Raw genomic sequence first — 133,187 nt, 5'->3', positions numbered from 1 at the left:
TAGAGCCAGCCGATAATACTCTCTAGTATCCACGTCCCAAAATAGTCCCTAGAGACAGAAGGTCTCCATTATAGTGAGTTTATTGATCAGAAAAACGCACCGTGAGCTTTACAAACAAATGAAATCCCCACGCCACAGCTCGGTCCAGCTTCTGTTTCTATAGACAATTCAACTTTCTCTTCCCAGGAAACTTTTCCTTTCCTGTGCGCATGCGCCATAAAGCCATTATATCATCTTATTGCTGTGCGCATGCGCCATAAGGCCATTATGGCAGTGCTAGCTAATTAGCCTCCTCGTTTATTCCCATCACCTATGAGGAGATGGAGGGCCTTGCTGTGTCTGCCAGTTTTACTCCCAAGTACATCACTCTGCGCTTAAACTTTGACGTCTTAGCACACGACCCGTTCAGCCTGTTCTTTTGAAGTTCCGTCCTGGGTCGAGCTGCCCTTTCTCGGAGGCTGGTAGAGCTAACTAAAACTAACTTTGAGGTGAGATGCAGAGCAGTGGTCAATATCAATCTGCATTATTGTTAAGCTGTTAAGCAATTGGGTTGTTGTGGCCATGTTCCAGAAGCATTCTCTCCTGACGTTTAGCCTGTATCTATGGCAGGCATCCTCTGAGGTCATTCCACAGATATATAAACCCTTTTTCCTATTTCCAACAGACCTCACTACCTCTGAGGATGCTTGCTATAGATGCAGGCGAAATGTCAGGAGAGAATGCCTCTAGAACATAGCCATAGAGCCCGAAAAAACCCACAACAATCCTCTAAGGTTGTGAGGCAATTATCAATACACAGTGTTGTTTGCAAATCAAAGCAGCCATTGATAGACATTATGCAAATATAGTTAAGCACACTTGTTACGCAGTTATCCTTAGCAAATATCATAGAAGTTGTTATTAGTGAATATCACAGATTCCAGTTGATGTCTCTTCACAACGGTATTGCACAGGTTACAGTCAATGCATTCCTACCTACCAGTGCATTGCCTACCTAACACCCCCTTCTTCACTGTTTGCCATTCCTTAACCTTTCAGTGGATGTGTGACCACATGTCCATTAGAACTGTATTTTCCAACAGTATTGTCAATTGGGTGACAGTCAATGCATTCTTATCTAACAGTGCGTTATCGATGTAATGCTCCCTTCGTCACTGTCTGACATTGCTCCTTTGCTGCCTCCGTCCCACATGAGGCCACAGCAGTTTGACCAAGGGTATGGGCGGGGGGGGGCATTATTAGCCCTCCCAGGTGATGGTTGGGGTCCTCCAGCGCCCCTTCCCCTCCAAGGCCTCGGCCGTAACGCCTGGTTCTCTTCTCCCTTCAGAGTCGGCCAGATCTTGTCCGGACACCGGCCCTCCTCCTCCTCCTCCTCCCCCCTGGGAGACCCCCAGGCCCAGCTCCGGCCCCGGCCCCCCCTCGGCCTGCGCCATCTTGCTGCCACTCCTTCTGCTCTTCCTCCTCTGGAGGCTCCTGTCCTGAGTGACAAGCAGATCGGGACCGGAGGAGGAAGGGGCTGCTGGTCCTTGCAGTGGGCACACCACTGGCTGGAAAGGGAGGGAAGGAGGGGGCCGCGTAGTGGCCAGAGACTGAGCAGCTGGGAATAGCGGTCAGCCAGTGTGAGCAGTGAGGGGCCCTGGACACTAGGAGGCGGGGCAGCGAATGAGAGGGGAGGCCGGCGGCTGCTCCCCACACGTGGCCCTCATACACACAGGCCAAAGCAGTAAGGCCATTGCAGGGTTTGGGGAAACGGAGCCTTGACCGCTCTGCCCTGTCTGTCCATCCAGGAAGCAGGCAGTCGCCTTAAGAGGCCGGATCCACGCTCTGTCCCTCCGCTCCCGCCAACACGTGGACACCCACCGGACACAAACTGAAGCGCAGCCGAGGGGCAGGAGCAGATAGAGGACCCTCGGGACCCCTCCCCCTTGGTTGGGGTCCAAGCAGAGGGGGGAGGGGGCTCTAATGTGAAGGGGTGGGGGGAGTCATTGTACCTTCCCATAGGACCCCCCCCCCCAAATTGCTCTTAGAGCCAACCAGGATGGTGCACCATGGGCCTGATGGAGGGGGCCCTCTGTAGACCCCCCCCCCCATTGCTCAGAGCCAATCAGGATGGTGCACCATGGACCTGTTGGGGGAGACGCCCCAAAGGAGAGCACGTCAGCAATCCGAACTCTGCTCCCCTTCCATGAAAGGTTCCTTTTGCCCCAAAATCTCCGTTATTGCTTCATCTTGGAACTTCTAGAGCATTTAGGAACGAGGCGAGTGACCCAAAGAAGAGGGCAAAGGGCCACATGGCACATGGAAGGTGCTATGCAGCGCAATGCTGGTCACCTGGGACTGAAGGGAAATGTCGTGGGGCCAGGGATTGTTATTGGGGGTCCAGGCCTCCCACATTTTGGGGAAGACATCACTGTGTCGCAGAAAGGGGGGGAGGGGTTAGCCGGATGGACAGAAAGGAGCGCATAATTGATGATGATGATGATGATGGTTCCTTCAGAGATGCCCCTGGGGGTCCCTTTGGAGGAAGGCCCCTTGGGAGGGGGAAGGGGGGGCCCATCTTCAAGAAAGGAAATGTGCCTGCATGAGGTTCCCGCCCCCTTCGCTTGTTCTTTGAGGAACACTCTCTTTGCACATTGGAGGGGCGTGGGTGGGGGGTGGGTGGGTGGGTGAGGGGTGGACAGGGGGCACTGGGAGGCCTGTGGAAGCCATGAAAGTGGCGAGGTCACAAAATGGGGGGAGTGGTCCCCACTGTGCTGCCTGATGGACAGAGAAGGAGAACCCCTTCCCCCTCCCCCCCTCCCTGGGCTTTGCATTCCAAATTGGGGGCGCGGGGGGGGGGCAACCCTGGACAAGCGCGTCCCACACCAGCCTCCCTCCGTCTCTTCCTCTTCTTAACTCTTCAACTTTAATATTCTTTTCTTTCTCCATTCTCTCCCTTGGGTTTTTCTTCCTTCCTTCTTTCCTTCCTTCCTTCCTCCCTTCCTTCCTTCCTCCATTTTTCTTCCCACTTCCTCCCTTCTCTTTATCTTTTCCCTTCCTTCATACCTTCCTTCCTTCTTCTTCCTTCCTTCCGTCCGTCCGTCCGTCCTTCTTTCCATCCCACTTCCTTCCTTCCTTTTCCTTCCTTCCTGCTTCCTCCACTTTCCTTTGTCCTTTCCCTTCCTTCCTTCTCCTTCCTTCCTTCCTTCCTTCCTTCCTTCCTTCGTACCTTCCATCTTTCCTTACTTTCTTCCTTCCCTTTCCACCCCCCCTTCCTTCCTTCCTTCCTTCCCTTCCTTCCTTCCTTCCTTCCTTCCTGCTTTCTCCCTTTCCTTTGTCCTTTCCCTTCCTTCCTTCCTTCCTTCCTTCCTTCGTACCTTCCATCTTTCCTTACTTTCTTCCTTCCCTTTCCACCCCCCTTCCTTCCTTCCTTCCTTCCTTCCTTCCTTCCTTCCTTCCTTCCTTCCTTTTCCTTCCTTCCTGCTTCCTCCCTTTCCTTTATCCTTTCCCTTCCTTCCTTCTCCTTCCTTCCTTCCTTCCTTCCTTCCTTCCTTCCTTCCTTCCTTCCTTCCTTCGTACCTTCCATCTTTCCTTACTTTCTTCCTTCCCTTTCCACCCCCCTTCCTCCCTTCCTTCCTTCCTGCTTCCTCCCTTTCCTTTGTCCTTTCCCTTCCTTCCTTCTCCTTCCTTCCTTCCTTCCTTCCTTCCTTCCTTCCTTCCTTCCTTCCTTCGTACCTTCCATCTTTCCTTACTTTCTTCCTTCCCTTTCCACCCCCCTTCCTTCCTTCCTTTTCCTTCCTTCCTGCTTCCTCCCTTTCCTTTGTCCTTTCCCTTCCTTCCTTCTCCTTCCTTCCTTCCTTCCTTCCTACCTTCCATCTTTCCTTACTTTCTTCCCTTTCCACCCCCTTCCTTCCTTCCTTCCTTCCTTCCTTCCTTCCTTTTCCTTCCTTCCTGCTTCCTCCCTTTCCTTTATCCTTTCCCTTCCTTCCTTCTCCTTCCTTCCTTCCTTCCTTCCTTCCTTCCTTCCTTCCTTCGTACCTTCCATCTTTCCTTACTTTCTTCCTTCCCTTTCCACCCCCCTTCCTCCCTTCCTTCCTTCCTGCTTCCTCCCTTTCCTTTGTCCTTTCCCTTCCTTCCTTCTCCTTCCTTCCTTCCTTCCTTCCTTCCTTCCTTCCTTCCTTCCTTCGTACCTTCCATCTTTCCTTACTTTCTTCCTTCCCTTTCCACCCCCCTTCCTTCCTTCCTTTTCCTTCCTTCCTGCTTCCTCCCTTTCCTTTGTCCTTTCCCTTCCTTCCTTCTCCTTCCTTCCTTCCTTCCTTCCTTCCTTCCTACCTTCCATCTTTCCTTACTTTCTTCCCTTTCCACCCCCTTCCTTCCTTCCTTCCTTCCTTCCTTCCTTCCTTCCTTTTCCTTCCTTCCTGCTTCCTCCCTTTCCTTTGTCCTTTCCCTTGCTTCCTCCTCCTTCCTTCTTTCCTCCCCACTCCTTCCCCTTTCCTGTGCCCTGTCCTCCCTCCCCACTTCCTCCCTCCCTGGCTTTGCCCTTCCCCTTCCTTTCCCCTTCCTCCCCCTCGCCCCCTGCCCCCCCCCCCGCTGCCCCCCCAGACAACATTGAGGAGGCGGAGAGGCAGTGGAAGCTGGAGTTCCACCTCTGGAGCGCCTACATGATGCACTGGAAGAACCAGTTTGACCATTACAACAAACAGGACCGCTGTTCGGAGCTGTGACCCGGAGCGAGAGACCAGCCGTCGCCCCTCATGTGCCATTTATCCCCCCCCCAAATAACCCCCCCTTGGCCCAAATGTAGCCACCCAGGCACCCCTCCCCCCCAAACCAAAAGCAGCCCCCCCCCTTCCTGAGCTGAGCCCAAAGCCATGGTCAAGGTGTCTTTTTCCTGCCCAGTGTCCACAGCCAGGGCCTGGACCCCCCTCCAGAGGACCCCATTGGGACCCCCCCTTCTGCCCCCCCCAATGAGACTCACTGTGACCTTTGCCCCCATTTAGATCTAGACCAGGAGGGGGCACTGACCCCCGACCCCAATTGACCCCTCCCCAACCCCCCCTCGTGGCTACTCCCCCCCCTTCTCTTTGCTGTGATATGTATATACTGTTTATTTAAAGAGGGAAATGTGATCAGAGGAATACATATCTATATATATACATAATATCTCTATATATACATATATATCTCTATAAATATATCTCTATATTTGAACTGTATAGTCAGTCGCCAGAGGCACCGCCGCTGCTGCAGGTGACCCTTCCCCTTTGACCCCGCCCCCAGCCTTGACCCCTCCCCTCACAATAGCATTAAGCCCCACCGACGTTGTGGGGGAACTCCGAAGGCATCTAAACCACCCCAGACCCCAGACAGACCCCCAAAGGACATCTAGTGCACCCCAGAGATAGGAGAGGCCCTAAAGGCATCTAGACCACTCTAAAGGGCATCTAGACCTCCCCAGGCATAGGAGTAACCCCAAGAGTATCCCAAAGGACATCTAGTCCACCCCAGATGCAAAAGGGACCCCTAAAGGGCATCTAGACCTCCCCAAACCCTGGAGGAACCCTGAGGGCATCTAGACCACCCTGGTGAGACCCCAAAGGGCATCTAGACCACTCCAGACATAGGAGGGACCCCAAAGGACATCTAAACCACTTGAGATCCAGGAGGGACTCTAAAGGGCATCTAGACCTCCCCAGGCATAGGAGAGAGCATCCCAAAGGATATCTAGTCTACCCCAGATATACGAGGGTCCAAAAATGCCTCTAGTCTACCCCAGATGCAAAAGGGACCCTAAAGAGCATCTAGACCTCCCCAAACCCTGGAGGAACCCTGAGGGCATCTAGACCACCCAAGACCCTGGTGAGACCCCAAAGAACATCTAGACCACTCCAGACATAGGAGGGACCCCAAAGGGCATCTAGGCCACCCCAGTAACGCCCCCCCCCCAGGGCATACAGACCTCCCCAGACCCAAGGGAGCTCTAAAGGGCCTCTCGATCGTGGATTTGGGGTGGTCTAGATGCCCTTGGGGGTCCCTCTTGGGCCTGGAGTGGTCCAGATGCCCTTTAGGTCCCTCCCAGGACTCAGGAGGAACCCCGAGGACATCTGGTCGACCCCAGACCCACCAGGAAAGGCCTGACCCCCAAATCTGGGCCTCCCTGGTTCGTACACAGCCCCTCCCTTTGCAGACAGGCCCCCAAAGGACCCCCCTCTCTCCCACCCCCCTCCCTTGGCCTGCCTGTAGCCCACTGTGTGTGCCTCGGCGCCCTGCGTGAAAAGCCAAAATAAAGGATGGAAAGGACAAAAGGAACCTCCCGGGACTTGGTTTGTTTACTTGGGTTTGGGGGGGATCTCTGGGGGGGGGGGTGACTTGGAAATGGGGGAGGGGGAGGAGGCCCAGCTGTCAAAGGACCCCGGAAGGGAAGAGAAAGATCGGGGTGCCAGAATCCACAGCTGGAAACTCCGCCCCTGAAGTATAAGCCGGGAGCGGTGCCGCAGAGCATGTGCAGAGCGCTGCGCATGCCCAGAAAGAAGGGCTGCATGTTGGGTCAGTGGGCCAAGTTTGGACCGGATCCATCACTGGCTGGGTCCAACTACAACTCCCATATGCCAGGGCAATCACCCCAAACTCATTGGAGGGGAAAGGGTCATTGACCTTGGTCGAAGGTGAGCTTCTTGGCTGGAGGGTCCCTCGATGTCCACCAGGTCGCTGTGGGCATCCGAGTCATTCAGAGCGCTGGGGGGAGAAAAAGGGGGTCATGTCTCGGGTGAAGGAGGGGGTCCTACTGATATATTACATTATTGTACTAGGCATGTATCAACTTGGGTCCTCCCTCCAGGTGTTTTGGACTCCAACTCCCATCATTCCCAACAGCCTCAGGCCCCTTCCTTTCCCCCCACAGCCGCTTAAGCGGCTGTGGGGAGAAAGGAAAGGGCCTGAGGCTATTGGGAATGATGGGAGTTGGAGTCCAAAACACCTGGAGGGAGGACCCAAGTTGGCCTGCTTCCCCGCTGGAATGCTTTGCTGGACTCTTCTTTATGGCCTCATAAATCAGTTAATTTAGCCTCCCCACACTTTTTAGGTGGCACCTAATTTTTCCTACTTGACAGATGCAACTTTCGGGTTGCAAAGGTTGACAACAGGCTACACACAATTGGTTGGAAACCCACTCCAACCCAGGCTGGGTTCGAACTCATGACCTTTTGGTCAGAGTGATCTTAATGCAGCTGACACTCAGCCAGCTGCACCACACCCCCCCCCCCCCCCCCGGCCACACACAGACACACTTGTGTACTTACTTAGGCGATCCCTCGTTTTCCGAGGATTGTCTTCCAACATTCTTGTGGGTCCGTATGTGGCTGTGGAGCCCTCTTCTTGACCTGCATCTTCTCCCGCAGTGAGGGCATCGGTTTCCAGGTGGAAGGCGGTCTCAGTCGGGGTTGGCTTGACTCTCCTTCCTCTTGGCACGTTTCTGCAGCACTGCTGGTCACAGCTGACCTCCAGCTGGAGCGCTCAAGGGCCAGGGCTTCCCAGTTCTCAGTGTCTATGCCAGAGTTTTTAAGGTTGGCTTTGAGCCCATCTTTCAATCTCTCTTCCCTTCCCACCAGCATTCCATTTTTCGTTCTTGAGTTCGGAGTAGAGCAGCTGCTTTGGGAGATGGTGGTCGGGCATCTGGACAACGTGGCCAGTCCAGTGGAGTTGATGTTGGAGGACCATCGCTTCAATGCTGGTGGTCTTTGCTTCTTCCAGCACGCTGACGTTTGTCCGCTTGTCTTCCCAAGAGATTTGCAGGATTTTCCGGAGGCAGCGCTGATGGAATCGTTCCAGGAGTTGCATGTGACGTCTGTAGACAGTCCACGTCTCGCAGGCATAGAGCAGGGTTGGGATACACTCACATTTAGGAAGAACACACACACACGTGGAGTCTTGTCTTGAGGATCCCAAGACATCAAACTCTTCCTGAAGGCCAAGAGAAGCCTCCTCCTCTTCCTTTGGGGAGGGGGGCTGTTGTGTACAACTGGTCAAGTGCTGCGGTCATGATCCCTGCACATGCCATGCAACTATGACCTCCGGTCCCAACACAATGGCTGAAAGGGAGGACAGGAGGCTGCAAGGACACTTGGACCGGCCATAAAAGTCCGTGGTGGGGGGTGGGTGGGTGGGAGGTGGACTCTGACCTGTGGGAAAGGGTGGTGGTGGGGGGACCAGAGGGTTGGAGGGATGGAGGTCATTGTAGAACGAAGAATTAAGTGTCACGCGAATAAGCAGATACGTTGTAACCCACAAGCATTTAGACCAAGGGTCCTCAAACGAAGGCCTGGGGGCCGGATACGGCCCTCCAAGGTCATTTACCTGGCCTTTCATAGAATCATAGAATCAAAGAGTTGGAAGAGACCTCCTGGGCCATCATCCAGTCCAACCCCATTCTGCCAAGAAGCAGGAATATTGCATTCAAAGCACCCCTGGCAGATGGCCAGCCAGCCTCTGCTTAAAAGCTTCCAAAGAAGGAGCCTCCACCATACTCCCTCCGGGCAGAGAGTTCCACTGCTGAACGGCTCTCACAGTCAGGAAGTTCTTCCTCATGTTCACATGGAATCTCCTCTCTTTGCTCAGGTGCAGTTCATAATTCTCTGATTGTAGGTGAACTATAAATCCCAGCAACTACAACTCCCAAATGGCAAAGTCGATTTTCACCAAACTCCACCAGTGTTCATATTTGGGCATATTGAGTATTCATGCCAAGTTTGGTCCAGATCTATCATTGTTTGAGTCCACAGTGATCTCTGGGTGTAGGTGAACTACAACTCCAAAACTCAAGGTCAATGTCCACCAAACCCTTCCAGTATTTTCTGTTGGCTATGGGAGAACTGTGTGCCAATTTTGGTCTAATTCCATCGTTGGTGGAGTAAAGCATGCTCTTTGATTGTAGGTGAACTATAAATCCCAGCAACTACAACTCCCAAATAACAAAATTAATCCCCCCAACCCCACCACTATTCAAATTTGGTCCAGTGATGAAAATACATCCTGCATATCAGATATTTACATAATGACAGTAGCAAATTTGCAGGTATGAAGTAGCAATAACAATAATTTTATGCTTAGGGGTCACCACAACATGAGGAACTGTATTAAGGGGTCGTGACATTAAGAAGGTTGAGAACCACTGTTGTCGAACAATGAATTAAGTGTCACGCGAATAAGCAGATACGTTGTAACCACGAAGCATTTGTACTCTTGCAACCAGCCCGTTTTGTCACAAGAAAGATACAAATAAAGTAACAGTTTCTGTTTCCATTTAAGTGAGTCTCTCTCAATCTCTCACCTCCAACTCGGAGCCCCCCCAAGGAGAGCACGGATGAGCTCCCTCTGTCGGCTCCAGCTCCACATGCGGGGACATGAGAGAAGCCTCCCACAAGGATGGTCAACACATCAAAACACCCGGGCAAAACATCTGGGCAACGTCCTTGCAGACGGTCAATTCTCTCACACCAGAGCGTCTTGCAGTTTCTCAAGTCACTCCTGACACAACAAAACAAACAAACAAAAAACCTCCAACTTAAAGAAAAAAGAAACAAAAGGTGAAAGAAAAATTAAACATTTGCAGAGGCCGCAGCCTGACCCTTCCTGACCTTTGTAAGTTTTTGGTGGGGTAAATCAATAAAAGGTCTCTCCTGCCACGCAACACGTTGGAGGGCCTCACATATTGAGTGACCCCCCCCCCCACCGCCCAGCAACGAGCCAAGCAGCCACTCCCCTTGCCCCCCTCCCCACCCCCCAAATTAGTTTCCTCCAGGCCTGGTGGTTTGGGTCAAGCCAAAGCAAAGTGCGGCTGAGAGCTCCCGGGAATTGTAGTTTTGACATGGCCTTTGCCCCCTGCAGCAGCCAGGCACACCAAACTACAACTCCCAGGAGTCCCTACCCTTGAGCCGTGGCTGTGAAAAGGGGGGGGGGGGGCGCAACTGCTTTCATGCAACAGTGTGGATTAGACAGATGCACCCCGAGAGGGCCAGCTCTGCCTGCCCTTTGACCTTTGCGCGCACACACACAGACTCCCTGCCTCCCTTCCTTCCTTCCTTTCTTCCTTCCTTCCGTCCATCCATCCTTCCGCAGAGCAGTGGCCACTCCCTTGCCTTCCAGCCAAGCCTTGGGCAAAGGGTCAAGCCAAGGCCTGGCGGTTGGGGTGCAGCCCGGGCAAGGCCTCACCAAACTAAGAAGGACGAAATCACACTCGAGAACGAACCCACTTTACACCCGGGTTCTCCCTCCTGCAGAATTCTGGGCTTTGTAGTTTAGGGAGGAGCCTTTAAGAGCCTCGCTCAACTACAAACCCCAGAATTCTGCAGGAGGGAGAACCCGGATTTAAAGTGGATTCGTTCTCTAGTGCGACGCTGTGGAAAGACGGGCCTAGCCACATGCATTCCGCCCTACAGCTGGACCTTGCCTAAGAGGGTGACGTTTGCCCTTTGGCCACACCAGACAGAGCAGGGGCCACTTCCTGGCCGGCCTCCCTCCCTCCCTCATCAAGGAGCCAAGCAAAGTGTTCCTGGGAGTGGGTAGCTTCACAACAACAACAACATCAACAGCAAGGGTTTTATTATGGCCAGAGCATTTCCCTCCAGCCGTGGAGGCAAGGGTCAAGCCAAGGCTGCTGTGCGTTGACCTCTGTGTGCTGGGCACCCTTGCCATGCCTTGGGGCCTCCTCTCTTTGTGCCCGTGGCTCTTTCCGAGGGAGGGAAGGCGGGGGCCGAGGAGGAGCGCATGGCTGGAGGAAGGCACAACAGAGCTGCCTGCGCATTGGCTTCGGCAGATTCGCGGCTGAGCCGTGGCAGCATGCGCCGCTTGCAGGAAAGGAGCGCAATCTGCAGCCCCCCTCCCTCCCTCCCCCTCCCTCCTTCCTTTGCAGAGAATGTGTGCAAGCCCCAAGCGGCCTTCTGTGTCCAAAGCACAAAGCCCCCCCCCCCATGCTTCAATGTATGTGCCCCACTGACCGTTGCACAGAAGGGAAGACAGGGAAATGGAGAGGTCGTGGAGGGCGCCCGGGGGTCTTTGGACCCGCTTGCAAGTCCCCGGCCTTGTGCACACGCACATACTTGTACATGCACACGCACACGGCTTGCACACGCTTGCACACGCAGCACAAAGTGGCCGTTGGGAGCCCTGGACGGCTGCCAATATCCCCCCCCCCAACTCTCCCCCCGAAGTTGGCAGGGTGACAAAGTCAGCCGGGGACGTTGCGAGGCCGCCCGCCCGCCCGCCTTCCTCCTTCTTCTCCCTTTCTGCCTTTTCCTGGCTGCCGTGCCGCCCCAAAGTATTTTTTTTCTGGGGAGGGGCTGCTCCGATCGGCCCCAAACTCGGCATGCGCCCTGGGGGCCCCTGGGGCTCCTTGCTGAATTTTTCCCAGATTTTTGTGGCCCCCCCAAAGGGGTCTATTCAAGTGTAGAAAGTAGTGCCGGGGGAAACGGGACCAGGCTTTTCTCAGCCCAAGTCTGCCTCCGGTCTCTCCCTCCCTCCCTCCCTCCCTCCCGCCCGGCCGCCCTCTCCCTCCGCTCCGAAAGAGGGGCTGCCGGCCCTCGAGGGGGGCCCAGGGGGGCCCCTGGGGTGGGATGGGGTCTCCAGGGGGGCCACCCCTCACTGTTCCCCTGTAAGAGGGGAAGGGGCCATTCCTGGGGGGCCAAGGGGGAGGCAGGGCCAGTTGGGGGCCACAGTGGGGTTTTGGGGAGCGCCGGGCCCCCCCTTTTGCTCCATCGGCCCCCACCTCCAACCTGGGCCTGGGAGGGGCTTCTTTGGGGCCACAAGTGTGTGACAGCAGGGAAATACACCCAGTGGGTGGACAAAGCTGTTTTTGAGGCCTTCTGGAAAATTCGGGGTGCCCACAGGCATTCGGATGGGGTCAGCCAAGCAGGTAAGATGGGGGGCCACGTGGCGGGGTGGGGGCCAAGGGCGCCCAGGGGGTCTTGAAGCATTGTGGAGGGCGTTGTGCCCTATTGTGTCCTTTGGAAGGCCCTTCTAGGCCAGGGGTCCCTGAAAAGAGGCAATTGGGGGGCCACGCCTTGTCCAGCGGGCCCCCCAAAATTGTCCCGAACCCCAGAAGCCCTGCTTTTGGTGGAGAAGGGAGTGGCGCAAGTGGGGGGGCGCATAGGGAAACATGGCAGAATCACACCCAGTGTGGAATTCATAGGCCTGAAGAAAGAGGAAGGCAATGCTGGGGAAGGGGCAAAGGGGAGCCCCCGAGGCAGACCCCCAACCCACTGAGGGGCCCCCAGAGCGACTGGTGGCCCCCTCCCTCCGAGGAAGGCCCCCTTTCCTTCCGAAATGAGATGCGTCATGCTCAGAGCACACCACGTCCTCCTCCTCCTCCTCCTTCAAGGGAGCCTCGATCAGGGCTTCCTGCTTGCAAAAGGGAGCGGGGCTGGATCGGGGCCAAAGGAGGGGGCTGCCCCCCAAAAGAGGGGCCCGAAGGGGAGCTGGCGCCCGCCCAAAGGGAGGGAGCCCCAAAAGCAAGGCTGGTGGAGAAGGAGGCCCAGGCCGCCGCCCAAACAAGTGCCACGTCTGCCTCCCCTCCCCTCTGAAAATGGACTGTCCCCATTCGGACACAGCAAGGGGACCCCAAAAACATTTCAGGGGCCCCCAGAAAAAGAAGGGGGAAACAACCCAAAAGGGATCGGGCCCACAGGCAATACTTTGGAAGGACTGGCTTTATATTTCTTGGGGTGCCCTTCCCAGGCCTGGCCTGAGCACATGAGGGCCCCCAGGGACCCCCCCCCCCCAAAAGCCCCCATACCCTTCTGTCACAGGACTTCCTGCAAAAGGCAGGCCACGCCCAGGAGGCTCGGAAGATGGCGCCTCGGCCACTTTGGCTCCTCTTTGGCCCAAAATGGCGATTTTGGGGGGAGAAGAAAAGGGGGGGGGTGAGGACCCCCCCCCAATTGGAACCACAGGGCCAGGAAAAGGGGTCCCAGGTCACTCTCAACAGGAAGTGCAAGTGGCCATTGCCTCCCCCCCCCCCGGGTCCCATTTCTGGCCCTTTACAGATTATAGCCATGGGGGGCGGGGGTCAGGGTGTAAATGGAGGGGGGCATGCATGTTGCTGTAATACCGCCCCAATTAGCCAGGGAGAAAATGGGGGGGGGGGTCCTTGCATTGACTGCCCAGGGTGTGTCTCATTATTATTATTATATTTATTAATACCCTGCTTTATGTCAGCCCCCCCTCCCCACAAAAATGTCCTTGCCTTGACTCTCCCTGCCCTGCCGCCCCTCCCTTCCTGCATAATGGTTGTGTGTGTGTGTGGGGGGGGGGGTTGTTTCCCTATAGAGTTCAATGTTGGGGGGGCTCACATGTTGTTGGGGGGGGGGGGGTCAAGAGCCTTGTCCTGTATTCATATTCATAAGTGTGTATGGATGCCACTTTGAACATTGTGTGTGTGTGGGGGGGGCAGCCCCCCCCCCCTCAGCCCTCTTTCTCCATTCGGGGTCACCGATGTATCTCTCAATGGACGAGAGGAAGAGATGGAGGAGCATTCCTTGGCCGGACCCTCTCTGGCCACTCCCCCCCTCCAGTCTTTTGATGCAAGCCCCTCCCCTTTTCCCTGCCCTCAACCCCCCCCCCATCTGAGTTGACCTTTGACACACAGAGACCTGCATCCCCCTCCCCAAGGCCAAAGGTCGCCAGGATAGAATCATCAGCTCTTTGGAGGGAGGGAGGGAGGGAGGGGGGGCTTCGGAGTGCAGTTTTGGGGGAAAGGGGAGGGGGCAGTTGAAGGTCAGTTCAGGGTCAAGAGCCCCCCCCCCCCCCCATGGGCCTGGATGGAGCTGTGCTGCCGTGTCGTCGTCGACCGGGGTTCGCGCCAGCAGCACAACAATGGTTTGTCGGGGTCAGGAATCCGCAAGCCGTTTTGTGGTGCCCACGCGAGCGGCCGGAGCTCTCGCCCGCCTGGGAGTGACCGGCAGCCCCCACCTTGAAGACCAGGCCCCACCCAAGCACACAGCGCCCCCCTCTCTTGGTTTGTCCGTCCATCCACCCATCTGCATGGGGGGGGGGGGCACCTGGGGAGGACTGCCCGCTCCCCGAGAAGGCCGTCCCCGCTCCAGCAGCACTTCAATATTGGCAGCGTCCACCCCTCTGGCCGCCAGTATTGCCGGTGCTGCTCCAGGGGGGCTTGGCAGGCGCGGCCAATTGGCGGAGGGGGGGGGCATTTGGCGAAGGAGCAGCGTGTCAGTGTGTGTGCGTGTGTGACGGAGTGTGTGAAGATGGGTGAGCCTCAATGGGTGGGTGGGAGAGCGCATGAGCATGTACAGAGTGCAGAAGACCCTCAGAGGAGAAGGAGGACAATGTTTATTGCGGCCAAAGGCCATTAAAATACAAAAACCATTAAAATACAAGCAAGGGGGGGGGGGCGTCAAGGGGGAAGGGAGGCATGGCGCCCCTCCCACTACAAAGGGGGACCCCAGGCCCAAATCCCAGCCATGGGGAGGGGGGAAGACCCCTCCCCACTTGACATATATATGGCACCCCTCCTACTACAAAGGGGGACCCCAGACCCAAATCCTAGCCATAGGAAGAGGGGGAAAGACCCCTCCCCACTTGAAATGTATATGGCGCCCCTCCCACTTCAAAGGGGGACCCCAGGCCCAAATCCCGGCTATGGGAAGGGGGGGAAAGACCCCTCCCCACTTGACATATATATGGCGCTCCTCCCACTTCAAAGGGGGACCCCAGGGCTAAATCCCGGCCATGGGGAGGGGGGAGAGACCCCTCCCCAATTGACATGTATATGGCGCCCCTCCCACTTCAAAGGGGGACCCCAGACCCAAATTCTGGCCATGGGGAGGGGGGAAAGACCCCTCCCCACTTGACCTGTATACCCCTCCCAGAAGAGTGTGGGGGAGGGGGTCCTCCTTCAGCGGGGGAGGGGGTCCGCCTTCACCCTGCCGCCCCCTCCTCCACTGGGGGCCAAGAGGAAGGCGGAGTCCAGGGTCAGGCTGTCTGGAAGAAAGAGAGAGAGGGGGGGTCGTGGGGCGTCCCAGGGGTCCAAAGGGGGTCACGCCCCCTCCCCTCCCATGTGCCCCCCCTTGACCCCCCACACTGACCCTGGTCGAAGGTGAGCTTCTTGGCTGGAGGGGGGTCTCCCAGGCCCTCGATGTCCACCAGGTCGCTGTGGGCGTCCGAGTCGTTCAGGGCGCTCAGGGTCACGTCTGGGGGGAGAAAAAGGGGGTCATGTCTAGGGTGAAAAGGGGGGGGGGAGTCCTACTTATATATTATATTATTGTACTAGGCATGGGCCAACTTTGGCCCTCCCTCCGTCCCTCCGAGTGTTTTGGACTCCAACTCCCAGCATTCCCAACAGCCTCAGGCCCCTTCCTTTTCCCCCTCAGCCGCTTAAGCGGCTGAGGGGGAAAAGGAAGGGGCCTGAGGCTGTTGGGAATGCTGGGAGTTGGAGTCCAAAACACTCGGAGGGAGGGCCGAAGTTGGCCCAGGCCTGCATTGTTTTCCCTCTCTTCTCACCGCAGGCCTTGTGCTTCTTGGCGGGGGGCTCGGGGGTCGGCCCCGAGGAGGAGGAGGAGGTGGAGGGGGCCCCCTGGTGCTGCGGCTGTGGAGGGCCCTGCCCGGCCCCCGACTGCTTGCGGGGCCCCTTCTTGGGCGACTCCGCTGGGAGGCCGCTCTCCTCGTAGGCCTTGCGCTTGGCCGCCCCCTTCAGCTGCGCCCTGCAAACGGAATTGATTGACAGCAGGAGGGAGGGGGGAGGAAGGGGGGAAAGAAAAGGGGGAGACATTGGGGAGGGGTCAGCTCATGGGGGGGGGGGGTGAGTGTCAACATCCCAGCCTGGAAGGGATGTTGGGAAAGGGTTAGGGGACCTGGAAGCCCCGCCCCCAAGGCAGGCCCCGCCCACCGGGAAGAGCTCCGCCCTCCCAGGCAAATGAAGCCCCGCCCCTCATCATAGGCCCCGCCCCTTGGGAGCAACTCAACCACGGAAGCCCCGCCCCACTTGAGAGAAAGACCCGCCCCTCCGAGGCCGACAAAGCCCCGCCCCCTCACCATAAGCCCTGCCCACTGGGAAGAACTCAACCACGGAAGCCCCGCCCCAAAGAGGCGACATATACAAGATAGACCCCGCCCACTGAAGCCATGCCCCAAAGAGGCGAAGCTGGACCTGGCAGTCCCGCCCACTGGGAAGAGCTCTAACAAGGAAGCCCCGCCCCACTTCGAGAAAGCCCCGCCCCCAAGGCAAGCCCCGCCCCTCCGAGGCAGATGAAGCCCCGCCTAAGAGGAAGAACTCAACCACGAAAGCCACGCCCACAGAGGCAAGGAGGCCCCGCCCAGAAGAGAAGCCACTCCCCGCAGAGGCCTCGGAAACCCCGCCCACCGAGGGAAGAACTCAACCAAGTAAGCCCCGCCCCTAAGATTGACTGCCCACGGAAGCCCCGCCCCCAGAGGCACTCGAGAGAAGCCCCGCCCAGAAGAGAAGCCACTCTCCGCAGTGGCCTCGGAAGCCCCGCCCACCAAGGGAAGAACTCAGGAGAAGCCCCGCCCCATAGAAGAGCTCAGCCAGGGAAGCCCCGCCCCCAGGATTGACTCTGCCCACGGAAGCCACGCCCCCACAGAGGTACTCAGGAGAAGCCCCGCCCCATAGAAGAGCTGAGCCAAGGAGGCTCCGCCCTCCAGGGAAGAACTCAACTAAGGAAGCCCCGCCCCCAAGATAGACCCCGCCCACGGAAGCCACGCCCCACAGAGGCCAAGCTGGACCTGGCAGTCCCGCCCACCGGGAAGGGCTCTACCAAGGAAGCCCCGCCCCACTTCGAGAAAGGCCCGCCCCCAAGAGAAGCTCCGCCCCTCCGTGGCAGAACTCAAGCACGCAAGCCCCGCCCCCAAAGTTGATCCTGCCCACGGAAGCCCCGCCCCCAGAGGCACTCAGGAGAAGAGCTGATCCAGGGAAGCCCCGCCCCCCGAGGAGGTGTGTCCCCGCCCTCGCCGAGGCCCCGCCCTCCCTTACACGGTGCGTTCCTTGATGAGGGCGCTGATGCGGTGGAGGTCGTCGCCGAAGCGCTGGACGGAGGCCCGCAGGAGGGAGACCTCCGCCTCCGTCCACTTGGCCCTATTTGGGGGGGAGGGGTCAGGGGATGAGAAGGGGCGTGGCCAGGGGAAGCCCCGCCCCCACTCCCCGCCAGGCCCCGCCCCCTGCCCTGCTCACCCGGCGGGGGAGGAGTCTGCGACCGGGTGGAGCTGCATGGCCAGCTCGCCCAGCTTGGAGAAGGCGGCCCCCGCCGCGGAGAAGATCTCCCCCACCTGAGAGGGAGAGAGAGAGAGAGAGAATGAGGGAGAGGGACAAGCCACGCCCCCAGGAGGACTACGTCTCCCAGCAGCCCCCCTCCGCTGTACCTTGGTGGAGGCCGAGGTCATGGCGGCCCTTCGCCCGCGGGTGCCTCCACCGCTCTATGGCCGCGCTCCCGCTCCCGCCGCCATGGCAACAAGGCCCTCCTCCTCCCTCTCTTCCTTCCGGCGCGCGCCCGCCAACTTCCGCCTCGCTCGCTGGCTGGATGGCGCCCAGCTCGGCCCGCGGTGGGAGGGAGGGAGGAGTCACGTGACAGGCCGCCCGGCCAATGGGAGCAGGGCACAGCCGCCCCGCCGAGGAGCCCTTCCTGCCTCGACGCCGCAGCGCCTCCAGAGGGCGCGCTCCCTTCCTTCCTTGCTTCCTGCCTTCCTTCTCCCTGCTCTGGCCCCGCCTTCCCGACAGGCGCCTTGGACTACAACTCCCACAATCCCCCGCAGCCGAGCATTATAAATATCATACGTAGAATAATAATAAAAAAATATTATATTATGATGAGTTTGCAAGCATGAGCAAACTTCGGCCTCCAGGTGTTTATATATATAACTAAATATAAATAATACTGAAGTCCTAACCTAATTTATAATTATTTCCAATATAATGAAATTGTTAACAATGCCAATCATATTATTGTGATTAATTATATTTGATTGTATATGAAGTAATAATAATAATAATAATGCAACCATAGTATCCTAGAGTTGGAAGGGACCCCCAAAGGCCACCCAGTCCGAGCCCACGCCATGCAGGGAAAGCACCATCAAAGCATCCCTGAAAGATGGCCATCCAGACTGTTTAAAAGCCTCCAAGGAAAGAGCTTCCACTGCTCTCCTTATGGTCAGGGAGTCCTTCCTCGTGTTCATTGGAATCTCCTTTCCTGCCATTTCGGCTCATGGCTCCGCTGAGTCCTACTTTCAAGGGCGGCAGAAAACAACCCGGCTCCTTCTTCCTTCAGGCAGCCCCTCACATATTCATACATGGCCACCATGTCTCCTCTCCGCCTTCACTGCTGTGGCTAAACAGGCCCCGCTCTTTAAGACGCTCCTCAGAGGGATGAGTCATGGTCTCCAGACCTTTGAGTCCCCCTCTTCCTCTGGACACCTTCCGTCTTAGAGTCAATATCCCCCTGGACACAGGGGAAGAGGCCTGACCAAAGCGGAATAGAGAGGCACCGGGACCTCTTCCCACAGTCTGGACACTGAATCCCAGAATCCCACTGGCTTTTTGAGCGGCTGCATGACACTCCTGGCTCATACTCAGCTGGTTCCCCATGAAGACTCCCAGATCTTTCTCGCATGTGTCTCTGTGGTGGAGCCAGGCATCATATACATATACATGCAAACATATTTTTCAGATGTTTGGTTCCAGCTGATGAGCGTAGAAACCAGTGTTCTCACGGTGGAAGAACAGGCGGGTCAAGAACAGGACTCCATAGAGTGTATGTGCATGTTTGCATATACAGTAGAGTCTCAATTATCTGACATAAACGGGCCAGCAGAACATTGGATGAACAGAAATGTTGGATGATAAGGAGTCTCCTCCCGGACTGTGACCCGTGCAACTTGGCACCAGACACGGAGAATACTACCAAGAGGGCCTGGCAGTGGGATCAGAGTGTCGGATAAGATGGAAGGTCGGAGAAGCAAAGGTTGGATAAGCAAGACTCTATTCTATATGTAAAGGTGTATTTATACCTTTGTATGTACATATTGGGAGCCCCCGGTGGTGCAGTAGCTTAAAGAACTGAGCTGCTGAGCTTGTTGATCAAAAGGTCGCAGGTTCAATTCAGGGGAGCGGCGTGAGCTTCCGCTGTCAGCCCTAGCTTCTGCCAACCTAGCAGTTCGAAAACATGCAAATGTGAGTAGATCAATAGGTACCGCTCCGGCGGGAAGGTAACGGCGCTCCATGCAGTCATGCCTGTGGCCACATGACCTTGGAGGTGTCTATGGACAACGCTGGCTCTTCGGCTTAGAAATGGAGATGAGCACCAAGTCCCAGAGTCGGACACGACTGGACTTCATGTCAGGGGACTACCTTTACCTTACCTATGTACGTATATGTGCATGTGTATATATGTATATGTCTGGTCTTTCCCCCTTTTGGAAGAGGGTGATGATGGTGGCATCCTTGAAATCTGCTGGGATTTTCTCGGTCACCCACACTTTTTCTCTGAGCTGGTGGAGTTGTTGTGTCAGCTCAGGTCGTCCCTCTTTAAAGATTTCAGCTGGGATGCCATCAGGTCCGCTGGAGGTCAGCTGTGACCAGCAGTGCTGCAGAATTTGAAGAGGCACGAGTGGAGGGTGAAAGAGAAAAGTGCCAAGAGGAAGGTGCGTGAAGCCAACCCTGACCGAGACCGCCTTCCGTCTGGAAACCAATGCCCTCACTGTGGGAAAATATGCGGGTCAAGAAGAGGGCTCCACAGTAAATTACAGATCCACCAGAAAACTGATCCTGGAAGACTATCCTACTCGGCCAATGAGGGAATCGCCTAAGTAAGTAAGTAAGTGACCTAAGTAAGTAAATATGTATATGTCAAGCAGTGACAAACTTCGGCCCTTCGGGTGTTTTGGATTTCAACTCCCACAATTCCCAACAGCCTTCCATGCCTGGCCTGTGTCCTGCCTTGTCCCATCAGAGGCCTAAAGCCCCGTCTCCTGTGGCCCCTCCCGTTTGGTGCAACAGAAATACATTCCCCGAGAACGTGACGGTTGCCTGTCAGGCCCAGATCTCGGGGTGGCAGTTTGAGGAGGGAGGGGCTTGGTTGTCCAGGAAGTGGGGGTGTCCCATGGACTTGGGGGCCGTTTCCTGGGTCTCCCCTCCTCCCAACTAGGAAAAGCAGAGGCAGACAAGTGAGTCACGGCCTTGAGGAGGGTGAGCGGTCAGCAAATGGAGAAGTCCCCCCCCTCCCTTTCCAGGAAGCAGAAGGGAAAGCACGCACGAGGCCTGAAGGTCAAACCCCCTTTATTATTATTCTTATTATTATTATTGCACACGGAGGGAGCGGGGGGCGTCCATCGCCTTGGGGAGCGCCAAGCCCCCTCTTACTGGACAACTGACCAGACCAAGAGCCGGGGCAACAATCCGGCCCGCTCCCCAAATATAGGGCGCGTTGCCCTTCCTTCCCAGCCAGCCAGAACGGCAGAGTTTACACAGGAAACGTTGACAGTAAACATGGAGAAGGACCCAAAACACACAGCGTGCCGACGGGAGGGAGAGGCCGCGCATGGAAGAAGTGGCCGCGTGTGTCCGCCATTCTTGGCAACAGTATTTACACAACATCACAGTCCGGGTTCCGTCGGTTTCAGCCAGAAGAAGGAAACATGCCGCTCCCTGCGCCGTTTGGCCAAGGTGTCCTTCGGCCGGCAAAACTGACCAGAGGAAGGGGGAGGGGATGGGGTGGGTGGGTGGGGGTCTCAGAGAGGCGGCAGAAGGGCAAGGAATGTTTCTGGGGGTCCCGAATCTGCACCCAGCCGTCACTCAAACATTCGTTCAGTACAAACAGAAATAAATTACGTGTCCCCGGCCAGATCCTAGTTGTAGAGTCTGGGGGTGTCGTGGTCAGGGAGAAACACTAAGGAGAGCCCCTCCCCCAAAAATAAATGAATACATGGCCCGGGGGGGAGGGGCACAATAGAGGGGAGGGGGGACGGCGCACAGCTAGCGGACCATGTACTCCTTGCGCTTGTTGAGCCGGACCTGGCAGAAGGAGAAGCCCCCCAGGATGACGTAGAGGCCGGCCGCGATGAAGCAGTTGTAGCTGACCTGCTCGTACAGGGCGTAGATCTTGTTCGGACCGTCCCTGCCGAAAAAGGGGGGGAGGGGGGGAGAGAGGGGGGTCAGGACCCCATGCCACGCACCGGCCCCTCCTAACACAGTGAATAGGCTATGTTATATTAACAATAATATACTAATAATATATTTAATCTGTCATATTTATATTATATTTATAATGTTATATATTAATTCTATTATTATATTTATAATATTATTTATTTATTTACTTTATTTACTCTTCTCAACCCTAAGGCGACTATTGTGTATACAATAATTCAGTATACACAATAGGAAATCATTGGACATTTGAAAACAGTAGCATAGCAATTAATTAGACACCAATACATCAATATAACAAATCCATCACATCTCATCAATAAAATCGGAATCCAATTTCATTATCCATTATTCCGTGTTCCAATAGTCAATTATACTCAATTATACTGCTTGATTGAATGCCTGTTCGAACATCCAGGTCTTCACTTTCCTCCGAAATGCCAACAGGGAGGGGGCCGATCTGATGTCTGTAGGAAGAGCGTTCCACAGCCGAGGGGCCAACACTGAGAAGGCCCTGTCTCTCGTCCCCGCCAGGCGTGCTTGTGAAGCCGGTGGGACCGAGAGCAGGGCCTCCCCAGACGATCTTAATGTCCTAACTAATACACTATGTAACACAATTTTTTCTTCCTGGGTGATCAATGTCATTTCCTAATTGGTTCTCTCCTAAATACATGGGCCTGGGTGAGTGGGTGGGAGGGAGGGAGACCCTCCTGCTCCAGTCTTTGAGTGCACGCCTCCCCACCGAGTCTCAACCCATTCGTCGGCATAGTTTGCAGCACAATAAGCTGTGTTTCTGGAGTAGAACTACGACTTTCAAAGTCAAGACTGCATAACAAAAAAGGAAGTGACACTGCCACTCCGCAAACAGAACCTTTTTCATTTTTCTGTTGCAGTCCAGCCCCCCCCCCCCCCCCCCCCGCCATGGCCTCCCCCACGGCTTCCTCACCTCCCGTGCCCCCCCCCAGCCCCACGGATGTCAGCCACTCACTTGAAGTCCTCCTCCGTGGCTGGAACATCCTCAATGAGGACAGCCGAGTGGACGTTGAAGAAGATTCCCAGCAGGACCTGGAAAGAAGGAAGGGAGGGAGGGCAAGGCATTACAGCAGGCAGGGGACAACTTTGGCTGGGGCCGTAATTGGGGGTGCGGGGTGGGGGGCTTAAGAGTTCATCCCTGCCCTGAAACGTGTCACATTAAAAAAGAAACCTCGTTTACCCATAATTGATTAACCAGTTCAAATTATTGAGTACAGCAGGTTTCAGGGGGGAAGGTAAAGGTAAAGGTAGTCCCCTGACATTAAGTCCAGTCGTGTCTGACTCTGGTGCTCATCTCCATTTCTAAGCCGAAGAGCCAGCGTTGTCTGTAGACACCTCCAAGGTCATGTGGCCACTGGCATGACTGCATCGAGTGCCCTTACCTTCCCGCCGGAGCGATACCTATTGATCTACTCACATTTGCATGTTTTCGAACTGCTAGGTTGGCAGAAGCTGGGGCTGACAGCGGAAGCTCACGCCGCTCCCCGGAATTGAATCTGCGACCTTTTGATCAACAAGCTCAGCAGTTTAACCCACTGCCCCACTGGGGGCTCCTTCAGGGGGAGGGTTATAGCTCTTAAACCGCCCCCCCCCTCCGGTCTGGCTGTGGCCCTGAGTCTTTGACCCTTCCTCCAGGTGTTTTGGACTTCAACTCCCACAATTCCTGACAGCCTTCTGGGGCTCCATTCCACTCTAGGAGTCTATGATCCCCCCCTCTCTCTACCCACACACATATATATAATGATTTCTCTCTCTCTCTCTCTCCCAATCATATCTCTGGCTGGGTGGCCCTCTCTCAGGAGGACTTAGATTGTGTCTTCCTGCCTGCCCAAAGGGGGGGGGGGTGGCCTGGATGGCCTTGTGGGGGGGGGGGGGCTTCCACCTCTCGGGTTCTACGACCCCTCCACCAGGATATCTATGTGTCAGCCTCTCACCAACCCTCTCGATGCCTGGCTGGCCTTCCTTCCTGCAGGGGGGGCAGACAAGGGGGGCTTTGGGGTCCCCCTCCCCCCCTGGGCGCCCCAGGATGCCTTTCTCCCCACCCCCATCCGTGGCAGGGTGGCCATCTGCCGGGAGGGCTCGGGTGGCGCCTCCCCCCCCCCTTACCAGCATGATGACCCCCCAGACGCTGAGGACGATCCCGCAGGCGGCCATCTTCGGCCCGCAGCACAAGAGGGACACCATGGCCAGAAGAGAGGGAGATAGAGACAGAGAGAAGGATAGAGAGAGTGGCCCTTCCGCCCGGAAGTCAAGGGATTCGGAGCCACCGAGAGTCACGTGAGGCGTCAGGACAAGCAGGCGGGGCTTCCTCGGAGGGAAGACACGGGATAGGACAAAGGGCGGGGCTTACGGGGAAGCGGGGGCGCCGATTGGACAGGAACGGATGTGGACCGTACCATTCCAACAGGGGGAAAAGCGCACAAGAAACAAAGCCGGGAAAAGCCTGGAAACGCGCACAAGCGGGGGGGGGAGATCCCCTCCCCGTCAGGAAAGGAACCCTTTGGAGGGACAATAGCGCTGAAGGGAGACGCACGGGAGGAAGTGATGAAGAGCCCCCCTCCTCTTGAGGAAGTGGTTCGGTCCTAATAGAGCCAGGGCGCCTCCCACCTGCAGCCTCTGCCGCAAGGAGACCTGGGAAGTGTAGTCCGGGGAACAAGAGAGAGAGCTCTGCCCTCTCCCCAACACACGCCTTATATAGAGAATGTTTCATAATACATTATAATATATATATATAATATTATAACACATACCTCTTATATAGAATACTAGCTGTCCCCGCCACGCGTTGCTGTGGCCACCCTTCCCTCCCTCTTTCTCTCCTTTTTTCCTCTTCCTTCCCTCTTTCTCCTTCCCTTCTTCTTTCTTCCTTCTCTACCTGTTTCTTTTCTCACTCCCTTTGCTCTTTGGTTCCATCCCTCCTTTTCTCCTTCCTTCCTTCCCTCTTTCACTTTTTTAATTTCATTCTCTCCCTCCTTCTCTTTCCTTCTTTCTCTCCTTCACTCCTTCTTTCCCTCTTTCTCTCCCTCCTCTCCTTCCTTCTCTACCTTTCTTTCTTTCCCTCCTTCTCTACCCTTTTCTTTCCTTCCTTCTTTCTCTCTCCTTTCCTCCTTCTTTTTTCCTTCTCTTTCCTTCCTTCCCTTTCGTTTTTATTTCATTCTCTCCCTCCTTCTCTCCCCTTCTTTCTTTCTTTCCCTCCTTCTCTACCCTTTTCTTTCCTTCCTTCTCTTTCTCTCCTTCCCTCCCCTTCTTTTTTTCCTTCTCTCCTTCCTTCTTTCCCTTCTTCTCTCCATCCTTCCTTCTCTACCTCTTTCCTTTTTTCTCTCCTTCCCTCCTTCTTCTCTCACTCCTTCCTTCTCTACCCTTATTTCTTTCCTTCCTTCCTCCTTTCTGTGTGTATATGCATGTGTGTGTATATATGGCTTTGTGTGTGTGTGTATATATATATATATAATACACACACACATACATATGTGGGTTTACGCATGCGTTGTAATGTATTTTTTGGTTTTTAAGTCCCTTCTGCTGTGTTTTTCGGTATTTTTATGAGTGATGGTCACTCACTGGCCTGAGAGGTGTCTGGTGTCCAAATTTGGGGTCAATTCGTCCAGTGGTTTTGGAGTTATGCTCATTCCATAAACGGACATTACATTTGTATTGATATAGACTTATTATAAACCCTTATTACAATACATTCTTCTAATACATGTGATGAGCCTGCATCCTATCACACTACCTGACACCTGGGGGGGGGGGGGAGAGTCCTCAGGGCCAAGGCAGCCCCGCCCCTCCCCACTGCCTTGAATGACACCAGGCCACTTATCCTAGAGCAGTGGTTCTCAACCTGGGATCCCCAGATGTTTTTGGCTTACAACTCCCAGAAATCCCAGCCAGTTTAGCAGCTGTTAGGATTTCTGGGAGTTGAAGGCCAAAAACATCTGGGGACCTACAAGTTGAGAACCACTGTCCTAGAGGCTCCCAATTATATTCCATAGATAGAACACTGTGTAGCTCTAGGATCTTTGTTCCCTGGTTATCAATGTCATTATTTCCTAATTGGTTCCATTGTAACATCATGGGGAAGGCCTATGAAACTGCCCAAACATTGTTTTTGTGGGGAGGGGGTGCCTGCCTGCAGCGCCTTCTGAGCGCCCCTCCCTCTCTCCTCCTGGAGTCTCAACCCATTCACCCGAGTTTGCGCCACGAGAGCAAAGTTTCTGGAGCAGAGCATCTCCTTTCAAAGCCAGGGCTGCACCACGACACAGGAAGTGGCGCTCCCAAACCAGGAACAGGACTTCCTTCTCCTTCAAGTGTTGTAACCCTCAGTTCCCCCTTCTGCAAACTACAAATCCCAGCAGTCTAGTGGGACTGGAGCCTGGAGAATGGAAAGAGGCCTCCTTCTTGGCCACCTCAGATCCAAAGCACGACTTAGCCAATCTGTTCCTGAGCATTTGCACAGGTCTCCACATATTCTCAATTCACCTCCATTGGGATCTATTTGGAGCACAAGCGGATCAGTCCACCATTGTATCATCTGCTGCAAGCTGCAAACTCTAATCCATTCCTCCCATTGCTGCTGTTCGGCCTGTGACACCCCCCCCCCCCAATCCATTTCAGCCAGGGATCTGAGCCCGGGGCAGAGGCCCCTCCCTCAACACTCTTCTCACAAAAGTAAAACAAAAAAGACTTTATTATTGAAGACTCAAGGTAAAAAATAAAATGCAACAACCCCCCTGCCCCACCACAGCCCCCCCCCTCCCTTAAAAAAACAAGACACCAAATAAACAGAGCACGCTTCGGGGAGGCCACATGGCAATAGCCCCCCCCTTTTTTTCCTGTCTCGAGGTCAAGGGTCAGCGGGGCTCTTCTCCTCGTCCGGAGGGCAGTCCACAAAGTCCGCCAGCATGGACTCCGTCTCGTCCAGCGCTGCCGCCTGTCCGTCAGATGAGAGAAAGAGAAAGGCGAGGGGGGGGGATAGGTCAGTGGGGGATGCATTGAGGGGTGAGAAAAGACCCCCCCCCCCTCCTCAATATCTGCATTGCTGCCTTTGTCTTCTCCCACCTCCCCGGGGATTCCAAATGGCTCCCAAACCCAATGCCAGTTGCGTTACTCTTGCAAGTTGTGTTACTCTATGTTTTTCAGGCTGCACGGAGAGTATGTTTCAGCAGCATTCTTTCCTGACGTTTCATAGCATCCTCAGAGATTCTGTTGGAAGTGTGGCAGGCAGGAGAAAGAACCCTTGTCTGTGTGAAGCAAGTGTGGCTGTTGCAATTAGCCAGCTTGATTAGCATTCAGTAGCCATGAATCTGCAAAGAGTATTTGCATACAGGTGGCCTGGCCGTTGCTGCCTGGAGGCACCCTCTGCTTGGGAGGCGTTTGCTGCCAATTGATTGCTTGCTGCCTGCCTGAGGTTACCTTGTTTGTGGGTGGTGTTCCTTATTTACTGTCTTGATCCTGGTGTGTTTTGTTAATATTGGTCACCAGATTTTGTTCTGAAGATGCCATTAATTAGCCCCAGGCGCAGGAGAGAAACGTCAGGAGAGAACGCTGGTGGAACTTACTGGCCAGACAGACCGGAAAACTCCCAGCAACCCAGGGAGTCCGGCCACGAAAGCGGTCAGTAGGCTGTTAGGAATTGTGGGAGTTGAAGTCAGAAACACCTGGAGGGAGGGAGGGCGGAGGGGGGCCCAGGCCTGCGTGAGAGCATCCCCGCGGAGAGGGAGGGGTCGGGTCACCGGAGAAACGTCAACACGGCTGGCTTGCATTGCGAGGCCCTTCCCGGCAGGAAGGGACGGGACTGGGTGGCCTTAAGGGCTCCTTATCACTCTCATCATCATCATCACCATCACCACCATTATTACTTTCATCATTATTATTATATTCCTTACTATTATTGTAGATGTATTTGTACATGTGCAACCATGGTTCTAAATGGTTCTAAAGTACTTTCAAAACTAACGTTCTGGTGGTGGAAACCAGGGAGTGCTGGTGCTTTGCTCCTACAGTGTTGCTGAAGTTCTGGTGGTGAAACTTTCAAAACTCCAACACAACTTTCAAAATTTCATTATAAATGGCAGTTCCTAATAAGTTCTGTCATAAAAATCACCAATAATGAAATAATTATGAAATTCTGAAAGTTTTGTAAGAGTTCTGACATTTTCACCACTAGAACTTGAGTTTTTTAAGTACATGGTTGCACATGCCTAAGCACACAGCACACACGCCCATGAGGTCCCGGCGCCTAATTTAGGGCCGGGAGATCAGCGGAAGGGGTGCACTCCCGAGAAGGGCTGCCTTCCTTCCTTCCTTCCTTCCTTCCTTCCTTCCTTCTTTCCTTCCTTCCTCCCTTCCCAGGCGGGTGCAGGCGCGTTTCTCGGAGCTTGTTGAGGTTTCTTGGAACGAATGCCTCCAAGCGCACCAACCGCTCTGGGTCCCACGGCGGTTCTCTTTTGCCACAGTCGTCCCATTTCAATGTTTACGTCCTTGTATTTTGTGATCTGTTCCAACTCTTTGTCCTCCCTGCTACTGTCCTCTACTCTACTGCCTGGTACCACCCTGGGTGGCCCAGGAGGTCTCTTCCCACTCTAGGATTCTATGAACTCTCTGCCCCGGGGGGAGTGTGGTGGAGGCCCCTTCTTTGGAGGCTTGTAAACAGAGGCTGGATGGGGGCTCTGAATGCAATTTCCCTGCTTCTTGGCAGAATGGGGTTGGACTGGATTATTGCCCACCAGGTCTCTCCCAATCCTGTAATTCTAGGATTATTATTACCATAATCACCACCATTTTTATATTAATATTTTCAATATTATTATTATTATTATTATTATTGGCCATCTGTCAGGGGTGTTCTGAATGCAATTTCCCTGCTTCTTTGCAGAATGGGGTTGGACTGGATGATGGCCCAGGAGGTCTCTACCAACTCTTGGATTCTATTATTATTATTATTATCATCACCACCATGTTTATATTAATATTATCATTATTATTATTATTATTGGCCATCTGTCATGGGTGCTTTGAATGCAATATTCCTGCCCTTTGGCTGAATGGGGTTGGAATGGATGGCCCAGGAGGTCTCTCCCAACTCTAGGATTCTATTATTATTATTATTATTATTATTATTATTATTATTATTAGGCTGGATGGCCATCTGTCAGGGGTGATTTGAAAGCAATATTCCTGCTTCTTGGCAGAATGGGGGTGGACTGGATGATGGCCCAGGAGGTCTCTTCCAACTCAAGGATTCTATGATTATTATTATCATCGTCACTACCACCATTATTATTATTATTATTATTATTATTATTATTATTTTCATTATAGATCATAGAATCATAGAATCAAAGAGTTGGAAGAGACCTCCTGGGCCACCATCCAGCCCAACCCCATTCTGCCAGGAAGCAGGAATATTGCATTCAAATCACCCCTGACAAATGGCCATCCAGCCTCTGCTTAAAAGCTTCCAAAGAAGGAGCCTCCACCACACTCCCTCCGGGGCAGAGAGTTCCACTGCTGAACGGCTCTCACAGTGGAACTATTGTTATTATTGTTATTATTATTTTACCATAATAATAATTATTATTATTTTCATGATGATGTGTGTCCGTACCCCGCTCTTCCTCTCCAGGAGGAGACCCTCCCAGCCCTGGGACCCAATGGTCAAGCGCTTACCTCTTCCTCCTCCTCCTTCTCCCGCTCCTTGACCTCCCGGACGTCCTCCTTGGGAGCGGTCAGGGGCTTCTCGGCCTCTCTCTTGGCCCTCCTTGTGTCCTGACCGCCTTCTCCTCCTCCTCCTCCTCCTCCTCCTCCGGGGCCCTTGCTGCTTCCGGCCACTGCCTCTTCTTCCTCTTCCTCTTCCTTTTCCTCTTCCTCCCTCTCAGGAGTGGTCGCCACTTCCTGCTTTTGGGGGCCTTCCTCGTCCTTCTCTTTTGACGGCAAAGGGACGACAGAGACCTCAGGGACCGCGGCCGGAGAGGACTCTTCTGCCTTTGCAAGCTGGACATCCTCCTCCTCTTCCTCTTCCTCCTTCCTGACGGCCGGCTTTTCTGCCCCTGCGGCCACGACGGCTTCCTCTTCCTCTTCCTCTCGTCCTTCCTCCCCAGAGCCTTGGTTTGGGCGGAAGGCCTCCTCCTCCACCTCCATCAGCAGCCCTGCACCACCGCCCTCTTCCTCTTCCTCCTCTTCCTCTTCCTCGCCCCTCAATACTAATTTGGGGGGCTCCTCTTTCCCGGGAAGCAGTTCGGGGGGCTCCTCCCGCTCCCCCTCCCCCTCCTCCTCCTCCTCCTCGCTGCGCTGGCGCAAGGCGGGCATCATCCCTCCTTCCTCCTCCTCCTCCTCCTCCTCGTCCCCCGTCAGGCCTTCCTCTTCCTCCTCCGTCAGGCCTTCCTCCTCCTCGTCAAAGTCCTCCTCGTCCTCCTCGTCCAGCTCCTCCAGCTCCTCGTCGTCCATCTCGTCGTCCATCCCTTCGAACTCGCCCTCCTCCTCGTCAAACTCTTCTTCCTGGGGGGAAACAAAGGGTGAGCGGAGAAGGCGCCGTCTTTGGCCTTCCCTCCAGGTGTTTTGGACTTCAACTCCCACAATTCCTGGCCTCAGGCCCCTTCCTTTTCCCCCTCAGCCGCTTAAGCGGCTGAGGGGGAAAAGGAAAGGGCCTGAGGCCAGGAATTGTGGGAGTTGAAGTCCAAAACATGTGATTGCATTGAGCATGTTCAGACACAAGACGCATATGGTTTTGTGCAATGACATGCCTTTTTCCCTGGCAGTTCAAAGGCATGGTTTATCAGTCTAACAGCTGAGCTACCTGTGTGCCATTACAGGAATGCTTGTGAACATGACTTGTTGACTTTCCTTGACTGGTGGTTTTCCAAAGGTGTTCCCCAGACGTTCACGGAGAGTCACCTTTCCCCAAAGGAGAGGTCATCGTTTCCCCTTTCCTCAAAGGTCTCCCAAGGGAACGGCCGCTCCGGACGCTGCCCACTGACCTCCTCCTCGTCCTCCTCTTCCTCCTCGAAGTAGTCCTCCTCCGCAAAGTCCTCCTCGTCCTCCTCGTCTTCCTCGCTGCTGTTGATGTTGATGACGGTGGGGTCCTCTTCGACCAGGGCGGGGAGCGGGGGCTCGCTGGACGCGGCCGCAGCGGCCGGAGACGGGGGCAGCATCATGGCCACCGAGGGGGGCAGCGCCGACAAGGAGGGGGCCGGCGGCACGGCACTCAGAGCGGCGGCGGTGGCAGCGGCAGGGAGAGGGGCAGGGACCACCACGGGGGGGAGGGGCACCAGGGGGGGCTCGGGGGGCCCCTCCTCCTGGGCGAGGGAGGGGGGCGAGGAGGAGGAGGAGGGGCCGGTGGGCAGCGGGAGGGGGGGCAAGGGCAGCGGGAGGGGGGCCGCGGGGGGGAGGAGCGGGGGCGGTCCCGAGGAGGCGGCCAGGGTCCCGTTGGGCGCCCTCCCCGGCTGCCCCTTGGGCACGATGACCACGCTGTCGTCCGAGTCGCTGTCCAGGGAGATCTCCACGTCCTCCTCCTCCTCCTTGTCGTAGTGGACGAAGACCGAGCGGCGCAGCTTGGCCCCCGCCGCCAGGGCCGCCACCTCCGCGGCCGTCGAGGGGGAGGGGGGCAGCAGGGGGGGCTCCTCGGGGGTCAGGCGGGGAGGGGCCAGCGGGGCCACCGAGGGGGGCAGGCCGGCCAAGGGCAGCAGGCCCAGCGAAGGGGGAGGGGCCGCGCTGGCCGAGGGGGAGGAGGCCGCCGCCGCCGCCACCGCCATGGGGGGCAGCGTGGGGGGGAAGCGGGGGGCCGCGAAGGACAGGGGGGGCGCCGGGCGGAAGGGGGAGGGGGAGGCCGCGGAGGGGGAGGCCTCCGAGGAGCCGTTGAGGAGGGGGCCCGGGGGGCCGGGCAAAGGCAGCTGCAAGGAGGGCACTCGCGGGTGAAGCAGCGCGTTGCAGACCGTCAGGGCCTCTGCGCAGAAGGACGACACCTGAGAGGGAGGGAAAGGGGTCGCGGGGTCATGGCCTTCAAGGGACAACAAGCGTCCATCATCGGCATGTCACCATGTTCTTGACCAACCCACGCTGCCTCCTATTCACAGAGTCAGAAGGGACCTCTGAAGGTCATCCAGCCAACAGCTAACACTCTTGAGCATGAGTCAAGAGCAGGCCTGGGCCAACCTGGGCCCTCTCGCCAGGCGTTTTGGACTCCAACTCCCACCATTCCTAACATCCAGTAGGCTCTTCGTAATGGTGGGAGTTGGGTCCAAAACGCCTGGCATGGTCAAGAGTGTGATGCAGCATCTCACAAAGCCGTTGTGATTCTGGACGGCAACAAGGGGAATTCCAGAGTCCACATCCAGAGAAGACAACGCCCGAACCCACAAATAACTTTCCCACTTCCCAAAAATGCTTCTCCCCAATTCGTGCAATTTCAATGCAACGATAATAACGGTGCAATTAATTCATTTGAAGGAATCAAAACAACGCACGCAAGCGTAAACGCTTCCCCCCCCCCCCCCAAGGACGTCACACCTTCCCTGGGTGGGAGGCAATGATATCAATGCAAACAACCGAAAGGAGTGAACACATTGTGTCGTCAAAGGCTGGGGTGTTGTTGTGTGGTTTCCGGGCTGTGTGGCCAATGTGCTCTAGCAGCACTTCCAACTGATGTTCCACCTGCACCTGTGGCCAAGGGCATCATCTCCAGAGGATCGGAGGGCGGTCAAGCAAGTGGAGTGTATAATCCACCCGTGGAATAATCTCCAGGGTGGGAGGAAGGACTGCTGTGTGTTAATCAAGTCTGGAGGGTGGAATCAGCAAGCCCGGTTTGGGTGGGATCCCCCCCCCCCCCCCCGTGAGCGCATGAGAGAAAGAGAAGATTGCAGAGGAGCCCCCAGGCTGCGGCCGTCAAGGGCCAAGGGCCCCACCCTGGCCAAGGACGATGCCTCCGGGCAATACACAAAGCAAAGGGGACAAAGGCCTGGCCACTTCCAGGCAGAGAGAGGCCCTCACTGGAGTCTTCTCCCTTAGACACATGAGGATGGGTGGATCCCACTCCCGCGCTTGCAAACCCGCCTTGCTGACTGCCCCCTTCATTCACACTTGGTCACCAGGCAAGGGCTCCTCCTCCCACCCAGGACATGCACCCCACGGGGATATGCACTCCTCTGACTTCGCCCCCATCAGATCCTCTGAAGGTGCCACAGATGCAGGTGAAACGTCAGGAGGAAATGCTGCTAGACCACATGCATATAGGTACACACACATAGATTCGTTTCACTGTTTTTTTACTGAAAGTAAATTGGAAATAAATCATATTAATGGACAAAACCCGTTTTATTCAGGCAGGCCTTTAAAGAACAAGGTTTTTAAGGTCAAGCCGGGGTGACGTGGATTTTAGTCTGAATATATGTTTTGCATGTTTTGTCTTGATTGTTTAAATGCCAGTGATATTTAATTATGCTTTAATGTTTGTATACTGAAATACAGATTTTAAATGGTATTGAAATGCTGGCAATGAAACTGCTTTGAGTCTCCTGGGGAGGGAAGAACCCTTGTCGGTTTGAAGTGAGTGTGAAAGGCAATCTCAATGCCGTGAATTGCAACGTTTACACTTGCTTCAAACAGGCAAGGGTTTTTTCCCCCTCTCTGGACATTATTCCACAAATGTATACACACACACCACTGGTTTCACTGCCAACAGAAGATGCCATTGGCCACAGATGCAGGTGGAACATCAGGAGAGAACGTTGCTGGAATATATTGACTACACAGCCCAGAAAACTCACAGCAACTCTGTGATTCCGGCCATGAAAGCTTTCAGCTACACAATAATAATAATAATAATAATAATAATAATAATAATAATAATGAGGAGGAGGAGGAGGCCACCATCACCACCACATGCCCAGTGTGGAACACATCTCACCACACTAAAGCAGTGGATGTGGCTCTTAATGAGACATGCCGCATCATCACGGGGTGTCTGCGCCCTACACCACTGGAGAAAGTACACTGTCTGGCCGGTATCGCACCACCTGACATCTGCCGGGAAGTAGCAGCCAATAGTGAAAGGACCAAGGCAGAGACATCTCCAGCTCATCCCGTTTGGGTATCAGCCAGCACGTCAACGACTTAAATCTAGAAATAGTTTTCTAAGATCTACAGAGACACTTGCTGGAACACCTCAGCAAGCGAGAGTCCAAAAGTGGCAGGCTCAAACCCAGAACCTCAACCAATGGCTGATACCAGATGAGGGACTCCCCCCTGGGCACACAGAAGACTGGGCAACCTGGAAGGCACTGAACAGACTGAGCTTTGGCACCACGAGATGCAGAGCCAACCTTCAGAAATGGGGCTTCAAAGTGGAATCCTCGACATGTGAGTGCGGAGAAGAGCAAACCACTGACCACCTGCTGCAATGCACCCTGAGCCCTGCCACATAATGCACAAGGGAGGACCTTCTTGCAGCAACACCAGAAGCACTCCAAGTGGCCAGAGACTGGTCAAAGGACATTTAATCAACTCTCATACTCACAAATTTTGTAATCTGCTTGTTTGCTTTGTTCTGTTAGAAATGTAATATAATTTGACTGGTTGTTCTGACACGACAAACCACCACATTGGCCATACAGCCCAGAAAACTCACAGAACCTCAGTGATTCTGGCCATAAAAGCATTTGATAACACAACAACAACAACAACAACAACAACAACAACAACACACTGACCTCACAGCCCGGAAACCACACAAGAAATCAGTGAAAACATTTCATGGGATCCTGATGATGTTAAAATTCCTGGGAACAAGTTCCGGGCCCACGAAAAGCGGGGGGCACACACAGCGCTGGGCGAGAGGGGCCCCTCCCTGGAGGCGTCCAGGGGCCCCGACCGACCCGTGTCCCGGACGCTTCCGGAGTTCCGGGGGGGGGGGGTGTGCTTCTGCTCACCTGGAGGTTGGGGTCGGCGCGGCCCTGGCCGAGGAGGCGGAGGGCGCAGTGGAGCGGGGCGGGGGCGGAGGGGGCGGGGGTCAGGGCCAGGGCCAGCAGCAGGCGGTACAGCTCCCGGCGGCAGGCGGCGCTGGAGAAGGGGGACCCCGGGGGGCTCTCGGCCTGCTGACCCAGGCGCACCAGCAGCACCACCACCAGCTCCTGCAGGCGCTGCAGAGGGGAGGGGGGGAGAGGACACACATGGTCAAGAGAAGGAAGCCCTTGGTGGGCGATGTTAGCCAGGCCTGGGCTGACTTTGGCCCTCCCTCCCTCCCTCCCTCCCCCCTTTCATCCAGGTGTTTGGACTTCAGTTCTCACATTTCCTAACAGCCAACCGGGTTCGGTCCTGGGCCCATTCAGTTCAATGTCTTCATTAATGACTTGGAAGAAGATTTAGAGCAGGGGTCCCCCCCCCCCACTTATGGGTCCCTCCCCACGTGTTTACCAGCTGATAGGATTTCTGGGAGTTGAGGGCCAAAACATCTGGGGAGGGACCCACATCTAGGTTGAGCACCACTGGTTTAGAGGGAAGGTAGGTGGATCACTTTTGCAGGTGGGGCCAAATGAGGAGGGAGGGGGTCAGGATGCTAAAGGACCCCCACAGACGAGAGAGCGGACCGCCCAAAACTCCCACAATGAATGTCAACAAGGACACTTGGGCAGAAAAAAGGAAATGCAAAGAGACAGGAGGGGGAAGGTGGCGGGCTCTGCAAGAGAGTTCCATGTGGAAAAGATCTGGGAGTCTTCGTGGAGCACAAGCTGAACACAAGCCAAGAACGTGGCGATGTGGCAGCAAGAAAAGCCAAGGGGATCCTGGGCTGCCCCCCAAGGAGTTGAGTGCGCCCATCGAGGAAGAAGTCCCGGCGCCTCTAGATTCCGCTCTGGTCAGACCTCTTCCCCGGGAATCCCAGTGTGTCCAGTTCTGGGCAATGCAACTCCAGAGAGGGATGGACTCTGGGCTGGGAGGAGGGTCCAGAGGAAGAGGTCTGGAGACCTCGCAGAACCAATCCCTCTGAGGAGAACCTCAAAGAGGAGGAGGCTGGGAGGAGCCCCTGCTTACACAGGCCCAGAATTGGACTCAGTCTTCCAGGGAAAGGCTTGGGGTCAACTTGTTCTCCACGGAGAGGCCAAGATCTTTCTCACAGGGACGGTTCTCAAGCCAGTAGGCTGTGAGGAATTGTGGGAGTTGGAGTGCAGAACCCCTGGAGGGAGGGCTGAAGCTGGGCCACGCTTGAGGAGCTTTAACTTATGTCACAATCCATATTATTACCAGGTTGTTGTAGGTTTTTTCAGCCTATATGGCCATGTTCTAGAGGCATTCTCTCCTGACGTTTCGCCTGCATCTATGGCAAGCATCCTCAGAGGTAGAGACCTCACTACCTCTGAGGATGCTTGCCATAGATGCAGGCGAAATGTCAGGAGAGCATGCCTCTAGACCAGTGGTGGGCAATCTTTTGAGCTTGGTGTGTCCAAATTTGCCAAAAACCTGAGCATAACTTGGGTAGAGTGTCACTTTGAGAAAAAACCCATAATTTTGCAATATTTATAGTTTCAATAAGAAAAATGTATATTCCATGCTGAGTTATGGAGTGAACAATGCTCAAATGTGCAAATGTTAAATTTGCAGAGCTTTTTGCAAATTTAAGGATGGAATTAGATTGGGTCTTATAAGGTGTATTTCTCTGTATGTGGCTGCATGTGTCTGTGTGTCATCAAAAATAGCCATGCGTGTCAGTGCTGACACGCGTGTCATAGGTTCACCATCACGGCTCTAGACCACGGCCATATAGCCCGAAGAAACCTACAACAACCCAGTGATTCCGGCCATGGAAGCCTTCGACATCTAATTCCCCATTCCCAGAGATCCCATAACCCTCATCTATGAAGCCACGGAGATACGACTCCGTATTATGGCCTTTCTGCTTTTAAAGTGAACTTTTAAAGTCTTAAAGTTAATGCTTAAGAAGGTGTGTGTGTGTGTGTGTGTGTGTGTGGCTGTCATAACAAAACTCCTTCATCCATTCCCATGTGGAGCAGGTGAGCTCACCTTGTGGGTCTGCTCCTTGATGAGGCTCCCGGAGAGGAGGACGGCGCGGCTCAGAACTGGGGGGAAACGAGAGAAAGAGAGAGGAAGGGGGGAGGGGGAAAAAGTGGGTTGAAGACGCGGGTGGAAGGCCTGCCAGGTCCCTCTCCCCATGTTTCCACTTACAAAACCCCCTCCCAGCTCAGTTTCCTCCGGGACAAAAGGCGGAAGGGGGGGGGGGGGTCCGCAGCAAGGGCTTCTTGGTCTTGAAGACCCCCCCCCCTTTTTGGTACACATTTGTCTGGTGACATATGAGCAAAAGCAACAATCTCTGAGATCCAACAGTGAGAACACAAGCCTTCCTTCCCGATTCCCACCTGTGAACCTGTGACACCACACCAAATGCAAAAATCTCTCCTGATCCTTGCACGAATAACCTCCCCCCCCCCCCCCCCCAGCCCGGGTTCAGCTATTCCAAAGTCTATTTCTGGCTCCTTTTGGAAATGCCCAAAGGCCGGGCTCCCTTTCCCAACAAGCCCTTCTCTGTTTCCTCCTCCTCCCTCCCTCTCCTGATGCCGCTGGGGATCTCGGCCACTTGGACGGACTCCGCTGCTTCCTTTCCTTCTCCAATCCTGAGGGAGCGGTTCGTGTTCCCCTTCCTTCTGAGGTTTGACTATCATAATTCTCGTTGCCACAAAGCTACCCTGGCCAACTCCTGCATCGCCCATTCTCTCCCGAAACAGACCCAATAAGCACTTTCCTGAGTTTTTCTTAATCTCCTGAGTCACCACTTTGTTGGTTTCTTTCGTCACCTTTCCCCAAAAGCTTTTCACCTCCAAACGTGGAATCATACGGTGCCGCTCGGCCTTTTGCGCCTCCGGCATTCTCCGGCTGGCTTTTGCCAGTTTTAGCCCGAGAATGTATTTGTATAACCTGGAACCCAGTCCTTGGCTTTCTTTCCCCAAAACGTTTTCTATCTCCCATTTCCTTTCAGGGAAACCAATTTCATCGTCTCTCCTTCTTGTGGCTCAGCAAGCGGCAGAGGATTTTTCTGACCTGCCTCAGGATGAGGGTTGGACGGGTTTCAAAGTGACAAGTGTGTCAATCCCAGGAGAGAACTGAAGGCAGTGGAGGCCAATGTTTTGCATCCCTGGGATCGTTCAAGTGAAACCAGTTCTCTTGGAAAACGATGGGAGTTTTCCCGAGAAGCCAGATTAGGTTTGAGAACGGAGGGAGTGAAAAACAGACCTATTAGATGTTCTGAGAATCTGCAAGAAGATCTTGAAGCGTGGCTGCGAAGTGGTGTTGGCTTTACGCCTCTCAGAGGAGACAACATTGCCACAAGGATGGCTTTCCTGTCTCTAGTCCATGATCCCAGTTCCCTGTTCTGGTCCATGCCTTTGTTCCCTGAAGGGTGCTTGCCTCAAGAAAAGATCCTCTTCTCCTGCTTATGGATTTATGTTGGAAGGACTGCTGTGGATTTTGGCTCCCTGGGCTTCATGTACTTTGCCATTTTTGGACGGCTGCTATTTTGCATTCTCTGCTCTACGGCCTTTTGGGAAATGCTCTTTTTCCCTGTTGTACACTTCCTTTAATGATTATTATTATTATTATTAAACCCTATAATAAACCTTTGTAGACAGGACTACTGGGCTCTGGTGCGGTGCCGGGTGACAAGGGGTTTCAGTGCTAGAGAGCGACATTCCCAATTATATCCTGTTCCGAGGCACCTCCCCCAGGCTCTGGCGTCACGTCCATGAGGGGCCTACAAAAGACCCTCCTAACAACCCAGGCCTCACCTTGCAAGGCGGCCAAGCAGACGCTGCTGTTGGCCCCCGGGTCGTGCTTCTGGTGGATGGGGCCCCCCAGGCCCCCCACTTCGGAGGAGGAGGAGGAGAGCTTGGGCTTCTTGGGGGCGCTGGGCTTCCCGTCGGAGGGGGGCCGCCCTTCACGCATCTGGAGGGCAAAAGAAGGCAGAGGAGGTCAAAGGGCACAGAGGGGGAAAGGGGTGGGAGTGGGGAGGTTTTGGAAAGTGGAATTCACAATCTTGGGAAAGGCACGACTTTTGAGAGATTGCAACCTTTTGGGAATCCAGAAATCTCCAGAGCCTTTTGGAGATTAATTGGCATCCACACTATTGGGAATAATCACATAATCATTGTAAAATGTGATCTTCCTGAGGAGAGTTAAACACTCATGTGAGTGAATCTTCTCCTTAGTGGTAAATAGCCATGAGCATCCAATCAGAGGCAATTTAGGTTTCTCGGTTGTTAGACTGATATCCCTGGTTCTCTCTCTGAGCTGTCAGGAACACAAATCATGCCAATGCACAAAATATCGAGCAGATCTTCAGAAGTGTCAAAAAAAAATGACTCTCCCATGAAATATATCGCTTTGAAGTCATGCTCTCAAGAGACCAAAAATTGGCAGTCTTTGTTCAAAGTAACATAGTTGATTTACTCACAAACTTCAAGTATTCTGCACACAGGTACTTTGCTTATTGGCTGAGGGTTTCAACAGGAAGTCCTCTAAAGCATTCTGTTCCTATCGACTTCTAAAAAGGGAGTCTAAGAGCTGAATAGGCCAGATCAGGTCACACTGTCGGCAGAGTTAAGGGGAAACGGCCCACCAACACACACACACACAATACCGTCGGCAATCTGAACTGTGTACATAACAAATAGCGAGAATGGGAGGGGGGTCGCACCTTGAGCGTCTCCGTGGGGGGGCTGATGTCGCTGAGGAGGTGTCCCAGCAAGGCCTCGTCGCTGGGGGTCCGCTGCCCTGAAGGACCCCCGAGGACGCCCCGGCCACCTGCACCCAAAGGTCCAGCACTTGGTAGAGCCGCGTCCGGACGGCACTGCGGAAGGAGGAAAGGAGGCCCAAGGCGGGTCAGGCGGAGGGAAGGGCCACCCACACCTGTGTCCATAGGGCAGGCTGCCAGGAACTGAGGGAGTTGGGGACCAAAACACCTGGACGGAGGGCCGAAGCCGGCCCAGGTCGGATGGAACTCAACAGGCATCTTGCCTCCTGCCATTTCCCCCCAAAACACTGTCAGTGTGCCTCTTCATACCCTTGACTTTAGAAGAGAGCGCCATAAAACCCACGAGGGCCACTTCCTCCCACTTATCTCCTCTTCCGTATTTCCCTCCCCAACACATTCCACCTCTTTCCAAACTTTGCGAGAGCATCTTTCCTATTCCCTCCCATATACAGCACTGGCCGCACAGCACACTGCCTCCGAAGAGAAGGCCTGGCCGCCAGATGCATAAATATGTGCGCAGAGATGTCCAAGGAAGAGGGAGGGGCTGAAACCAGGACTCAGTGGAGCCAAGGGTGCAAATGGCAGGAAAAGAGAGTCTGCTTGAACTTTAGGAAGAACTTTCAGACTGCAAGAAGAGTTGTTCAGCAGTGGAACTCTCTGCCTTTTAACCAGAGGCTGGATGGCCAGCTGTCTGGGGTCTTTGATTGTGCTTTCCTTTTTGGCAGAAGCGGTTGAGTGGACGGCCCACGCAGTCTCTTCCAACTCTATTATGATTATGATGATTATTGAGGGTGGATGGCCTTCTGTCGGGGCTGCTCTGATTGTGCTTTTCCTGCCTGCCAGGTTGGGGTTGCACTAGATGGCCCACGTGCTCTCTTCCAACCCTCTGATTCTATGATCCTGTGAAGTCTAACTGCTCCTTAACACACGGATCAATAACCCAGAACAGGGTATCACTCCACACCCTCATCCATTATCATTCTACGATTCTGCATGCTGTGTATTCCCGCTGAAGGGTCTCCCTGGGGGCCATGCCGTGGGGCCACTTCACCCCATTCCCAAGTCAGAGGGAGGGTCCCAGTCGGCGCTGACCGGGGGCCACGGCCGAGGCGGCCACTCACTCACTCACTCACTCACCTGTAGGGCCGCTCTTGCCCAGCAGGGAAGAGGTCCCGCCCGGCGCTCCACGTGCCCAGGACTTGTGGGAACAGCCGGCGGAGGGGCCCCCCAAAGCGCACCAGGCGAGGGCCACACCTGCAAAGGGAGGGAGGGAGGGAAGGGTGGGGGGGCATTATTAGTGGCAAGGGAGGGTGCAACTGCCCCTTGGGGAGACCCCACCCCCCAGTTCTGGCCACAGAGCCCCCTCACCCCCCCCACGAGACTCACGCCAGGATGAGGGCCGAGAGGAGGTCCAGGGCCTCCAGGTGGATGGAGGGGCAGGGAAGAGCATCCTCAGGGGGCCGTCCCCAAACCAGCTCTGGAAGAAGGGTGGCAATTGGTGTTGTTATTATTGTTATTATTATTGAAGGGGTCAGAAAGGTCACACAGACAATTCCGCCTGCGTGGAGTCCGAGGCAGAAGGAGGGGCCACCTGATCAGAAAATGCACTGCACATTCTTCCCTTTTGCCGCTCAAGCAATGTTAGTCAACACAGAAAAGTTACTCCCTGTCTGCGTCACCTCACAAGACCTTTCTATACCAATAAGCTATGTAGTGCCTTAAAATGGGTTTTTGGGAACTCAGGCTGGAGTGATCTGTGCGGAGGCCCAGCCGGGCGAAATAAATCTGCGCCTTTTCTTTTCCCAGTTCAAGAAAGGCTTGGCGTGTTTTCTAAGAACCTACCCTAACATTATTATCATTATTATTAGTATTATCATTATTCTCCCATTGTCTCTCCACCAGGAAGACTCAAAGCGGCTGACGTTAAAAGCATTTCCATACAAATACAGAAACATTAAAACAGAATTAAACATAATTGGCATTTCTGAAAAATTCATATAAATGCATAAAAACAATATTCAAAACACTAAGGGGGGAGGGAGGGGGGGTCAGCCACAGAGCCACTCCCCCAAAGGCGAAAAGGCCCGCCCTTGAGGCCACACCCACTAACCCCCCCCCCCCCCATTCACTCACAATGTTCTTGGTGGAGATGTCCAGGGCGCGGCAGATGAGGTCCAGGATGTCTTGGACGGGGACCGTGACGGGGGCCACAAACCTCCTTGCTGAAATGACAGGGGAGGGGAAGCTGAGGGTGCCTGAGTGCCGGGGGGGGGGGGAGTGTGGGGCCCGGGGGGGGGGGGGGGGGGCGCTGCTTACCTGAGCATGTGGCAGAGGCACCGGAGCAGCCCCGAGAAGCGCTGTCGCAGCTGCAGGAGGAAGCCGGTCTCCCCGTCCTCGGAGGGGGGCAGACCCATCTCCACTCCGGGGCCCTCGTAAGGGAGGGGGTCTGGGGGCACAGAGGGGGGCAGAGGGGGAGGGGCTTGTGAGGAGGACCAAGCGGGGGGGGGGGGGGAAGGGATCTCCCCCCGCCTCAGAGGCCTCAGGGAAGGAGGGGCGCGGGGTCAGGGCAGGCGCTCAGGAAGCCGGTCCGGAGGGAAGCGTTCCAGCTCCTGAGCTGCAATTAAGTGACTAATGTCATTCCCAACGGAAGAGATCTAACTGGGTGCTCCGGGGGGGGGGGGGGGGCAACTGGGGGGGAGCCCTTGGAAAGTGGCGTCAATAGCGGGAGATGGAAGTCTGCTGGGCGCAACCTTGTGGAAGAGCCACAGCCCAAAATCTTTGCTTGGACCTTGACTTTGGAGACTGGACTACGGCTTGAGTTGGGGAGACCGCCTGCTTTGCCCCTGGGACAGAACTCTGGCCCCTTTGGATGCCTTGCCCTTCTTCGGCCGCTTGTGGCTTGTATCTCTGACTGCCTTTGACCGCGTGCAGCAGAAGAGGGTCAGCAGGCACGTTTCCCTGCAGCACGAAGCAGGGCTTGGGTCCTGGCCACACAAAACAAGGGGGACTCACTCCCTTGTGCCCCTGTCCCACTTGCCCTGGAGAGACCCACCTGTCTCGGCCCCCTCGTAGAGGGTCCCCAGCAGGCTGTGGAGGGTGGCCAGGAGGCAGTGGGCCTGCTGCTCCCAGCACTCCGTGTACTTGAGGCCCTGCGTGAAGCCGGCGCCCAGCGAGGGGAGGAGGGCGTAGCACTCGCAGGCCAGCTGTGGGGAGGGAGAGGAAACGGGGGGGGGGGGTCAGACCTGGCTGAAGCCCCCTCCCCAATGCCCCCCTGACAGGGAACGCGCAAGCCCCGCCCCCAGAGGGGCCAAACTACATCTCCCAGCATCCCTGGTCAAGGGGCTGAAGGGAGCAGCGCACCCAAGAACGGCTGCACACCCTAACCCCAACACCCCCCCCCCCACTGGCCTGGTGTGAACATTCATGTACAAATAAGAAAAACATGCCTCAATTGACCCTCCCAAAACCTGGGGAGACTTATGCGCGAGTCAAGGCAGCGCCTGTCCACTCCGGCCCTGCTTCTGGCCCTTTGGAGCGCTTGGGCCAGGCATGCCCAGAGTCCGGCCCTTGTTCAAATTCCCACTGGCCCCCAGCCTCTGCCATACAAATTGGTAACATGCGGCCCGCCAGCACTCTTGGCCACAGAATCAAGTACACGTGTACAAGGAAGAGACAAAATACACGCACAACAAGCCAGTTCTGGCCACAGAAGCCACCGTCTCCCAGGGAACTCACTCTCTCTCTCTCTCTCTCTCTCTCGGTGTGCAGACTGGTGAGGTATTTTCAAGCTCCGAGATTACTAAAAGCTCAACAGATCTACGTCTCATGGAAATGTTTGATGTCTTTAGCACAACCACAGTTTGTGCCTTTCTGCACGCTGTGGTTATGCTCCGATCCCGGGTGGGGCTCCAGGATTGACTCCACCGAGACCCCTAAGGAGTGGAATGACCTCCATGAAGGCTGGCACGAATGAGGCTCAAGGGGGGCACCCCACGCCTAGCCCTCCTGGGATTCTCTGTGTGTGCATGAACATATACTTACACAGATAAATTAAAGGTATTTAAATCCCACTTTTCCCTCTCTGAAGAGAGACTTACAATGTTTGGATGTGTGAAGAACTGAAAAGCAGGCCATTTGCAATAAATAATCATAAAATACTTGATTTCCGTTTAGCGTTAGTGGTGGGGGGCCGGTCCCCCCTTGAGTTCCCCTCACCCACTCTGGCCCATTTTGCAAAATGTTCGGGTGTCCCTGGCTTAGGCAGAACAGGAGCAGAACGGCTACTTATGGCCGGCGCTCCTTCGGCATCACGGTTTCCACAGACTGACCCTTGGCCTCCTTCCTGGCCCTCAGCCAACTCGACCGTGGCCCCGAGGAGCCCAGAGTCCCCCCCCCCTTTGCCTGCAGGTGACCTCCAAATCCGTAACTCGAGACCCGGCGCTCGTGGTTCATAACGAGAAGGGCAAATGTGACAAGTGTTGCTCATGTAAACAGAGGAGGGTGCTGAGACCGAGAGGAGCCTTTTCCAGTGCAAACCAGAACACTTGGGTTGAGAAGGCCCAAGAGATATTGGGGGGGGGGGGGGGAGGCTTACCTGTTGCAAGCGGGGCACTTCTGCGTCCACGCAGGAGAGGAAGTAGGCCGCCAGTTTGCCCTGCAAAAGGGCAGGAGGAGGAGGAGGAGGGGGAGAGGGAAGGTCAGCCAAGGCCTCAGGAGCGCGGCCACCGAGCGCAGGGGGGGGGGACCGGACACTTACTCGCAAGGAGCCACAGGCCCGCGGGTAGAAGGTCATGCAGGCCTTGCTTCCTTCCAGGGCGGAGAGCTGGCACTGAGCAAGAGAAGGAGGGGAGAACAACGGGTCAGCTTCTATGCAGTGGGAATGCAAACACGGACACACAGGCTATATTGGAGAATTAAACATGAGATGGAGGAAAGAACGGGGAAAACGTGGGACTGGAAAACCGCTCTTGGCCCAGAAAACAGGAAGTGGAAACAAAGACTGGGGTGAAGCCGTAAGATAGATGGTGGCGGCAACACAAGCAATGGCAGCTTTTGGGTGGAAAGAGCCAAGGAAATGGGAAATGACAATGCTGGGAGCAGCAAGCCCACTGCCTCCTGGCTGCCCCCCTCCACAGCCTGCTGGGGACCCTCAACGAGGGGGCGGAGACAGGAGGGTCTTTCCAGGGCGAATGGGGGGGGGGGCACAAGGGAGTGGGCCCCACTCTGAGCAGCCAAGAAAATGTAGTTTTAATATAAGTAAAACAGTACAAAGTGCAGAGGGAGAGCTGTTCCCAGAGGGAGGGGGGGAGGGAGGAATGTTTAATGTTTTGAGCTATCACAATTATTGGTGTTTTGTATTTTATTTTAGACTGTTGCCATTGGAAGCCGCCCTTAGTCGTCGTCCCCCCTCCTGGGGGGTTGAGAAGGGCGGAGTCAAAGTGTTGGAAATAAATAAAATAAATAAACAAGGAAGGAAGGGAGTAAGGAAGGAGGAAATGGCTCTGTGCAAGGGGTCAGCAAGGAGAGAAATGCAGAGGACAGGAAAGCAGGAATCGTCAGAAATGCCAAGGACGGACTATATCTCTGTGTGTGGACACCTCCCTCCCTGCACGAAATATGCCCTGCAGTGACGAAGGGCGTGGGGCTCACCTGAGGCTTGAGGGCCAGGAGGGAGGTGAGCAGGCCCGGGATGTGGTTGGTGCCGATCTCACGCGCCAGGTCCGGCATCTGGCAGGAGAACTGCAGCAGGTCCCCCAGGATCAGCACCACCAGTTCCATGGTGGGGGGAGGGTCCTGGGACTGGGAAGCGGAGAAGCACGCCATCACGGAGCTGGAAGGCACCCCAGGGCCCATCTCGGGCAGCCCTCTTCTGCCTTCGCGCAGGAAAAGCACCATCAAAGCCCCACCGACAGATGGCCACCCTGCCTCTGCTTCAAAGCCTCCAAGGAAGGAGCTTCCACCGGACTCTGAGGCAGAGAGTTCCACTGCTGAACAGCCTTCTTACAGTCAGGAAGGCCTTCCTCACATTCAGGTGGAATCTCCTCTCCTGTCCTTGGAACCCACGGCTCCTTTGAGGCCTAGTTTCCTCTGCCGTGCTCACATGCCCCCTTGGACCCTTTCCGCCCTTTCCTTTGGCGCCCCTCAACCAGGATGCCTGGACACCCCTGATGTAGACGGAAGGGAAGCACCATGCCTTTGGGGTCCCCTCAGGACCCTGGTGTGTTGCTTCTCCCCCTGCCATAGCTGCCCCCCCCCCCCCAGCAACACAGGAGAGGCCCCCCCCTTCCCTCTGCCCGCCCCCCCCCCCCCCGCTCACCTGGATGAGGTGCTGGAGGCTCCGGAGCCACGGCAGGCAGTTCTGGCTGAAGGTCTCGGTGCTGCTCTCCGTCACCAGGAGCGAGAGGAGGCACAGGCCCTCGAACCTTCGTTCCGGGGCAACGAGAAAAAGGAAGTCAGGGCCAGCCAGCCTTGGGTCAGCCAGCCTTGGGTCAGCCAGCCCTCACCACACACAAAGGCACAAAGGCATCCGGCACCAGGCATGGGCCAACTGGGTGTTTTGGACTTCAACTCCTACCGGCTGTTCAGAATTGTGGGAGTTCAAGTCCAAAACACCCGGAGGGAGGGCCGAAGTTGGCCCAGGCCTGCTTTAAACTCTAGGGTCATATACTTTTCTATAAGCACAGGCCAGATGGCCATCTGTGGGGAAGGCTTGGCGGGTATCTCTCTGCAGATGGGGGCTGGGCTGGATGCTCTTCCGAGGTCCCTTAAGTTTACCCTCTAGGCTCATCTGATTCTATAAAGAGAGGCCGAGTGGCCCTTTGAGGGGAGAAGGGCTTTGATGGCCTCTTCCTGGGACTGGACTGGAGGGTCTTTGGGGTCCCGCCATGATTCTAAGGATGTATGCAAATGCAAATATAATAAGTAATTGATTAATAATTAACAGTAAGGAGGCGCTGCTCCTTCCCTCTTTCCTTCCCTCTCTCTCTCTCTCTCTCTCTCTCACCGGGTCTTGATGCTTCCCAGCCGGGCGTTGCTGGCGCTGAGGAGGCCGCTCAAGGAAGGCGATGCCTGGAGGGAGAGAGAAGCACTGTTGGTACCATTCCTATTATTATTATTATTATTATTATTATTATTATTATTATTATTGGGTTGCTGTGCATTTTCCGTGCTGTATGGCCATGTTCCTGTGGCATTCTTTCCTGACGTTTCTCCCGCATCGATGGCAGGCATCCTTAGAGGTTTGTTCAGAGGTCTGTTGGAAATGAGGCCAGTGGGGTGCAGATGTACACTCACACTTGCTTCACAGGCAAGGGCTCTTTCTCCCGCCCTGGACATTGTTTCAGAGATGTATACACACACACACACACAGCACTTGCCTCATTTCCAACAGACCTCTGAACAAACCTCTGAGGATGCCCTCAAGCAACAACAGCAGGCTACCTCTGTGCAGATGCCCTCACTGATCTGACTTTGCAGCTGCAAGGCTACTCAAAGACTTTTCCCGCTTGCTAATTGCAACATTCACGCTTGCTTTAAAGACGCACGGGTTCTTTCTCCCTCCCTGGGAGAGAGATATGCACACATAATATACATACATGCACACACACTCCAAAGGCTTGACCACCATCATATCCTCTGAAGGTGCCCTTGGCCATAGATGCAGGTGGAAGGTCAGGAGAGAATGCTGCTGGAACACATTGTTCATGCAGCGGAAAGCTCACAGCAACCCAGTGACATAAGCGCATTCAAATGTTAATTGGGGTACTATTAAGCAAACAATAAGGTGGGAAGCAGGAACACACACACACACACAATGTGTTGTTGAAGGCCTTGAACTGTTTACTGATTGCTGGTTTCAATGCCTTTTTATACATTGCTTAAGATGGTTGTTTTATTTTGTTGTATTGCTGTTTTGTATTTTAATGCGTTTCAGGTAAGCCGCCCCGAGTCCCTTCAGGGAGATGGAAACATGGAAGCAGCGTATATAAAATAAAGGCATTATGGCTGGAATCACTGGGTTGCTGTGAGTTTTCAGACCTCATGGCCACGTTCCAGCAGCATTCTCTCCTGATGTTTCACCTGCATCTGTGGCTAATGGCATCTTCAGAGGTTCTGTTGGCAGTCCAAATATATTGTTATGTTGTGTATTGAGGCCTTGGCCTTTGTAAGCTGCATCGAGTCCTTCGGGAGATGCTAGCGGGGTACAAATAAAGTTAATAATAATAATATATACATACACACACACACACCCCTTCCGTAATGGACTTTGAGAATGCAAGGCTACTCAAGGCTATTCAAGCTTTCTAACTGCAACATTCACACTTGCTGCACACAGACAAGGGTTCTCTCTCCCATCTGGACACAGGTATATACACACACTCCACTCTCTTCACTGCCAACAGAACCTCTGAGGATGCCATGAGCCACAGATGGAGGTGAAAAATCCTTATATTTCACTTGGCGTACTCAGCACCTTTTAATCTGTACCCATTACACTTGGCCCGGCCTAGTTTTGTTGTGCTATGGTGTACTGTTTTTACTGTTTACTGTTATTGCTTTAATGTTTTGATTTGCTTTATGGTTTATGTGTATTTGTTATATTGTTGTTTTATCAAGGCGCCTTTGTAAGCCACATCGAGTCCTTCGGGAGATGCTAGCGGGGTACAAATAAAGATAATCATAATAATAATAATAATAATAATAATAATAAATGTCAGGAAAGAATGCTGTTGGGACATATTGGCCAGGCAGCCCGGAAACCTCACAGCAACCCAGCCAGGTGAGCCCCTGCCAATGTTAATCCGGCACCATTAAGGAAAACCATAAGTGGCGAGACAGGAACACACCCAGCGCACGTGTTGCGGAAGGCTTTCATGGCCAGAATCACTGGGTTGCTGTGAGTGTTCTGGGCTCTGGGGCCATGTTCCAGTGGCATTCTCTCCTGACGTTAGGCCTGCATCTGTGGCTAATGGCATCTGCAGAAGTTCTGTTTGCATTGAGGCAAGTGGAGTGTGCATTATTTAATTTTTTTGGTCGTGTCAGGAGCTCAAGTCGCTTCTGTTGTGAGAGAATTGGCCGTCTGCAAGGACATTGCCCAGGGGACACCCAGATGATTTGATGTTTTGATCATCCTTGTGGGAGGCTTCTCTCGTGTCCCCGCATGAGGAGCTGGAGCTGACAGAGGGAACTCATCCGCCTCTCCACGGATTCCAACCTGTGACCTGTTGGTCTTCAGTCCTGCCAGCACAGGGGTTTAAACCATTGTGCCACCGGGGGCTCCGGTGGAGTGTGCATGTGTGTGCATTATTAAACTTTATTTGTACCCCGCTAACATCTCCCGAAGGACTCAATGTGGCTTGCAAAGGCCAAGGCCTCAACACACAACATAACAATACAAAACCCAAGGCAAATTGAAAATAATTAAAGCAATATAACAATAAGCAATAAACAATACACTAAGACACGATGAAACTGGGCCTAGCCAGAGTAATGGGTACAGGATTAAAAGTGCTGATGTGACAGTGGGATATAAGGCTTGTATCTGTGGAAAGATGTCCAGGGTGGGGGAAAGCGCCCTTGTTCCCCTTGGACATCCCTGGCCGCGCTTGCCTCACTTCCCAGAGGCCCCTGAACAACCCCCGGAGGGTGTCCCCTCCCAACAACAGCCAGGCGACCTCTCTGCAGGCTGGTTTCACTTTGCAAACTGCAGGGCTCCTCGATGCTCCCAGATCTTGCAACTTGCAGCATCCACACATGCTTGGGACAGGCAAGAGTTCTTTCTCCCACGTGGACATAGATGTATTACATGCATACACACACACACTGCACTCTGTCCACTGCCAAGGGCCCCTCCGAGGAGGCCCTGAGCCACGGGTGGAGGCGAAAGGCCAGGAGAGCATGCTACCGGAGCCCACGGCCTGAGAAAGGGCGAGGAGGGGTCTCGGTGCGCATGCGCCGAGAGCGAGGCCCACCTGTGCGCGCGCGGTGCCTCCGTCCCTGGCGCAGCGGAGCAGCCCGGCCAGGCCCCGCGGGGGGAGCCCCGAGAGCAGCGCCTCCAGCGCCAGCCGGGCCCCCATCGCCGGGGGAGGAGCAGGAGGAGGAGGAGGCGAGGGCGAGGGCGGAGGGAAGCCCGGCGACGAGGACGAGGACACCGCCAACGCCAACGCCGCCATGATGCTCGCCCCGGGCGCACCGCGCATGCGCCAACAGGCGGAAGGGGCGGGGAGGAAGGCCCGCCAGGCACGCCGGGAAGGCCACCGCCGGGGAGCCTGGAAACCGCAGCCCGGTTGGTGGGTGGCGGGGGACCTTGAAACGACCGCTCCCTTATTTGCATGAATAGGGGCGGGGCCTGCTCCAGGGAAGGAGAAGGGAAAGGGCTTCTGCGCATGTCCGGAGGCTGGGGTTGGAATAGAGGATATTATGTGAAATATATTATGAAAGCCTTCAACACCACATTGTTATTATTTACTTATTATTAATTACTATTACGATAGTTGCATGTTATATATATATATATATATAATTATTTATTACAGATTTACATTTGTATATATCATTATTATTTATTACTTATTCCATTTGCATAGATGTATCCTTATTACACCCTACACCACTGGAGAAATTACACTGCTTAGCCGGTATTGCACCACCTGACATCTGCCGGGAAGGAGCAGCCAATAGTGAAGGGACCAAGGCACAGACATCTCCAGCTCATCCCTTGTTTGGGTATCAGCCAGCACGTCAACAACTTAAATCAAGAAATAGTTTTCTAAGATCTACAGAGACACTCGCTGGAACACCTCAGCAAGTGAGAGTCCAAAAGTGGCAGGCTCAAACTCAGAACCTGATACCAGATGAGAGACTTCCCCCTGGGCACACAGAAGACATGGCAACTTGGAAGGTGCTGAACAGACTGCGCTCTGGCACCACAAGATGCAGAGCCAACCTCAAGAAATGGGGCCACAAAGTGGAGTCCACGACATGCGAGTGTGGAGAACAGCAAACCACTGACCACCTGCTGCAATGCAACCTGAGCCCTGCCACATGATGTGCAAGGGAGGACCTTCTTGCAGCAACACCAGAGGCACTCAAAGGGGACAGATACTGGGCAAAGGACATCTAATCAACTACCAAACTCACAATTTTTTTATTCTGTATTTTGTATTTTGTCTGTTTGTTTGTTTGCTTTGTTCTGTTAGAAATATAATTGACTAGTTGCTGATGACTCGATAAATAAATAAATCCTTATTACATATTTATTGTTATATTTACATGTATACATATCCTTATTGTGTATTTCTATCTTTCTTTTTATCCTTATATATACATATATATATATATATATATATACACTTATTTATTATTATATTTACATTGATATAAATATAACCTTTCTTTTCCAACAAGCTTTCAATGGGTGAATAACTTGGGACTATGTCTGTTCTTGCTTTATTGTATTTTAAAGTTGGTTGTATTGTTTTAATCTACTGCTGTAAACCGCTCCGAGCCAAACTGGGAGTGGCGGTATACAAGTCTAAATAAATAATAAATAAATAAATAAAATATTTTCCTATTACCATTATTCATTTAGGTTTATTTTTTTTATAAAAGTAATCAATTTTAAGACACATACAATTTATAATTCCTACCACCATGAGGATTTCTTATTATTCTTATTTATTATGTATTATATTTACATAATATAGTACATGGAGTGAGAGTTGACAGGCGTGCAAGCTGGCTTTAGAAAAGGCAGAGGAACCAGACCAACTTGCCAGGATTCGGATGCTGGATCACGGAGAAAGGCAGGCAGGGAGCTTCAGAGGAACATCTAGTTCCGTTTTATTGACTATTCTAAAGCCTTTGGGTGGATCATAATAAACTGTCCATGGTGGCATGTATGTGGAGACCAAGTGTCACCTTGTCTGTCTCCTGACGAATCTGCATCACGACCAAGGAGCAACAGTCAGAACTGACCACAGAACAACAGCCTGGTTCAAGATTGGGAAAGGCGTATGGCAGGGTTGTCTACTCTCACCTAACCTATTCAACTTGTATCCTCATGTGAGGATACAAGTTGCCCAGCTTGACGAATCTAAGGCTGGGGTGAAAATTGCTGGAAGAAACATTAACAACCTTAGATATGCAGATGACACCACTTTGATGGCCGAAAGTGAGGAGGAGCTGAGGAGCCTTCCAATCAAGGTGAAAGAAGAAAGCGCAAAAGCCGGGTTGCAGCTAAACATCAAGAAACCCAAGATTATGGCAACAAGAATGATTGACAACTGGGAAATAGAGGGAGAAAATGTGGAGCCGTGACAGACTTTGTATTTCTAGGTGCAAAGATGAGTGCAGATGCAGACTGAGGCCAGGAAATCAGGAGACGCTTCCTTCTTGGGAGGAGAGCAATGTCCAGTCTCGATAAAATAGTAAAGAGCAGAGACCTCAGACTGGCAACCAAGATCCACTGCCTAGTCCAAGCCATGGTATTCCCTGTAGTAGTCACATCTACGGAGGTGAGAGCTGGACCTTCGGGAAGGCTGAGCCAAGGAAGAGAGATGCTTTTGAGCTGTGGTGTTGGAGGAAAGTGCTGAGAGTGCCTTGGACTGCGAGGAGATCCAACCAGTCCATCCTCCAGGAAAGAAAGCCCGACTAAAGCTCACTGGAGGGAAGGAGACTAGAGGGAAAGCTGAAGTCCTTTGAATGCCACATCATGAGGAGACAGCAAAGCCTAGAGAAGACTATTATTGTTATTAAACTTTATGTTTACGAGGAAGAGGGCCTTCTCTGTGGTTGCCTCCCGGCTCTGGAACTTGCTCCCCAAGGAGATGAGGCAGGCACCCACCCTGGCTGCCTTCAGAAAAAGCTTACATGGCTCTTCCGGTGTGCTTCCAGGGACTGAACAATCCGTGTCCATGCCGCGTCCTGACCCAGGGCCAAATCTGCCCCTTGGATGCTGTTCACCTTCTCCCTCCATCTTGTCCCACCCGGAGACTCAAAGTGGCTCACAATCAAAAACATTACAACTTAAAATATACACATATTCAATAACAAAACAGTATTACCATTCTATATTATTGTATATTATTAGTAGTAATTAAACTTTCTATAGTATTATTTTATCACACTATTCTCATTATATTATTCATATGATATTGTATTCAATTATAATATTATCAATATTATATGTACATGAAATATATTCTATTATTAGCCTAGCACAATATTAGTATTATAGATTACTATTTTGTACTATAACCCTAGGCTGCAATATTATTAGTAATGTAACATGTATATGTAGTTATTATAGTGTTATGTGTACTATGTTATTATGCCACAATACATCAATAATACACTATGTATCTATCTATGTATCTATCTATCTATCTATGTATGTATGTATCTATCTGTCTATCTATGCATGTATCTATCTATGTATCTATGTGTCTATCTATGCATGTATCTATGTATCTATGTATCTATCTATGTGTCTATCTATGTATGTATCTATGTATCTATGTGTCTATCTATGTATGTACCTATGTATCTATCTATGTATCTACCTATGTATCTATCTATGTATCTATCTATCTATGTGTCTATCTATGTATCTACCTATGTATCTATCTATGTATCTATCTATCTATGTGTCTATCTATGTATATATCTATGTATCTATCTGTCTATCTATCTTTCCCTCTATCTATCTTTCCCTCTATCTATCTATCTATCTATCTATCTATCTATCTTTCCCTCTGTCTATCTATCTATCTATCTTTCCCTCTGTCTGTCTATCTATCTATCTATCTATCTCCCTATCTATCTATCCCTCTATCTATCTATCTATCTATCTATCCCTCTATTATTTATCTATCTATCTATCTCCCTATCTATCTATCCCTCTATCTATCTATCTATCTATCTATCCCTCTATTATTTATCTATCTATCTATCTATCTTTCCCTCTGTCTATCTATCTATCTATCTTTCCCTCTGTCTGTCTATCTATCTATCTATCTATCTATCTATCTCCCTATCTATCTATCCCTCTATCTATCTATCTATCTATCCCTCTATTATTTATCTATCTATCTATCTCCCTATCTATCTATCTCCCTATCTATCTATCTATCTATCCCTCTATTATTTATCTATCTATCTATCTATCTATCTATCTATCTATCTATCTATCTATCTATCTATCTATCTATCTATCTATCTATCTATCTGTGTATCTCTGGCTGAGCAGGGTTGGCTCTTCTTCCTTCTGGGCGGCCTTCTCCTTGTGGCGCTTCTGCGCAGGCGCGGCTTCTGGGGTGAGGGCGGGGTCACGCCTCCTGCCCCCTCCCTCCCCCTCCCTCCCTCCCCCCTGCCGCGATGACGTCCGCCCCCTCCTCTCGGGCGCGCCCTGGGATTGGCTGCGGGGTCCTGCCCACGTGACCGGGGCCCCTGGAAGGAAGGAGGGCAAGCTAGAGGGGGCCATGGCTGCTGCTGCTGCTGCTGCTTCTTCCTTGCGGCGCTGAGGGAAGAGGAAGAGGAAGAGGAAGGGAAGCAGGAGGGAAGCCAGGATGGGGGAGAAGGCGGGCACCAGGTACCAGCAGGAGGGCGCCCGCCCTGGCCCCTTGGAGGGAGGGAGGGAGGGAGGGGACCCTGGCACCCACCCCGCGGCTCTGGCAACACAGGCCGGCCGGCTGGCCATCTGCGGGGAGGGCTCTGGTGGTGTCTTCCTGGGGCGGGGCCGGGTGGCCTCCTCCGGGGGGGGGGGCTCGGGCGGCGCCTTCTAGGCTCATATAAGTGGGGGGGGGGCGGGTTGGGTGGCCTCGGGGGGGGGGGTCTTTGGGGGTCCCTTGCAAGGAGGCCCTCGGGATGCTGCTGCCCAGGGAGGGGGCGAGAGTGGCCATCTGTGGGGAGGGCTCTGGGGGTGTCTCCCTGGGGCGGGGCTGGGGGGGCCCTGGGGTTCATCCATCCAGCATTCCTTCTGGGAAGGCTTTGAGGGGGAGGCCGGGCGGCCTTTGAGCCAGGCAGGGGCTCAAGTCCAAAACACACGGGGGGAGGGAGGGGGGAGCGAGGGGGGCAAAGCCAGCGCCTTGGGGGGGGGGGGTGGGCAGTGTTGACATCCTGCTCCTGCCAGGCAAGACCAGCACCAACAACAGGCCAAGGGGGTGGACAGGGTGAAAGCCCCCCCCCCTCACTCCACTGGGTGGCCTTGAGGCCTACGCCAAAGCCCACCCCACCCCGCCCCCCGCACTACAAAGTGGGTCCATGTTTGGGGAGGGGGCTCCTTGGCTGGGAAAAAGAGGTCACGGCTCCATTTGGGGGGAACATCAGAGCAGCCAACGCTCCCCCCGTTGTGTTCTCCTTCAATCTAAAGGGGGACCAACTGTTGCCCCCCCAGTAACCTTTGACCTCCCAGGTAACTCCACCTGTAATCACCACCCCTTCCCCAAACTCCATGGCGCGCTCTTCTTCCCATGGGATCATCGTCACTATTATGACAACCCCGCTTTATGTCCCCAGAAGGAGACTCAAAGCAGCTCAAAGACCTAAAAGCATCACCATACCATTTAAATTATTATTATTATTATTATTATTATTTATTACACAGACATATATATATATATATATATATACACATACACACACACACACACACACAAAACCACACACGTGCATACACATTATAGGGTTGTTGTAGTTTTTTTCAGGCTATATGGCCATGGTCTAGAGGCATTCTCTCCTTTAGGAGACCATGCCAAGTCTAGACCATGGCCATATATATGGCCATGGTCTAGACTTGGCATGGTCTCCTAAAGGAGAGAATGCCTCTAGACCATGGCCATATAGCCTGAAAAAAACTACAACAACCCAGTGATTCCGGCCATGGAAGCCTTCGACAAGACACACACATGATATTTATTTATACCCGGTGGCTTGGCCTCTCCGGCAGGAGACTCAAAGACTCAAATTGCCATACAATGTAAATTACTATTATTTATTACACACACAAACATACACACACACACGTGCATTTACATAATATTTATGTATACCCGGCGGCTTGGCCCCTCCTGCAGGAGACTCAAAGCGCCTTAACCTAAAATCACCGGCATACCATCTAAAACATACAAACATGAAGCACGCAATTGTATTTTTGCTGTTGGTGTCGAGTGTGTCCTCAAAACCTGACATTTTGGGGAAGGGACCCTTGCATTTGGGGAGGGGGAAGTGGGGAAGTATTTCCCCCTGAATGTTCCTTCCTCTTTCCAAGGCTCCCTCTCTTCCTCCTCGTCCTCACTCTTCCTCTTTCTCTCCCTGCAGGGTCTTCAAGAAGTCCAGCCCCAACTGCAAAGTGAGTTCCTGCCATCACCCTCCCCCCCTTTTAAATGCCCCCCCTCCCTCCCCCCTGCAGCTACAATGCAGCTGGCTTTGGCCTTTGCGTGTGCTTGCAGCCGCTGCACCATTGCCTTCCCCGCCCTCCTGGTGTGAAGAATACGAGTGCGAGGGCCTCCCTTTGCTGTTGCAGTTGCTGCGGGTTTCCTGTCCCTCTTCCTCTCCACCCGCTTCCTTCCTCCTGCCCAGCCTTTTGGAGAAGGAGAAGGCACGCGGGGGGGGGGGGGGGGGGGTTGCACCTCGATCCTCGCACACTCAGCAGCAGTGCTTCCTGCTCTCATGTACGCCCACACACGCATGCACCAGGACTCCGCCGCCGTTGCACAAGACACCCACGGAACTTCCTCTTGCAAAGCAGGATCCAGAAGGAGATAATAAGAGAGAGAGAGATTGCCTCGGGGATTCCCCCCCCCCCCCCCACACACACACAGAGTCTAGTGAAAAGAGACCTGGTGCACATTGCACTTTGGGATGTTTCACCGCTCTCTGGGTCACGCAACACGTGGCACAAACCAAAGTTGCATTTCTGTACCTCCGTTTGTGACATTGGGCCATTTGTGTTTCTACTCTTTGGTGCAAAGGGAGATGCCCTACTTGTGCAAAGGCCAGAGCAATTGCACAGCACTCCTGGAGTGTGTGTGTGTGTGCAACTCGTGGCACAACTGAGGTTGCATATGGGTGTCTCCATGCTTTTGTTTTCCATCAAAGTGCTGTTGTTTGGTGTGAGGGAAGCCGCTCTTCTTGTGCAAAGGCCAGAGCAAATTCACCGTATTCGTGGCAGGGACCAAGTGCTTGTGCGCAGGATGCAGCAGCCAAATGCAGAGGAAGCAGGCGTTCAACACGTGGCACAAATGAAATTGCATATGTGTGTCTCCATGCTCGTGTTTTCCACCGGAGCACTGCTATTTGTGCAAAGGAAGCTGCCCTGCTTGTGCAAAGGCCAGAGCAAATGCACGGCAGTCGTGACAGGGATCAAGTGCTTTCTCCTGTTTTGAGTGAGGGGAGCCACCCTGATTGTGCAAAGGCCAGAGCAGTTACACAGCAGTTGTTGAGGGGGTGTGTGTGCAACACATGGCATGACTGAGGCTGCATTTGGGTGTCTCTATGCTTGTGTTTTGCACTGGAGCACTGCTATTTGTGCAAAGGAAGCCGCCCTGCTTGTGCAAAGGCCAGAGCAAATGCACGGCAGTCGTGACAGGGATCAAGCGCTTTCTCCTGTTTTGTGCGAGGGAAGTCACTCTGATTGTGCAAAGGCCAGAGCAATTGCACAGCAGTTGTTGAGGGTGTGTGTGTGCAACACATGGCATGACTGAGGTTGCATTTGGGCATCTCTATGCTTGTGTTTTGCACTGGAGCGCTGCTGTTTGTGCCAGGGAAGCACGAGATGCAACTCCCTTGGTATTGATGCAAGCGCAGGTGTCCCCAGGTGCGCCTTCCCGGGAGCCAGGAGAGCCCTTGTTGACTCTCACCCACTCCGGAGTCTCCCTGGTGACGCCCCCTCCCTCAACCCCTCCCTCCTCAGCATCAGCTGGTGTTATTTCCTACTAAACACCATTGTGTGGGTCAGGGCAGAGGATGTGAGGCACCCCTCCCCCAATTGAAGATATTTGGGCCGGGAAAAGGGTTGGGGTCCTATGGAAAAGGGGCAGGATGAGAGGTTTCTTGAGTTTGGGGAAGGGGTTCCCTGTCCACGTTCTCACCTGCTGCCTCTCTCTCCCTTCTCCCCCATTACAGCTCACAGTCTACCTGGGCAAACGGGACTTTGTGGATCACCTGGACCGAGTGGACCCTGTGGGTGAGTTGTGTGCATATATATATGTGTGTGTGTGTGTGTCCATCCGGCCTGGGCCAACTTTGGCCCTCCTCCAGGTGTTTTGGACTTCAACTCCCACAATTCCTAACAGCCTATTGATCTAATCACATTTGCATGTTTTTGAACTGCTAAGTTGGCACAAGCTGGGGCTAACAGCAGGAGCTCACCCTGCTCCCTGGATTCGTACCACCAACCTTTCAGTCGGGAAGTTCAGCAGCTCAAGTGGTTTAACCCACCGGGGGCTCCCCATAAACATAATAATAATAATAATAATAATAATAATAATAATAAGTGACATTTAGAGGAGCATATCAGTTTGTGCAAAGAGGACTCCCCTTCCCATAAACATAAGCATAACAACAACAATAATATCTGACACTTGGGGGAGTATGTTGGTTTGTGCAAAGAGGACTCCCCTTCCCTTAAACATAAGCATAACAACAACAACAGCAACAATATCTGACACTTGGGGGAGTGTGTCGGTTTGTGCAAAGAGGACTCCCCTTCCCATAAACATAAGCATAACAACAACAACAATATCTGACACTTGGGGGAGTGTGTCGGTTTGTGCAAAGAGGACTCCCCTTCCCATAAACATAAGCATAACAACAACAACAATATCTGACACTTGGGGGAGTGTGTCGGTTTGTGCAAAGAGGACTCCCCTTCCCATAAACATAAGCATATCAACAACAACAACAATATCTGACACTTGGGGGAGTGTGTCGGTTTGTGCAAAGACGATTCCCCTTCCCATAAACATAAGCATAACAACAACAACAATATCTGACACTTGGGGGAGTATGTCGGTTTGTGCAAAGAGGACTCCCCTTCCCATAAACATAAGCATATCAACAACAACAACAATATCTGACACTTGGGGGAGTGTGTCGGTTTGTGCAAAGACGATTCCCCTTCCCATAAACATAAGCATAACAACAACAACAATATCTGACACTTGGGGGAGTGTGTCGGTTTGTGCAAAGAGGACTCCCCTTCCCATAAACATAAGCATATCAACAACAACAACAATATCTGACACTTGGGGGAGTGTGTCGGTTTGTGCAAAGAGGACTCTCCTTCCCTTAAACATAAATAATAATAGCGTGTGACATTTAGAGGAGAGTGCCATTTTCCCTGTATAAGGACAAGGGAGAGAGGGTCCTATGGCTCTGCCTATAGCTTGGGGGGTGCGGGGGTGGGGGGTCCTTGCTTCCTCCCTCCCTAGCACCTATTTGGCAGAAAAAATGAAATGCAAAGATACAGAATGGGGGACAATGCCTGGCTCGAGAGCAGTACGTGTGAAAAAGATCTTGGAGTCCTCGTGGACAACAAGTTAAACATGAGCCAGGAATGTGATGCGGCGGCAAAAAAAGCCAATGGGATTTTGGCCTGCATCAATAGGAGCATAGTGTCTAGATCTAGGGAAGTCCTGCTCCCCATGCTCTATTCTGCTTTGGTTAGACCACATCTGGAATATTGTGTCCAATTCTGGGCACCACAATTCAAGAGAGAGATTGAAAAGCTGGAATGTGTCCAGAGGAGGGCGACTCAAAGGATCAAGGGTCTGGAGAACAAGCCCTATGAGGAGCGGCTTAGGGAACTGGGCATGTTTAGCCTGAAGAAGAGAAGGCTGAGAGGAGATATGATAGCCATGTATAAATATGTGAGAGGAAGCCACAGGGAGGAGGAGGAGGGAGCAAGCTTCCTTTCTGCTTCCCTGGAGACTAGGACGCAAGGGAACAATGGCTTCAAACTAGAAGAGAGGAGATTCCATCTGAACATTAGGAAGAACTTCCTGACTGTGAGAGCCGTTCAGCAGTGGAACTCTCTGCCCCGGAGTGTGGTGGAGGCTCCTTCTTTGGAAGCTTTTAAGCAGAGACTGGATGGCCATTTGTCAGGGGTGATTTGAATGCAATATTCCTGCTTCTTGGCAGAATGGGGTTGGACTGGATGGCCCTTGAGGTCTCTTCCAACTCTTTGATTCTATGATTCATGTAATAATAGAAGTTGGCCTCATTTCCCTATTTCTTTCCCCGTTAGATGGCGTTGTCCTTGTGGATCCGGAGTACCTTAAGGACCGGAAGGGTAAGTCAAGGCAGTGAGTGTGGGGGCCCCTTTCCTGTAGACCCCCCAGCCCCCCTCATTTCTGCCCAGCAGGAGGAAGGCCCTTTCAGCCCCTTCCTCTCCCTTCAGGCCTCTGCCATTCAGATGGCGCTCTCTTTGAGTTTGCAAATGGATGAGGGGAGAGCCCCCCCCCCCGCCTCCCTCCCTCTTCCCTCGCAAGTTCCTTGAAATGTGGGGCAGGCAGGGAGCGCTTCAAAGGAGACAAAGAGCGGGAGCATGAAATGCGCAGCAGCAGCAGCAGGGAAAAGAAGGAGGAGAAGAAGAAGAAAGCCGGCGCATTGTTTGTTGTTGTTGTTGCTTCAGAGAGAGCGGAGGGGTGAGTCGCCCCTGGAAGCAGAGCGTGGCTAATTGGGGAAGAGAGAGAGAGAAAGGGAGAGAGAGGAGGAGGAGGAGGAGGAGGAGGAGGGAAGAGGCAGGCCGGGGACTTGGGTGGACGAGGAACCCCGGAGCCTCAATGAGGAAGTCCGGACAGGACACTGCGCTCTGCTTAAATGGGCTTCCTTTGGAGTAAAGCCCCTCAGGGTCAAAGGGGGGGGGTTGCTTCAGTGCAGTTCAGGGTCTCAGGTGACCTCTGAACTGCCTTTCAAAGAGAGAGAGAGGGTGGAAAACACTGGCCTCTCCCTGGCTTGACCCTCTTCCTTCAGCCCTCAGGCAAGCTCTTTTGTACAGACACCCCTGAAAGGGACGCGTGTCTTTGAATCAGTGCATATAGATTGCATTGTATTTCCATACCATACCCCATATGCATATATACATACATACATACATACATACATACATACATATATATATGGTTTTGTTTTCCTTTTGGTGGTATTGAAGCCAGTGGGCAGATTACAGTCGTGGGTGCCTTAGAAACAAAGAAATACAGTAAAGGCTAGTTATGAACAAGAGAGGTTCTGTAGGTTTGTTCTTAAGTTGAATTTGTATGTAAGTCTGAACAGGGACGTTTCTGAGGTGTACGCATATTGGTGCCGTGTTTGTTTTGCTCTCTTGCTCGGAGTGTGGGGCAAGCTCCTTCTTTGGAGGCTTCTAAACAGAGGCTGGAGTGCTTGGATGGTGGTTTTCCTTCCTGAAGGCAGAAGGGGGTGGACTAGATGGCCTTTGGGGATCCCTCCCAACTCCAACTGCCTTAGCCTCACCAGGTCCAAGGCTAAGGCAGCCATTCTGTCAGTCCCCCCCCCCCCTCTCATTCTGCTTTGGCCAAAAGAAAACCAGAAGTTGATGCGAGTTAATTTTTTACTCTTTTCAAGCATCCAATTAATGCAATTTCTGGGCAGAAGTTGGCAGAGAATGCAGGAAGTGGGTTGACAAGGACCCGCCTCCCGGCCAATCAGAGAGCGAGAAGGGGGGCTCCCCTGTTGAGGAGGAGGAGGAGGAAGGCTTCCCTGCCGTGCTCTTTGCATATTTAAAATTGTACGCTGATGCATTTATGTCAACGCGCTTTGAGTCTCCTTCGGGAGAGAGAAAGCGGGGTGTAAACAAATGTGATAATGAGAATAGTGCACTTTTCATATTTGAAATAAGTACTTACTTGAGCCCTTCCAGTTACGTTGATCTTGCAGAATCATAGAAGAGTTCGTCATAAACTACATGGAGGATGTGAGTATTTTGTGCTGTCTGGCCATGTTCCAGCAGCATTCTCTCCTGATGTTCCCCCTGCATCTGTGGCTAATGGCGTCTTCAGAGGTGGTGTTGGCAGTGAGGCAAGTGGAGTGTGTTTAGACCTGAGGAACGCGGTCCAGGGTGGGAGGAAGGACTCTCGCCTGTGCGAAGCAAGGGTCAGTGTTGCCGTTAGCAGGCTGGAGGAGCTGAGAGGAGCCTTGCGGTTGCAAAGAGGGATCCCCGCCTCCTCTGCAGGAGTCTCTTGCATCTCATCCTGCAGCTGTGGACACGAAGTCTCCGGGGGGGGGGGGGGGGGGGCTCCACGCAGCAGCATTGCCAGGCACGCATCAAAGAGCACGAGAAGAAGCCCTGCAGGATGATCCAGCCCAAGAAGCCAGCCATCGCAGAGCCCCCGAGGAACCCGCCTGGGCGCAGCATATTATTATTATTGCTGGGGAACACAGAAGTGCCGGACTGCTTGGACGACCACCAAGCCAGGCGGCACCAGTGGTTCCCAGCCTTTGGGCCTCCGGGTGTTTTGGGCTTCGGCTCCCACAAGCTGGATGGAATTTCTGGGAGTTGAAGCCCAAAAGTCCTGGAGGCCCAAAGGGTGGGAACCCCTGGATGACACAGAGAAGCCACTGAAATCCACAAGGAGCACGTGGATCATTTCAGCAGGAAGGAGGAAGCCATGAAAACGAACCCCACTTGGCTGCCACCTCTGTTTGCAACACCAGAGTCAAGGCTGCAATAGGGAACTTCCCTCAGGAACAGGAGAGCTCCAGGCAGCAAGCGGTCAAGGGCTGGTGGACGCCTCCCAAACAGGACACCGCCTCTAGGCAAACAACAGCCAGGCTTTGCAGCTGCAAGGCTACTCCATGCCGTTCAAGCTTGCCAATTGCAACATTTATTTATTTTATTTTATTTACAGTATTTATATCCCGCCTTTCTCACCCCTGGGGGGACTCAAATTGGTTTACACATAAACAATGGCAAAATTCAATGCCTTACGTTGGGCACTGATACGATGCCAATACAAACAATGACAACAGTAAAACCAAATTAAACAAATCGTAATTAAAGCAATACATCAACAAGGATTAAAACAAGCCTCGTCAGTCGAATCACCATTCCAGCCAGTGTCCCTCTGAAATGCTGCATACCTCTACAATGTGATGTGGCGGCAAAAAAAGCCAATGGGATTTCGTCCTGCATCAATAGGAGCCTAGTGTCTAAGGAAGTAATGCTCCCCATGCTCTATTCTGCTTTGGTTAGATCACGTTACCTGGAATATTGTGTCCAATTCTGGGCATCACAATTCAAGAGAGATATTGACTCTAAGCTGGAATGTGTCCAGAGGAGGGCGACTAAAATGATCAAGGGTCTGGAGAACAAGCCCTATGAGGAGCGGCTTAAGGAGCTGGGCATGTTTAGCCTGAAGAAGAGAAGGCTGAGAGGGGATATGATAGCCATGTATAAATATGTGAGAGGAAGTCACAGGGAGGAGGAGTGAGCAAGCTTCCTTTCTGCTTCCTTGGAGACTAGGACGCAATGGAGCCATGGCTTCAAACTACAAGAGAGGACATTCCGCCTGAACATGAGGAAGAACTTCCTGACTGTGAGAGCCGTTCAGCAGTGGAACTCTCTGCCCCGGAGGGAGTGTGGTGGAGGCTCCTTCTTTGGAAGCTTTTAAGCAGAGGCTGGATGGCCATCTGTCAGGGGCGATTTGAATGCAATATTCCTGCTTCTTGGCAGAATGGGGTTGGACTGGATGATGGCCCAGGAGGTCTCTTCCAACTCTTTGATTCTAGGATTCTATGTCCGAAGGCCTGGTCCCAGAACCATGATTTAAATATTTTTCTAAAAGCCAGGAGGGAGGGGGCGGATCTTACCTCATTTGGGAGTGTGTTCCATAGGCGGGGGGTCACAGCCAAGAAGGCCCTGTCTCTTCTCCCTGCCAGACGCATCTTTGCTGTTGACAGGAACGAGAGCGGGGCCTCCCTGGGTGATCCTAGATTACAAGGTGGGACATTCGGACAAGTCAGCTGGGCCAGAACCCTTGCTTTGAACTGACAAGCGTTCTTTCACTCACCCTGGACATTATTCCGCAGATAGGTTTGCGCTCCACTTGCCTCATTTCCATCAGGCACCTGAAGAAGCCTCTGAGGAAGCCATTAGTCATGGATGCAGGCGACACATCAGGAGAAGGTGCTGCTGGAGCCCTTGGCCAGGCAGCCCCCCCCCCCCTTGTGCCGGCCTGGCTTCTGACGGGGGGCCCTGCCTTTGCTCTCCCCACAGTGTTTGTGACGCTGACGTGCGCCTTCCGGTACGGGCGCGAGGACCTGGACGTGCTGGGCCTGTCCTTCCGGAAGGACCTCTTCCTGGCGTCCTGGCAGGCCTTCCCTCCGGCCCAGGAGACCCCCAAGGAGCCCCTCTCCCGCCTCCAGGAGAGGCTCCTCCGCAAGCTCGGCTCCAACGCACACCCCTTCGGATTCATCGTGAGCACAAAACCACTACGCTGGCTCTTGTTGTTGTCGTTGTTGTCGTTGTGGTTTTATGCCCCTCTTTTTTCTCTGATCAAGGGGGGGGGGGGGCTTAGGCATTGTGTAGGAGGGAAATGTCGCAATGGATGGCCATCTGTTGGAAGGGATTGGATCGTGTTCTTCTTGCCCAGCCGGAAGGGGTTGGACTGGATCACCTTTGGGGGCCCCTTCCACCTCTAAGCTTCAGTGAGAGATGCTTGGGAAATTTCCGTATCGCCTTCCTCCAACAGAATCAAGGCGGTCCAATCCGCAAGAGCACCAGGACACACCACAGAGCGCAGGCTATTGAAATTAACCCCAAATGGTTCCTAATCTCCCTTGAGGGGCATTCAAGTGACCATAAGAGGAGCCAAGGCATCCTCAACCTTCCGCCAGAAGGCAAAATGGAAGGAGAGGGCTCCCTGTTGCAGCTAGGGTGTCTATGACTGGATGGCCCTCTGTGGGGAGGGATTCGAGGGTGCCGCCTCCCCATGGTGCTCCTCCTCCTCCTCCCCCCACAGATCCCGCAGAACCTGCCGTGTTCGGTGACGCTGCAGCCGGGCCCGGAAGACACCGGAAAGGCCTGCGGGGTCGATTTTGAGATCCGGGCGTTTTGTGCCAAAAACCTCGATGAGAAGATTCATAAAAGGTAAAGTGTCCGGCAGAGCCCCCTCTGCCCCCTCCCTCCTCTTGGGATGGACATCTGCCGGGAGGGATCAGGCAGTGCCTTCCTGTCTGCAGGAAGGAGGGGGTTGGACTGGATGGCCTTTGGGGGCCCTTCCCTCTCTAAGAATCTCTCTACAGTTTCTGTCTATCTACTCCCCTGGGGGGGGGGGCTCATTAAATAGAGGCTGGATGGCCATCTGTTGGGAAGGTTTTGATGGTGTCTCCCTTTATAGCAGAAGGGGGTTAGGCTGGGTGGCCTTTGGGAGCCCCTTCCAACTCTGTTAGTCTATGATTGTGAAGCTGGATGTCCATCTCTTGGGAGGGTTTTGATGGTGTCTCCCTTTATGGCAGAAGGGGGTTGGGCTGGGTGGCCTTTGGAAGTCTATCTGCTCTATCTATTCTTCCCTGGAGGCCATTAGAGAGAGGATGGATGTCCATTTGTTGGGAGGGATCACATGGTGCCTGTCTTCCTGGCAGAAAGGGGCTGGACTAGATGACCTCCAGGGGCCCCCTTAAGACTGGAGGAATATGGGTTGCCTGAGAGCCCAGTGAAGTCCCCTTTCTTTTTGGGAGGTTTCTAAGCAAAGACTGCATGGCCATCAGTCGGGAGAGATTGAATGGTGTGCCTCCCTTGATGGCAGAAGGGGGTGGACTGGATGGCCTTTGGGAGTCCCTCCCAACCCTGTTAGTCTATGATTGTGAAGCTGGATGCCCATCTCTTGGGAGGGTTTTGATGGTGCCTCCCTTTGTGGCCGAAGGGGGTGGACCGGATGACCTTTGGAGTCTCTGGTGCTCGGATTCTACGATTAAGAGGCTGGATGGCCATCTGTCAGGAGGGAGGGAGGGGTGCTGGTGCTGCCTGGCTCCTGGCACCATCTCTCTCTCTCTCTCTCTCTCTCTCTCTCTCTCTCTCTCTCTGGCGCATCATCCGTTAACGTTTAACCAAGATCAACATTAACGAGATTGCCATGATCAGTGTTTACCCTCCCAGCAAAGAAGCTGAGTGCATCTACACTGGGGAATTAACCCAGTTTGAGACCACTTCCGCTGCCCACGGCTCCATGCAATGGAATCCTGGGAGTTGGGGCTTTGGTGGGGGGGGGGTGTTCGTTGCCTCCTCAAACTCCAACTCCCAGGATCCCGTAGTGCGGAGCTGTGGGCAGCGGAAGTGGTTTCAAGCAGCGCTAACTCTGCTGTGTGGACGCGCACCCAGTTTGCCTCCTCCTCTCTTTCCTCATTTCTCCTCTTTGCACTCTGTTCATGCTCAGGAACTCCGTCCGCCTGGTCATCCGGAAGGTCCAGTACGCCCCGGAGAAGCCCGGCCCGCAGCCCATGGCCGAGACCACGCGCCACTTCCTGATGTCCGACCGGTCACTTCACCTGGAGGCCTCCCTCGACAAGGAGGTGCCTGCCGACGAGGGGGGTCCCTCAGTGGGGGTGGGGGGAGTGTCCCTTTCCTGCAAGACCCCTGACCTCTCCTCTCTCTCTGGCCCCCCTTTGCAGCTCTATTACCACGGAGAGCCGGTCAGCGTCAATGTCCACGTCACCAACAATTCCAGCAAAAGTGTCAAAAAGGTCAAAGTGTCAGGTAGGCGGGGGGGGGGGTGGGGTTGTGAGTTTATTACGATTAATGCATTCTTATTGGTACGATTGTTTTGTGGTCAATCCCAAGTGTTCTTTGGCCGGTGTTTGTGTTTGGGGAGGGGCCCGGGGGGGGGGTCTCCTTCTGCGGCCACTGACCTCTCCCTCGTTTCCTTCTCTTCCGACCCTGCAGTGCGGCAATACGCGGACATCTGCCTCTTCAGCACCGCGCAGTACATGTGCCCCGTGGCCCAGATCGAGCAGGAGTGAGTGGGCTTTGCGTGCTTGACCATGTCGGTCGTGGTGGGAGGGGGCCCCCAGAGGCCAGCCAAACCCCCTCTGCCTTCATGCAGGGAAAAGCACAATCTGACCCCTCCCAACAGGTGGCCATCCAGCCCCATAGGCATTAGCAGGTTCATGGAGGAGAAGTAGCGCATGGAATGGTAGGCTGACCACTAGAGTTGGAAGGGGCCTCTGAAGGCCATCCAGTCCAGCCCCCTTCTTCCGGGTAGGAAAATCACAATCCAATCCCTCCTGAAAGATGGCCATCTGGCCTCATTGGCATTGGCAGGTTCATGGAGAAGTAGCGCATGGAATCTTAGGCTGACCACTAGAGTTGGAAGGGGCCTCTGAAGGCCATCCAGCGCAGCCCCCTTCTTCCGGGCAGGAAGACCACAATCTGAGCCATCCCGACAGGTGGCCATCCGGCCTCATTGGCATTGGCAGGTTCATGGAGAAGTAGCGCATGGAATGGTAGGCTGACCGCTAGAGTTGGAAGGGACCTCTGAAGGCCATCCAGCCCAGCCCCCTTCTTCCGGGTAGGAAGAGCACAATCCGATCCCTCCTGAAAGATGGCCATCCAGCCTCTCCTTCATAATAATAGATATAGCATCCTATTGTTGTTATTATGAGTTGTATTGTATTTGTTTACACTCTTGTTTGTCCCTTCGGGGGGGACTTGAAGCAGCTTGACATAAAAGCACCAGCCTACAGTTGTTGTTATATTAAATATTTATAATAAAATAACAACAATAATACAATGGAAAGTGATAGAGGCGTAGAGCAGGAGGGGCTCTCCAAGGGGCATCCATAATAATAATAATAATAATAATAGTAACACTTTATTTATATTCCGCCCTTCCAACCCCGAAGGGAACCCGAAGGGGCAGATCACACATACACAGCCAACATTCAGTCCCACTTTGTATAGACAAGGCACAGACAGAACAGAATCTGGGTTGTGGTACGTCAGTGGTTCTCATCCTGTGGGTCCCCAGGTGTTTTGGCCTTCAACTCCCAGAAATCCTAACAGCTGGTAAACTAGCTGGGAATTCTGGGAGTTGTAGGCCAAAACACCTGGGGAGGGACCCACAGGATGAGAACCACTGTTGTAGGTTTTTCTGGACTATATGGCCATGTTCTAGAGGCGTTTTCTCCTGACGTTTCGCCTGCATCTATGGCAAGCATCCTCAGAGGTTGGGAGGTCACATGGCCATATAGCCCGGAAAAACCTACAACAACCCAGTGATTCCAGCCATGAAAGTCTTTAACAATACAATAAATAAATAGTTGTGACCTCACAATCTCTGAGGAGGCTTGCCATAAATGCAGACGAAATGTCAGGAGAAAATGCCTCTAGAACATGGCCATATAGCCCGGAAAAACCTACAACAACCCAGTGATTCTGGCCATGAAAGCCTTCGAGAAGACATAGAACAGAATTTAGTCCCACATTGGGAACCAGAACGGGCGTGCCCCTTCCCATCAGCCCCCTCCTCATGTAGGGAGGATATTTGGGGTCTCTAGCAGAGCTGAGCGCAACATGGCTTGTGGGAGGGAACGGGGAGGAATCCTGCAGGCGAGGCTGTGGCAAGGCTTGGAGAAAGGTGAGCCTGGATTGCTGCAGGGAGGGCGCCTGCCTCTGCCTTGGGGAGTCCAGGTGGGGGCCCCTCCCTCCCCCCCTCCCTCCCTGCTCACCCACCCCATTCTCCTCCCTCCTCAGCGACCAAGTGGCGGCCAGTTCCACCTTCTGCAAGGTCTACACGCTGACGCCGCTCCTGAGCAACAACCGGGAGAAGCGCGGCCTGGCCCTGGACGGGAAGCTCAAGCACGAGGACACCAACCTGGCCTCCTCCACCATGTGAGCCCCCCCCCCCCCCCCGGGCACAGTTGGGAGGGGGCCCCAGGGGCCATCTAGACCGGCCCCCTCTGGGGCCAAGGCTTTCCCCCGGCCCGGCTGCTTAGACCCCTCAGAGCAGTGGAAGTGCCTTCAGAGGGGGGAGGGGGATCCAAAGGCCAAGCAGACCCCCCCCCACCCCCCCCTCCGGGGCAAACACGCCCTTGCTTCACATCCTGCCGGTCATTGGAGCGCTTTGTGAACTGACCACACGGGGCTTTTAAGGGGGGAAAGAGGGAGGGAGGGGGACACAGAAAGGGGGGTGCATTCAAAGGGTGGGGGATCCCCCCCGAAGAGACCCCTCCTGACCCCTCCCTCCTCCTCCTCCTCCTTGTTTTGCAGCGTGAAGGAAGGCGCCAGCAAGGAGGTCCTGGGCATCCTGGTCTCGTACCGGGTCAAAGTGAAGCTGGTGGTCTCCCTTGGAGGGTGCGTATCCCCCAGCATTGGGGACGTGGGGGGGTTACACTATACTCGCCTCTTCTGAAGGTCAACAGCTGGGTCAGTTCAAGTGTTGTCAATGCCAACTCCCTGTTCCAGTGATTAAGCACAAGGATGAGGAGACCCTGAAGTTAGGGTTGCGTCACGTCTCTCAGGGAACTCCGGTCTTTGTTTCGTGTCAGAAGCGTGGCACCCATAAATGGGTCTAATACAGTGAAGGGAGCACAAGCAGCAGCGTCATTTTAGACCAATTTTAGTAGTGACCGCCTTGTCTGCAGCTTGAAGCCGTTCTTCCTCCGTGCGTGAGGCAGGGCGTGGCGGGCAAGCGCACAGGTGTGCAGTTGTGTGTTCTGCTCCACAGTCGCAACAGGTGGAGGGTTCTTCCTCTTCTCGGTTGTGGCCTTTGGCCAGGTTGCCTCTTGGTCTGCCCACTCCACTTCTGTTCAGGGACTTCCACGTTGCCTGTTCCTGGTTTGCCTGGAGGAAGACCCTCCCTCGTGGGTGGGTGGGGATCCAATTGGGATGGCCTGGTTTGCTGCCCAGAGGGAGGGGTCTTGCTGTTGCTGGAGGAACATGGGGGGGGGGGGGCGGGGGAGTGGTGGTTCTCCTGAAGCTTTCCCTTGATTTGAGCCCACTGGGAGGGGCTGGTAGGCATGCAGTGGGGGCTCTCACGGGGTTCAGCCTTAGTTCTCTGGCAATGGGAGCAACTTCCGCTCGCACATCAGGGCGGGGGGAATGTCGGCTGGCTTGTAGAGCCCACCCACAGGTGTGGGTTTGAAGCATCGTGTGGTTCTTCTGCATGTCTGTGTTCACCTGCTCCGTGTGGGCAGGCTTGGGCCAAACAGGGCGGGCACGCTGGGCGGTTGAGTCAGGCGAGGTCAGGGATGATGGTCTTACTCATTCCGGGTCTGCCCCCCTTGCACGGCCAGTCAGGGACTGATGGGGAGCCAGCATGGTTTGGCTGCGAAAACACTTTCCTTTTGTTCTTGTGGGTTTTTTCGGGCTATATGGCCATGTTCTAGAGGCATTTCTCCTGACGTTTCGCCTGCATCTATGGCAAGCTTCCTCAGAGGTAGTGAGGTTACCTCTTTTGTGACGGCGCGTGTGGCGCCACCTGAATGTAGGACTGTTTGTTGCAGGATTTAAACTGTCATATTACGCCTGTCTACCTTGTATATGTAGAGTTAAACTTCATTGGTTATTATAGCTGTCAATTTATTGTGGTTGTGCACCAATTGGCTTGTTTCCCCAGTTCATTTGTGTAGGCTCCGCCCCTTCCAAGGGAGAAAAAGACAGGTATCTCTCTCTCACCTGTTTGACCTCACAAAAGAGGCTCATGAGATGGACGTGCGCAAAGCTTGGCCCAAAGCCCCTGCTCAAGGCATTTCTTACCACCAGTTCTTAGGCTTTTCCCCCCTGAGACTTATGCTTTATGTTCATTGGCGCCTTCACGGCATTTCCTTTGGCACCGGAGGAAGGCCTTGTGCTTCGAATATAGGCCGTTGGGATTTGGGACTGTGAGTGTTTTGGCCTCACAGCCATTGAGAGAGAGGCAACAGGGAAAGCTTCTCAGCTAGTAACTCCCAGGACCCTGGACTTTAGGGTTTGTAAAGCATTTTTCCCTGTGGAAACATCAAGTTTGTGCCTAAGAAAGAGAACTCATTGTCAACAGTAAACACCATTTCAAGTTACCTGTTGTGTTCTGGTCCTTGGGAGGTCCAGATTCCCTAAAGGAGGGCAAGAAGCAATTATTATTATTATTATTATTATTATTATTATTATTATACTTTATTTGTACCCCGCTAGCATCTCCCGAAGGACTCGATGCGGCTTACAAAGGCCAAGGCCTCAATACACAACATAACAATACAACACCTAAAGCAAATTAAGAAGCAATCCCCTGGGGAAAGGCCTCACGTCCACGGCTCTTTCTCTCAGAGCTGTAGCCCCAGGCGCAACGGCACACCTCTCATTTTCCACTTTTGGAGCAACACCAGCAAGAGATTTGCCACAGAAGACACCTTCCAACATTCCAAAATTGTGGCGGACTGGAGCAGTCTTGCCATGTCCTGCCCCCCATGGGAAGAGAGAGAGAGAGAGAGAGAGAGAGATGGCGTGTCTGCAGCGTGCACTGAAAGCAGCAGTCTGGTCATTTGCCGCCGTCTCAGGTTGGAAGGGAAGGAGTGTGTTGTGGGAAAGTATTGTGTGTGTTGGCAAAGTGTTGGGAAAGTGTTGGATGTGCAGGGAAGCATCCTGGCCTGAGCACAGGTGTCCTTCTCCGGGATTCGGCAGCAGAAAGGTGATGCCTGTGTGCAATGGATGAATATGCATACGAGTCGTGTGGGTGCTGCATAGATGTGGGGTCCCTTTGTTCGGTGTAATCCAATGTGGTTAGAATGTGCCTCATGCTGTTCTTTGTGCAAAAGTTGCTCCTCGGGCACAGAAACTGTCGCAAAAAGAACCTTTGTCCCGAGACCCCCCCCCCATTCTCTCTCTCTCTCTCCGTTCACCCGCGGCCCTTTCTTTCCCCGAACAGTGACGTCTCGGTGGAGCTGCCCTTCGTCCTCATGCACCCCAAGCCCCCCGACCAGGCCTCCCTCCCGCAGCCACAGAGCAGTAAGTGGGGGGCCTTTCAACCATTGCTTTGGGGGGGGGGAGGGAAGGAAGGAGGGAAAGGCCGAGAAGCCCAAGCCCCCCTTCCCCATTTCACTCTTGGGAGGGGTATAATGGGGGGGGGGAGAGGTAGGTACTGACCACGCCCCCCACCCACCTCTCTCTCTCTCTCTCGGTCATCCTTCTCCAGCCGCCCCAGAGACGGACGCAGACGCACCGGTGGACGCCAACCTCATTGAGTTCGAAACCAAGTAATTATTATTATTATTTTATTGACATGTACATAACAACACAGCACACGTGCACATTGGGCCCAAGTGTCTGGGATTATTCTTACTGTTATGCCCTGCATATTTGGGGGGGGGGGGGGGGCACTTGGGAGGTTGCAGACACGCGTGTTCACATTGGGAGTTTGCACCCTGGAGGCAGACCATAATACAACCCTCTGTTAGACCACGATTGCTGTTCCTGGGTTATCAATGCCATTATTTCCGAAGTGGTTCTATCCTCAAGACATTGGGGGGGGGGGGGCACTGTCAGCCTGCACAAACTGAGGCAGGACCCCCTGCAGCGAGCACGGTTTGCGGTAGTTTTGCAATGAATCTGTGACCGAGTCTCTGCCCTTCCAACCTGCCGTATTGACTCAAATCTAGTGCTCACCTTGTTCTGCTGAACGGCCTCACCAAAATCAGGGTGTGCGTGAGATTTGCGTAATACGGTCACGTTCGTGCCGAGCCAAAGCGGAAGCGACTTCCAAAGCTTCTCTCTGAGGGACATCCTCTCCCATTCAGTTCCCATGAACCAATGCAATGCAGTGCTGGGATTTGCAGTCCGGGGAAGCACCAGCGTTCCTTTGGTAGGGAGGGCTCACCCCTTGCAGAACCACAGCCCTCGTGACTCCATCGCATTGAATCACGGCATGGCGCATCAGAGCAGGCAGGGGCCAACTTGGGCCCTCCCTCCAGGCGTTTCGGACTGCAACTCCCACAATTCCTAACAGCTGGTAGGCTATTGGGAATTGTGGGAGTTGTAGCCCAAGTCTCCTGGAGAGAGGGCCCAAGTTGGTCCATACCTGCACTAGAGTCAAATAAATACCAGAAAAGCAATGTTTCTAGAGCGGAACAACGACTTCCAAAGGAAGGGCCGCACAATTAAACAGGAAACAACCCTTTCGGACCAGGAACAGGACATTTGCCAAATTGTGTTACATGGCGTAACGCAGTGGTTCTCACCCTGTGTGGCTACCCAGGTGTTTTGGCCTACAACTCACAGGAATCCCAGCCAGTTCACCAGCTGTTAGGATTTCTGGAGTTGAAGGCCAAAGACATCTGGGGAGAGAGCCACACAGGTTGGGAACCCCTGGCATGACGGAACAGCTTGAATAGCTTCTCCTTGGAGGGAGAACGGCCCAAGAAAGGGACCATCATGACACCGCAAAGGCAGGCCCATGAATACAAATAACCCCAAAAGTAACCAGTCCATTGGTCAAATGGTCCCCGTTGGGAAAGGCACGGGCCCTTCGAAGGGATGGCTTTCCTCGGGGATTCCAGACAGCAAAGAGTCAGGGGCCAGCACACACCTCCCAAACCAAGGGTGCTCCCAGGCAACAACAGCCAGGCTGCCTCTTGTGCAGAGACCCTCTCTGACTGACTTCATGGTTACTGCATGCTAACCCAAGCTGGCTCGTGGCAACATCCACACTTGCTTCCAACAGACAAGGGGTCTTTCTCCCGCCCTGGACATCATTACACGCACACACACACACCACTTGCGTCACTGCCAACAGACCTCAGAACGAACCTCAGAGGATGCTCCCAGGCAACTACGGCCAGGCGACCTCTATGCCGAGACCCTTCCTGATTGACATTGCCGCTGCAAGGTGACTCCATGCTATTCAAGCTGGTTAATTGCAGCATTCACACGTTTCAAACAGACACATTATTCCACAGGTATGAGTATACACATACACTCCACTTGCCTCACTTCCAACAGAACCTCTGAGGATGTTTGCCACAGATGCAGGTGAAACACGAGGAGAGAATGCTACGGAAACATGGCCATAACCACCCAGAAAACTCCCAGCGCCCCATAACTCTATTTGTCATGTTGGCCCCATTGGAAATGCCCAGAGCCCCTTCCATAGGGATGTGGGGGGGGGTCTGCCTGGGCCTCCCCTGTGTGGCCCCTCTCTGTGCGCGCGCCACGCCAACGCCTCTTCTCTTTTCCCCTCCAAACCACGCGCAGCTACGGCCAGGACGACGACATTGTCTTCGAGGACTTTGCGCGCCTGCGGCTGAAGGGCCTGAAGGACGACAAGGAGGACGACGACCACTTCTGCTAGGACGGCCGCAAGGAACCCCCCCCCCCGAAAAGGAACCACGGAAAAGGGGGGAGGGGGCATTGAGGACCAGCCAAAAGAGGGGAGGGGGAGGCCAGGGAGAGGGAGACCCCCCTCCTCCTCCTCGGTCAGTCGGAGAATGTCTTGCCGGAGACCCTCCCCCCTCCCCAGGCCCCTCCCCATTCCCAGCTTCCTGTGTCTTTGAGGGGGGCGTGACCCCTTCAGGGGGCTTTTAATGTGACTAAAGTGGGGAGGGGGCTTCCTTCCTTCCCGCGCTCCCTCTTCCGCCTGCTGCCTCCCCTTTGCTGCCGCCGCCGCCGTCACCCCCGCTGTGTATTTTCCCAGATGAACTTTAACCTTTCACTGCGCCCCCCCCCACTTTTGTGTCTCCTCGTCGTCGCCCCCTCCCCAGTTTCCCCTCCCCGAGTCTGACGCACTGGATCCCTCCATTGGTTGGGCATTACGTGTCTTCTTTTAACTTCACCGCCGTCTCGGGTTTGTAAACGCCTCCTCGTTTTAAGGAACGCTGTTTTAACGGGTTTGTGTCGGGAATGAAGCCCCCTCCCCACTGTCAAGGGGGGGGGGGCAAAGAAGCCTCCGGTTGCCTTAGAAGCCATTTTGCAGGGGGGGGGGGCGTTCTGTCCATGGGGCACCCCCCCCCCCCCATTTTAGCCCTTTTGGTCCCTCCCTCCCCTCCCTTCCTTCCTGCCGTCCAGCCGGGGTCAAGGGTCAAGGCCTGTAAACAAATAAGGAGGGGGGAGGGGGGCATCCTGTGCCAATCAGGACCTTTTTTATCCTGGAGACCCCCCACCCCTTTTCCCCCAAGACGTCAGCCCCTCCCTGGCCAAAAAAGGAAGGAGGAAGAAGGAAGGAAGGAAGAAGATGGGGAAGGGGAGGGAAGACCAAGAGAGGGAAACGGAATCAAACACATGGAATAAAACGGTTCCAGCCACATGATGCGCTGATGCTCGGCCTGGTTTGCTTTAATGGGCGCTTCTCTGGGGGGAGGGGGGCGGGAGAGGAGAGGAGGGGGGCGCCCCGCGAGCACAGCCGGGACCCCTTCAGCCAATGAATGGAGCTCTGGGGTCAGTCTGGCCAGCGCTGACCTCCCTGACCTATTTCTGGTCAGACGGCACTGCCCTTTTGGCCCGGCTGCAAGGAGAAGTGACCGCCTACCCTGAAGCCCAAGGCAACATGTGACCCCCCCTTCTCTCCCTGATCCATGGGGTCAGAGGTCAACTTGGCCCTCCCGTGGTCAGTGTCCAGCTCCTTCTTGAGGTGGGCTGCCAGTCCATTCTCCAGATCTCAGTCAGGATCTCTCTGCAGAAAAGAGAACTGGGTCAGACCCCTGGAAGTGGGCCCCAAAGCCCATCCAGCACGGCCCCCTCCCCCTATTCCACCGGGCAGGAAGGCAACAGCCGAACCCTCCTGACAGAGGGCCACCCATCCTCTGATGAAAGCCTCTAGACAAGGAGACTCAAGGAGTCCCTATTACATGAATGTTGGACAGGACCCCCAAAGACCATGCAGTCCAACCCCTCCCCATGTAAGCCCTCCCAACAGATGGCCATACAAACCCTACTTTACTTGATAAGTCTCCCTTATCTTAGAATCCTAGAGTGAGGAGGGAGCCCTCAAGGCCATCCAGTCTGGCCCCTTTCTTTCATTCCGCCAGGCACCGTCCAAACCCTCCTGACAGATGGCCACCTAGCCTCGGATGATAAACCCCCAGAGAGGGAGGCTCCACCAGGCTCCCTATTCCACTAATGTTGGGGGGGGGCTCCCAAAGGCCATCTAGTCTGCCCCTTTCTTTCTGCCCCCTCCCCTCTTTGGCGGTAGCCCCTCACCTGCCTCTGCGCCTGCCGGGAGGGGGAGGGGGCTGGGGGGCCTCCCTTCTGCTTGACCGCCGCCGCACCCTCCTCCGGTGTCCTAATAGAGAGAGGAAGAAAGGAAAGGTGGGAGCGGGGCCCCGGGTGGCAAGGACTTCTCCGCCCCCCTTCTTCCCCCCCCCTTCAGGGCTCTGTGGGGCCAGGCACCCCCCTGCCCCCCTCCAGCCCCCATGAAGACTGACCGCCCCCCAGCGCTTCCAGCCTACCATTTCTGCTTCTTCGCTGGACGAGCTCAAGCTGCTTCCCTTTGCAGGCGCCCCTTCCTCCGTCCCGTCAGCGCTGCGGGAAGGAAAGCCAGAGCGGGGTCATCGGGGTGCAAGCCCACCATCTTTGGGGGGGGGAGGGGGAGGAGCCCCCCCCACCCCCAGGACCCATGAGGGATGTTCCAGCTGCCTCCCATTGCTGGAGGGGCCGGGGTCAGGAGGCCAATTGGGGTCTGCGCCCCCCCCCGGCCAGGAAGACCCCCCTCCCCCCCAAGACGGGGCTCACTCTCCGGTGGCGGCAGCAGCGGCCTCCCTCATCCGCTCCAACGTCTCCTGGAGGAGGGTCACCTTTCGCTGGTACCTGAGGAGGAAGGGGACGGGGAGCCGGTGAGGGTTAATAATAATAATAATAGTAATAATAATAATAAAACTTCCTTTCTATACGGCTCCATCTCCCCGAGGGGACGCAGAGCGGTTCCCAGGTAACATCACAAAACATACAAGGTAAAAAAAACCCATAAGATTGCATTGTCGAAGGCTTTTTTGGAGTCACTAGGTTCTTGTGGGTTTTTCCGGGTTATATGGCCATGTTCTAGAGGCATTTCTCCTGACGTTTCGCCTGCATCTATGGCAAGCATCCTCAGAGGTAGCGAGGTCTGTTGGAACTAGGACAAAGGGTTTATATATCTGTGGAATGGCTGGGGTGGGGCAAAGAGCTTTTCTCTGCTGGAGCTGGGTGTGAATGTTTCAACTGACCACCTTCATTAGCATTTGAAGGAAAGAAGAGACCATGAAAATGAACAAAATCTGGCTACCAGTATTAAAAAACTCTAAAATTACAACAGCAAAACAGCAGAGAGGAAACAACCAGGCACATCTTAACACCTCTCAACAAAAGATTCCCCCAGGCTCAGCCAGGCCTTCAAATGCTAATGAAGGTGGTCAGTTGAAACATTCACACCTTGACAGATTAGAGAGATGGGCCAAAACTAACAAAATGAAGTTCAACAGTGACAAATGTAAGATACTCCACTTTGGCAGAAAAAATGAAATGCAAAGATACAGAATGGGGGACGATGATACCTGGCTCGAGAGCAGTACGTGTGAAAAAGATCTTGGAGTCCTCGTGGACAACAAGTTAAACATGAGCCAGGAATGTGATGTGGCAGCAAAAAAAGCCAATGGGATTTTGGCCTGCATCAAGAGGAGCCTAGTGTCTAGATCTAAGGAAGTCATGCTCCCCATGCTCTATTCCGCTTTGGTCAGACCACACCTGGAATATTGTGTCCAATTCTGGGCACCACAATTCAAGAGAGAGATTGACAAGCTGGAATGTGTCCAGAGGAGGGCGACTCAAAGGATCAAGGGTCTGGAGAACAAGCCCTATGAGGAGCGGCTTAAGGAGCTGGGCATGTTTAGCCTGAAGAAGAGAAGGCTGAGAGGAGACATGATGAGGGCCATGTACAAATATGTGAGAGGAAGCCACAGGGAGGAGGAGGAGGGAGCTAGCTTGTTTTCTGCTTCCTTGGAGACTAGGACGCGGAACAATGGCTTCAAACTACAAGAGAGGAGATTCTACCTGAACATGAGGAAGAACTTCCTGACTGTGAGAGCCGTTCAGCAGTGGAACTCTCTGCCCCGGAGGGAGTGTGGTGGAGGCTCCTTCTTTGGAAGCTTTTAAGCAGAGGCTGGATGGCCATCTGTCGGGGGTGCTTTGAATGCAACATTCCTGCTTCTTGGCAGAATGGGGTTGGACTGGATGATGGCCCAGAGGTCTCTCCCAACTCTTTGATTCTAGGATTCTATGATTCTATGAAACATGCCAATCTGAGCAGATCAATAGGTTCCGCTTTGGCAGGAAGGTAAACTGTGCTCCATGCAGTCCTGCCGGTGGCCACATGACCCAGGAGGTGCCTACGGACAACGCCGGCTCTTTGGCTTAGAAACGGCGACGAGCCCCGGAGTCTGTCACGACTAGACTTGATGTCAAGGGGAAACGGTGGCTGAATATACATGGGCTCCCTTCTGCGAGTGCGCACACGCGGGGGCCGGGAAGTGTGGGTCGCTGCCTGCGGGAGGGTCTGTTGGCTCAGGGGTCTCGGCCCACGGCCAGTTCTAAGGGGTCGAATATCTGGGTCTGCGAAAACCCTTCTGGTTTTGGCCCCCCACTTTGACAGGACAGGCCTTGGCGCCCACGGTCTCCTCAGTGCTTAGATCTCCGATATGGGAGGAATGAAGGGAAGGGGGTGCGCATCTCCCTCGGATCGTGAGCAGGAACCGGCTTCCTGGGGTTTTGAGGGCCACCGAGGGTCCCCGCCTCCCTCTCTTCCGTTTGGACTCTTGTGTGTCTGGTTGGAGAATCTCCTTGGAGGGCTGTGCTCCCAGTGCCTCCTCTTTGCAACTGCGTGGAAACTTCGTGGCCAGTGGTGGGGGGGAGCCTCTGCGGCATCGGGTTGCTGTCAAGTGTAAGCCGCCCTGAGTCCCCCTTCGGGGAGTGGGATAAGGGATTGGACCGGGCAGAAATACAGGAAATCATAAATAAATAAACCTTTGGCCTTCTGAAGTCCTGACCGGGGCTGCCTCACCTCTCACCCCCCCCTGCCCCCCCAGAACCCCTCCCCTCCTTGAGCCCAGGCCAGCCTCGCCTTTCCCTCCCCAGGGCAGACGTGGTGGTGGTGAGGGTGGGGTGGGGGGGCTTTGCAGCAAGGGGCAGGGGAGCAAGCAGCGGGTCCAATGTGCCGTTCAAAGTCTCTATAGGTCTGAAAATTAGCCCGAGAGTTTGGCCCACCTGGCCCGGCTTAAATAATAACACAACCTGTCAATCAAGTTACATCTCACATCCAAACATGAAACATAAATGTAAAAGAATTCACAATTACATTCATCGAAAACAACAACCTGCACCCCACGGCCTGTCATCTTCCTTCCCAAAACCTCACAGCCCACTGAAGCAACCTGAAGGCCCTCGATGGTCTCACGCGACCATTGGCTACTCCATTCTGTTTTGCTTCTTTGATCCATTTCCAAACACCTGATCTTGTTCCTGACCTATTAGCCCCACTGGAGGCAGATCTGCCCCACCCCCCTCCCTCCCTCGCAGGTGTGCTGTACCTGCCTTGACCTGGCCTTGCGGGCCCCGCTCTCCCCCCCACTCAGGGTGCCCCCCCACCCGACTCACTTCTCCTGGCGGCGGTTGGCCCCGTTGAGGCGCTGTGCCTCGAGGGCCTTCTCCTGCACCCATCGGGCCTCCAGCTCCATGCGCTCCCTCTGGGCCTCTCGCAGCAGCGCCCGCGCCCCACTCAGCTCCGCGCGCAGCCCCTCCGCCTCTCGGCGCAGCGACCACGCCTTGCACTGCGCCTCCTCGAACTCGCGCCCCAAGGACGACGCCTCCTGCGCCAGGCGCCCCATCCTGCACAACACAACAACAATGGTCGTTATCCGTCATTACGACTAGTAGTATATTCCTGCAGGTGGGAGGGACCCCAACACAAAGCAAGATATCAATAATAATAATGCACATTAGGTCCAAGTGCCTGGGATTCGTCTCTGAATATCAGACTCTTCCTAAGGGTCTGGGATATTAGGGTATTATTAGATTAGAAAAGACTATTATATGTTATTATTATTATTGTTATATTGCATGTGCATAACATCACACAGCACACGTGCACATGAGGTCCAAGTGCCTGGGCTTCATCTCTGCCTATTGGGCTCTCCCCAAGGCCCTGGGAGACTAGAAGCATCAGCAGATTATTATTATTATTATTATTATTATTATTATTATTATTATATTTACTAACATTATTATATTGTATATGATTATCCATTCCAACCCCTTCTGCTATTGCATTATTATCCTTTATTATTAATACGATTAATTTTAACATTAGACTCATCCTGTTGGAAGGGACCCCTCGAGGCCACCCAGTCCACCCCCTGATTAGGATCCTTCTGACTACGATGATGTCTGCGCGAGGGTACCTGGCCCGCTGCTCCTGGTTCTCGGCCTCGGCCTCCCTCAGGGCTTCTGCCAGGAAGGCAACCTGTTGGCGCAGCTGGAGAAGGGGGAGGAAAACACACAGTTTAGGGGTGCTGGGGGGGAATGGGGGGGTGTGCAGGGAGTCTGCTTTGAGCCAGTTGCATTACTACCCGCCCAGTCCCTTGATCACCTCTTCCCTTTCCTGCCGGAGCTGGGCCACGTCCATCTGCAGCTGGAGGTGGAGAGCGGCCAGGTCCAAGGTGCCGGGGGCCCTGCAAAGAGACGCTCAGGCTGACTCAACACGCCTTCCACATTTCCTCACTCCGCCCCATTCCGTGGTCTTTCCGGCGCCTTCTGCTGGACCCCTAGGCTTCTGTCACCATTAATTAAAATGTATTCCCCAAAGTTATTCTCCTCAAGGCCAAGGGGGGGGGTGCGTGGGGGGGGCTGTTCTGATTGCACCTGGCAGAGTGTTCCAGCGCTTTGGGGCCACTCCTGAGAAGGTGTCGTCTCCAGGCAGTTTTAAGACTGGCGCTGAACTGGGTGGGGAGGAAGGAGCGTTTCGCTGCTCGGCCTGAGAAGTCTGTCCAGCTTGTATGGAAGGACGTAATGCCTCAAGTCTCCTGGATCCGGAAGGTGATGGGGGGCCGCCAGTGGGGCGCCTCGGAGGGGGAAGGAAGGGGTGCGCTCCCTCCCGGGCATCGGCTCCAGAAAGCGGCCTGGCTGCCCTGCACTGAACCAACTGCAGTCTCGGGACGCTTTTCAAGGGCGGTCCCACACAGAGCGCGTTGCAGTAGTCCAACTGGGATGCCACCAGTGCGTGCACCAGTGTGGCCCAGTCAGATTTCTCCAGGAACGGTGCAGCTGGCGCACGAGTGTTAGTGGTGCAAAGGCAGGCCTGCTCACCTGGGCTCCCACCTCTAAGGCGGAGTCTGGGACCACCCCTGCCCCCCCCCCAGAGTGCAGACCCGAGATTCCCCCCCCCCTTTCCAGCTCATGTTGTGACCCTGCCCTCTGGACTGATCTTGCGCGAGACCTGCTGTGTGTCCGCCCGTCTTGTCTGGACGGAGGTCCAGTTTCCCTTCCCAACCCAGGAGGTGTCCATTCCGGCCTTCAGGTGATGGGGAGGTCCAGGTGTGGAGTGGCTTCCTTGGCATCCTCCTGGCTGCCAATTTGCTACCGAGCACAATTCAAAGTGCTGGCGTTAGCCTTTAAAGCCCTAAACGGTTCTGGCCCGACCTGCCTGTCCGAACGCGTCTCCTCCTCTGAACCAGTTCGGACGTTAAGATCATCTGGGGAGGCCCTGCTCTCGGTCTGCTGGCTTCACAAGCACGCCTGGCGGGGACGAGAGACGGGGCCTTCTCAGTGGTGGCCCCTCGGCTCTGGAGCGCCCTTCCCGCAGACATTAGATCAGCCCCCTCCTCTCTGGCATTCCGGAAGAGAGTGAAGACCTGGCTCTTTGATCAGGCTTTCAACTAAGCAGTGCAATTGATTGATTATTGGAATATGGATTGATGGGCAACGAGATCGCTCTGAGTCGCCTGAGGGCTGAGAAGAGCGGCAGACAAGGGAAGTCAACCAATCCATAATGAATCCTCCGGTGGTGGGGAGAGCCGTGGGGAGGGAGGGAGGGAGGGAGGGAGGGAGGGGCTCCCCTGCGCACCTGTGTCCCCCGCACTCCAGCACCACCCCGGGCGGCCTCTCCCTGTGCTTTCGGGGGGATGCTGGAGACCACCAGGCGGGAGAGGGCGATGGGCCTTCCTCGGGACCCCAAAGTGGGGGGCTCATGGGGCCAGGCAGCACCCCCCCCCCCCAGATCTCCTACCTAGGCCCAGGGGGGTCTCCCTCCTGAGGATGCGGAGAGGGGCGCCTGCCTCCCTACCTCCCTACCTGCGGGGCCCGCCTCCTTCTTCTCCTCCTCGTTCTCCTGCGCGGAGCAGCCCCTCTGCCAGCTGCGCCTGCTGGGCCTCCAGCCTCTCCTCCAGCCGCTCATCTGCAACAACAAGAAGGAGAAGGGGCTTGGGGGCGGGGCCTGGGCCGAGGGGCGGGGCCAGAGACCCGAGTGGGCGGGGCCTTGTCCCGGAAGCGAGGCTCCATTCTCCCCTCCCTTCCTCCCCTCCCCCCGCACTCTGCACATGCTCGTGCGCGCTCACGTCGCTGCAGCGCCGCCCTCCACCCGGCCGCGCGCCCCTCCCGCCTCCGCAGCTCCGCCCGCACGTGCTGCCGCCACGCTCCGCTCGGATTCATCCTCCTCCTCCTCTTAAGGGGCGGGCCCTTTAAGAGCGCCGGCGCATGCGCAGAGGGAGGGAGGGCAGGCGAGGGGAAGGGCTCTCTTCTGCGCATGCGCGCTTCTCTTCTCCAGGGCCGGCAGGGAGATTGGCTACGGGGCGCGGCGAGGGTCACAGCATGGCGACGGCGAGCGGAGGCGGCGGCGGAGGGGCGAGCGGGGCGAGCGGCTACGGGCTGGGCTTGGCCAACGAGCGCCTCCGGATCCTGGAAGAGCTGGAGCGGGAGATCGGGGCGGCGCTGCAGAGCGCGGGTCAGTCAGCGCGGCCATTCCCTCCCTCCCTCCCTCGGACTACATCTCCCAGAAGCCCCCGGGCGGGGCGGGCGGGGCGCGGTGCCTCCTGGGAAGTGTAGTCCGACGCCCTCCTTCCCTCCCTCTCCCGCAGGCACGGTGATCCTGGAGCTGTCCAAGGAGAAGCCCAACGAGCGCCTGCTGGACCGCCAGGCCGCCCAGTTCGTGGCCTCCGTCCAGAAGGTCGAGTCCGAGCTCTCCGCACAGATACGCTACCTCACACAGGTAAAGGGGCGGGGACATCGTCGCACGGGGGGCGGGGCCGGGGCTGGGGGCGGGGCCAGGGACTCCAGCGGGGCTATGAGTCAGAGGCGGGGCTATGGGCTGGGAGGCGGGGCCAAGGACTGGTGGGCGGGGCTATAATCCCATCTCAGACATCTCTACCTCACCCAGCTGAGGGGGCGGGGCCAGGGCTGGGGCGGGGCCAGAAACCCGGGGTCCTGGACTGAGGGGCGGGGCAGTGGGCGGGGCCAGGGACTCCAGCGGGGCTATGGAGGCGGGGCCAGGGACTGGGGGCGGGGTCATGGGCTAGTGGGCGGGGCTATAATCCCATCTCAGACATCTTTACCTCACCCAGCTGAAGGGGCGGGGCCAGAAACCCGGGGTCCTTGACTGAGGGGCGGGGCAGGTGGGCGGGGCCAGGGACTCCAGCGAGGCTATGAGTCAGGGGCGGGGCTATGGGCTGGGAGGCAGGGCTAGTGGGCGGGGCTATATACCCATCTCAGACATCTCTACCTCACCCAGGTCAGGGGGCGGGGCCAGGGCTGGGGGCGGGGCCAGACACCCGGGGTCCTGGACTGAGGGGCGGGGCCAGGGACTCCAGCGAGGGTATGAGTCAGGGGCGGGGCTATAGCTTGGGGGCGGGGCCAGGGGCTGGTGGGCGGGGTCATGGGCTGGTGGGCGGGGCTATATGCCCATCTCAGACAGATCCCTCTCTCCATTGTATCAAACCTATTTGTGACAGAACGGCCATCTGTCGGGAGGGCTTGGGTTGCGCCTTCCTGCCTGGTGGAAGGGGGCTGGGCTGGATGGCCTTTGGGGGGCCCTTCTAGGATTCTATGGCATGTCTCCCCACCCTATCTGTGGCTGAGTGGCCATCCGTATCCTATCTCTAGGAATCTCTCCCAGTTAGATGCCTCCTGTCTATGGCTGGCTGGCTGGCCATCCATTGAGAGGGCTTGTATTGGGGGCTGGGCTGGATGGCCTTTGGGGGCCCCTTCCCCCTCGAGGATCCCACATTGTACCCCCCCTCCCCCCCCTCTCTCTCCGGCGCAGGTGGCCACGGGGCAGCCCCACGAGGGGTCCAGCTACTCTGCGCGCAAGGACTGCCAGATGGCCCTCAAGCGGGTCGACTACGCGCAGGTCAAGCTGGGCGAGCTCTCCAGGACCTGCGAGCAGATGCTGGAGCCGTAGCCCCCTCCATCCACGAAGAAGGAAGGAGGAAAGGGGGGGGGCTCTCCGCTTGCCCTTCCCGGGACCCCCCCCCCCCCCCCCGGCTCCGGACCCCTCTCCAGGAACGGCAGCGTTGGCACAGAGGGACCGTGGCCTGGCCCTCAGGGCTCCATCCCCACGGCAGGCATTTCAGGGACTCTCTCCCAAAAGGGACGCAATAGATGTGTTTACGCTGCCTGTGAGTCCTCCTGCCTGATTAGTTCATCCTGGGATTCTTGGGGAGCAGAAGCGTCCCGGCAGAGGGCAGGGGGGACGGGGGACAAGGGGGTCCCGATCCTCAAGGGAGGAAAGGGAAGGCAAGACAGAAGGAAGGAAGGAAGGAGGGCCAAACGACGGCCGATGTCCAGTCCGCCTGAGGCCAAGGCCAGGAAGGATCCCGGAGCAGATTCCGAAGGAGGCGGCCTGCAATCCCTTCAAAAGGAAGGCCGGGATCACTGCAAATGGATTCCTCAAAACAAACCCCAGCGGGGGGTTCCCCCTTTGTGTTCCAAAGCTAACATCTGTCTGTCTGTCTATTTGGCAGAATCTCTCTGTTTGGCTTAACTAACGTCCCTGTTCTGACTTACATACAAGTTCAACTTAAGAACAAACCTATCTTGGGACGGCCTCTGTGTGTGTGTGTGTATGTGTGCACATGTGTGTATATATATATATATTATCTATATGCATATATGCTGGACTAGTATTCCGTGGCTGCAATATGACAAGTCCATCCAAAATTACCCATCTCCCCAAATCTGGCCAGGTCCAATGAAGGGAGAAGGGTCTCCAGAGGGCATCTAGTCCAGCCTGGTGGCCTGCGTTTCAGGGCAGTCCCTTGGTTCCTTCACCCAAACAACTGCCTTGGCTGGTGGGCTCAGAGCAGAGTGGAGGAGGGTCCCCAGAGGGTCCCCACCAAGCCTGACCCCCACTCACTGCTTTGAAATGACCACAATTTGAAAGTGACACTCTAAAGCGATTTGGCAGCAGGATACGCTCTCTCGGAATGCAATGGAGTCTCTCTGGAGGGTTTGAAACAGTCTGGATGGCCATCTGTCGGGAGGGATCAGATGGTGTCTTCCTGAACGGTACAAAGTGAGACTGGAGGGCCTTTGGGGCCTCTTCTGTGGTTTTAGGATAATCAGACTCCCGAGTCTAATTGATTCATGGAGTTAAAGAGTCATAAGAGAGCGGGGAGGGCCCTCCAGAGACCATCAAGCCTGACCCAAGGCGGGTCTCTGCCTGGAGATGCCGGGCTCTCACTTCTGGGTTTTGAAACATTTCGAGTGGGTGTGCTAGGAGATGTTTGCAGGAAATGAGGGCAGAGGGAAGCTTTCCGTGGCTGGGAATCCCCACGAAGGGCATCACGGGGGCCGAGCCCAGCATGACTCAGCGGCCGCCTGACTTGGAGAAGGGAAAGCGGGCGGGGCTCTTAGCAAGCGCTTAGGCAACTCCATCCGGGGTGCAAATGGAGCCTGGGTCTCTCCAGCGAGGAAAGGGTCCTTCCTTCCAAGGGCGCTTCACCTTCCAAGGCCGAACTCACTCACAAAGGCAGGACAGGCTTAAAAAATGGACCACTGTTTACTGTTCTTTGTGCAAAGAAAACAAAACAGGAAGTGGAAAGGAAGTGGGAGGGGGAACCATACAAAAGAAGGGGAAGGAGGGAGTAGCAGGCCCACAATTCCCAGAATCAGGGCTCTTCCAGGACTCAGTACAGACACACGTACACACACAGACAGGCAGATCCATATAAATAAACACTGGCCACTCCGTCACCAAGTGGGCCCGGCAACCAAAGTGCCATCGCGTTGGCTTCAGGTCTTCTCAGGAAGGTTCAGCCGATGGATCTCCTCGCCTGGAAGGGAAACGACAGGGGCCTTTAGGAAGAGCCGGGCGAAGCCTCCTCCTTGGAGGTTTTTAAGCAAAGGCTGGTTGGCCATCTGTTGGGAGGGATTGGATGGTTTCCTCCCGCCTGGCAGAAGAATAGGGCTGGACTGGATGGCCTTTGAGGTCCCTTCCCACACTTGGGTTCTATGACAAAGGAGACTCAGCAAGTAAGAGTTTGGATTGCCATCTGTGGGGAGGGCTTGGATGGGGTCGTCCTGCCTGATGAAAGAGGTTGGTCTGGATAGCCTTTGGGGGTCCCTTCCAACTCTGGGATTCTATTATTATTATTATTATTGAGAGGGTTTTGATGGTCTCCCTGCCTGGCAGAATGGGGCTGGACTGGATGGCTTTTGAGGTCCTTTCCAACTCTGGGATTCTATGACAAGGGAGACTCCTCAAGTAAAGCAAAATATGAGGGATTAGAGGGTGTCCTCTTGCCTGACAGAAGAGGGATGGACTGGGTGACCTTTTGGGGGACCCTTCCAACTCTAGAATGTTATTACTGTTGTTGTTATTCTGGAGAGCCATCTGTCGGGAGGGATTTGATTGACTTCCTGCCTGGCAAAGTAGGCTGGACTGGATGACCTTTTGGGGTTCCTGCCAACTCTGGGATCCTATTACTATTCTTACAATTATGATTATGGAGCCCCTGGTGGCGCAGTGGGTTCAACCCCTGTGCCAGCAGGACTGAAGACCGACAGGTCGCAGGTTCGAATCTGGGGAGAGGCAGATGAGCTCCCTCTATCAGCTCCAGCTCCTCATGCAGGGACATGAGAGAAGCCTCCCACAAGGATGATAAAACATCAAATCATCCAGGCGTTCCCTGGGCAACGTCCTTGAAGACGGGCAATTCTCTCACACCAGAAGTGACTTGCAGTTTCTCAGGTCGCTCCTGACACGACAAAAAAAAATATGATTATGGAAATTCTGGATGGTCATCTGCTGGGAGTGTTTTTATTGTCTTTCTGCCCAGCAAAAAAGGGCTGGATTGGATGGCCTTTGGGGCCCCTTCCCACTTTGGGATCCTATTATTATTATTATTATTATTATTATTAGTAGTAGTAGTAGTAGTAGTAGTGTTATGGAGAGAGTTTTGACTGTCTTCCTGCCCGGCAGAACAGACTGGACTGGATGGCCTTTGGGGGCCCCTTCCCACTCTGGGATCCTATGGCAGCCCCCAAGCCCCGCAGTGATCTGGTCAGCCGCCCTTCACACAGCGCGAAGGGAGGAGGAGGCAGACCCCGCTTGTAATGGGGGCTGACCGCTCACCTAGGACAGCCGGGTGAAGTGTCCCATCCCGACGCCTCTTCCGGCAAATCAAGAACACCACGACGGCCACCAAGATGAGCACTGTTCCCAGAAGGCTGACGATGGCGACGGTGTGGGATGAAGAGGGCGGCTGGGGGTCCGACTGGCCGGGACCAGACCCTGCGCGACACACGGGAAGACGGCGAGAGGGTGGTGGTTATGGACCCCCAAATGCAGCCAGAAGCGCCGCCCGTACCAAAGGGGAGGGGCTGCCCCTGCGCGACTGACCTTGCTGGGGCGTTGGGGGTCTCCCTGGCTGCCCCACTGCGGCCCCCGGGGTGAGGAGGGGCTCCGAGGGCCCCTGCGTGGCAGGGGTCTCCTCCTCTGCAAAAGGCAAGACAGAGACTCAAAGGGGATCTCAACCAAAACCTTTCAAGGCAACTTCAAAAATGCAAATACTAAAAGAGCATGAAACAACATTAATATTAAAACAAGGTTAAACCACAGACACACGGCAGGAAACAGGACGTCCTCATTCTGCTGGAGCCCGATTGGCAATAGTTTTTCAATGGCGCTCTCATCAAGTCTCAACCAATGTGACAATCCACGGTCGATGGCATCAATCGCAGCTGAGAGGTCCAGGAGAAACCAGCAGGGATGCCCCCCCCCCCCCGGCCTGGCCGCCTTCTGACCCTTCCCCAAAGTGATGACTCAAGACCCGGAATGGAACCGGGCCCAGGAGGGGACCCTGCGGATGGCACCCCACTCGCCGCTCCTTTCCAGGGTGAAGAGGAGGAAGCCTTGGGCAGAATCGCCCACTGGGCCCCTTCACTTCACCAATTCCAGGCCCACCTGACCGTAGTTTTGCCTTGCTCACATTGGACTAGTTTGTTTACCTTAACGAGTGTCCATCTTCCTCAAAATGCCCAAACTCATTTCCAGGAAAAATACTCTTTTTCCTGGACATGACTCCCCTGACCTTTGGGGAGGGGTCACTTGAGGGCAGGCAGGGAGCTGACGTCCAAAACCCCCGGAGGGAGGGTCCTGCACTGCTTGAGGGTCCTGCACTCACCTTGCGTTGTCCGAGGGGCGTCCGGCTGGGCTGTTGGGGGTCCCTTGGAGGTCGGAGGAGCGTCCCTTTGGAAGGGGGGCTCCGGCTGTGCTTTGGGGGTCCCTGTTGGGGGTCCCTGGTCTCCTTTGCTGGCGTCCACTCTTGCATTTTCTTTGCAGGAAAACAAAGGAGGTCAACAATGAGTGGATTTGCATTGGCTGCATTGCTGTGGGTTTAGCCTTCCCTTGAAAGGATGCTCCAAGGCGCACGGGAGCCGAGGGCACCAAACACCCGTCTTGTTCGGAATGCGAGAGTCTTGCACGAAGGTCCATCGATGGAGGACTTTGCCTAATGCGGACAATGCCATAAGTCACTGCGATCCACATCAGGGCAATTGATCTTTATGGCTGCTTCAAGTGTCCTTTCCATCACACTGCCCCCCCCCTTTAATAATAATAATAATAATAATAATAATAATAATGATAATAATAATTCTTCACTGGAACTTGTGTCACAAGGACCACCTGCCAGCAGTAAAGAATTGGCCAAGGGATCATAAACCTGCAAAGGGAGTGGAAAATGAACACGCAAACATCCTGTGGGACTTTCGAATCCAGACTGACAAAAGTTTTGGAACACAACACGCCAGACATCACGGAAAAGAAAAAAGTCTGGATTATTGATGTTGCCATTCCAGGTTGACAGTCGCATTGAGGAAAATGGACCTCAAAATTGAACTGCAAAGGCTCTGGCAGAAACCAGTACAGGTGGTCCCAGTGGTAATGGGCACACTGGGTACCCTGCCAAGAGACCTCAGCCAGCATTTGTTAACAATCAACACGGACAAAATCACTGCAAAGTCAACTGCAAAAGGCCACCTGACTTGGATCTGCGCGCATCCTTCGGAAATACATCACATGGGAAGGGTTCGCCTTGGGATTTTGTGACACGAAATCCAGCAGAGAGACCGCGTGTGCTGTGACATGCTGTGTTTTTGTGTCAATAAAAATAATGATAATTTATTTCTTACATGCTTTAAACAAAGCTTAAACAAAAGACACGCATAGCCATGTTCTCTGTGTCAGTGCCAGGGAGCTCATAGTTGCGTGACACGAGTGATTATGGCCGATGGGCAGACTGATGGTGTCCATCCTTCTCCACACCAGCATGCAATGCCCACTGGTCCCAATACACATCTTGCTGGTGTCCCATTATCAACTCACCCGTTTCAGTAAAGCCATACCATAGCACCATGGCTGCCTAGCCAGGGAATATCGTACAAAGAGTGACCTAATGGACTACAGCTCACAGAGAACTCCTGTGCTGTAGAGTCGCTCCACTGAAATATCCTCTATCTTAGCTACACCACTTTTACTCCTTTTGGTGTGGGATGGCCACATTATAAAAGGGCCCCATGCAAGGGAGCCTAATTTGCCCCACACGTAGCAGCAGACACAAGCGCACCTTGGAAAACACAAGTAATAGTTTGTCTAAAGCTTGAAAGAAACAAGGAGAGTTTATCAGCATTTGCTGGAAAATACGACAACTACAGAGGATGCCCCCAGGCAACAACAGCCAGGCTACCTCTAAGCAGAGTCCCTCACTGATTGACTTTGCAGCTTCATCACGCTTCCTGCTTCTGGGCCAAAAGCGAAAGAGGGCAGAACACACACACACATACGCACACTCCACTTGCTTCACTGCCTCTGTGCAGAGACCCTCCCTGATTGACTTTACAGCTCCATGGCTATTCGATGCTAATCAAGCTTGCTCACTGCAACATTCACACTTGCTTTAACACTCACTGATTCTGGCCATGAAAGCTTTCAACAGCACAACCTGGTGTTGAGTTGGGGAAAAAATCCATACTTTACCTTTTTGTGATATCAGCTCCTTCAATCTTTCGGCCCCCGGGTCGCCAAGTGGGACGCAAAGGCTGAAATTTGGGAAAAAGAACCTGTGGAGGAGAACAAAGATGAGGTGGGCACCTCTGGGCAAAGGGTCAGTGGTCAAGCTTTAATCCGGCCACTCACTGGACGTATCGCAGGCTGGACTGCTGGCAGTCGCCCCAGGACTGGACTTGGCTTATCACTCGGTCTGGCTGGATGGTGTCCTTCCTCCGGCAATTGCAGCTCCCGGCCGTGCCCCCCTCATTCCCAAACACTGTGTTGGGGGCACACACAAAGATAGATAGGGGTCATCGGGGGTCAGGAATTATCATCATCATCATCATCATTTCTTTAAAATACACTTATTATTATTATTATTATTATTATTATTATTATTATTATTATTATATCAGCCGCTTAAGTGGAAAGCAAAGGGAAAAGGAAAAGCAAGGGGCCTGAGGCTGTTAGGAATGGTGGGAGTTGGAGTCCAAAGCACCTGGAGGGAGGGCTGGAGTTTGCCCATGTCTGGGTTAAACTCTTGTGCTGGCAGGACTGCTGACCATAAGGTTGGCAGTTTGAATCTGGGGAGCACGGATGAGCTCCCGTCTGTCAGCTCCAGCTCCCCATGCGGGGACACGAGAGAAGCCTCCCACAAGGAGGGCAAAGTATCAGACACCCTTAGGGCAATGTCCTCTGGACAAGGTCCTTGCAGATGGCCAATTCTCTCACACCAGAAGCCACTTGCACTCCTGACATGAAATAAAACCTTAAAATATACCAATACGCAAACATGAAAACTTATTTCCACAAAATACATATTAAAATGTACAAAACAGAGGTGCAAGATTCACATTCGGAATTAAAACCCAAACACTTGGCAGGAAGGAAAGAGAAAGCCAAGCCAAGCCAAGGCTGGGTCTCCTCACGGCCGGAAAGTCCCACCCGGGGCCAGACTGGGAACACTGGCCACCATTCAGCACCAAGGGGTTCTCTGCCTTTGGGCCACTCTCACCCGGGAAATGGCCACTCAATGGAGGCTGCGGTCCATTGAGGGCAAACTCAAGGCAGAGATTCCTAGAATTGGGAGGGAGCCCTGAAGGCCATCCAGCCCGACCTTCTTCTCCCAATCAGGAAGACACCGTTCGATCCCTCCCTGAAAATGGTCATCCCGCCCCTGTTTAAAGACTTCCATAGAATTCTAGATTGGGTGGGATCTATGAAGGCCATCCAGCCTGACCCTCTTCTGCTGGGCAAGAGGACACCGTCTGATCCCTCCCGGCAGAGAGACATCTGCCTAGCCACCCCCAGGGGAGGAGTGCGCCTGCGCTTTGGGGTCCTGCCTTGCAAAACCAGGAGGAGAACCATGATGAGACCAGGCAGGAGCACACTGGGGGCCTCCCTCCCTCCCTCCCCCCTCCCTTCAGGTATTTTGGGCTCCAGCTCCCACCATGCCTCACAACACACAGGCTGCCAGGAGTTATTGTGGGAGTTGGAGTCCAAAACACCTGGAGGGAGGGAGGGAGGGGAGGGGGGCCCAAGTTGGGCCAGGCCTGGATCAGACCAAACAAGAATCAGGCTTCCACCAAGGTTCTCTGTTTGCAAACCTAGACACCCCCACCTTCGACCCCCTACCACCACCACCACCACCAAAGGGCACAACGGAAGTACTTGTGAGAAAGGCAGGGAGACCCCCAGCCGGGCCAGCTCCGGGCTCCTTCCTCAGGGGAGGGTCGCAGTGCCCACGGGCTCCCTGCCTGTCTCCCTGCGGGGGTCTCTCCACCCTTACAGGCGGGGGGGGGGGGCGGCTGCCTTGGCTGGGACCCCCAGAGAGGCCACCTGCCCCCCCCCCCCGCTCCGTCTCCATCGGGTGGCCACACTCCCCAATGGGCTCCCTTGCGGCGGGGACAGATTTATTACAGGCATCGGGGGAGGGGGAGAGGGGGGACTGCCCGCCCTGAGTGGCGAAGGGTCCCCTTGCGGCCATCTAGCCCACCCACCCACCCCGCCGCCCTTTCGGGGACCCTGAGAGTTTGGCCGGAGCCGGGCGAGAGGAGGGGGGACACCGGGGGGGGGGGCTATCTCGGCTCACCTGGCCAGAGGAGGAGGGGGAGGAGGAGGGCGAGGGGGGAGGGTCCCCGCCGCGAGGAAGCCCAGGGTCCCACCATCCCTCGCCTGGTCCCAAGGGCAGCTTCCTGCTTCTGGGCGAAAGCGAAAGTGGGCCGAAGGAAAGGAAAGAAAAGAAGGGGCGGGTCAACCGGGGGGGGGGGGGGGGCAAAGGGCTGGCCGGGAGCCGAGCTGCATTCCAAGGGGAATTCCCTCTTTAGCCCCTCCCCCCGCCTCCTCTTTTGGCGGGGGGAGGGGGGTCTCGATGGCCTCTGGGACGCCCTCCTGCTTCCTCCTGCCGAGCCGATGGCGAGGCGCCTGGTCAGTCCGGGGGGGGGGGGGGGGTTCGTGTATTCTCTCTCCATCCCCAGGACAAAGGGGTTCCCCTTCTAGTGGTGGGCTACCACCCAGCCCCACCCCATTCTGCCAAGGAGCAGGGCAGTCGCACTCAAAGCCCCCCCGACGGATGGCCACCCAGCCTCTTTCCACGAGTGCTCCTTCTCCTCCCACCCCCAAGGCCCCTCCCACATCTTCCTCTGGATCTTTGACCAGGATGATGAACACGCTCCTCTTAACCTTTGTGCGTCTCTGTATTGAGTGGTTGGGAGTTCCCCGGGCCAGGCTCCAGAAGCCCATCTGTGGAATCTCCCTCCCTCTCTTTCTCTCCTGTGGAATGATGCCCAGGGTGGGAGAAAGAACTCTCCTCTGTGGGAGGCAAGTGGGGATGCTGCCATTGGCCTCCTTGATTGGCATTGAGTGGCCTTTCAGCTTCAAAGCCTGGCTCCTTCCTTCCTGCCTGGGGGAATCCTTGGTGGGGAGGCATTGGCTGGCCCCGATTGTGTCTCGCCTGGAATCCCCTGCTTGGTGGAATCCTTTGTTGGGAGGTGATTAGCTGGCCCTGATGGTTTCCTGCCTGGAATTCCCCTGTTTTTGAGCGTTGCCCTTTATTGACTGCCCTGATTTTGCAGTTTCTTACACAGTGGGAGCCGGATTGTGTTTGTGTTCCTGGTTTCCTCCTGTCTGTGGAGATGGCCCACCTGCTTCTTGTGGGTTTCAGCGCCCTCTCTGCCTTGCCCGGCCTGGCGGGTCTCCAGCTGGTCCGGCGTGTCCGTGCTCTCCAATAAACCAGCCAGTATTATTACCGTTTATATCCTGCTTTATCTCTCCCAAAGGAGACCCAAAGCGGCTATGAATCCATTACTAAATATATTATTATGTATCTATTGTGTGTGTGTGTGTGTGTGTGTGTGTCCATGCTGACGTTTAGTGACCACAGCATTCCTTTCCAAGTCATTACAGGTTTTCCTTGTCTTTGGGTTGCTGTGAGTTTTCCAGCTGTTTGGCCATGTTCCAGAAGCATTCTTTCCTGACGTTTCACCCACATCTATGACTGGCATCCTCAGAGTTTGTGAGGTCTGTTGGAAATGAGGCAAGTTGGGTATACACACACACACACACATATCTATCTATCTATTGAGTGGCTGGGAGTTTCCCGGGCTGCCTGGCCAGGTTCCCTGTATATACATCCCTGCAGAATGATGTCCAGGGTGGGAGAAAGAACTCTTGTCTGTTTGAGGCAAGTCTGAATGTCTCAATTAGCCAGCTTGATTAGCCTTCAGTAGCCTTGCAGTTGCAAAGCCTGGCTGCTTCCTGCTTGGTGGAATCCTTTGTTGGGAGGTGATTGGCTGGCCCTGATGGTTTCCTGCCTGGAATCCCCCTCCTTTGTGAGTGTTGCTCTTTATTTACTGCCCTGATTTTGCATTTCCTCCTAAATACCGGTCCCCAGAGTGTGTTCCTTTTCGTGGTTTCTTCTTCCTTTCTGTTGAAAATGTCCACCTGCTTCTGGTGGGTGTCAATGGCTTCTCTGTGTCGCCTGACATGGTGGTTGTGAGAGTGGCCAGCATTTCTGTGTCCTCCAATGGTGTGCTGTGTCCAGGTTGGTTCCTCGGGTGTTCTGCTATGGCCGACCTCTCTGGCTGAGCTACTCTGCGGTGCCTTTGGTGCGCTTTGACTCATGTTGGGGAAGGTTGCTGCTGCTGTTGCTGCTGTTGTGGCATTTGGTGGCCCCTTTGGAGACTCCTTGTCCACAGCTGCACCGCGTACAGTCGTCAACTCCTGCAGAGGTGAGAGGGCCCCTCGTGTCCTTTGCTGAACCTTGATTTTCTTGGGGGGGGGGGGTGTAGATCGTTTGTAGGTTGTGTTTCTTCCTCAGTTTCCCTCTGCGGTCAGGGGGTCCCTTGATGTCCGGCAAGAACACTTCTCCTCTGGGTGGGCCTTTGCCTTGACTCTCGTGGCTTGTCCTTGGCTGTCTTGCAGCTCTTCTGATGCCTGAGGGGGAGTCTCCCTTGGCCTGCCAAGCCCAGCTGAGGGGGCTCCATTCCCCTTGGAGGAGGGGGCTTTGCAGGTTCCTTTGGCACGCTCCACCAGGGCCTTGATGGCACACCTATGCAATGCCTACAGAATGACAACCGAAGGGGCTGCGGACCCCGTGCACTCTCCTTCTTCCCTCTCATTATAGAATCATAGAATCATAGAATCAAAGAGTTGGAAGAGACCTCCTGGGCCATCATCCAGTCCAACCCCATTCTGCCAAGAAGCAGGAATATTGCATTCAAATCTCCCCTGACAAATGGCCATCCAGCCCCTGTTTAAAAGCTTCCAAAGAAGGAGCCTCCACCACACTCCGGGGCAGAGAGTTCCACTGCTGAACGGCTCTCACAGTCAGGAAGTTCTTCCTCATGTTCAGATGGAATCTCCTCTCTTGTAGTTTGAAGCCATTGTTCCCTTGCGTCCTAGTCTCCAAGGAAGCAGAAAACAAGCTTGTTCCCTCCTCCTCCCTGTGGCTTCCTCTCACATATTTATACATGGCTATCATATCTCCTCTCAGCCTTCTCTTCTTCAGGCTAAACATGCCCAGTTCCCTAAGCCGCTCCTCATAGGGCTTGTTCTCCAGACCCTTGATCATTTTAGTCGCCCTCCTCTGGACACATTCCAGCTTGTCAATATCTCTCTTGAATTGTGGTGCCCAGAATTGGACACAATATTCCAGATGTGGTCTAACCAAAGCGGAATAGAGGGGTAGCATGACTTCCTTAGATCTAGACACTAGGCTCCTCTTGATGCAGGCCAAAATCCCATTGGCTTTTTTTGCCGCCACATCACATTGTTGGCTCATGTTTAACTTGTTGTCCACGAGGACTCCAAGATCTTTTTCACACGTACTGCTCTCGAACCAGGCCTCGTCCCCCATTCTGTATCTTTGCATTTCATTTTTTCTGCCAAAGTGGAGTATCTTACATTTGTCACTGTTGAACTTCATTTTGTTAGTTTTGGCCCATCTCTCTAATCTGTCCAGATCGTTTTGAATTCTGCTCCTGTCCTCTGGACTATTGGCTCTCCCTCCCAATTTGGTGTCGTCTGCAAACTTGATGATCCTGCCTTCTCGCCCTTCATCTAAGTCATTAATAAAGATGTTGAACAGGACCGGGCCCAGGACGGAACCCTGCTTGTGGCACTCCACTTGTCACTTCTTTCCAAGATGAAGAGGAAGCATTAGTGAGCACTCTCTGTGTTCATCTACTTAACCAATTACAGATCCACCTCACCGTAGTTTTGCCTAGCCCACATTGGACTAGTTTCCTTGCCAGAAGGTCATGGGGGACCTTCATTCTGGCCCTGCGACCTGTCAATTGCTGTTTTGTTATAAGAGAGATGCCCTGGCCGGATGGCACAGAGAATGATCTCAGACAGATCTGAAACTGGGCAGATAAGCTGTGTCCCTATGTATGCTGAACACATGAAGGTTGTGAGCAAACCAAACATGTTATTTTTAATCTTCCTTTTGTCTCTTGAGTGCATGATATAAAACAAGATGTTTTACAAGAGAGTAGATACCAGGTCTGGGTTAGGGTTTGGACTTCAACTCCCATAATTCCTAACAGCTTACCGCATGTGTGTGTGTGTGTAAGGACAGTGGGAAATACTTCTAAAGCCCTGCTGTTCTGAAACATTGGCAAATCTCTGTTTTCCTAAGAGATGAGAGACAACAGGTTATTCAGTCTAACAACCGAAGGCATTGCCTTGCATAATTCCATCTGGCTGAATACCACAAGAGAAGATGGTCCTCTCAAGGGTTTTGGCTCTTCTCTGAAAGGTCAGGCTTCTCTTAAAAAGTCATGATCTCCAAAGGATGTTCTCCCAAAAGGTTGTGAACGCCATGTTCCTCTAGAAGGAGACTCCACGGGACTCAGGCGTTCCCACCCAGGCCCTTCTTTCGCTGCAGACCCACAGACTTGCCTTGGAGTTGGGGGGCGGGGGGAGGAAAGCAATGCGGCTTCTGTTTGTGACATCACCAGGTAGAGATCTATGATGTCATCACGCACGCTCTCACAGGGAGGAGGGCCTGCTGGAGGGTCCCAGGCTCTCGAGAGACCCCATGGCCCCCCTGTCGCTCCTGGCACTCCTGGCCCTTTGGGAGGGGGCGAGGGCTCAAGGTGGGGGTTAACAGGGAAAAGGTGGGGGGCACTGATGGGGGTCCTCCTCAGGTGGTCCTCCTGGCACGAGTGTACCATTTAAAATACTTACTTACTCAGGCAATCCCTCGCAGCCCGAAGATGACGGCCTTCCTTCCAAGCGCAGTGTCTTGGTGGTGGGTCAGTACGTGGCGGTGGAGCCCTGTTCTGGATCCACATGTTCTTCCGCAGTGAGGACGTTGGTTTCCAGACGGAAGGCGGTTTGATGCACCTTCCTCTTGGCCCATCTCTCCCTTTCGCGCCCCCCCCCCATTCGTGCCACTTCAAATTCTGCAGCACTGCTGGTCACAGCTGACTTCCAGTTAGAGTGCTCAAGGGCCAGGGCTTCCCAATTCTCAGTGTCTCTGCCACAGTTTTAACGTTAGCTTTAAGTCTGTCTTTCAATCCCTTTCCCTGTCCACCAACATTACATTTCCCGTTCTTGAGTTGGGAGTAGAGTAACTCCTTTGGGAGACAATGGTGATCTTTGGGCATTCGGACAACGTGTCCTTCAGTCCAGCGGAGTCGATGGCGCAGCAGCATCACTTCAGTGCTGGTGGTCTTTGCTTCTTCTTCCAGCACGCTGATGTTTCCCCGCTTGTCTTCCCAAGAGATTTGCAGGGTTTTTCAGAGGCAACGCTGATGGAATTGTTCCAGGAGTGGCATGTGATGTCTGTAGACAGTCCACGTTTCGCAGGTGCACAGCAGGGAGGGGAATAGGTTTATCAACAAGCCCCTTGGTCTCCCGACGGTGTTGTATTTCAGTGTCAATGTTGACTTTTGTGGAGAAGTGCCTGCCAAGGGAGCGGAAAGGGTCAACATTTTCTAATGCGACACCATTAAGCTGTATTTCTGGCATTGCAGAGGGATTGGCTGGCACCTGATGGAAGAACACTTCCGTTTTCGCGATGTTCAATGAGAGGCCGAGCTTCTCATTTGCTTCTGCAAAGCTGTTTAGAGTGGCTTGTAGGTTGTCTTCTGAATGCACACAGAGGACATTGTCATCAGCATATTGGAGTTCTAGAACGGATCTTGTGACCTTGGTTTTGGCTTTCAGTCTGCTGAGGTTAAATAGCTTGCCATCTGTCCGATAGAGGATTCCCACTCCGGTGGAAAATAGGGTCAGGGCAATAACACATCATCCCTGTTTGACACCCGGTCCCACCTTAAATGGGTCACTTTGGGAGCCACTGCTGTCCAAGACTGTTGCCATCATATCACCATGGAGGAGCCATAGGATGGTCACAAATCTGTTAGTTCATCCGATTTTGTGGAGGATGGTCCAGAGAGCGCTGCGGTTCACTGTGTCGAATGCCTTTGCAAGGTCGATGAATGCCATGGACAGAGGTTGGTTTTCCTCCCTGCATTTTTCTTGGAGCTGTCGTGCAGTGAAGATCATGTCCACGGTTCCTCTGGAGGGGCGGAAGCCGTTCCGGGATTCTGGGAGGGTGTCTTCTGAGAGGGGCAGAAGGCGGGTTGCAAGGATTCTTGCGAGGATTTTCCCAGCGGAGGTTAGAAGGGAAGAGACCTCGATAGTTTCCGCAGTCTGTTCTTCCCCCTTTTTTGAAGAGGGCGATGATGGGGGCACCCTTGAAATCTGTTGGGATTTTCTCATTCACCCACACTTTTTCAATGAGCTGGTGGAGTTGGTGTGTCTGCTCAGGTCCACCCTCTTTAAAGATTTCAGCAGGGATCCCATCAGGTCCACTGGCTTTGTTATTCTTCTGTTGGCTGATGGCATTGCTGACTTCTTCCAAACTGGGCAGTGCTGCAAATTCATCCTTGGTTTGTTGTTGTGGGATTTGTGAGAGAACCTCTTCGGCCACATTGGAGCTATGATTCAGTAGGTTTTGGTAGTGTTCTTTCCAACGCAGTGCAATTGATTTTTTGTCCTTCAGAAGTTTGGTTCCATCTGATGAGTGTAGAGGGTGTATGCCGTGATTCCTTATCTGTAGATGACCTTTGTGGCTTTAAAAAAAATCCCTGAGCATCATGGGTATCTGCCAAGTGTTGGGTTTCCTCAGCCTCTTTTGTCCACCAGATGTTCTTGAGTTCTCTTGTCCTTCTTTGGACCTCAGCTTTTGCACTAGCGTAGATGGATGGATCGTCATGAATTTAAAATATACCAGTATGCAAAGCATTAAAACATGGTTAAATAGAAGCGGTATTAAAAATTCCCCACTAAAAACCATTCTTCCTCCTCCTCCTCCCTCTTCCTCACCTCTCCCCCTTCCTCTGTCTCCTCTCCCACTTTCCTCTTCCTTCTCCTCATCCTCCTTCCTCTTCCTTCTCTTCCTCCTCCTCTACTTCCTATTTTTCTTCCTTCTCCTCTTCCACCTCCACTTCCTTTCTCTGTCCTCTTCCTCCTTCCCCTTTCTCCCCGTTCTCCACCTCTTCCTTCTTCCTCTTCCCCTTCCTTCTCCACCTCTTCCTCCTCCCTCTCCCTCCTTCCCTTCCTATTTCCTCTTCCTCCGCAGGCTGCGGATTCCGGCCGGAGTATGACGGCGTGCAGGGCTTCTCGGTGGGGGGCTCCCGCATTGTGGGGGGCTCCAAGGCGGAGGAAGGCAAGTGGCCCTGGGTGGTCAGCATCCAGACCGGCGCCTTCCACTTCTGCGGAGGGTCCATTGTCCATCCCTGGTGGGTCCTCTCTGCCGCCCACTGCTTCACCAAAGAGGGGTAAGCCAGGCCTGAAAGGGTCCAGAGATGATGGTCCTTTGGCCGTTGCCTCAAGCATTGCCCACGTGCATTCTTATATGGAATGGGGCCTCTACAGCCATAGAAGGTTAGAGCTGGAAGAGACCAACAAGCCTTCCACACGTTATGATATATATATTGGGGGGGGGGGGGGGGTCCCTAAAGCTAAATCCCAGAGGATACTGAGGACCAGCTGGAATTACTATCATCATCATCATCATCATCATCCTCATATTTATTATTGTTTGTATACTGCTTTTTCTCTCTAAAATAGAGACACAAGGCGGCTCACAATAAAACCAATACAATGCAATTTTAAAATTACAATCCATTAAGAGTTAAATACTAACAATATTGCAGTAAATCATGCCTTCACTTTACTTTCGTCCCTTGGCGTGACCCTCCTGGGTTTGGCTGAACAGGGCTGGACTACATGCCCTTAAAGGGCCCCTTCCAGCTCTGGGGTGCACACATCCAAATAGAATCAAATGTGAACAGTATGGCAATAAAGCATGCCTTCCCTTTATTTCGTCCAGCCACCCCTCCCTTGTCCTGACTCCCCTGGGGCTGGATTAGATGTCCTTAAAGGGCCCCTTCCAGCCCCAGGGTGCAAACATCAAAACAGAATCAAACGTGAACACTATTACAGCGTCATGCCTTCCCTTTTCTTTCGTTCCTTAGCCGGACCCCTCTTGGGTGTGGCAGAACAGGGCTGGACTAGATGCCCTTCAAGGGCCCCTTCCCTCTCTGCAAGGCAAAACCTTTCTTTTCCGACAAGCTTTCGATGGGTGAATAACTCGGGACTATGTCGGTTCTCGTTTTGATTGTATTTTAAAGTTGGTTGTATTGTTTTAATCTACTGCTGTAAACCGCTCCGAGCCAAATTGGGAGTGGCGGATACAAGCCAAATAAATAAATAAATATCGAAATAGAACTAAATATAAACAGTATGGCAGTGTAATATGCCTTCCCGTGACTTTATTCCAGCCACCTTGGGGCTGGACTAGATGCCCTTAAAAGACCCCTTCCTGCTGGGATACAAATGTCAAAATAGAATAAAATGTGAACAGTGTGGCAATAAGTAAGGCCTTCACTTTACATTCGTCCCTTGGCTTGACCCCTCCTGGCCTTGGCAGAATGGGGCTGGTCTAGATGCCCTTAAGGGCCCCTTCCAGCTCTGAGATACAAACATCAAAATAGAATTAAATATGAATAGCATTACAATATACCATGCCTTTGCTTTACATTCGTTCCTTAGCCTGATCCCTTCTGGGTTTGGCAGAATGAGGCTGGACTAGATGCCCTTAAGGGCCCCTTCCAGCTCTGGGATACAAACATCAAAATAGCATTAAATATGAGTAGCATTACAATATATCATGCCTTTGCTTTACATTCGTTCCTTAGCCTGATCCTTTCTGGGTTTGGCAGAATGAGGCTGGTCTAGATGCCCTTAAGGGCCCCTTCCAGCTCTGAGATACAAACATCAAAATAGCATTAAATATGAGTAGCATTACAATATATCATGCCTTTGCTTTATAGTCGTTCCTTAGCCTGATCCTTTCTGGGTTTGGCAGAATGAGGCTGGTCTAGATGCCCTTAAAGGGCCCCTTCCAGCTCTGGGATACAAACATCAAAATAGCATTAAATATGAGTAGCATTACAATATATCATGCCTTTGCTTTACATTCATCCCTTAGCCTGATCCCTTCTGGGTTTGGCAGAATGAGGCTGAACTAGATGCCCTTAAGGGCCCCTTCCAGCTCTGGGATACAAACATCAAAATAGCATTAAATATGAGTAGCATTACAATATATCATGCCTTTGCTTTACATTCATCCCTTAGCCTGATCCCTTCTGGGTTTGGCAGAATGAGGCTGGACTAGACGCCCTTAAGGGCCCCTTCCAGCTCTGGGATACAAACATCAAATAGAATAAAATGTGGGCAGTGTGGCAGTTATCCATGCCACACTGGGAGGGGGCACCCACCGCTATTTATTTTGTGAATAATATGCTAAAACCGGTGAAAACGTTGAAGAGTGAAAACGTAACAGAAGTTCTGTTATAGGCCTTTTTTTGAAGGAGGAAGCACATCAAGGTGGCGGCCGGGAGCAACCTGCTGGGGCGCAACAACGTGACGCGCTGGGTGCGCAAGGTGCGCCTGCACCCGCTCTACGACCACAAGACGTACGACAACGACATTGCGCTGCTGCTGCTGGAGGAGCCCATCCCCTACAGCCCCTTCCACAGCCTCCTCTGCCTCGCCGACCGCACCATCGTGCCCGACGACGACCTCTGGGAGAGCTGCTACGTGGCCGGCTGGGGGCTCACCAACCCCGGTGAGGGAGGGAGGGAGGGAGTGAGGGGGGACCCGGCAGGAGATCCCAATTATTGGGAGATTATTGATCAGATCAATGCACAGCGAGCTTTACGCAAATGGGAGCAAGCCCCACGCCACGCCTCATCCATCATAGAACCCCAGAGTTGAGAGAGATCGAGTGGATCATCCAGCCCAACCCCATTCTGCCAAGAAGCAGGAAAATCACAACCAAAGCACCCCTGACAGATGGCCATCCAGCCTCTGCTTCAAAGCCTCCAAAGAAGGAGCCTCCACCACTCTCAGGGGCAGAGAGTTCCACTGCTGAACGGCTCTCTCTCACACACAGCCAGGAAGTTCTTCCTCATGTTCAGGTGGAATCTCCTTTCTTTCCTGTCGCTTGAAGCCATGGCTCCATTGTGTCCTAGTCTCCGGGCCACAGAAAGGAACCCTCCTCCCTAGGACTTCCCTCACATATTTATACATGGCCCTCATCATGTCTCCTCTCAGCCTTCTCTTCTGCAGGCTCAACATGCCCAGCTCTTTAAGCCGCTCCTCATAGGGCTTGTTCTCCAACCCTGGATCCCTTGAGTCGCCCTCTTCCTCTGAACACACTCCACCTTAAAGTCAACCTCTCCCTCCAATTGTGGTGCCCAGAATGGGATACAGTGGGATTCCCAATAACGTGGTCTGACCAAGGCAGAACAGAGCATGGCTTCCCTGGATCCAGACACTATGCAGTAGTTGTTGTTATTAACATTACAAAAGCAGACAGGCACATTCTCTGGTGGGATACGTAGAGTTGGGAAAGTTAAGATGGGCCATCGCTATCTAGCCAACTGACTCCCAGGAGACATCTTGCCCCCCTCCATGCTCAGCTGCCTTATTTTTTTTTTTACAATTACTGTTTATTTATACCGAGCTTATTCAAGGAACTGCGTAACTAGATAGGGAAGTGAACACAGGGCTCACTATCTAGCCAACTGACTCCCAGGAGACACCTTGTCCCTCTCCATGCTCACAGGAGGACTCTGAGCCTTGCCATGTACTCAGATCATTTATGGTTGTTTATGTTTATTTATTCCCTGCTTTACCTCTCTGCAATTAGGATGTGTGCCTTAAAAGCATTTAAATACAATTGCAAACCTAAACATATACAAACATTAAAAGAGAAATATCAATGGTATATATATTTTCAAAAAGCACAGTTAAAAATACAGCTGATGAAAAACATATTCAAGGCTAAACCCACAGCACCCCAACTTGATCATAAATAGAGAGGAAAGAGGTGGTCCCCGACACGCAAGGGGTAGGAGGAGAGACAAGGCAGGCAATGGGGAAGGAAGGGCTTTCCCCAGCACACTCATTCACTCACTCACTCACTCACCTGGGACCTAAGTCCTTGATGAGGACTACAGCCTTGTGCAGGGCGGGGTTGAGTTCCCACTCGGGGGGGGGGGAGGGGTTTCCTGCCTTTGGGGTCCACCATTCCCCGGCTGCCATCCTTGAGTGGGTCTCTCTCTCTCTCTCTCTCAGACACAAAGCAGGGCTCCGTTGCCCTGCTGGACGTGCAGGTGGACATCGTGGACTGGACGCTCTGCCAGCGCTGGCTGCAATCCCTGACCAGGAACATGGTCTGCGCCGGGTTCGAGGAGGGAGGCCGCGACTCCTGCCAGGTAATTATTATTATTATTATTATTATTAGGTACTCTGTATTATTACTATTAGGTACGAAGGGGAAGGGGCATCCCCCCAATACACAAAAGCACACACACAAACTCCTTCGGCCTTGGGCTTGCAAATCGGGGTGGGGGCTGCACTCCCATAAGACCCCTGTTCTTGCACGTGGGGCCTGGAGGTTGCATGGAAGGCAGGGGCCACAACAGGGAAGGGAAGGAGGGGAAGGGAAGGGAAGGGGGGCAGCAGCCAGCCTTCCTTCCTTCCTTCCTTCCTTCCTTCCTTCCTTCCTTCCGGGTAGTGTTTCCCAAACTGGGGACTTCCAGGTGTTGTGGACTTCAGAATCAGTGATATCTAGCTAAAAGGTTTGCGAACTCAGGATTGCCAAAGAGGTTACAACCAATAGAAAGGGGTTCTTTGGTTATGCCTGTCAAAAAATAAAGAAAATGGAAACAGTGGGGCCACTTCGAGGAGGAGGAGGAGAAGGCAGTGAAATGCTAGCTGGGGACAGACGGGGAAAAGGCAGAGCTGCTCCATACCTTCTTTGCCTGTTTTTATGATAGAACCAATTAGGAGAGTGTTTCTCAATCTGGGAGTCAGCTACATTAAGATCACTACTGACCGAAAGGTCATGAGTTCGAAGCCAGCCCGGGTTGGAGTGAGCTTCCGACCATTGTGTAGCTTGCTATTGACCTTTGCAGACCAGAAGACAGTTGCATCTGTCAAGTAGGAAATTTAGGTACCACTTATGCGGGGAGGCTAATTTAACTAATTTACAGCACCATAAAATCTCCAGCAAGCAAGCAAAAAGAATGAGGAAGTACTCCATCAGTGTCACAAATGGACGATGCAGCAACAGCTCCCCTGGTGGCCAGAATACCCTCATGAAAGCTGGAAAAGTTAAATAGCCTCTGTGTGCCTGTCTATATATGTTGTGTATCGATGGCATTGAATGTTTGCCATGTATATGTACATTGTAATCAGCCCTGAGTCCCTTGTGGGGTGAGAAGGGCGGAATATGAACACTGTAAATAAATAAATAAATAAATATTTGCACCACATTTGGTCCAGTGAATGAAAATACCTCCTGCATATCGGATATTGACATTACTATTCATAACAGTAGCAAGATTACATGAAGTAGCAACAAAAATAATTTTGTGGTTGGGGGTCACCACAACAGGAGGAACTGTATTGACAGGTCGTGGCATTAGGAAGGTTGAGAAACACTGAATTAGGAAACGACACTGTAATCGAAGAACAAAAATTGTGTTATATAGTGTAATATATAAAAATATGTGACAATAACAATAATACAATAGTAATATAATAGGAGCACCTGGTGGCACAGGTTGAAGGTTCAAATCTGGGGGCAGGGTGAGCTCCTGTTGTTAGCTCCAGCTTCCGCCAACCTAGCCATTCAAAAGCATGCACGTGTGAGTAGATCAATAAGTACCACCCCAGCGGGAAGGTAACGGACTTCCCTGCAGTCCTGCCAGTGGTCACATGACCTTGAAGGCGTCTACGGACAACGCTGGCTCTTTGGCTTAGAATGGACATGAGCACCACAGTCCCAGATTCGGACACGGCTGGACTTCATGCCCAGGGGAAACAGTTACCTTAATAATAATATTATAATAATATAATCTAAGAATATCGTGTAATGTGCTGCAGGATGTCCCTCCCACAAATATACTGATATAATAATCTTGATATAATGCGATTATAATATAAACATATAATAATAATAATAAATATAATGTCCTATAGCAGGATGTCCCTCCTACCAAGACAACGTTTGTGAAGTTTAATAAACTTCCTCCATGTTTTTGTGATAGAACCAATTATGAAATGGCATTGACAACCCAAGAACAAAAATTGTGTTACAGAGTGTAATATATTATACAGGAGAGTCTCACTTATCCGTCATAAACGGGCCAGCTGAACGTCGGATGAACAAAATGTCGGATAATACGGACTTTTACCTGTCCGACGCGGGGCTAGACTCCGAGGATACTAATAACAGGGACTGAAAGGGTTCAGGCAAGGCAATGCCTCGGGGCCAGGGCGCCCAGCAGGAAGTGCCCGGATGATGCGGAAGAGGAGTGTGGAAATCACAGAGGGAGGGAAGGGAGGGGGACGCTTCCGGTTCTGCCTCTTTTCCCCCTTTCCCCCCTTGTGTTGCCCTTTCCTCTTATTGGGAATGGAGCGAGGGATGGGGAGCGCTCCTTCAATTGAAGGGGAAATGCTGGAGGAAAGCGGGGAGGGCGTCGGGTAAGAGCGTCGGATGAGACGGAATGCCGGCTGAGGGAGGGTCGGATAAGCGAGACTCTACCGTAATGTAGTCTACTGCAGGATGATATCTTCTCGCAAAGACAAACGTTTTTGCAGTTTAATAAACTTTGTCCACGTTTGTGTGCTGGTAGAGGGGACACGGTCTCTTTTAACAGGGAATTTTCAGATATGTTTCCAATGCCCATATGTACTGATTTCCTGCCATATTGGCCTATTTCTGCAGTAGGCCTATGTAACCAATTAGGAAACGGCATGGGTAACCCAGGGACAAGAGTCGCGTTGCGTTGCGTAGTGTGTCCCTGTGACCTCACCTCGTGTGTCCCCCCCTTCTCTCTCTCTCTCTCTCTCTCTGCTTCCGCCTTAGGGGGACAGCGGGGGCCCCCTGATGTGCCGGCCCCCCAACCACAGCATCCGCCAGCGCTGGTTCCAGGTGGGCGTGGTCAGCTGGGGGCGCAGCTGCGCGGCCGAGAAGAGCCCCGGCGTCTATGCCAGGGTCTCCAACTACCACTCCTGGCTGGAGCAGACGGCCGCCAACGACGGGCACCCCTTCCCCAAGCTCCCGGCCGCCTTGGCCAACGCCGAGGGCCCCGGGGACACGGGACAGGTTTCGGCGGTCCACGCGCCACAGGCGGAGGCGGACATGTGGGCAGACATCTACAGCGCGGGCGGCCAGTATGGCCGGAGCCCGTCCCTCCCGCTTCCATGGTGGGGCCTTTGGGTGCCGGGAGTGGCCTTGGCCCTGGACGCTGCCTGCTGATGGGTCAAGCCGCAAAGGATTCTGGGAAATCAGAGTGGCCCTCTCTCTCTCTGTGTCTGGACACGACGGCAGGGAGGGAAGGGGGCTTGGAGATGAAATAAATATTCTTGGATAGTAGTTATGGCTGCGTCTCCTAACGGGGTGTGGGGAATGGAATGGATGGGACTGCAAGGCTGGGGCCTGGCTAAGGGACTATCAAGGTCTGGCAAGGCTGAAGGCGCCATCCTAAGACATTTGGAACCTGGAAATGGAGTCACGGAGAAACAAAGGAGGCGACCTCTGGCATGAAGAGCATCAATGAGAAATCGAGAGGACTGACTGCCATGACCTCCTTTCCTGGTGTCGCGGGGAACCATGAAAGCAGGCCATGCCTTGGCAAGGGAGAGGCTTTCCATGGAAACAGGTCTGTGAAGGGGAGAGGGGGCCAAAGTCAGGGATAGGAGGAGGTGAGAGGGAAACCAACAGTCAGGTGGAACTTTGCTTGGAACCATACCATATGCGTCGCCTCCAACAAAGCCCTTCTGGAAGTGACATTGGCCCCGAAGGCAGTTAGGATTTGTGGGAGTTGAAGTCCGAAACACCTGGAAGGAAGGTGCCGGGAATGCAATACAAGACTAATGAAACAGGCTCCGAGTTAGCCCATGGCACCCACCGGGATTGCTAGGTGCCAGGTGAGGATTGTTTTTCCCTGTCAAGGAGCAAGTTGAGACACTGCAATTCTCTTCTGGTGTGAGAGAATTGGCTGTCTGCAAGGACGTTGCCCTGGAGACATTCCCTGGATGTTTTACCATTCTTGTAGGGGGCCTCTCTCATGTCCCCGCATGGGGAGCTGGAGCTGACAGAGGGAGCTCATCCATGCTCTCCCCAGATTCAAGCCTCCGATCTGACGGTCTCTAGACCTGCCGGCACAAGAGTGTTAACCCACTGCACCACCAAGGACTCCTCCAGATGATGAGGATGCCTGCCCTGTTTGCACCACTCTGCCCACGCGAAGCAGGCGAACACAGCACTGAGCCAGGCATGCAGAAGCCTCGCTGGAGGTCTCAAGTCTTCACCTGTGGGCAGGCTCTACAACAGGCCTGGGCAAACTTGGGCCCTCCCTCCCTCCCTCCAGGTGTTTGGCTTTCCACTCCCACCATTCTTAACAACCTGGGGCCTCTTCCTTCTCATCATCCTCAGTCGCTTAAGCAGAAAAGGTAAGGGAGCAGGAAGGGACCCGGGGCTGTGAGGAATGGTGGGAGTTACAGTCCAGGCCTGCTCTACAAGCTATCATTCGCTCCCTCTCCTGCCCCCCCCCCCCCCCCAGGTGTGCGATGGGAAGTTGCTGCAAACTGTAAGAGAACGAAGGCCGGGCCCCGCATGGCTATCAGCCCGCTCCCAGCAGACTCAATTCCGGAGAACCACCACTCCTCCTCTCCACGTTCCTCCAGCAACAGCCAGAGCCTCCCTCTGGGCAGCAGACCAGGCAATCCCAATTGGGTGCCCCCCCACCTGCCCACAAGGGAGGGTCTTCCTCCAGGGGCAAAGCAAGAATGGGCAGCTTGGAAGCCCCCGAAAAAGACTCGGAAGCGGAGTAGGCAGATCCAGAGGCACAACCAGGAAGAATCCTCCAGCTTGTGCGACTGTGGAGCAGAACAACTTCGCACCTGTATGCTTGTCCGCCACGGCCTGCCTCTTGCACAGAGGAAGAATTGTCAGAGGCTACAGACAATGCGGTCACTCTTGCCCATTTTGAGTCCAAAGACCTTTAGCCACTTGTGCTCCTTGTGTTTTTATCAGTTTCATACTAGTTTATGCAGGAGGCCCCGGTGGCCCTGTGGGTTAAAGCGCTGAGCTTGTTGACCGAAAGGTTGCAGGTTCAAACCCAGGGAACGGATTTCTGCTTCTGCTGTCAGGCCCAGCTTCTGCCAGCCCAGCAGTTCGAAAACATGCAAATGTGAGTAGATCAATAGGTGCTGCTCTGGCGGGAAGGTAACGGAGCTCCATGCAGTCATGCCGGCCACATGACCTTGGAGGTGTCTAAGGACAACACCGGCTCTTTGGCTTAGAAAGGGAGATGAGCACACCCCCCCCCCCCCAGAGTTGGACACGACTAGACTTAATGTCAGGGGAAAACCTTTACCTTTTTACTAGTTTATGCAATGCTTTTGAGGCAAAATATATAAATAAATACACTCCGAGTTAACCCATGGCACCCATTCAGATTGCTAGATGCCTGATGAGGCTGATAATTATCTCAAACACAACAAGATTAGCACACAGCAAACAAGCTAGATGCCCATCTATTGTATTACTATTGTTAGTTAAAATAATTTATAACTAACAATAGTAATACAATAGACTCCGAGTAAACTCATGGCACCCACTGCGATCGCTAGATGCCAGGTGATGATGTTGATGATGATGATGATGGTTGTTGTTATTGCTGACAATACTAATACAATAGACTCTGAGTTCACCAGTGTCGCCCATTATTATTACAGTAAACTCTGAGTTAATCCAAGTCACCCGGGGGTTGGGTGGTTACTTACTTACTTACTCAGGTGATCCCTTGTAGCTTGAGGATGATGGTCCTCCGAGTGAGGTGTCTTGGCAGTGGGTCCGCAGGTGGCAGCAGAGCCCCTCTCCCAATCCACATGTTCTCCTGCAGTGAGGACATTGGTTTCCAAGTGGAAGGCGGTCCCAGTCAGGTTTGGCTTGATGCGCCATCCTCTTGGCACGTTTCTCCCTCCATTTGTGCCTCTTCGAATTCTGCAGCACTGATGGTCACAGCTGACCTCCAGCCACAGTGCTGAAGGGCCAGGGCTTCCCAGTTCTTGGTGTCTGGGAATTGGTAGGTGCTGCATAAATAGAGTTTCTTGACGCTTGAGCGCATCGATTAAAAAAGGCCCAAGTCATACTATGGCTTAGTACGACTTGATAATACTGAAATTCAGTCACTAAAAGCAAAGGAAGACGAATAAATACAAATATAACGTAGGGTTTACTGTACTATAACACATATTTCATAATATATTGAGGATTCTAACTTTTTAAATTTCAAATCCATGGGTTGGTTGTATCTTCTCCTGCCTTCTCACCTTCTCTCCTGGTCTTCATGTATTCTTTCCCAGTTCTTCTTCAACGGAATTTCAACTGAATTTTTCATAGCAGATTATGTTTCACATTAAATCTTTTTCTTAAATTATTTATTATTAATATTTTCCAAGAAAGTTCTACAATATTCATTTAGGTTGTTAGTAGACGAGTGTTTATCTTGTTTTTTAATTGCCATGCTCTCTCTCTCTCTGTATTTACATTGAATCTATTTCCCATCGACGTGTCTTGGGGTCAAAAGCTCTTCTGACTTAACCACAATCGCTCAAGAGGACAATACTCTTATCGTCCAGAATTTTCCCTGATGGCTCCGAAAGGACGGTCTCTCCAACAAGAACAAGAACAACATCTTTCGATCCCACTTTTCTCCCCCCAAGGGACCCAGAGCAGCTTCCAACATACTAAGTACAGTGCAAAACAGCCCAACTTCTTGAATAACCAACCTGGACACAGCATATGATTTGGGGGAATCCACAGACATGCTGGACCACTCTCACAACCACCATGTCAGACAAGAAGCAGGTGGACAATTTCAACAGAAGGAGGAAACCATGAAAATGAACACAATCTGGCTACCGCTGTTAAAAACACCAGAATGAAGACAGTAAATAGCAACACTCAGAAGACAGGGAATTCCAGATAGGAAACAATCAGGACCAGCTAACACCTCCCAACAAAGGATTCCGCAGGCAGCAACCAGCCAGGCTTTGAAGCTGCAAGCCTATTCAATGCTAATCAAGGTGGCCAATGGCAACATTCACACTTGCCTCCAACAGACAAGAGTTCTTTGTCCCACCCTGGACATCATTCCACAGATATCTATCTATCCACATAATAAAAGTATGTGTGTATGTGGCGGAGGAGCCCACTTACGCAGACAGCCTCCCACCTCCACAAGCAGGCTATAGTTCCAAGTGCTGAGAAGCCTCCAAAGGCACTCCCTCCACTGACACTGCAGGTTATAGGGAGCGCCGTGAACACGTAGCCCAACCCCTGGCCATGTCCTCCCCAAACACCAAACACCCAAGGAATGCTTTCATTTGGCGACTATTTCATCCTAGATGTTCTGTTTTTTCCTCCAGACCAGACATCCCAGGGTTCCTTTCTCTCTCCAAATTTACACGAGCCTATCTACAGCCTCTCACTTCACCCTTTCCTACCCATTCCTATGACACGCAGCGGACAGGAATTGATCAGCAAGTGAACAAGAGGATTTAGAGGAGTTCACCTACATCCAGAGAGCATTGTGAACACAACCATCAACGGATCTGAACCATACTTGCCATGGATTATGGGATTTGCAGTACCTTCACTCAGTTCTAGAGACCACTCCAACCCTCATGAATGAAGGACCTGCATCAAATTTGATACACAGACTCCCCGTGATCCACTATACATCCTGGTGTGGTTTGGGGGAGGATGGGCCACGGGAAATGGGACATGCAGTACCTTCACACCATTCACCTCCCACAGCTGACTGCAACCCCCATGAATAATGGACCCCCTTGATACACAGACTTCCCATGATGAAGAGAACATACAGAGCCAAGATCCAGGACAACAGTACGAAGGCATGCCGTTATCTGCTCCCAACGACCTAGTCTTTTCCAGAACTCTTTCATTATAAGATCTCAGCTGCTCTCATTTCAAAAAGCTTTCACAGATCACCCCAGTAGTCTGTGGTGCTTTCGTTGAGGATAAGATCAGGTGAACCCCTTCAACATAGCTGCGATACTAAGAGGAGTCCTCTTCTGCGTGGGACCTGCCTGCGACAGCAATGAAGCCAGGCCACACAGACCGCTGTCCATGATAGAGAAAGCGTGGCAACCCTCCTCGTTACTTCCATTCTCCCACTCTTTGCCTGCCTGTGGAGGGATGGGACTCTTGTCTGGGGGATTTTCTAAATAGCAGAACAAGTCATCTCAAAGGGAGGCCTCTTCCTCCAGCCGTGTGTGGGTCCCTTCATGGGAATGCAGACAGTCATTCCGACTGAAGCTCTTTCCACATTCCATGCATTGATGTGGCGTCTCCCCAGTGTGGGTCCTTTGATGGGAACGCAGCTGTCCACTCCAACTGAAGCTCTTTCCACATTCCATGCATTGATAGGGTTTCTCCCCTGTGTGGGTCCTTTGATGGGAACGCAGATTTTCACTCCGACTGAAGCTCTTTCCACATTCCATGCACTGATGTGGCTTCTCTCCTGTGTGGGTCTTTTGATGGGAACGCAGGTGTCCACTCCAACTGAAGCTCTTTCCACATTCTATGCATTGATACGGCTTCTCTCCTGTGTGAGTCCTTTGATGGGAACGCAGGTGTCCACTCAGACTGAAGCTCTTTCCACATTCTATGCATTGATACGGCTTCTCTCCTGTGTGAATCCTTTGATGGGAACGGAGCTGTCCACTCCAACTGAAGTCCTTTCCACATTCCATGCATTGATATGGTTTCTCCCCTGTGTGGGTCCTTCGATGGGAACGAAGCTCTTCACTCCGACTGAAGCTTTTTCCACACTCCATGCATTGATAGGGTTTCTCCCCTGTGTGGGTTTTTTGATGGGAACGCAGATGTGTACTCCGACTGAAGCTCTTTCCACATTCCATGCATTTATATGGCTTCTCCTCTGTGTGGGTCCTTTGGTGGGAACGGAGCTCTCCACTCTGAATGAAGCTCTTTCCACATTCCATACACTGATATGGTTTCTCCCCTGTGTGGGTCCTCTGATGGGAACGTAACTGTCCACTGTGACTGAAGCTTTTCCCACATTCCATGCATTGATACGGCTTTTCCCCTGTGTGCGTCCTTTGATGGGAACGCAGATTTCCACTACGGCTGAAGCACTTTCCGCATTCTATGCATTGATGTGGCTTCTCTTCTGTGTGGGTCCTGTGGTGGGAACTGAGATGTCCACTCAAACTGAAACTCTTTCCACATTCCATGCATTGATATGGCTTCTCTCCTGTGTGGGTCCTTTGATGGGAATGCAGCTTTCCACTCTGACTGAAGCTCTTTCCACATTCCATGCATTGATATGGCTTCTCCCCGGTGTGGGTCCTTTGATGGGAACGCAGATTTGTACTCTGACTGAAGCTCTTTCCACATTCCATGCACTGATGTGGCTTCTCCCCTGTATGGGTCCTTTGATGGGAACGCAGCTGTCCACTCCAACTGAAGCTCTTTCCACACTCCATGCATTGAAATGGCTTCTCCCCTGTGTGGGTCCTTTGATGGGAACGCAGATGTCCACTCCAACTGAAGCTCTTTCCACATTCCATGCACTCATATGGCTTCTCCCCTGTGTGGGTTCTTTGATGGGAATTCAGGTATCCACTCCATCTGAAGCTTTTTCCACATTCCATGCATTGATACGGCTTCTCCCCTGTGTGGGTCTTTTGATGAGAACGTAGCTGTCCACTCTGACCGAAACTCTTTCCACATTCCATGCATTGATGTGGCTTCTCTCCTGTGTGAATTTGTTGATGCTTAGTAAGAGAACTTCTCCACATGAAACATTTCCCACAGTCCATACAGTTGTGTAGCTTCTCCCATATATGTGATGTGGAGCAGGGATGAAGATTTTCCATTATTTTTTATTTATCATTCAAATATTATGCCAGAAGTTCACAGGTATGAACTCCTGGACAGCACAGGATTTCCTCTTCTCGGTCTTCGTACTGCCCTAGCCTTCTGCTCTCTTTCCCAAACCCATTTTTAACAGCACAATTTTCCTTTTCCTCCAAGTATTGGAAGTATTGAAATGTCTTTCTCCTACTTATTCCTATTTCTTGCCAGAGCAGAGACCCTTCATTTCAATTCTAAGATATCCCTAGGGCAAAGCTCTCACTGGGTCTTCTTCATAAGCTTCGTTCCGAGGTTACCTGCCAGACAAATGAGAGGAAAAGTAGACTTATTAATCTATCCCTTCCTCTCTCAATACTCAAATAGCCACCCTCTCCACATTTCCTCTCCCAATATCCAAGTTGGCTGCCCTTTCCCAATACCAAAGATGGCCAACTTATATTCTTTCAATATTCAAGATGGCCACCCTCTCCATGTATCCTTCATCCTCCTAATATCCAAGATTAATAATAATAATAATAATAATAATAGTATTTATACTCCACCACCATTTCCCAGAGGGACTTGAGGCGGCCCACAAAACATTTAAAGGTGCAAACATGCAATATACAAAAAGTGCAAAGAGAACAAGACCCAACATAAACATGACACCCCCCCCCCCCCAATTAATATCAATAATACGCAACAACAGCTGCAAAATAAGTTCTTGAATTCCTAGCATGGTCAAAAGCTTGTTTAAAAAGCCATGTCTTCAGTTGTAAAAAAAAGCCATGTTTGCCAGTCTGGCTCAGCTTACTTGTTCGAACAGATCTCCCCCTGTGATCCCCTCAGATATTGAGATCTTCTGGGCAGGCCCTGTCACAAGAAATTCAATGTGCAGATTTGACAAATATGAATTTAATATTATGTGTGGGAATGAATGGAAGAATGGAAGGATGTATGAATGGAGCTAATAATTTTGGAAACACCATTATAATATTAAGGCCTGCCATGACTAACGACCTGCTTGCTGCTTTGCGATTGAGACCTGATAACGAGATCTGAAGAGGAAACTCTGATAAGAATTGGGACAGTGATAACAGAAATGTTTGCAACATTCCTTATGTTAAGAAGGAAGTCAACATAAGATCAACACCAATCAAGAATCTGGCCAGGAAACCGAGATGGATCCAGGATGGAAGACATCTATCATTCATTTTGGGATGACATCAACAGAATATTCCTATGAAAGACTCAGTCTAATAATGCTCAAAGTGTGACAGACAGAGACGCTGTTCACCCGCTATGCTCTGCTCCATGGGAAGGAGAGAGAGAGTAACTAAGGAGAGTGTCAGAAATGGTCTGGGAAAGCACGATTCTGGTCACTTTGGGGCTTCCTTCTCAAGGGAAGAGGAAGAAGTGCGCTTTTGGAGTCTTGGATTTTGCGCAGGGAATCAGGTTCTGCTGTAGGGAAAACAGAGACCTGGTCCTTGGTATTGTTCTTAGGGAAAGAAGTTTTGGCATTTCGGCGTTTTGAAGTTTTGGCGTTATGGAAGTTTTGGAACTATATGTTGGCAGGCTGCAGGAAAGCAGGGTCTGGCCTAAGAGGTGCTTCTCCAAGGAGGGAGAAAGGATATAGAATCATAGAATCAAAGACTCGGAAGAGACCTCATGGGCCATCCAGTCCAACCCCATTCTGCCAAGAAGCAGGAATATTGCATTCAAATCACCCCTGACAGATGGCCATACAGACTCTGTTTAAAAGCTTCCAAAGAAGGAGCCACCACCACACTCCGGGGCAGAGAGTTCCACTGCTGAACGGCTCTCACAATCAGGAAGTTCTTCCTCATGATCAGATGGAATCTCCTCTCTTATAGTTTGAAGCCATTGTTCTGCATCCTAGTCTCCAGGGAAGCAGAAAATAAGCTTGCTCCTTCCTCCTCCCTGTGGCTTCCTCTCACATATTTATACATGGGTATCATATCTCCTCTCAGCCTTCTCTTCTTCAGGCTAAACATGCCCAGCTCCTGAAGCCGCTCCTCATAGGGCTTGTTCTCCAGACCCTTGAACATTTTAGTCGCTCTCCTCTGGACACATTCCAGCTTAGAGTCAATATCTCTCTTGAATTGTGGTGCCCAGAATTGGACACAATATTCCAGGTGTGGTCTAACCAGAGCAGAATAGAGGGGTAGCATTACTTCCCTGGATCTAGACACTAGGCTCCTCTTGATGCAGGCCAAAATCCCATTGGCTTTTTTTGCCACCACATCACATTGTTGGCTCATGTTTACCTTCCTGTTCACGAGGACTCCAAGATCTTTTTCACACGTACTGCTCTCAAGCCAGACGTCCCCCATTCTGTATCTTTGCATTTCGTTTTTTCTGCCTAAGTGGAGTATCTTGCATTTGTCCCTGTTGAACTTCATTTTATTAGTTTTGGCCCATCATCTCTCTAATCTGTCAAGATAGTTTTGAATCCTGCTCCTGTTCTCTGGAGTATTGGCTCTCCCTCCCAATTTGGCAATACTTGAATGCCTGAGGATGAATGTGCGTACATGTGTATGAATGTTGAGTCAAAATGTAATTCCCCTTTGTTTGTTTGTTAACCAATGTAATTGTAAATCCAATGTAGTTGCACAGAATCTGTATGTCTACATGTCCAATGTCATTCTTTGTCTAAATGTTTTTCTGTAATCTGATATACCTTCTCACACTGGACATTGCAATAAAAAGAACCTACGCTTCAAAGTTATTGAAAAGTCATTCGTGACAGCCCTGCCTTCGCAGCTATGACTGGTGGGGGCTTCTCAGTGGTGGCCCCTCGGCCCCAAATCGTGCCCATCCTGCTTAGTTCCCAATAACAGGTTCCCATCTAGGCCCATACCAGTGCCCACCCCACCTAGTTCCCAGTAATGTGCTTCAATCTAGGCCTGCATCGGCTCTCTGTCCCACCCCCTTCACAGGTGCAACTGGTGAGGACGTGGGACAGGGCCTTCCTTCTCAGTGGTGGCCCCTCAGCTGTGGAACTCCCTCTCCAGTGAGATCATACTGCCCCCTCCCTCCTGGCTTTTGGAAAAATGGTGAAAACTTGACTATGTAATCAGGGGTTTGAGTAGTGCAACACAGAATTGACGTGCAGCAACATGAAGGATGACCATGGTTTTAGGTATATGGTTTATGTATTCATGTTTTTGTGGATGTTTCATGTGTTTTATTTCATATACTTTGTATTGCAATGTGGCCCTGAAGTGGCAAACCTGGATGTCGCTCTGAGTTTCCATCGGGGTGAGAAGAGCAATGGATCTGGACCAAACTTGGCCCACGTTCCCAAAATGCCCACATTTGAATACTGGATGAGTTTGGGAGAGATAAACCTTGATTTACAGGAGTTGTAGTTCACCTACAACCAGAGAAATTGTGAAGCCCACCGACAATGGACCTGGATCAAACTTGGCACACAGAAGCCCCATGACCACCTGAACTTACTGGAGGGGTTTGAGGGGAACTGACTCACCATGGCGGGAGCTGTAGTTCATCCTGCAGCCAGAGACCCCATGGATCTCACCAATGATGCATCTAGAGAGCAAACTTGCCCAACATGACAAACTTTAACCCATGATGGGGTTTCTCGGGGTTAACCTGGCATGATGTGAGTTGTAGTTCACCCACAACCTTATGCATTTTATTTTTTAAAAAATGACTTTTCCACCAGGACGTGAAGTGGCTCATGGGGAGTCTATGTGCCAAGCTTGGTCCTGATCAATCATGCGTGGGGTGTTGCTGTAGTCTGTGGGAGCCAAAATGGGTGAAGGTACTTCAAATCCTATCATCCATGGTCCCGCCTTCCCCAAACTTCACCAGGACATGAGGTGTGTCATGGGAGGCTTGTGTGCAAAGTTCGGTCCAGGTCTGTCATTTGTGGGAGTTGCAGTGGTCTCAGGAAGTAAGTGAAGGTACTGCAAGTCCCATCATCCATGGTCAATCATCCAAACTGCACCAAGTCTTAAAGGGGCCACGGGGGCTCTGTGTGCCAAGTTTGGTCCTGATCTGTCATTGGTGGGGGTCACAGTGGTGTTTTGGAGCTGAAGTGATTGAAATCCTCCCCAAACCCTGTCAGTACTTACAGTTGGCCATGTTGGGTCTGTGTGCCAAGTTTGGTCCAGATCTGTCATCGGCTGGGCAGCGCAGAGCATTGTGTCCTCCATCTCTGAGGCCAAGAAAGATCAGTGGATCAAGTTGATCACAGAGGTCGACATGGGCAGGAGCAGCCAGAAGGCGTGGAGGCTGCTGAGACGGCTGAGCAACGATCCCTCACAAACTAATACCCATGCCAACATAAAGGCAGATCAGATAGCACACCAACTCTTGAAGAATGGGAAACCCAACCTTGCCACCAAAGTAGGAAAGAAACCAATAGCCAGACAACCAGAGATTGAGAACAATAACCTCCATGAACCTTTTACATCTAATGAATTGGACATGGCTCTCAACAAATGTAAGAATGGCAAAGCAGCTGGCTTGGATGATCTACGGATGGAACAAATCAAGAACTTTGGTCCAAAAGCAAGGCGCTGGCTGCTGGAGCTGATGAACAACTGCACTGCATCCTGTCAGATCCCCAAAATATGGAGGAAAGCAAGAGTCATCGCCATCTTGAAGCCAGGCAAAGACCGTAATGACCCAAAAAGCTACAGACCAATCTCCCTGTTGTGCCACCTCTACAAAGTTCTGGAGAGACTTATTTTGCATAGAATTATGGAAAATATAGACCCCTGTCTGATCCCACAGCAAGCTGGCTTCAGAAAAGGCAAAAGCTGCACATCGCAAGTGCTGAACCTGACTCAGCACATAGAAGATGGCTTTGAAAGGCAGCAGATCACAGGAGCTGTCTTCATAGACTTGTCAGCAGCCTATGATACTGTGAACCACCGCCTCCTCCTGAGAAAAATGTATAGTATCACAAAGGACGACCACCTCACCCGCCTCATAGGAAACCTGCTACAAAACAGGAGCTTTTTTGTTGAGTTCCAGGGCCAGAGAAGCAGATGGCGGAAACAGAAGAATGGCCTGCCTCAGGGGAGCGTGCTTGCTCCATCCATGTTCAACATCTACACAAATGACCAGCCACTGCCAGAAGGGACAGAGAGTTTCATCTATGCTGATGATCGTGCCATTACTGCTCAAGCAGGGAGCTTTGAGATGGTAGAACAGAAGCTCTCCGAAGCTCTAGGCACTCTTACTGCCTATTACAGGGAAAACCATCTGATCCCTAATCCATCTAAAACACAGACATGCGCCTTTCACCTTAAGAACAGACAAGCATCCCGAGCTCTGAGGATTACCTGGGAAGGAATCCCACTGGAGCATTGCAGCGCACCAAAATCCCTGGGAGGAGTCACTCTGGACCGTGCCCTGACCTACAAGAAGCACTGCCTGAACATCAAACAAAAAGTGGGCGCTAGAAACAACATCATACGAAAGCTGACTGGCACAACCTGGGGATCACAACCAGACACAGTGAAGACATCTGCCCTTGCGCTATGCTACTCTGCTGCTGAGTATGCATGCCCAGTGTGGAACACATCTCACCACACTAAAACAGTAGATGTGGCTCTTAACGAGACATGCCGCATTATCACAGGGTGTCTGCGACCCACACCACTGGAGAAATTACACTGCTTAGCCGGTATTGCACCACCTGACATCCGCCGGGAAGTAGCAGCCAATAGTGAAAGGACCAAGGCAGAGACATCTCCAGCTCATCCCCTGTTTGGGTATCAGCCAGCACGTCAACGACTTAAATCAAGACATAGTTTTCTTAGATCTACAGAGACACTCGCTGGAACACCCCAGCAAGCGAGAGTCCAAAAGTGGCAGGCCCAAACCCAGCACCTCAATTCATGGGTGATACCAGATGAGAGACTCCCCCCTGGGCACTCAGAAGACTGGGCGACTTGGAAGGCGCTGAACAGATTGCGCTCTGGCACCACGAGATGCAGAGCCAATCTTAAGAAATGGGGCTACAGGGTGGAATCCTCGGCATGCGAGTGCGGAGAAGAACAAACCATTGACCACCTGCTGCAATGCACCCTGAGCCCTGCCACATGCACGATGGAGGACCTTCTTGCGGCAACCCCAGAGGCACTCCAAGTGGCCAGATACTGGTCAAAGGACATTTAACCAAATACCAAATTTGCAAAATCTGTATGGTTTTTTTTTCTTTCTTCTTTTTCCTTTTCTTTTTAATCTCTGTGTTTGTTTTGCTCTGTTAGAATTGTAATACAATAGTTGCTGATGACACGATAAATAAAAAAAAATCGGCTGGGCTCAGTGCTCTCTGCATAAGGGTGAACTACAACTCCCAAAATCGAGGCCAATTCTCAAAAAACCCAGCAGTATGTTCACTTGGTCGTGGGGCTTCTCTGTGCCAAGTTTGGTCCCAATCCATTGTTGGTGGAATTCAGTTTCTCTGGATGCAGCTGAACTATTTATTATTATTATTATTCATTATTATCAATATATATTTATCTATTAACAAATTGTTTTATTATATTAATGTTATTCTTATATTAGTTTTATATTATTATATTATTACGACTGTGTTATTATTTTAAATATATTATGTTATATTGTATTATTTTGTTATTTATCATTTTTTATAATTTCATGTGATGTATTATTTCTATTATATTTTATTTTATTGTTATTTTATGTCATTATTGCTATTTATGATATTACTTTACTTATGACTGTCCCCTCTCTCTCTCTTGTGGGGTTCCTCCTCAGGGGGCCATTCTCTCCCCTCTCTTGTTTAACATCTCTATGCGACCACTTGCTCAGCTGGTTCGAGGTTTTGGGCTGGAGTGTGACCAGTACGCCGATGACACTCAGCTGGTGCTGAAGATGGAAGGCCGACCGGACTCTGGACCTGATTCCTTCCATGAGTGCCTCGAGGCCGTGACTGGATGGCTGCGTGCCAGCAGGTTGAGGGTGAATCCAGCAAAGACGGAGATCCTATGGCTGGGTGGATCAGGCAGTGGGGACATCCATCTGCCCACCCTGGATGGCGAGGCCTTACGCCCGTCATCATTGGTCAAGAGTCTGGGAGTCCTTTTGGACCCTCTACTGACAATGGAGGCCCAGGTCTCCGCCGTGAGCAGAACCGCCTTCTTTCTTCCACCTGCGGCAGGCTAGACGGCTGGCCCCTCCCTGTCCAGGGACGACCTAGCTACGGTGATCCAGGCCACGGTCATCTCAAGACTGGACTACTGTAACGCCCTCTACATTGGCCTCCCTCTGTCGGTGATTCAGAAGCTCAAGTTGGTACAAAACGCAGCTGCTCGGCTTCTTGCGGGAATTCCGATGAGATGCCACATAACACCAATCTTACTACAGCTGCACTGGTTGCCCATTGAGCACCGGATCGCTTTCAAAGTGATGGTACTCACCTTTAAGGCCTTGCATGGTCTGGGGCCGATGGACCTGAGGGATCGTCTCACCCCCTCCCAACCCCAGAGATCCCTCCGTTCTGAGGACCAAGATCTGTTGGAAGTCCCCAGTGTCAAGACCTTGCATCTCACAGCAACCAGGCGCAGAGCCTTCACAGCAGTGGCACCATCGCTCTGGAACGCTCTGCCACCTGAAATCCGAGCCTTGTGGGACTTGTCAGCTTTCCGCAGGGCATGGAAGACATCCCTGTCTCGACAGGCCTTTGACTTTTGATATTGCTGTTTTTAAATTGCTTTTAAATTGTGTTAGATTTTAGCCTGTTCTTGTAAGCTGCTCCGAGCCCCAGGGGAGTGGCCGCATAGAAGTCCAAATAATAAATAAATAAAACTGTTTATATATTACTATATTTAACTATATTATTTATTATTTTATGTCATTATTGTTATGTCATTATCTTAATATTATTTTATGTTATTTATCATACTATTTGTAGGGAGCCCCCGGTGGGTGGCACAGTGGGTTCAACCCCCCCTGTGCCAGCTGGACTGAAGACCGACAGGTCGCAGGTTCAAATCCGGGGAGAGGCGGATGAGCTCCCTCTGTCAGCTCCAGCTCCTCATGCAAAGGGGACGTGAGAGAAGCCTCCCTCCCTCCCACAAGGATGATACAAACATCATTACACCGGGATTGTGGCGCAGCTGGCTGAGTGTCAGCTGCATTAAGATCACTCTGACCAAAAGGTCATGAGTTCGAAGCCAGCCCGGGCTGGAGTGGGTGTCCAGCCATTGTGTAGCCCGTTGTCGACCTTTGCAACTCGAAAGACAATTGCATCTGTCAAGTAGGAAAATAAGGCACCACCTTGTGTGGGAGGCTAAATTTAACTAATTTATGAGGCCATAAAGAAAACTCCGGGGAATGTGGAATGCGGAAGAACTTCATCGGTGTCGTTGATGGACGATGAAAAGCAGCAGCTCCCCTGGCGGCCAGAAAAAAAAAGTTAAATAGCCTTGGTGTATTTGTGTGTTAAATGTTGTTTGTCAAACTGGCATTGAATGTTTGCCATATATGTGTTGACTGTAATCCGCCCTGAGTCCCCTGCGGGGTGAGAAGGGCGGAATATAAGAACTGTAAATAAATAAATAAATCAAATCACCCGGGCAATGTCCCCTGGGCAACGTCCTTGCAGACGGCCAGTTCTCTCACACCAGAAGCGACTTGCAGTTTCTCAAGATGCTCCTGGCACGACATGAAAAAGCACTCTCTGTTATTGTTTATCTGGTTATTTTATGCCATTTATGATGACATCCATGGCAATTCTAAAATCCTACTATTGTTATTATACCACAAATACAGAAACCGAGTGCTGTAACTCTCTCCGGCCGGGCCGCCTCACCTGCGCCTTCCTTCCTTCCTTCCTTCCTTCCTTCCTTCCTCCTCCTCTCCGCCGCCATTGAGGAACTCCCTCTCCCTCCCGGAAGTGGCCCCGCCTTCTCCGGAAGTGAGCGCGGCGCCCGGCTGCTAGGAAGCGGAGGCCCCTCGCTCGACTTCCGCCCTGCCCCAAGATGGCGCCCGGAGGCGGGACTTCCGCCCTCCGAGAAGGGAATCCCAGGCACGGCCCAGAATAAGTATCTCGTGTCTTGTGTTCTTATTATTATTACTATTTTGCAGTTTCATTTAAAGAGTCATCGTTCTCTATTTTTCTATATAGATAAATCTTTACTTATTGGGTATTTTGAAAGGCTCAATCAGGGACGGAAGGCGACCCCCCCGTTAACCCCCCTCCCCCCCCTTTGTGCCGGCGGGACTGGAGACCACGGGCAGGCCGCAGGTTCGAACCCGGGGCGAGCGCGGGTGAGCTCCCTCTGTCAGCTCCAGCTCCTCATGCAAAGGGGACAGGAGAGCAGCCTCCCTCCCACAAGGGGGGTGAAACATCAGAAACACCCCCTGGGCAATGTCCCCTGGGCAACGTCCTTGCAGGCGGCCAGTTCTCTCACACCAGAAGCGACTTGCAGTTTCTCAAGACGCTCCTGACTCGACAAAAAAAAAGAGACTGAAGGCGAGAAAGTATATTTATATTTACATTAATTCCAGGATTGTTCTGGCCTTCTGGACACATTCCAGCTTGTCAATACCACAGTTCAAGAGAGATATTGACTCTAAGCTGGAATACTGTGTCCAGAGGAGAGCGACTAAAATGATCCAGGGTCTGGAGAACAAGCCCTATGAGGAGCGGCTTAAGGAGCTGGGCATGTTTAGCCTGAAGAAGAAGGCGGAGAGGAGACATGATGAGGGCCATGGATAAATACGTGAGAGGAAGTCATAGGGAGGAGGAGGAGGGAGCAAGCTTGTTTTCCGATTCCCTGGAGACTAGGACGCAAGGGAACAATGGCTTCAAACTGATGCCGAGCATCCCCCCCCCCCAAGTCTGCTTGCTTGCTTTGAACTGCAAGCCACCTCCATTTCCACAAACTTTCTCCAGAACCATGGGACTCCAAGTTTTCAATTAAAATCAGTTCCTCTATTAAATATACTTGGGATGTGGGACAAAGATGGGGTTTTGTTGCCATGAAATGCTTATGATTTGAATGTATGTATCTTGCTGTGTAGTATGGTCTATTCCCCCTTTTCCCCTTAACCCTTGCCCCACAAATGATGTGACCAGGAACTGCCTGAGGGAGAACCTCTGCATCTCCCAAGACTCGCCTTTGATTAATTCCCCCTGCATGGAACCATAGCCAGAATGGCCCCTCCCCATTCTCTGAGCATGTCTGATGGGATCAGGGGACTTATGGACGCTCGGAATAAAAAGATTGTATTTGCATAAGGCATCGTTGATCCCCCCTGAGGTCCGATGCCGAAATAGTCATTCATATCCCCCCCCCCCCAAAAGCTGCATCAGCTGGAGACATTTTTCCTTTGTTTCGCTGAGCACATGGCATTCCTTTGTCTGCAGATTCCTTTCCCAGATTCCTTTGTGCTCCCTCATCCCGCCCCCATTTCTCCTGATTGGCTGTCGCCACCATGTGACAGAGGTCTCCCCATTGGATCCTACAGACCACTGGAGCTTCCTGATTGGTACAGAGGCGCCAGGGGCGGGAGGGCTGCCTCCCAGGTGTCCGCCCATCACTCAATCACAGCGGGGAACATCAAGAGGAGCCGGGGCGGAAGGTTTGAACTCTGGGTTTTCAAAAATTGTATAAATATGCCTGCATCACTGTACTCCGCCATGCTTGTGGTGGAATGATCCCTGCAATTGCATCCTTTTCAGCTGAATCGCAGAAATAAACGCCTCGGTCACTGAACCTCTTCAGCCTCTGGTGAGATTAATTTTTAATATTTCTCGTTCTTTGGAGTGGCTTTCGCTGGCTGCTCACCGAGGTCAACGGACCCCTTTAGCGGTCTTCAGGGATCTCTCCCGCTGGGAGACCCCCAAAAAGAGCTCGACATCAAAACTCCAAGAGAGGAGATTCCATCTGAACACGAGGAAGAACTTCCTGACTGTGAGAGCCGTTCAGCAGTGGAACTCTCTGCCCCGGAGGGAGTGTGGTGGAGGCTCCTTCTTTGGAAGCTTTGAAGCAGAGGCTGGATGGCCATCTGTCAGGGGTGCTTTGAATGCAATATTCCTGCTTCTTGGCAGAATGGGGTTGGACTGGATGATGGCCCAGGAGGTCTCTTCCAACTCTAGGATTCTATGATTCTAAAAATTGGATTAAAGATTTTTTAAATGACGTGAATAAAAATGATAAAAGATGACAGTTGTTCCATGTGTTGTAATTGTCATGATAGCCCAGCCTCTCCCGCTTGGCTCAGGCCTCTTTCCCTGGAAGAATACTGACTGACTTACTTCTTAGTTAGGCGACCCCTCGTTGTCCGAGTAGGGTCACCCTCCAGGGCGGGTCCGGAGGTGGCTGTGGAGCCCTGTATCTTCTTGACCTGCATCTTCTCCCTTTCGCAGTGAGGAGGGCATCGGTTTCCAGGTGGAAGGTGGTCCTGGTCGGGGTTGGCTTGGCACACATCCTCTTGGCACGTTTCTTTCACCCTCCATTTGTGCCTCTTCAAATTCTGCAGCACTGCTGGTCACAGCTGACCTCCAGCTGGAGCGCTCAAGGCTTCCCAGTTCTCAGTGTCTATGCCAGAGTTTTTTAGGTTGGCTTTGAACCCGTCTTTCAATCTCTTTTCCTTCCCTACAACATTCCATTTTCTGTTCTTGAGTTCAGAGTAGAGCAACTGCTTTGGGAGACAGTGGTCAGGCATCTGGACAATGTGGCCGGTCCAGCGGAGTTGATGGCGGAGGACCATCGCTTCAGTTCTGGTGACCTTTGCTTCTTCCAGCACGGTGATGTTTGTCTGCCTGTCTTCTCAAGAGATTTCTGAGACCACTGCGACCGTCATCCAATGACTGATCGAGACCATACTTGGCACATAGAGCCCCCATTCCCCATTCTACGTCCTGGTGCAGTTCCAAGGAGGACGGACCACGGATGATGGGACTTGAAGTACCTTCACTCACTTCCCGAGACCACTGCGACCCTCATCCAATGACTGATAAAGACCAAACTTGGCACACAGAGCCCCCATTCCCCATTCTACGTCCTGGTGCAGTTCCGAGGAGGACGGACCACGGATGATGGGACTTTAAGTACCTTCACTCACTTCCCGAGACCGCTGCGACCCTCATCCAATGACTGATAAAGACCAAACTTGGCACACAGACGCCCCATGACCCACTCTACAGCCTGGTGCAGTTTGGAGGAGGACGGACCACGGATGATGGGACTTTAAGTACCTCCACAAACTTCACGAGACCTCTATGACCCCCTCCAATGACTTTCACTCACTTCCTGAGACCACTGCAACCCACACCAATGACTGATCGAGAGCAAGTTTGGCACACAGAGCCCCCAGGAGCCACTCTACGTCTGGCTGGGGTTTGTGGGCCAATGGACCAGTGATGATGGGACTTACAGTAGCTTCACTCTCTTCCTAAGACCATTGCAACCCACACGTATCACTGATCAAGACCTAACTTGGCACCTATAGCCCCCATGACCCATTCTACATTCTGGCGCAGTTTGGAGGAGAATACACCATGAAGCTACAGTTCACCTGTACACACTGAACCCAGCCAACAATCTAAACTTGAAACACAGACAATGCCTTTCTGAAATAACCCGGGCATCGTCAGATACATAAGCTAGTAATAATATTAAAGTAATAGAATCCTAGAGTAGGAAGAGACCTCTAAGGGCCATCCAGTCCAACATCCTTCTGGTATAAGGGAAAAGCACAATCAAAACACTCCTGACAGATGGACATTTAGACTCTCAATAATAATAAGAATAATAAAAGTTTTGGAGCACAAGACTCCTGACCTCACAATCGTGTTCAAAAACAAAATATGGATTGTTAATGTTGCAAGCCCAGGTGACAGCAGATTTGAAGAGAAACAACTGGAAAAGATGACACGATATGAGGATTTAAAGATCGAACTGCAAAGACTGTGGCACAAGCAAGTCAAGGTAGTCGCAGTGGTGATTGGAACATTGGGTGCAGTCCCTGAAGAACTTGGCCTGCACTTAAACACTATTAGTGCTGACAAAATTACCACCTGCGAGCTGCACTTGCCAGGGTTAGGGGTTAGGGGGTCAGGGGTTAGGGAGTCAGGGGTTAGGGGTCAGGGTCCAGGTGTCCAGGGGTCCGGGGTGAGGGGTTAGGGTTAGGGCTAGGGCCAGGGCCAGGGTCAGGGTCAGGGTCAGGGTTAGGGTTTGTTTGCAGTCCTAAGTTTCAGGGACTCTGCAGATAGGTGGCTTCTTTTGGCTGCAATCATAGGGCAAGCCACCTGTCAATTAGAGTTAGGTTCCCTGGTCCCACCCCCTTTGGGTTTTTGGAGGGAATCGGAGCCTTTTTGAGTCAGTCCACACAGAGCAGCTTTCCATACAGGACACGAAACCAAGAGCTCCTGTAGAAAGCTTCGTCTTCTACGGCTTGGCCGGGGAGATACACAGCCTACAGCTTGGCCGGGGAGAAAAGGCCCCACAGCTTGGCGGAGGATTTTACCACCTTACAGCTCCTTTGCTGAGGGACTCCAGTCAGCCATCACAGCACCCGGAACTCCTTCTTTTGCCCTGGAAGTCTACAAAGCTCTGCTTGGCAAGGGTCGCTCCTGGAAGCCGGACGCAGTTCGTACCGGGTGCAGGGGCTCCACGCCAACAGAGGCAAGTACAGACTGCCCAGGTTAGAAGTTAAGCATTTCCCCATTAGTTAAAATACAGTTTATGAAGATAGTGCCTGTTCCCTGTGGACAAGATTGCGAGAGCCAATAGACTGTCAAGAAAGCTTTAAAGTCCCTCTTTGTTTTCATCAATAAAGAACTTAGCTGGACTTCCTTTAAGCCTCGACAGAACTTTGTTTAAGGAAATCCAAGGGCCTTTAATATGAGGCAGCCCCAGCATCCCGTTGGGCACACGGAATGTATGTCCTGTCTACAGTCTTATGTGCAGGCCCAGCGTGCGACAGCACAACAACTCCAGAACCTCAAGGTCAATGCCTACCAAACCCTTCCATTATTTATTGTTGCTTATGGGAGTTCTGTGTGCCCAGTTTGGTTCAATTGCATCATTGGCGGAGTTCAGAGTGCTCTTTGTTTGTAGGTGAAATGCCAGCAACTACAACTCCCAAATGACAAAGTCTATCCCACTGCAACTCCAGCAGTATTCAGATTTGGGCATATCGGTTATTTGTGCCAAATTACGCCAATTAATTTGAAAAATAGGATCCATGTTAGTGTTATTTAACTCAAATCAATCTCCACTTTGTGCAAGTGATAAATGTGATAATAGTATCATCTCCACTGGAACAAGAATTCCAGCTTTCCACTTCTGTAGGGAGTAAGTTTCTCTGCTGGCTGGAGGGGGCTGGACCCAATTCCCTTTGGGGGTCTCTGGCATCTCATTCCCTGGAGCTACATAAACAGGCCGGATGGCCGTCTTCTGGGAGGGCTTTCCCTGGTCTTCCTTCCTAGCCGAAAGGGCTTGGGCTGGGTGGCCTTAGTGATTTATCACACGGGTGTCCTACTGTTCTTTCCATAGACACAAAGTCCTCAGTCATTCCAGAAACAGGGACATTTCAGAGCCAATCCCCCACATAGAGACACCAGAGTATCAGAAGCACATTGGCTACCTCTCACTTAATGGTCCAATAAGGTAGCACTTAATGTCTTTAGAATGATAGAATAACGTTATTGTCACTGTACATTGTGCAATAAAAGGAAATGAATTCCCCAACAGACATCACAAAAACGACATACCCATCCCTCCACACTTCAAGCACCAACCACCATTTCAGAAGGAAGGTCTGTTTCTGCGCATGGGTTGCTCCCATTCTGACACAACATCACACAACATCAGTTCTTAATAGCAAAATACTCAGTTTATTTCTTTGTTTTTAGTCTCTTCCCTTTCAGCTGCTCTTACATTTCTTCGAAGAAGAATCTATAACTTGAATTCTGCAAGTAGGCAGCTGAAGAGTGGCAGGAAAAGGGAAGGGGAAGGGGAAGGGGAAGGGGAAGGGGAAGGGGAAGGGGAAGGGGAAGGGGAAGGGGGGGAACCGGAAGGGGAGGGGAAGGGAGGGGAGGGGAAGGGGAAGGGAAGGGAGGGGAGGGGAGGGGGAAGGGGAAGGGAGGGGAGGGGAGGGGAGGGGGAAGGGGAAACGTGGGGAAAGGAGAAACAAAAGGAAAGAAAGAAAGAAAGAAAGAAAGGAAAGGGAAAAAGAAAAGCAAAGGATACGGAAAAAGAGAAAGAGAAAAGAGAAACAGAAAGAGAAAACAAAGGAGAAGATGGATGTAAAGAAACCTACCGCTCAATTTCAGTATTGAATATTGATTATAAATTATTTGCTAATATCTTGGTAGAAAGACTAAAGCACTTTCTAATGGATAAAGGAAGAACAATGGGGCTTCCTCCCGTAACGAAGAATGAACGATAACGTCAGAACCATGACAAACGTCATTCTGAAAAGAACAACGATAAAGAATGTGCGTTCTTAGCGCTAGATGCGGAGAAGGCCTTCAACAACATAAATTGGAAGTCCTTCATCTAACTCATGCAAGAATTCGATATGGGGCACTACTTCACAAATGCCATAAAATCGGTATATAATAATATACCGATTTGTAAGATCCTCCTTGATAAGAATTTGGGGAAAGTAGAAAAGCAGATTTCATTTTTAAAAAAACCTCTGAATACCCACCGTGGAAGCGGTACAGAGGAGAGATCTAGGGTGGGAAAGGTGGCTCAGAGACAAAGAGAGACAGTGAACCCAAACAATAGAAGATTGCTTCACAAAGTGAGCAGCAAATATTGGACACACTACATGAATGACTGATTGGGAAAAGAATTTGGAGCAAGAAAGTGAAATCTACCAACTCTTACGACCTAGGCGAGAATGGGATCAAAGTATGAAACTGAGGTGAAGAAGAGGTAGACGGAGGCGTGAGAGGGGCCTGAGAAAAGAAAGGAGAAGGCCAAAGGAGAAGGAGAAAAGAAAAAGTGAACAGAGAAGGGCAAAGGGAAGAGGGAGAGGAGAGAGACGAAAGGAGGGAGAAGAGACAGAAAGAGGGGAAAGAGTTAAGAGAAAGGAGGCAGACGAGTGAGACTGTGAGGTATGTGAGATGTGTCTAGTGTGTGAGAAGAAAAAGGTAAAAGAGAGGGAAAAAACCAGAAAAAAAGCAAAAAAGAAAAAGGGAGAAAAGAGTGATGGGTGATCTGAGATGGGCAACGTGTGTGAGATGTGCATGGTGTATGTGATGTGTGTGCAGTATAATGTGCACAATTTGTGTGGTGTATGAACTGTGTGTACTATGCGTGTGGTATGTGTTCTGTGCGATGTTCGTATTCTGTGTGTTGCATATGATATGAAATGGGTGATATGAAATGGGCATGTTCATAGAATCCTAGAATCAAAGAGTTGGAAGAGGCCTCATGGGCCATCCAGTCCAACCCCATTCCGCCAAGAAGCAGGAATATAGTATGTTGTGTGACATGTGTGTGGTGTGTGATGTGTGATGTGTGATGTGTGTGGTTTGTCTGGTGTATGAGGCGTGTGTATTATGTATGACCTGATGTGTGTGTTCTGTGTGATGAAGTGTTCTGTGTGATGTGTGTGGTGTGTCAGGTGTGGGGAGGGGAGAAGGAAGGGGAGGGGAGGGGAGGGAGGGGGAGGGAGGGAGGGAGGGGAGGGGAGGGGAGGGAGGGGGAGGGGAGGGGAGGGAGGGGAGGGGAGGGAGGGAGGGGGATTGAACAGTCAGACTTTTGCCACAACTGAACACACATCTCAAGTCTTTGGGATTTCAAACTGGTGGGGAGTATAAAAAAGCAGAAAAAAAGAGGACGGTTCAGCCAGTCTTCCTTCAAGCATGGCCTTCTACTCTCATCTCAAGATGTTTTGGGTTCAGTTCTGTTCACGACTGGTCAATGCTGTGATTTCCTGTTGAGTTCAAATCTAGCCAGAAGTGGACCCAGCATCCAGGCAGTTGAGGAGAGGAACATTGGGCATTGGGCAACCCATCAGGAAGAAGAAGAAGAAGGCCAAACGCCTTGGCGTAGTCGTGGTTCTCTTGCTTTCCTCGGATTCCACCTCCGCAAATTCACCTTTCTCTCCAAGTCTTTGGCACAGAGTATGTTTCCGACTGGGCTGGATCCGGCTGAAACCCTGGCTGAAATCTCTGCCATATCCCAACACTTGTGAGGCTTTTCACCTGAGGAGAATGAGAAGAAGGACATCACATGACACAAGGCAGCTTCACCAGCTTGGTGAAGGACCCAATTTTGGGCCCAGGTCTAAAATATGAGGATGCCTGTTGCCCCCCACCTGGCTCCCTTCCCAGATCAGAAGTCCAGCAGGGAAGAGGAGTGGAGACCCCATGCCGGGAAGCCAGCCAGACCAGTTCAAACTGCTTTAATGAACCAGAGAAGGAAATGCAAAGACTACCCAAGACTTCTAGAACAGACTTTGTCCTGTGCTGCCTTGGACTCACCTCAGGAGGAGGAACGGGGCAACCCAAGAGCTCTGGTGTCAGTTGGAAGCCACTTGCATCCTTCTCCTTGCATCGTTGGCAGCCAAACAGGCCTGGGTCTTTCTCAGCCATACGTGTGAGCATTTCTTCATGATACAGATCTTCAGATCTTCGTGGTACCACTTATCCAGACATACTTGTCCCATGGGGGGCGGGGTGGGTGTTGATGTGCCTGGAGCTTTGCCTGAAAGCTTGGCCTCACCCTTGGTGAGGCTTGTGGGGCTTGTAGTCCAAGCTGTGCTCCTGCAGAAAGAAAGAAAGAAAGAAAGAAAGAAAGAAAGAAAGAAAGAAAGGAAGGAAGGAAGGAAGGAAGGAAGGCAGGAAGGGCTTGAGGACACGGCACAAGGCGTCTGGTTCCCAAACAGCAGTCCTGCTGCTGACACAAGGGTTTCACCCATTGCGCCACTGGCTGGGGGCTCCGTCTCACAGAGTCATTCTATGGGACTTCTTCTGAGCAGTGTGGGTTGCATAGATTAGCATGATCGCCTTAGAGTTCTGTTCCTGGCTGTCATTTAGTTTTGCATATAGAAAAACATTTTTGTCTATTCCTCTTCCTTTGTAGAGTCTTGATTCTGCTTGCTTGCATGTTTGTATTTCTGTTCTTTTAAATAACAATTAATGTAAAAGATGCCAAATGTTTCCACTTTACTAAAATATAAAGCACTAAAAACTTTGGGAAAGGTTCCTTCTTTCCCCAATCGCGGGTCAATTAACCAGGAACGGATCACAAACATCACAAAGGAAATGTCATATTTCCAATTTGGCCACACTGGGACATCATCATCATCCTTTGTGTCACCACCACCACCACCACCACCACCACCATTTCTTGGGGGCCATGGAGCTCTGCGCGACTGCCTGTCTGTCACCAATCGAGTCTGCTAATGTCAGAATGAGACTCCCATGCCATAGGGAAGAAGGAGCATCCCCAGACTTTGCCTAAATGGGGCAAAGTAGCATTCAACCGGGAAAACAGAGAATACTCACCAAAAATACATGTGCATAGCAGATGAACTCTGTGTTGAACTCAAGGTACATCTGGGTTTTCTATGTAGCGTAGTCAAGCCGCATATAACCACATCTGTAACAGATCCAAAGAAACAACTGGACAGGAGTTGGCTGTCTGGCAAGTGGCCAGCCTCTCTCCCTCCCAGCTGCCACCTCTGCTCAGACCTGAAGGTCATCCCGATAGTGACCTCATCATCACCATTCATGGCATCAGAGTGTTTGTGATCAGCTGAGGCTGCCTCCATGTCAACAACAGTTTAGGCAACCCTTGACACCAGGCCCCATCTGCAATACCATAGAATATTGTTTAACTGCTTTGAACTGCATTCTATGAAGCTACGTATGGCAGAATGGATGATGGCGCCTAGGGTGTTCTTTATTGGAAGTTACATAATTGGTGTAGAAGAGTTTAACATGAAGCACTCTCTCACTAATCCAAAAGGGTCGGTTACGCACATATTGTGAACAGATAATTGGTAATATTGGTAAAATACATATTATTATTTTTTTACATTTCAGTTGGAAGATGAGCAAGCGAAAGACTGTATGATAAAATGGGATGTTTATCGACCAGAAGTTGATGGCAAAAGTGACTAGGAGGGTGATATTGGAATCCTAGGATAACAGAGTTGGAAGAGACCACATAGATCATCATTAACTGACCCAAACAGTACTTTTTCTGTGACTTTTGTGAGTGTTGACTATAAAAGTGTAGCTCAGAACTGTCACAGTTAGTTTCTCATCACAATATTACTACTATGCTATAAAGGTGCCAATATATGGGAGATGATTTCCCAGCCACAGAGTAGAGATACCACAATACAATGTATTTGGATCTCCAATATGTTTTTTTGGTATATGCAAGGTCTACATCAGTGGTTCTCAACCTGCAAGTCCCCAGGTGTTTTGGCCTTCAACTCCCAGAAATCCCAACAGCTGGTCAACTGGCTGAAATTTCTGGGAGTTGTAGGCCAAAACTCCTGAGGATCCACAGGTTGAGAACCATTGGTCTACATTTAGTCAGCTAACATTGGGAACTGATATTAACTGACCTAAACATGGATGGGTTATGGGTAGATAAACCAATAAGCAAATGGTGCTAAATACCTATCCTCTGATGACATTTACGATACGCCTTCCAAGATATGTCAACCCTGGCTAGGTGACTCTGATGTCTATCTGACCCTGAGGAGGAGCCCTGGACCCAGCATCGATGTCATGAAGCTAGAGCTGTTGCCTTAGAGTTGGATCCAGAGTGGCCTTCCTTCCTGCCTGTGGAAGGAAGGAAGGGCTCCACCTCCTTCCATCAAGGACATTGTGTCCCAAGGACGTTCCTCCGGAAAGAGAGACAGAAGGTGCATTTCATTCATTTCTCTGTGTGACTTGTACACACACAGCAACAGCAACAACAACAACTCTATGCTTCCGTTCTGTATTCGGATCTGTTAAGTAATAGAGATCTCAGTCGCTGTTACAGGAGACTAGTTACTTACTTACTTACTTAGGCGATCCCTCACTTTCCGAGGATGGTTGTCTTCCTGTGGGTCCGTATGTGGCTGTGGAGCCCTATTTTTGCTCTGCATCTTCTTCCGCAGTGAGGAGGGCATTGGTTTCCAGGTGGAAGGCGGTCTCGGCCGGGGTTGGCTTGACGCGCCTTCCTCTTGGCAGGTTTCTCTTTTTCACCCTCCACTCGTGCCTCCTCAAATTCTGCAGCACTGCTGGTCACAGCTGACCTCCAGCTGGAGCGGTCAAGGGCCAGGGCTTCCCAGTTCTCAGTGTCTATGCCAGAGTTTTTAAGGTTGGCTTTGAGCCCATCTTTCAATCTCTTTTCCTGTCCTCCAACATTTCCGTTCTTGAGTTCGGAGTAGAGCAGCTGCAGTTGGGGAGGGGAGGGAAGACACGTTCGGCGCATGGCAGCGTGGGGCACACGCACAGGCAGGGGAGCCAAAGCAAGGACGGACGAAGGCTTGCACCTGGGAATCCATTTTTTTCATGTCAGGAGTGACTTGAGAAACTGAAAATATGCAATAAAGATTATTTTTCAAAAAGAGGAGGAGGAGGAGGAGGAGCAGGAGCAGAAATTTGAACAACTGCAAGTCCCAAATGTAAAGGTCTATTTTCCCCAAACCTCACCTGCGTTCAAATTTGGGCATATTGAGTGTTCATGCCAAGTTTGGCCCAGATCCATCATTGTTTGCGTCCACACTGCTCCCTGCATGTAGGTGAACTACAACTGTTCTGGAACAGCTGTTCCAGAAGCTCCAATTTTGTTTGCTTTGCATTGAATGTTTGTTTGCAGTCCTAAGTTTCAGGGA

At 52.6% G+C, this 133,187-nt stretch overlaps 9 protein-coding genes across 14 annotated transcripts; 3 read left to right on the top strand and 6 right to left on the bottom strand.

The window, feature by feature from the left end:
• Positions 1-14,299: 14,299 nt before the first annotated feature.
• C6H17orf49 (chromosome 6 C17orf49 homolog) lies at positions 14,300-17,468 on the bottom strand. 4 transcript variants are annotated; one of them, XM_060779766.2, is made up of 6 exons: positions 17,359-17,468; positions 17,171-17,265; positions 16,973-17,074; positions 15,487-15,686; positions 15,072-15,176; positions 14,759-14,967 (listed from the first exon to the last, which is right to left on the bottom strand). In XM_060779766.2, the coding sequence occupies exons 1-6, from the start codon at positions 17,377-17,379 to the stop codon at positions 14,882-14,884; spliced, it is 609 nt and encodes a 202-aa protein (XP_060635749.2). In that variant the 5' UTR covers positions 17,380-17,468; the 3' UTR covers positions 14,759-14,881. The 4 variants fall into 4 exon arrangements, with proteins under 4 accessions (XP_067325717.1, XP_060635749.2, XP_060635750.2 ...); XM_060779767.2 differs by having other exon boundaries at positions 14,759-14,963; XM_067469616.1 differs by lacking the exon at positions 15,487-15,686 and having other exon boundaries at positions 14,300-14,967.
• A 2,784-nt stretch (positions 17,469-20,252) lies between these two features.
• On the bottom strand, positions 20,253-23,479 carry RNASEK (ribonuclease K). Its single transcript, XM_067469615.1, has 3 exons — positions 23,279-23,479; positions 22,128-22,204; positions 20,253-21,107 (listed from the first exon to the last, which is right to left on the bottom strand). The coding sequence occupies exons 1-3, from the start codon at positions 23,354-23,356 to the stop codon at positions 20,966-20,968; spliced, it is 297 nt and encodes a 98-aa protein (XP_067325716.1). The 5' UTR covers positions 23,357-23,479; the 3' UTR covers positions 20,253-20,965.
• Positions 23,480-25,841: 2,362 nt separating this feature from the next.
• Positions 25,842-49,116, bottom strand: PELP1 (proline, glutamate and leucine rich protein 1). Its single transcript, XM_067469548.1, is given in 20 exon segments — positions 25,842-26,102; positions 28,841-29,668; positions 30,148-31,131; positions 34,093-34,302; positions 36,179-36,234; positions 37,954-38,110; positions 38,862-38,927; positions 38,930-39,014; positions 40,056-40,172; positions 40,305-40,357; positions 40,360-40,395; positions 41,052-41,136; positions 41,235-41,364; positions 41,971-42,121; positions 43,513-43,572; positions 43,675-43,746; positions 44,568-44,717; positions 45,235-45,340; positions 45,922-45,986; positions 48,890-49,116. Coding segments are annotated over 20 exon segments (3,699 nt in total). The 5' UTR covers positions 49,091-49,116; the 3' UTR covers positions 25,842-26,015.
• A 4,237-nt stretch (positions 49,117-53,353) lies between these two features.
• Positions 53,354-74,143, top strand: ARRB2 (arrestin beta 2). The gene is made up of 14 exons (XM_067469612.1): positions 53,354-53,508; positions 55,236-55,266; positions 57,042-57,102; positions 59,164-59,208; positions 63,151-63,350; positions 63,896-64,023; positions 65,309-65,444; positions 65,544-65,628; positions 65,815-65,887; positions 67,624-67,761; positions 68,140-68,223; positions 70,772-70,851; positions 71,039-71,099; positions 73,093-74,143. The coding sequence occupies exons 1-14, from the start codon at positions 53,486-53,488 to the stop codon at positions 73,187-73,189; spliced, it is 1,242 nt and encodes a 413-aa protein (XP_067325713.1). The 5' UTR covers positions 53,354-53,485; the 3' UTR covers positions 73,190-74,143.
• LOC132777454 (autophagy-related protein 16-like) lies at positions 74,144-81,604 on the bottom strand. The gene is made up of 9 exons (XM_060779763.2): positions 81,411-81,604; positions 81,148-81,250; positions 79,448-79,529; positions 79,260-79,333; positions 78,457-78,687; positions 75,565-75,639; positions 75,282-75,354; positions 75,034-75,115; positions 74,144-74,506 (listed from the first exon to the last, which is right to left on the bottom strand). Exons 1-9 carry the CDS (start codon positions 81,598-81,600, stop codon positions 74,496-74,498), a joined length of 921 nt encoding a protein of 306 aa, XP_060635746.2. The 5' UTR covers positions 81,601-81,604; the 3' UTR covers positions 74,144-74,495.
• A 13-nt stretch (positions 81,605-81,617) lies between these two features.
• MED11 (mediator complex subunit 11) lies at positions 81,618-83,462 on the top strand. Its single transcript, XM_060779760.2, has 3 exons — positions 81,618-81,796; positions 81,930-82,060; positions 83,111-83,462. The coding sequence occupies exons 1-3, from the start codon at positions 81,664-81,666 to the stop codon at positions 83,246-83,248; spliced, it is 402 nt and encodes a 133-aa protein (XP_060635743.2). The 5' UTR covers positions 81,618-81,663; the 3' UTR covers positions 83,249-83,462.
• Positions 83,463-84,828: 1,366 nt separating this feature from the next.
• Positions 84,829-98,458, bottom strand: CXCL16 (C-X-C motif chemokine ligand 16). Of its 3 annotated transcripts, none has more exons than XM_060779755.2 (7): positions 96,033-98,458; positions 89,486-89,615; positions 89,327-89,409; positions 87,474-87,623; positions 86,690-86,785; positions 86,423-86,581; positions 84,829-85,121 (listed from the first exon to the last, which is right to left on the bottom strand). In XM_060779755.2, exons 1-7 carry the CDS (start codon positions 96,133-96,135, stop codon positions 85,081-85,083), a joined length of 762 nt encoding a protein of 253 aa, XP_060635738.2. In that variant the 5' UTR covers positions 96,136-98,458; the 3' UTR covers positions 84,829-85,080. The 3 variants fall into 3 exon arrangements, with proteins under 3 accessions (XP_060635738.2, XP_060635741.2, XP_067325714.1); XM_060779758.2 differs by having other exon boundaries at positions 96,029-96,116; XM_067469613.1 differs by having other exon boundaries at positions 96,025-96,071.
• On the top strand, positions 95,285-106,318 carry LOC132779149 (serine protease 55-like). Its single transcript, XM_067469614.1, has 5 exons — positions 95,285-95,937; positions 98,433-98,631; positions 100,729-100,985; positions 102,500-102,639; positions 105,300-106,318. The coding sequence occupies exons 1-5, from the start codon at positions 95,880-95,882 to the stop codon at positions 105,690-105,692; spliced, it is 1,047 nt and encodes a 348-aa protein (XP_067325715.1). The 5' UTR covers positions 95,285-95,879; the 3' UTR covers positions 105,693-106,318.
• Positions 106,319-108,919: 2,601 nt separating this feature from the next.
• LOC132777450 (zinc finger protein 420-like) lies at positions 108,920-121,250 on the bottom strand. The gene is made up of 2 exons (XM_067469611.1): positions 121,186-121,250; positions 108,920-112,663 (listed from the first exon to the last, which is right to left on the bottom strand). Exon 2 carries the CDS (start codon positions 112,367-112,369, stop codon positions 110,711-110,713), a length of 1,659 nt encoding a protein of 552 aa, XP_067325712.1. The 5' UTR covers positions 112,370-112,663; positions 121,186-121,250; the 3' UTR covers positions 108,920-110,710.
• Positions 121,251-133,187: the final 11,937 nt, after the last annotated feature.

The sequence above is a fragment of the Anolis sagrei genome, chromosome 6 (genome assembly GCF_037176765.1).
Source record: "Anolis sagrei isolate rAnoSag1 chromosome 6, rAnoSag1.mat, whole genome shotgun sequence".
Classification (NCBI taxonomy): Eukaryota; Metazoa; Chordata; class Lepidosauria; order Squamata; family Dactyloidae; genus Anolis; species Anolis sagrei.
The sequence above is the reverse complement of the archived record's forward strand: the minus strand, read 5'-3'. Positions and strand labels throughout refer to the sequence as shown.

Bases quoted from the DNA above. Each gene is read 5' to 3' on its own strand.
- C6H17orf49 (XM_060779766.2), bottom strand. From the start codon at position 17,379: ATGACCTCGGCCTCCACCAAG. The intron at 17,266-17,358 runs GTACAGCGGAGG...TCTCCCTCTCAG, and splicing joins TGACCTCGGCCTCCACCAAG to GTGGGGGAGATCTTCTCCGC. The intron at 14,968-15,071 runs GTCAGTGTGGGG...TCTTTCTTCCAG, and splicing joins GAAGCTCACCTTCGACCAGG to ACAGCCTGACCCTGGACTCC.
- RNASEK (XM_067469615.1), bottom strand. From the start codon at position 23,356: ATGGTGTCCCTCTTGTGCTGCGGGCCGAAGATGGCCGCCTGCGGGATC. The intron at 22,205-23,278 runs GTAAGGGGGGGG...CCTTCTTTCCAG, and splicing joins TCTGGGGGGTCATCATGCTG to GTCCTGCTGGGAATCTTCTT. The intron at 21,108-22,127 runs GTGAGTGGCTGA...CTTTTTCGGCAG, and splicing joins GCCACGGAGGAGGACTTCAA to GGACGGTCCGAACAAGATCT.
- ARRB2 (XM_067469612.1), top strand. From the start codon at position 53,486: ATGGGGGAGAAGGCGGGCACCAG. The intron at 68,224-70,771 runs GTGCGTATCCCC...TTCCCCGAACAG, and splicing joins CTGGTGGTCTCCCTTGGAGG to TGACGTCTCGGTGGAGCTGC. The intron at 71,100-73,092 runs GTAATTATTATT...AACCACGCGCAG, and splicing joins CTCATTGAGTTCGAAACCAA to CTACGGCCAGGACGACGACA.
- LOC132777454 (XM_060779763.2), bottom strand. From the start codon at position 81,600: ATGCGCAGAAGAGAGCCCTTCCCCTCGCCTGCCCTCCCTCCCTCTGCG. The intron at 79,334-79,447 runs GTGATCAAGGGA...CCCCTTCTCCAG, and splicing joins TCCGGCAGGAAAGGGAAGAG to CTGCGCCAACAGGTTGCCTT. The intron at 75,640-78,456 runs GTGAGTCGGGTG...CTTCCTCCTCAG, and splicing joins GCCAACCGCCGCCAGGAGAA to GTACCAGCGAAAGGTGACCC.
- MED11 (XM_060779760.2), top strand. From the start codon at position 81,664: ATGGCGACGGCGAGCGGAGGCGGCGGCGGAGGGGCGAGCGGGGCGAGC. The intron at 81,797-81,929 runs GTCAGTCAGCGC...CCTCTCCCGCAG, and splicing joins GGCGGCGCTGCAGAGCGCGG to GCACGGTGATCCTGGAGCTG. The intron at 82,061-83,110 runs GTAAAGGGGCGG...TCTCCGGCGCAG, and splicing joins AGATACGCTACCTCACACAG to GTGGCCACGGGGCAGCCCCA.
- LOC132779149 (XM_067469614.1), top strand. From the start codon at position 95,880: ATGGCCCCCCTGTCGCTCCTGGCACTCCTGGCCCTTTGGGAGGGGGCG. The intron at 98,632-100,728 runs GTAAGCCAGGCC...CTTTTTTTGAAG, and splicing joins CACTGCTTCACCAAAGAGGG to GAGGAAGCACATCAAGGTGG. The intron at 102,640-105,299 runs GTAATTATTATT...CTTCCGCCTTAG, and splicing joins GAGGCCGCGACTCCTGCCAG to GGGGACAGCGGGGGCCCCCT.
- CXCL16 (XM_060779755.2), bottom strand. From the start codon at position 96,135: ATGTGGATCCAGAACAGGGCTCCACCGCCACGTACTGACCCACCACCA. The intron at 87,624-89,326 runs GTAAAGTATGGA...TTTCCTGCAAAG, and splicing joins GGAGCTGATATCACAAAAAG to AAAATGCAAGAGTGGACGCC. The intron at 86,582-86,689 runs GTCAGTCGCGCA...TGTGTCGCGCAG, and splicing joins ACCCCCAACGCCCCAGCAAG to GGTCTGGTCCCGGCCAGTCG.
- LOC132777450 (XM_067469611.1), bottom strand. From the start codon at position 112,369: ATGGAAAATCTTCATCCCTGCTCCACATCACATATATGGGAGAAGCTA.